This window comes from Ostrinia nubilalis, chromosome 2, assembly GCF_963855985.1.
Source record: "Ostrinia nubilalis chromosome 2, ilOstNubi1.1, whole genome shotgun sequence".
NCBI lineage: Eukaryota > Metazoa > Arthropoda > Insecta > Lepidoptera > Crambidae > Ostrinia > Ostrinia nubilalis.
In genome coordinates this window covers 3,354,196-3,471,191 of record NC_087089.1, presented here as the reverse complement: position 1 = coordinate 3,471,191, position 116,996 = coordinate 3,354,196, and the positions used below count along the sequence as shown (strand labels likewise).

The following is a 116,996-nucleotide window of genomic DNA, read 5'->3' as shown; positions in this document are numbered from 1 at the left end:
TAGTCAATGAACTTCACATTAGACACCCCATAGGTACTACTGAAATAAACCATTAACAACCTAACTAAACTAATCATCACGTGATTTGTAACGATGAAAAATTAATGACTGTGGGAAGGGGTAACGTCTGATCCATTTATAAAGAGCACTAATTTTAGCAAACGCATCATACACTGATAACTCTTCAATAAGACAACATCTCAATTTTGAAAATGGAACTTCACCTCCACCTGTCAGCTGCGTTCCGCGCTCTGGACCGGAAGTGGGGCGCTCCTGTAGACCTGGACACGACCGTGGACCGGCTGACCTGCATCCCCGCCCTCGTCGACCGACCCACCGAGACCTTCTCCTCCGAGAAGTACCTGAGAACGGTCACATCATCTCGGCCTGCCAGAAGGAAGCCCTATTCAAGGGACCACAGCCAGAGACGACGAGATTCTTTCGCCGACATTTCCATGGCGAGGATACCTTCTGAAAGCGACTTCTCAGCTGCATACAATGAATACTCCAGCAACGCAGATGACTCTGACCAGAACTCGGGTCAAGCGAAGTTCACTTCTTCAGAGACCGTGGATTCGGGAGTGCAGAAGAAAAAGAAGCATATTTTTAAACAGCTGAAGAAGTCAGCCGTTTCCTTAGTTGAAAGGAGGCCTTGGAAAAAGTATTGAGTATCCCTAGTACATACTTTTTATGAGTTATCTTTCAGACATTCTCATGTTGGAAGGTACCGTCTTCGCCTTCTCATCAGATGCAGTGACGACTCCTGATTGTAATCTCAAGCTATGTGATCAAGAACAGAGCTTTTCCACAACAACATTTACTTCAGGGTGGCAGAAAAGAAGACGTATTTTCAAGCGAAAGTGAGTTAGTTGTTAAGGACTTCTTGTAGTAGCTTTAAGTACTTTTGTAAATATTATTGTAATTTATATCAATTTGTAAATAAATATTAATTTATGAAATACATAAAATATATTGTGTATGTAAATGATATTTACTGTTTTCTTTTCATATCTTAAAAATGTATGAATCTTTCAGACCTACTTACCTACAGAATATTAATTTTAATATAATGAGGAGGAAATAGTAAAAATCTAAATTAATTGAAATAATAAGCACTTTTATTTACAAACAATAATAATAATCATTAAAATTATCATAACTTTATCCTTTTCTTATTCTTATCCTTCTTAGGAGCTGCATCTTTTTTCTTTAGATCTTTTTTCTGTACCTGTAAAATAAAAATAAACATTAGGTAAATTAAATACTGATTTTCTTTTATACTGGAATCCAATGAAAAGGCTCCTTATGGTTAAACAAAAAAATTAAAGTTATAACGCGGCGATAGGGTTAATGCTCGCACTCAAGTTTGGCGGGCGTTCATTTTAAAAACACGCGGGGCTCGCGCGCTCTGTCGGCGCTCTTCGCCAACGATCGTCGTCGAAACTTCTAGACTCGTGCTTAACGCCAGTCCGCCCAAGGCCGCGACGCGCGCGAACAAACTTTCTATGTTTTGGCTGTTAAATCATTTACTACTGATTCCAAGTATTGTTTGTGTTATATTTCGTTGTGGAAAAGATAATATACGTTTCTGTGCCTTTGAATCGTGCCTTGGACTATCATTTCACGACCCCGAGTACCAAAGAACTAACTTTACAGTGACGCCCAACTCGCGGGGCACGATCACCGGCACAAGTACCTACAAACTGCGAAAGCCTTCGAACACACTTGCTTGGGAGAGATTTACATCATGCCGCCAAAAAGGAACGTCGCGAGAACCGCGAAGAACGAGGGGTCGGACTCCGACACGGACCACAACACCGACCACGAAACGGACAGGACGGTGGTGTCCTCGCCGAATGTTACAATGTCAGAGGAAATGCTGCAAAACTTGGTCTCCAGCATCACTCGGAGCCAAATGGAAGCGAGCCGCGTACTCATCGACAGCATCCTGTCAAGTAACAGAGGTCATCCGTGTGCTTCATCACCACGCCCCGATACTCCAGGCCACACACAGCGCCCCGGCAATTTCTCAAAGTGCACGGCGCGTTTCGATGGAACGTCTAAAAATGCCGACGAGTTAGAAGCCTTCATCGATGCCATAGAGGTGTTCCGGGAGTGCACAAACGTCAGCGACGAGCACGCCCTGCGGGGACTACCTATGCTGTTGGCCGGCGACGCCGCCGTGTGGTGGCAGGGCGTGAAGGCGTCGGTGTCATCTTGGACCGAAGCCCTACAACGGCTTCGAGGGATGTACGGCGTGCCACGACCCGGCTACAAGATACTACGGGACATTTTCGCGTGTGATCAAAGTAGTGACCGAGCCGATGTTTTTATTTGTAAAGTGCGCGCGCTAATAATGAAATTACCGTACACAGTGCCGGAAGATATGAAAATAGACATCGTATACGGATTATTGGACCGTAAGATTAGGAAACGTGTGTCTCGCGATACTGTGGACGGGCTGGAGCAACTTATCAGCAAGGTCAGGTTGGTAGAGGAGTCGCTGGCAGAGGTAAGTTCTTTCAATACTAATAATAGCGCGAGCCCTATTAACCCTTCGAGTGCGCGATGCCGCTCGTCGAACGCGGGCCCGAGCGTTAACCCATCGCGCGCCACGAATGACCCCCCTAGCTCTGTTAAACTTCGCGATAATTCTGGTTTTAATTCGAGTAATACATTTACATCCGATAACCCGCGTAATTTAAATAGTGAAGGGAAAAAACGTATCCGACCTAGGTGTGCTTATTGTAAATTATTCGGACATTCTATTGACGACTGCCGTAATAAAGCAAACAAAGGCGGTGATAGTTCACAAAATTCACGTGATAGTAATACCCCCCTACGTTGCTACGGATGCGGTCAGCTGGGAGTGGTGAGGTCGAAGTGCGACAACTGTAAAACCGTACCCAGTTCGAGCGGGAAACCGGATTTTTGTACCGCTAATGTCACCGATAGCGAAGATCCGAGGCCCATAGTTGAAATTCAGGTTGTGAAACGAACCGGGTTGGCTATTCTTGACACGGGGGCCACCCACTCAATCGCTAGCCCCGCACTCTATAATTTATTACTGGAAGCTGGTACTGAATTTAGACAAGCTGTTCGTACCATTGGACTTGCTGATGGATCGCAGCAGGTACATACCATCCTCGAGGGTGATGTCGACGTTACCCTGAATAACCGTGTGATACCTACCACGTTTATGGTGCTACAGGATGCACAGACCAGGACATTGTTAGGTAGAGATTTCATCACTAGGGCCAGTATCCTGCTGGATCTACCGCAGAGCAGCTGGTCCTTCAATGATGACCCTCATCGGTGGTACCCGTTCATCACCAGGTTTGAGTCACCTACCTCTACAAATACGCACCTGATGAAAGTAGACGTAGCAAGTTTGGTGCTCAGGAGCGACGAAGGGACGCAGCTGTCAGCAGATCAGAGGACGCAGATGAACGCCTTCCTAGTACAAAACGCTGATCGCTTCGCGAAGGAGGGTCCCCCTACGGAGTACGCCACGCATCGTCTGAAGATCGACGCGCACCAGGAGCCCATCGCGTCACCGCCTTACAGATTGTCACCCGGTAAGAAGGCCATACTAGAGAAGGAATTGCAGAAGTTGCTGGATGCTGACGTGATCGAGGAGTGTGATTCTCCGTGGGCTGCAAACGTAGTCCTCGTGACAAAGAAAGACGGAGGAGTTCGACTGTGTGTCGACTACAGGAAGTTAAACGCGGTGACCGAGCCTGATCGCTATCCACTCCCGAGGATAGAAGACGTTCTCCACGCAGCTAAGAACACCAGCTTTATGACGACCTGCGACCTCCGATCTGGGTATTTCCAGGTCAGCGTGGAACCTGAAGACAGGGACAAGACAGCTTTCGTGAGCCCCTTAGGATGTTTTAGGTTTAAAAGGATGCCCATGGGTTTGAGGAACTCTGGGGCCACTTTTCAACGCCTTATGGACCGATTCAAGTCTGGGAAGGAACTTGCAGGTGTCTGCTTGCTGACGTACCTCGACGACGTCATTGTTCTGTCAGAAACATTTTCCCAACACCTGGAAGACCTGCATGCCGTTTTTGACAGGCTCGCGATGTATAACCTACGCATAAATCGCGAGAAGAGTTGTTTTGTCCGTGAGTCAGTCAAATTCTTAGGACATGTGATTGTACCCGGTGGAGTGAAAGTGGACCCTGACAAGACATCAGCTGTCGCCAACATGTCCCCACCGACGAATACGAAGCAGTTGAAGACCTTTCTGCAGACGTCCAGCTGGTTCCGTCGGTTCATACCCAATTACGCCGAGATTGCTCGGCCGCTAACGGAGCTCCTCAAAAAGGACAGCAAATGGGTATGGGAATCAAGACAACAGGACGCATTCAATCGCATCAAACAGCTGCTGGTCTCCGCTCCCATATTACGTCAGGCCGACGAGTCCAAGCCATTCTCACTCAGGACCGACAGTAGTGGCTACTGTCTCGGAGCAGTGTTGATGCAGGGGGAGGGTCCCGACGAACGTCCTGTTGAGTACGCCAGCCGCTTGCTCAATAGCGCAGAGAGAAACTATAACACGACGGAGAGGGAAGCTCTGGCGGTAGTATGGGCCGTGTCAAAATTCCGCGGGTACATCGAAGGATCAGAGGTGGTGGTCAAGAGTGATCATCAACCATTGCGATGGCTTATGACCGTGAAGTCTCCGAGTGGTCGATTGGCAAGGTGGGCCCTTACTCTACAGGAGTATAATCTACGCGTGGAGTATACCCCTGGGAAATCGAACGTCATAGCCGATACTTTATCCCGTCCTCCCGGCACAGACGAAGCTGACTTCGAACTGGGATACGCTGAAGTCGATTTTCCAGCAAGAAACCCCAAAGATGTCCGTGAGAACCAACTCAAAGACCCAGATTTGAGGAGAATCGTCGAAGATTTGGAGTCACCCGACGATCCCTTTAGGGGGAGGAGTTGGTCCGACAAGGGATACATGTTATCTGACGGCATTCTGTACAGATATGGACCGGAAGAGTGTGACGAGGAGACAGCATGCCTGGTTGTACCCGAACACGAACGAGATGGGATCCTGAAGGAATACCACGACGCGCCGACGGCAGGCCATTTCGGAGTGGAGCGTACCCTAGACCGCATCAGAGCGAAGTATTATTGGCCCGGAATGAGGCAATACATCGTAGGTTACCTTAAAAGGTGCATAGATTGTCAAAGGTACAAAACTGACAACCGAAAGCCAGCTGGACTGCTGCAAACACCCGCAACCAACCGCCGCTTCGAAGTTGTGGCTGTGGATCTTTTTGGACCTTTGCCGGAGACTGCTGATAAGAACAAGTGGATCCTGATCCTAGAGGATACGTGTTCCCGATGGGTAGAGTTGTTTGCTCTTCAAAATGCCACCAGTGCAGACTGCGCCAAAACTTTAATCTCGGAGGTCTTCTTGAGGTACGGGGTGCCGCGACGCATTTTGAGCGATAATGGTGTCCAATTCATCAGCGAAGTTATGCAACAGGTATGCCACACTTTTGGTATAACACAGTCGCTGTCACCTGTTTACCATCCTCAGGCGAACCCAGTCGAAAGGAAGAACCGGGATTTAAAGCCCCAGCTCGCCATCCTGGTAGGTAAAGACCACACCACCTGGGATATCCATCTACCAGCGGTGCGATTCGCCATGAATTCGGCCGTGACCAGCAGCACTGGCCACTCTCCCGCTTTTCTCACGTTCGGTCGAGAGATACGTGCACCAGCCGACGTGATCGCAGACATGCGCACTATTGTGGAGAGTGAGAATGTAACTACCTGCCTTACCTCCTACCTTCGACGGATGTCGACAGTGCTCTTTGAAGCCAGGGAAGTTCATGAAAAGGTTCAGGCCAACCAGAAACGTTTTGCTGACGAAGGTCGTCGTCCAGCGCCAGATTATTCCGCCGGGGACCTTGTTCTTCTGAAGACCCAGGGGAGCAACGATACGACCCGCGGTCAGACGCCTAAGTTTATACCGCGACGAGACGGGCCCTATCGAGTCAAGGAAGCTGCGAGTTCCACTACGTATATCCTTGAAAGGCTTAATAGCAAGGATGTCTTAGGGAGGTATCACGTCTCTCAGCTGACCCCATTCGTAGGTGACATTCCGCCAGAACCCGTAAATGAGAAGCGCAAGCGCGGGCGACCCAAGCGCTTTCTCGACTGACCCAGACGCGAGGGCGCTATATCTTGGTCAGAGGGGGAGGTTATAACGCGGCGATAGGGTTAATGCTCGCACTCAAGTTTGGCGGGCGTTCATTTTAAAAACACGCGGGGCTCGCGCGCTCTGTCGGCGCTCTTCGCCAACGATCGTCGTCGAAACTTCTAGACTCGTGCTTAACGCCAGTCCGCCCAAGGCCGCGACGCGCGCGAACAAACTTTCTATGTTTTGGCTGTTAAATCATTTACTACTGATTCCAAGTATTGTTTGTGTTATATTTCGTTGTGGAAAAGATAATATACGTTTCTGTGCCTTTGAATCGTGCCTTGGACTATCATTTCACGACCCCGAGTACCAAAGAACTAACTTTACAAAGTTATTTTTTAGCATTAAGAGTTGCATCTTACTCTCTAAAATCACAAAAAAAAGTAGCCCAGATAGTTGCCCCACAAGCAGAGGGTTGTGGGTTCGATTCCCATATTAACAATGAACATTTTGAATTCATGTCACCATTTTCCACTAAAATATACTCAATAATTCATTTCATGATAATGATAATTATCTATTGTGAAAAGTAAAAACTGTATTAAAGTTTTAGTTTTCATAAATAAGCTTGTTGAAGGCTCAGGAGAAAGCAAATCGCATCGATCTGAAGAGTTATTGTAAGGAAACGAGGTGACACATCATGGGATGTGCAGAACCTAAACTGTCATTAATACAAATTCATCCAATCTAATAAAGGCTGATGGCTGACCGCAGATTGAAAAAAAAATCTTGATTAAATCTCTTTTGATTACCTTTCCATATCCGCTCAAGAAATGTCCAACATCGTTGTTAGCCTTCTTCTTCTTTTTACCACCAGTCTGCAGGATACTCTTGGATATCATTGCCTGCTTATCATCCTTCTCTTTCTGTCTTTCTTGCTTCCTCTTCTCCATCAGTTCTTTGTAGTTCAAATACTCGCGTTTGGGAGGTTTGGCGCCTACAAACAAAAATACCACGATTTTTAAACATGGTTAGACAGAGAATTTTACCTATTACTAAATAAAAATTAAGCTGTGCTGTGCAGCTAATTGACTGGTGTGATGATACTGCACAAAATCGAAGTAAAAGGCAACATCTCCTATCGGGCCAAGACAGACTGCGTGAAATAAAAATCTTACCTAAACTAACTGCTAGAGCTATTCTTGCTTCTTCTTTCTTTGTAGTATCAAATCCAGACATTCCAAACTTCACAATCTCATGCCGAACTTTCTTAAGTTCTAAATCCTTTTTGTTATAAGGAGTTACTTGTGGCCTGGTATTATCTTCACTTGCAGTTTCAGTTGTTTTTTTCTTAGGTTTATGTGCTTCAAATTTCACAGCCTGAAAGTTTTGTTCTGCGTTTTTCAGTGCCAAGGAAGCTCTGGTTACTATGAGTGACATTCTTATTCCAATTAATATAGAAATTTAATTTATACAATACTTCTGTTTCTTTTGATAGTGTTATTTTTGTTTTTGTGTAATTATAATAAAATAACCCAAAATAACCTCAAAGTTCAACACAAGCTATTATTATTTTAACGACTGTCTGTCATTGTCAAATAGCATCGTAGTTTTTTTTTGTTCAATTTATGGCTTCATGTGGTTTGCACATTTTCACAAGGTTACTTTGCAAAAGAGCTAGGCATTGAATATGGAGTAGGCACTAATATTTTATAGTTCACAAGCATGGAGTAGAACATGGACTTCACTTTATGAATGGGGAGTTGTTGTACTTGTTGACCTTGTTGTGCATTATATGGTCATGGTATAACATTTTTCGGAAGTGTCAACTAAGTTATCTCCAGAAGAACCATGTGCTCTTAGCCTCTTAGATAAATTTCGATTGCCCATTGCCATTACCCCATTTTTTTTAACATGGTTGTCAAGTGTCATTAGTGTCAAGACTGTCAACCAGAAACGTCAAAATTGACTTCCAATTCCAATTCCAATTTTTGTATTGCGCTCTTCCTTCTCGCATTTTTATTTCGTTTTGTCATTTCTCTTCCAAAACAAAATAAATAAATAAACCGTCGACTGGCAAGTCTAATATTAGGGCGTTTTTTGTTTGTTTTAGCTTTCTGTGCTTCATATGCCGGCCGCGTCGGGACTAAAAATAATGTAACTGATATTGGCTGTTCGGAGTAGCAGGTAGCGCGGCCAGTAATATTTTCAGATTCGCACGTAACTTCTGCCTGAACGCTTACATTCCCATCACATTCACTTTCGAATACGTACGGTGTAGTAGTATCTAACTATAAGGTCAAGTAGCTTCTAAGTTAACATCCTACCTCATACACAAAGCAATAAAAGACATGAAAAATAAGTATAGGAATACCGATTCGGTGATCAAAGCCGGTGATTTAATATTAATTGAGCAACCTTTTGTGTTCGTTTTGTCGTCAAAAGAAAAAGGAAGCCGTTGTGACAATTGTTTAGAAAAGTAAGTAAAATTATCAAACATACAAAAGTTTTCAATTATAATAAAATTATTTAGTAAATAAAATTTGATTCTTTATCATTCATTTATGGGTTATTACATAATAGGATTGGAAATGTTTTTCTGTGACCTTAATTCTTGTTTCATAAAAATAATAAAGTGCACTATAATTTTAGCTAAAATTATTTTTTCTCTACCTAACCAGATAGCAAAATTACCTTTTCTATAATAATAAAAAAACAATGTATTTTTTATGATTTAAAAGTCAATACAGCAGTGCATTCTCTCAACTAACCCAAAAGAATTATTTATAAAAATAAATTGTCATTGATTACTACTATTTGCTATTACTATCAATCACTCAATGCTTTACTCATATAGATAGGATCTATAGTTAATTTATACAGTTCCTAGTCACAACAGAAGCTCTGCATTTCAGGGGCAAGGTGTTGAAATGTTCGGGATGCCAATTCGTTCACTACTGCGGCAGGTCATGCCAGAAAGATGCTTGGCCTGATCACAAGGTATGTGGAGTAGTATGTAGCGTACCAATGTTATTGTCAAGGTTTGTTTGATGTAGTAACCAATATAACTTTATTTTGGTGTGTTAATTTGTATAATCACCTGCCCAAAAAAATTACAATGTCCTTTTTTTGATGAAAAAAGCCTCATGATCCTTGTCGTTTCAGCAAATTTCCGTCCACTGCTGGACAAAGGCCTTCCCCAAGGTTTTCCTTATTGAACGGTCCTGCGCTGCCCGCATCTAGGTTCTTCTCACAACCTTTACCAGATCGCAGTCCTTAGCAGATGATCCTTAGTGGCCATTTTTTAGTCGAAAAGGCCCCCAACAAACTATTGTAGGGCCAGTCCTGGATCTGTCAATAGGCCGTATAGACCGCGGCCTAGGGGCGGCAGATTTCAGATGACGCTTACTCGATTTCAGAAGATAAAAGTTAAATAAAGAGCCATCCACACCCTAGCCTACGGGCGGCAAAACTGTAAATCCGCTGTGTAGGGCCAGGGCAGGGCTCATCTAAAAAAATGCTACGTCATTCTATTTTGGACGCATTGTCAAAGGTCGCGCATTCGAATCTTGCACGATGCAAACATTAGCGTGTATATCTTTGTTAATTCAATGTAGCGAGATAAGAGACAACGATAAGCTATACAACATTCAAACAATACAATTTCATTTTCATAGCTTCTTAAATTCATTTAAATTATTATTTTCATAGCTTCGGCGACAGAGCCCTAAAAACTTTATTAATAGATTTCAAATAGCCAAGATTTGGTTGAGTACCCAATAAATGGGTGTAGTAAATCAACGAACGTCATATACGCCCAAAGCGCTCGTAATAGATGCCACTGAAGCCAACAAAAATAGTACCGACCACTGATTGTAGGTAGACTAAAAGTTAGGAGCTGAAGAACGGATTTTGTCCACCTTTATAAAATCTTTCGTCTTAGGCCCTAGCTAAGATACCTACACGAGTTAGCCTAGGCGCAGACCGCCGACTTTTAGTTAGCCGATAGTCGGGCCCGATTCTAATTTGTATGAAGAATCGGCGGATACCAAATCGGTGTAATGTGCGCACTTTCATACATCTCCAAACTGATCAACAGTCCGACCCAACTATCGGCCAACTAAAAATCGGTGGTCTGCGGTCTGCGCCTAGACTTACTTTCTCTTTCTATGAATGCACTCTTGCATTCGGTCATCAAAACTGAAAAAAAAACTATAATAAAGTAAAGGCAAGTTGCATTGTGACCAATTTGTCTACACATAAAAAGAATAAAACACGCTGCGCGCGCGCCGTAAACTTCAAAAGTTAGTAGCGATTACGTTTTGCGCGCGAAAATTATCTTACTTGTTGGCATTGATCAAGGCCTTAATTTATTAAACGCATCTGATTCTGCTGAAATAAAAGATAATTCTCTGTTAAAATATCGTTTGATTTCCCGCGCCAAAAAAACGAAAGACCGTAAATATTTCGGGGCTCGCCTGCGCTGTCAAACGCCCATTTGTTTCGCGCCTGACGCGTACCAGATACGTTTCGTGGCCGCTTGCCATTTCCTGATGTAACAGTTTCTATTATTTTTAGCTTACCTTTGCAGCAGCAATAGACACCGATTGCCGAGAATAAATCGTATCATTTGAGCTTTATGATCGATGGTGGCATGTGTTTGTTGATGTTTTAGATGACGCACATTGTTTCTGGCAAGAATGTTTGCTTATGTGTGAGCAAAAACAATAGTATTATCTGCCAAATACATCGTTCTCTTCCATACAAATTCGTTAGTTACTAACATTTTTCAAATGTACAACCTACCTACCTAAATGACTGGCTTGCTTGGTAGACTACAATCGGGCCAATCGCAGTCATGAAATTCAAAGTGGTGGTCCCCTCTATTTCATGGTTCAACTAGTGTTAGACTACTTCAATAAAAATCGACAAAAGTAGTCGTCAGAAGTATACAATCGCATACTATTTTATAATTTAACACATTGATGGACAGTAACGTCCACGAGCGTTCAGTTAGTACGACAGAACGCCTACAGACATCATAGTTTTTATTAGTATAACATTGAAACTGCTCCCAAAGGCAATATGTGAATAAGTAGTGTCATTTGGGAAGTAACTCTTAAATTGTACTGTCCACCAAAGTGTTCCAAAGTGTTAAAATGAGTATTATGAATTTCATATCATAATGTTTCTACACTTTCCAGTGGGAATGCGCCAACCTAAAGCGGGTGGCGCCCAAAGTGATCCCGGATGCGGCTCGCATGCTTGCCAAGATCATCAACAAGCTGAGCCGCGGCGATGGGCACTCTTACCGCGCCTTCTACACGGGCAACTCCTTTCGGATGTGGAAAGATCTCATGTCACGTAAGTTTAAGCAGATACCTACATTTTTTGGTCCTTCGAGCCGGATTCTTTGCTGCTGGTGACGTGTCTCAAGCACGAATATTGGCTCAGTGATAAACTAAGCAATTGAAAAAACTATTTGAGGCAAATCATTGTTTTGATGAGGTACCTATCTATAAAATGTGTTGCTGACCCATATAATAATATGATATTGACGGATACATGAGCAAAAATTTAGAAGCATCATCCAGTCTCTTGAGTCACTGTTTCATTCACTAGTAGTTAGTAGTACCCAGTCAGTGGTAGGTAGGAGTGAGTGATAGCGCCTAGGAAGTGCGCAGGGTGAGGGAATTCCACCCTCCTCTATGGGAGGGTTAAACATAAGACTACATAATTTGTTGTTAGGAGAGAGTAGGTATTTAGAGACTAAAAAATATTGATTTTTATAATGTGCTCTAAAAGAAAACCATTCCCATCCACTTTTCTCCCAAAATTGACCTTCAAAATTCGCTATTGCAGATTACTCAGACCTGAAGACAGACAAGAAGAGGATGGATCACTTCACCTCACTTTGCATGGTGCTGTACGAATTCCTGAAAGACTTGTCGCTGCCGAACACTGTCGAGCTCATGGGGATCTACGGAAGGGTGTGTTTTGACGACTTACTTATGTATTATACTGAATGCGTAGACAATTATAGTCTTTGACTACTGATTGTAAATGAAATATTGACTGTAGGAGTTGGTCTTGAAGTTCGCCATAAGTACAGGTATAGAGAATTCAATTCTGGATTATATCTTTCTGATATTCACAACCTCTAGAGTTCTTTCAAACAAACGACTCTAGCTCAACTGAAGTTCAAATCTCCAACTCAGTCGTTGTTTGATTGGTCTCGTGTACCAAACATTTCATTGTTATAGTCGTTCTCTGTTAGGTCAGCACAAAAACTTGCTTAAAAGTTGTAAATTTTCGTAAGAATTTCTGATTCGAGCTATCACGTCTATAGCATATCATACAGCGACACCAGGATTGTCACCTCAATGAAAATCATTTTTACTTTATGATTATGTTTCACAAAAGTGGTAGACTAAATGATACAACTATACTTTTAATTTTGAAAATTTTCTAAACAGTGGGGTATAAAAATATCGATATTTCCATTCTAGATGGTAATCAACAGTTTCACGATCCTAGACATCGACATGAACTCCATCGGCACCGGCATATATCTGGCAGCGTCGATTTTGGACCACAGCTGTGAGCCAAATGCAGTAGCCACTTTCGACGGCAAAACTATCAGTATCCGGGCCACGAAGGACTTGAGTTGTTTAGACTGGTCACAGGTAGGCACTATTTTTGATAGTTAATAAATATACTGTCATTTTCTCAATATCTAGTACAAAATATATAATGTCAGGCCGTACGTAGACACCCGTTTTTTCACGGACGACGGACCGTCAAAAATGGATATCCTTTGCTGTCAATTTTCTTGCCGGACCTGTGTTCGATGCATGTGCACATGTTAATTATAAGCCACACACCACCACTAAATCGAAAAAATCGGGCCGTGTTGTCCGGTAAAAAAACGCATGTCTACAAACGGCCTCATACATAGTATTTGCAATGAGGCACCTATTAGGCAATACCTAGATAATTAAATCTCCCACCAAAATAATCGTGAGCTGAACTCCATAATGCATACTCAATATACAGTCATCGTCAAATAGTTCGTGACACCCACAGTACCCAAATCTAAGGGTTCCGTTTTTTGCCATTTGGCTACGGAACCCTAAAAATCGCAACACGTCTTTGTTACAATCGGAATAAGGTTGTGTTGTCAACTTATTGGCCACTTTAGGTGTTACGAACTATTATTTGACGCTAACTGTACAGACGACGGCACGTCTCAAGCTAAACACTGTGGGCTCTTATCTGCTTGTAATAGGGGTGATTTTGCAACAAAAATGTAGTTATATGTTGATGTTCTGTCGTCTGTACATAATGTGCCTTTGGATTGCACTGCAATTCAGTTTCTTTTTCTCTTTCATCTATTAACCCATTAACTAAGCAGAAGCTGAATAGACGTTACAACAATTTGAACTTTATGCTGCGAAGATACTGTTGAAAACCAGTTATATTCTTTTTCAGATGAGAATATCGTACATAGATCTAATGAAGACGCCCTACGAGAGACAGACAGAGCTGTTAGAGAACTATTATTTCTTGTGCCAATGTGACAGGTGCATGGGTAAATGCTTTAGATGTGCATATTCCGTACGCGATACATAATACAGTGTAACTTGGTCAAGGGAAAAATATTTTATACTGCTATTTGAATTCCATAAGCTATCCTAAAGCCAGGAAAGAGAGAGAGAAGAGATTTGCAAATTAAAATTAAGCGATAAAATTTACTCTTGAGGTCCTACTGTCCAGGTTACATTGTATTCTAAATGATTTTGTTTATTTGCTCTTTTGGAACAATTTTCTTTGAATTAAGATACACAAAGTTTACTTCAGTTTTATAAATCCACTGACTTCAATATTCCACAACTCTTTTCTGGTTGCTCGTCTCTTGTATTCACCAATTGAAAAATCTGTTGGATTGACCACACACATCTTTCTCTGTACTCTTTTATTTTGTATTCCATCGGGCAGGCTTGTTCAAAGCTGTCTGCTTACGCCCTAAGCATGCGTCAGTTTTGCACACAAGCAACAGTAGTTAAAGATCTAGATTTTTCCATTATCCTTAAAAAATACTGTTTACATTTCAGATGAAACGCAGCTGAAAATGTTGCACGCAGGGAAATGTCTGAACGCGTCTTGTGATAATCCAGTCGTGATCAAATGGAAGGAAAACTGTCCATTAGTGAGGACACCAGACAGTAACACTAATGTCAATGAAAATAAGAATACTGAGAGCATTAACGGATTGACGGAACTGACAGCCAACATATCAATAGCAAACGATGTGATACGATGCGACGAATGCGGGACGAAGTATACGGATAAGCATGTTGAGGATTTTGTGAAAGCGATGGAGTTCACCGAGTTGCATTTACAGAATATGAAGGAGGCTTCGGTTGCATGTATCCTTTTGAAATTCAAACCATCAACTATGTTTATATTTACTGATTACCGTTTAGTTCTATTTTGAGGGAATTTATGGGAACACTAGAATTATTCTTGAAAACCAATTTTTTAGTCGGATGGTATGGATAATCAAAGTTGAGACCTTTTTTAGTCTACTAATAACATACTTTGTTAATTGAACTTCTTCTGCCTCGCCTTATCCCGTTATGCGCCACCATTTCCTTCTATCTCGGCCGTCTTGTTTGTGGAGGCCCAATACTTTCATGTCTTTTTGGACTTTAGTCATCCAGCTGGTTTGAGGTCTTCCTCTTTTTTCTGGCGATGGAAAGGCACTTCAATTACGTGATTCTCATAACATGACCAAACGTCATTGATTGATTGAACTAAAGCGCGGTCTCCGAGCACGTAGAATTTCGTCCAATGACCCCAAGCTACCCATTCTTATCGCGCGTAATTATATTGCTATCGCGACTGTGCGACGGGCGCCCGCAGTGAGTGTGCGATCAGTATATACCCGAATATTTTCCATATAAGTAACACAGATGTGGACGTCTGCAAGTACTGCCTGGAAAGACAAGAGGGTGTGCTTCACCATTTGAACGTGATGCACGCACAGACTCTGGACCACGCGTTTGATGCCCTCATACAAGTCCAGATGTGGCAGAAAGCGTGTGTTTATGCAGACATGCTGATTCCATGTTTTAGGTCAGTTTTTCCCCTTTTTAGGAATAGAATAGAATAGAATAGAATAGAAGGAGCGTAGATGTCATCGTATTTTGAACTTTATCAACTTATCGTTATGAACTACTTGATTTAAGTGGAATAGTTATATTTTTTCCTTTTTTTTTTAACTTATTATATTAGTTAGATATGATGACGGTAACCACTTTTTTACTAGGAACCCAACTCTACTCATTACTTGTTAACCCCCTTACTTAATAATAAAAAGCTACACCCTAGCAATTAATGCCTAGTTGAACTCTGTTTTAAAGTGACATTTCCAGACTAAAAGTCACTAAGAGATTGTTTTACCTCGTTAGATTCAGGTAAAAAAAAAATAAAACCGACTCCAAAAAACATACACTAAAAAGTAGAAAAATAATAAATTACTAATTACTTATTTATTAGGACGAATTAATATTTATGTATACCATGATTGATACTTCTGGAGTCGGTGCCAAGATTATGAAACGTGTGAAGTTTGCTTGCACCGACTCCAAAAGTATCAATCATGGTATACATAAATATTAATTCGTCCTAATAAATAAGTAATTAGTAATTTATTATTTTTCTACTTTTTAGTGTATGTTTTTTGGAGTCGGTTTTATTTTTTTTTATAAAAATTAACTTATTTCTTGCTTTTTAGTTAACTAATTATTACCTTGGTGTTACCACTGAAGGTAGGCAGTATATTCTTCATGTCAAGTGTAACATAAATTCTCTACAAAATACAGGTTACCATATCGGCAACCTAAAAAGACCTTAAACCGTCAGCCCACCTTAAAAACATGAAAGAATACAACTGTTGGGCTATTTGTACCTATAATATTTAAAGAATTATCCTCCGACTCCTAAGCGTCATGGAGTTGTACCTACCATGACCAGTTCATCGTGATGAGATGATGGCTATCTGATGCAAACACTTGAATAACTTTAGAAACTATACTTATCTATAAAATTAAAAGAATTATCCTCCAACTCCTAAGCATTAAGGATTTTTACTCTCTATCATCAGCTCATCAATTTAAGATGATGATTTCCAGGAGCAAATACTTGAATAACTTAAGAAAATGTTCGAAAAACGATATACGTGCCTATAAAATTTGAGGGTTGCAGTCGATTTCCCTAGGATCCCATCATCAGATCCTGACTTGGTGACAATGGGACCACCTCAGAAGTGTACCCTATCGAACAAAAAAAGAATTTTGAAAATCGGTCCACAATTGACGGAGTAATCGGTGAACATACATAGAAAAAAAAAAAAACATACATACAGTCGAACATATAACCTCCTCCTTTTTTGAAGTCGGTTAAAAAATGATGATATTTTTATTTCTTTTACAGATTTTACTACGGAGACCGGCATCCTCTACTTGGACTACTGCATCTTAAGTACGGCAAAATATTACTATACCAAATGGACTTGGATAAGGCACTCAGTCAGTTTAAATTGTCAGAAAAGATATTAAAAATAACACACGGTGACAAACATCCGCTTTATAGGGAAGAGTTGTTGCCCCTACTCAGACAAGCTATGGTGGAGTCATCGTCAATATGAATTGTTTTTTGATGCCATTGCGTTTTTACATTGTCAATTATTTACATTAAGCAACAAGGCTGTGTGTGCAATAAATTTACTTTTAAGTTCATTTATTTAGTTTTATTATAACTCCTTTAGATTTAAAGATGAATGTCAATCTATATCCATCATCAAGGATGCAAGGTCCTTTGTATGTCCGAATGTCCTAACACTTAATGATTGTCTATCTTTGGAAATATTGTAATTTTTGTTGCCCAGTGTCAAATAAGCCTAGTTGTTTGTGTACCTGCCTATAGACAAAAGTCAACATTAACTTGGGTCATAGGAAAGTTTGAAAAGATGTCTGTAATAGTAAAAAAGTTTATTAGTAAAAACTACATTGGTCTTAATTGAACAGTACTGTAGATGTCTTCGTCTCGTCCTTGTCATCTAGCTTGTCAGTGATCGTATTTCACTTTCTTAGGGGGAGCTTCTTCTGCCTCTAATACCTTCATAACAACACCACAAACCTCAGCTCCGTGCAGAGTTTTGATGGCATTGTCTGCAGCTTGTGCTGAAGCGTATCTAGCGTAACCAACAGTTTTTCCGGGCAATGTATACACATTAATAAGGTCACCGAACCTGCAAAAAATGTCACGCAAAACAGGGAGCGGAGGAGGCTGAGGTTTGCACACCAAAAAGCACCTCTTAGCAACCGTACTGTCAATGTCTGCTAGAGGTTGTCGTGGTGGCAGCGACACACTGCAATAGTTTAAGTCGTTGCCGTCAGGTATTTCATCGTCAGTCACACCGGCAGCGGCCTTTTTAATTAATTTAGACGCTTCTGCTATTGCTGCAGCTAATTGAACCAAGTCAGGGGAAGACGAATTTGCTTGTGATGAGATAGCATTTTTCAAGTTCGTAAATGCATTTGAGATGCTTTCGGAACCTTTTTCAACGGGTGGAAATTTATTGTAATTTGGTTTTACAAATATTCTACATCCTGGAGGATATTCAAAATTATGTAGTTTCTTCACAGCATATGCAGCTGAGACAGGATTTGAATATGCGACATTACCCTTGCTACAATTATTAACCAAGTCAAAAAATAATTGGCAACTAGTCATTCCTGGTACAATGTCAAATATTTTTCTGATTTGGTTTTGGCTGATATTAGGATTACACATGAAATTGACACAGGTATAGCCGTCAGGCTGAGTATTCATTGCAGACATAAGAGAATTTGTCATATTCATTGTGGAAGCAGTCAGTTGACCAATGTTACTTTCAAAATATGTTTCAGGACCAGGACGTCTTTGACTTTTCGGCTGCGCAAAAATGGCCCTGTATTTTGGTGCACACTCTTCAATAGCTCTAGCGGCCTCTGAAAATAATTTGAATTTCACATAGGCAAATCCTTTTGACTCGCCGTTTTTATCCTTTTGCATCCGTACATATTCCACAGGGCCATATTCTGAAAATACATTTTTTAACTCTTCTTCATTCATAGAGTTTGGAACAGCAATAAATATTCGCTTAAATTTGTCTTCATTGTGGTCCTCTGATTGAATTTCTGAGCGATTTGCAGCAACCATTACTTTTATTGGACGATTAACGTTTGGGAGTGATTTAAAATTCATACCCTCAATAGCTGCAGCTGCATCAGAGGTTTTAAAGTATTTTATATAAGCTACACCTTTGGACTCTCCTGTATGGTGGTCTCGTGGTATTTTTATGTCTTCTATATGACCAAATCGTGAAAAAGCGTCCCGTAGATCGGTCTCAGTCACCCCTTTTTCAGTTACAATGAACAGCCTAGAATGTAATGGAGTGTCGTGGGCTGGTTCGTCGTTACGGCTACTTTTACGCCGGTAATCCATTTTGTTATCCTAGATGTAATAGAAGAGACTGCAGACAATGATTAATATAATTAATGATAAAATGTTTATGTTGAAGTAAGAAGTAACGATTTAGAAAAGATTTTACTTCAAAGATTTTCTGGGCTTAAGGTATATCGTTTTATTAGAATTGCACTTCGCAAATAACTAACTAAATACAATTAATTATTAAATATTAATTTCTATCAACAACGAAATTGCAAAAAACCACACAAAAAACATCGTAATCATTTTTTTGACACCTGACACTGACACACCTTTTCTTTTTTTTCTAATTTGTTTAGCTTTGGATTATTGATCTAGCATAAACTGTCGTCGAGCAGATATTTTATAAGGAGACGAACCATTAAAAACTTTATTATGAAAATATTAGAAATTTTCTCATTTAAAATCTTAAATAATTTAATATTATGAAAATAATAAATAAGCGGTTATAAAAATATCATTCACTAGTTCAGATTCAGGTTAGTTTTCTTTTGTGGAAAATCATTAATGTACTCGGGTACAAATTTTACTCGGGTACATAGGTAAGTTGGTAAAAATTTAACAAAATTGATGCTATTTATAACCATTTTTAGATGATAATGATATTGTACAAAATCGAAAACTTAATTTTGAAGAAAAAGTGAAAGCAACCGTTTTTATTCAAATAAATCTTTTTTTTTGGTGGCAACACTTTGTTTATTTATGTCACGCTTTCGAGATTGTATTTCGATCAATTTTATTTCTAATTTTGTGGTTTGGAGTTAAATTACTGATAAATTGGGTAACTATAATCGTTGACTAAATAGCCCAGTTCAATGTAGTAGTGAAGATTTTATTGTTTTATCACTATCAGGCTGTGTACGATGCCTTGGGTTCTTACGCTATCGACCGTGTCAAACGTAGTCAAATGGTGCTCAGTAGCCGAAGAGATAGCACTCGTTGGTGTGTCGTCGCGATAGTACTATCCATTCGATACAAACATCGAAGCATGTTCGATTGACAGGCTACCCGATAAATTAATCTAGTCTCATTCTTCCATTACCCTCTGCAGAGGTATTATTGAATTCAGTTTGTGTGTGGGACTTGGACTGAAAGCACAATGTTTAGTGAGTCGTATGAGAGACGTTTACTGCAGCAGTGCAGCCCTGTGACTAAGAGACAGCCAGTGCTGGTGCAGCCAGAACATATGGACAGGTTTATTCCTTGCCGGCTGGGGAATAACTGGCAGACCAGCTTTCAAGGTAAGTGAACAAGTGAATCACTCTAAAATTTCAAGTAAACTGCAGGACTGTTTTAATTGAAGACTTATTAAACTATTTTTATGTCAACTGGAATGACGATCTACCACAATAAATCTGAGGTATGCCCAAACAGTTGTTGATTTTGGTTAAAATATTTACATACCTCCGAACCATTTACAAATTGTGGAAAACTTCCTAAATGAATTTGAATTTACTAGATTGATGCATTTATTTAGTAATATCAGCATTTCTTTCACATGCTTATATTCTTTACAAACAGTATTGTGAAATTTTCATCCCAATAGTTCGCTCACATCACATACAAGGAATAGATTTTAAAATAATTTTATAGGGTGTTCAGAGTTAGAGGGTAGTAATCAATATTTGAATGTAATCAAAATTTTGCTCCTGTTCAGCTAATGCAGGCTCTTTGTCTCCTTTAAATTTATTTCATTTTATTTACATGATTCATATCTGTATTTATTTCCAATTTTAAGAATAATTAGCTACAATATAGGTTATATTATTTTCTATTATTGAATGAAATATCTTAACTAAATCAATTTTGGTAATTTTGATAAATTCAACTAAATATTATAAACGTTTCTTACCCAAACTTGTTCTGTTACTTACAAATTAGGCCAAATATTGAATACAACTGGATTTGTTTGTAACTTGGCCAATTTTATTATTACAAAATTTATATTATTTAATTGTTAAAGGATAATCTTGAAGTTAGAAATTTTAAATTAGTCCATGTTGTGAACATTTTCTTACTATACAAACATGTTTATCCATGGGACCATAATTTTCATCTTACCAGGGATTATCTTTTTAAAACTTGTATGTAATCCAAAAATACTTTAATGGAAGACTGATTATGCAGTACACAAAATATACAGTAGGAGTGATTTCGCTGCCACCTACCAATGTAAGCAAAGAAGTACTGTGCTTAAATTTAGTTACGCCTCAGTTATTGTGCTGAGCGAACAACCATTTTCAAGGTTATTTAGTCGATTTGAAAACTAAAACTAAGTTAAATTACAATATTTAGGTATTATCGATGAAAACTTTTGATTATGATTGCTTATGCTGTCCCATTTTTTGCTGTTTTAGCATAGTTGTGAATGAATTGCATTAGGGATCAGGTTTCCATTGATGTGTTATTTTAATAAGGTCTTTTTAAATGTTTTTAGTGAAACATTATTGTGTGTATTTTTTGCTAATTTTGCGACTTTTTATGCTTATTTCGGTGCTATACAGACAGAAGCCCTACTTTGTAATTACTGTTTTGGTGCTATCACCTTTCTCTCTGGACCCGCAATTACAGTCATGTGTATGAGCGAGATGGAAAGAAGCTGAATTTTAGAAGCAAGCACCCTGTGTAAAACACATTAAACTACATGTTTGTTGCAAAATCTATAACAACAGAACGAGATTCAATGTCAAGCTTGTTGTGCCGTCGCGTCATTTATGCTACTTATATTTTGTTAGGCATCCCACAGACTACAGACTTTTAGTCGGCCGATAGTTTGCTCGGCTTTCAATTTGTACGAAGAATCAGCCGATACCAAATCGATGTTACGTGCGCACTTAAATACTTGTTCACTGATTAACAGCCCTACCCAACTATCGGCCGACTAAAACTCTGTAGTGTGCGGGGTGTCTTAGGTACCGCCATCGGCAATCCCCAGCAAAAACTGCCAGAAGGTAGTTGTTCAGTCTTTACAATTGATTGCAAATACATTACGTTTTAAGTGCTACCCAATAATTGCGTCCAGTAATAGTCTGCTAATAAAAATGAAATAATACAGCCGTATCAATCATGAGTCAATACTCTAACTTATTGTCTTTTTGCAGGCTACTGCCTAATAAAAAGTAATGACAATGATTCAACCATTTTCTTGGCCGTAATGATAGGCCCGCCGACAGCACTCTATTTTTGTAATTTTCTAACACAATGCTATTTTAAATTAACTGTAACGGCCGAAACTCTATATCTGATAATATCAGGTACTTACCTACCTGTACACAATATTATATTTTTTATTTTATTATGTTCTGCGTACGCGCAGACGACGTCGCGGGCTCCCTGCTGCTAGTTGTTCCAACTCTAAAGTAATACTCCTACACATGCCCAAATTAACAAAATGTTACTAACGTTCATTGAACTACTATGAATGTATTACGAAATCTTTCGAGATATAAAAACGTCCGTTTTATTATAATAGAGCTCTCATTGTCTCATTATAGTACCTAATTACCGAAATTCTTCATCGTATTGTGCAAGACAGCAATTAAAAGTATCCCAAGATTGTGAGTGTCCATGCTCTCAGATAATTACGGCAAAATTAACAAAGGCGATTAAATCAGTGCCCGTACAAACAAAGTACGTATTTGCAATTCATATAGTTACTACGTCACGGTTGGGGGCGTAGTACCTTATTAAAATAGGTAACCAGCCGAGCTTGGCATCGGTTAAGTTTGACTTCTAGTTGGAAAACGAGTGAGACGTCTAGCGATTCCGTATGTACAGTCAGCGTCAAATAGTTCGTGATCGTGACACTCAAAGTGGCCAAAAAGTTGACAACACAATCTTATTCCGATTGTAACAAAGACGTGTTGCGAACATTTTGGCTACTTTGGATGTCACGAACTATTTGACGCTGACTGTACAGACGAAGCACCTCAAGCTAAACATGTTCCTGAGTGGGTGACCTTTTTTTGGCAACTTAGTTAATTTTTTTTTGTGTACATGTCTTTGTTGCCTGAATCTGTTGTTGCCAAAATAAAGTTGTTTTCTTTCTTTCTTTCTAAACACTTTTATCTTATTCAGTTTTAATAGGGGCGTTTTTGCAACAAAAAGTTAGTCTGATATGCTCTCGTCTGTATAAGGAGCACCGTAAATACTACAGCCTTACAGCAAGTTACAGCACACCATTTACCAGTAAAATTTAAACATCTTATGCATTATTGCAAGAGCAATAGGCGCTATTTTGCGACAAAAATTATACGTAATGTGCTGGTGACTGTACCTAAAATGTGGACAAAGAATATTATACCAACTTAATTTCTACTATGACTTCATTCGTAAGATTTATAAATGCTTAGGAATATAATATGAAAAATTGCATAGAAAAAGCGTGGGTACTCCCATCGCGTGGGTTGCAACGACTTAGGTCACCTAAAAACTTAAGTCAAACACCTAGGTAAGGTGTGACCGGCACACCCTACCTAGGTGTTTGACTCAAGTTTTTAGACGCCTGACATGACTAAATCTGACTGCGACTATAAGAACCATGTTTATTTTTTTCACTCAAGTTTAACATGTCCTAAATAAACTCGGATGCTCGGGATATCATGGACAGAGTTCCGTACCAATGTGTCCATACTCCAGGAGCTCGATGTCACTCAGCGTTTATCAACCGTAGTACAGTCGCGCATACTGCAATACTTCGGACATGTGTCTCAAGGCGGGATGACAACTCCATAGAACGACTGGTCGTCTAAGGAAACATCGAAGGAACCCGATCGCGTGGCAGTCACCAATGCGCTGGACTGACCAAGTGAAATCGCCAGTGGGAGACGGCGTAAGTGACTGCACCAGACAGTCTGCCAACAGAGAGAGATGGCGGGAGATCGTGCGGAGAGTTGTATCCGCCTATACAACCGATGCGAACAACGCCTCAACGTGACCACGACCGCTCTGCCAAGAGCGTAACGAATAAGAAGAAGAAGAAATAAACTGGTATCAAATGCACAAGTTTTCACGTGTCCCACCTGAGAATTCATGTAGGGGTCGTTATTGGATCCAGCAGTTGTTCCATAAAAGAAAGGTTTACCTTATAACATGACATCATAGTTCTATTTATAAAAAAGATGTTCCTGAAATAGTTTCGTAAGTTACATCACGAAATGACGAATTTATGGACAACTAGACAAAAACGTCCATTTGTAATAGTCAAAAATTCGTTAAAGCTTTTTACTTTTAGAGACAAAACATGAAGTCACAAAAAGAGATCCCAGAGTTCACAAAATACAGTACGCCAATACCTACTAGTAGTTGCAGTACTAGCAGTAATAATGCTAACATAAAACTGTCCATTCAATTTTTACATAAAAAGTAGTATTTCTAAATGCAACAAATCCGTTTAAAAGGGTCGCCGCATACTAAAATCGGATGCATTAATATTTTTGAAATAATGAGCATAAGTAAAACGTGCAAAAAATCCATCCAATGTTCATAGACTGAAACATTCGTACGCTCGCGTGCCACAAAGGTCGTATACTGTGCCCCTAATTGTAATTAATATTATTTATTATTACCTAAAAGAGGGTTGCTAAAGTCGTGATTACTTATAGTCGCGTGTCTTACTAAGTCAACCGTGAAAAAAAATATTTAGGACTCTAGTACTAACAAGTAATGTGCATTACCGTTTTAAATATTCATTAAGAACGCAAAAACCTCAGCAAAATTGACCTTAAGCTTTAATTTTTCATTTGCAAAGTTATCTTAATTGCATATTTTATTTCTGGTCGACTTAAAACATCCCAAGTGTGATGTTTGCATGATAGTAAATATAGCAATCGCGTGTTATTGCTTTTGGATCAAAAGTCAATGGCGATGTGCACATAACCCAATTTATTGAACACTAAATTGTGCACGTGGCTTTGCTTGCGCTAATTTCGTTCTGTCTTCGGTCATCAGTCGGTCAAAACAGTACGTTCAAATTATTTATTAGATAGTATTAATTGTGAATTTAATCAACGCCCTCAATATTAAATTAATAATATTAAATTAATAAAATCTTTATTCGTATTTGCATTTGAAATGCGTTTAACATAACTTGTATTGAGTAAAACATATTGAGTAAAACAGCTATACAATAATTTACTTATACAATTTGCTTCACCTCCAACGAAACTCAAAAAGTTGCAAACAAACGCACTTTGCCTTTTTGTAATATTTATATTAAAAATATAACTCATAAATGAATGATTAATGATACTCAGCAGTAGCGATCCATTTAAGGCTAGAAGATCTACCGAGTCGCAACGAAATTGCCGGATTCACTTTAATCATACAGTCCATCTAAAGCTTAATGATAATTTCTGCCTTAAGCCTATTGTATTAAAGCTCTTGTTATTACGCTTGCTGGTCATTGTACAAATCTCGACTGATACTGATAGATGGGGCGCAATGCATAATAACAACTTATTTATTACTATGCCGTCCGATATGGTTCTTAGGATTAATAGGGAACTAAACCTATTCAAATATTCCCAAAATTCTACACTAATTAATCTTACGAAAAGAACAAAGTTTCCCTAGTAGAAAATTAGATGAATGCTACTTAGAAAATGACGACAACAGACAAAAAAGTGTCTCCTGAAACCGGTGGTTCCTCAAAAGTCCACATAACACTAGCACAAATAAACTGTCAAAGAGGTCCGATTGCCAATAACTTCCATAAAGTGGTTTGAATGCCATTAAAACTAAGAAGAAAAAGAAGGGTCTTCAAAAGCTTTGGCTGAGTCAGTCACGTCAGATGAAGTAAGGTCTGTGGATCCCGTTACCAATTGTGGTTTAAACGAAGGGAAGCGAAGATAGAGCGATGAACCTAACACCGTTACGTGAAGGTAGACGAGAAAAACTGCATAGCAAATGTTACTGCTATTTGAATAAATGAATTGCTGCATTAAGGCATGACACTGATTATGTAGCATAAAGCTAAGCATGGCAATAAGAAATAATGAAACAGAAAGAAGGGAAGCGATCACTAAAGTTATGCTTTTGGTTGGTCCTGGGGTTCAATTTCTAATTTTGGTCATCGACCAATGTGTCTCTTGATTTACTTCAGAAAAACTCAATGAAGATCAACACCCGAGAAAATTTATTCGACCAGGACCTGCAACAAAATCAATTAGAAGTTTAGAAGATAAGAAGAACTATTGAGATTATCCAATTAGACTTGCAAGACTAGGAAGTTACTCCATCGCCCCTTTGCTATTCCCAAGAGCTTTTATTGGCCGTATTGCAGCATTAATTTCCTATCAATAAGCAAGCATTCCCCGGACCGTGGTTAATTAATATCTCGAGACTAGTGCCCTCTGGCGAGGCGTCTCAACCGTGACGGCCATCGGTAGCTCACCTCGTATGCGCCCGCGCATACCTACTTAGCGTGCGCGAACCCAATCAGTGAGCATCCCAACTATGCTAGGGATAATTTTTAATCAGTGCATCGAACGTCACGGTCTGAGGCGCCGCCATTGCAGTTTTTTTTCCAGATTTTTGCAATTTTTTTCAGGAGTACGACGCCGATTCGTAAACTTTAATGAGCGGATCCAATTTATTGTTAATTGCAAAAAGTTTGACCCGGGGTCAATTAGTATTTATTAAAAGGATCCCCTAAGACCCTGCGCTATGCTAATCGGTCCCCATTATACCAATCACGGGATGAGTTCATTTGCCCCTAGAAGTCATTGCGGGCTTTTAGTATGCATTATGCTCGTGGAACGTGCATTATTCTAATGACGCCATTTTATTTGAATTCCTAAAATCTCATTTGCCTTCAGAGTAATTAGGTACCTTAGCTAATAGTCAAAAGTTGTTAACGGTCCCAAAGTATATGACGACGTACGCTCAGATAGTTCATAATATTTTATAATGCAAGTAAAACTTTATTGCTTTGTGTTTGAGTTGGAAATGGCGCAAATTATAATGCGTTATTAGAGCGTGCCCGCTTTCTATATTGTATTACACACATGTTGATAAAAGCTTTTCTCGCCTCTCTATCTATTTAGTTTAAATCAACAGATCATTAATAGGGCTGTCAGGTCCATGGCGTGATATGAAGAAAGATCTGCCTGGTTTTTTATTGATGAAATCCATGGATATTTTTTTTTAGCGTAAGAGTCGCACCTCAAACTATTTTTTTAATAACTTGTGAAATCGAATTACCTAATTTGACCTAAGTGGGTTTCATTCCCACCTTAGGCGATTCCATTTTTTTCAAGGTATTTAAGAAAATTAATGGTTCGACAAATTTATTTTTGAAGGAAACTGACCTTTACAAATAGGAATCATCCAAAACCGAAAATCATCAAATCGATAAATATGGTGCCAGTATTAAAATAAACACAAATTATGGTGCTAATAACGAACACTTATAGATTATACAGAAGCTTTTTATGTGTTTTAAATCGGTTGGTATCACGATCATTACAACGTCAAGCAAATTGGTCGTAAACCGACGCGTATCTAATCTGCGTGATGCACTGGATATTTTAATTCGATAATTACGAGTATTCCAAATAAATTGTTTAACTGATGGCACATTAAGCTTAACATTGACACCTTATGTAGTTGTGTTAGGGACGATTTTGCAACAAAATTAAGGCTGATGTGCTGGTGACTAGTTGTTCTGTAAGTGTTGGCAGAATTTTTTACTAATCATTCTCCTTGTTATAACGAATTAATCACACACACATGCTTCCCCTGCGAAAAACTAGTGTAATGCCTGTTTTCACCATCAATCATCATCAAAATTAGGGATTGATGGTGAAAACGGGCATATAAGTGTCTTTGTTTCCTCACAAAATTTCAGGTTTGTAACATTAGTAGGTTTAATCGAAAATACAAAGTAACCAATAGCGGCTATTAGGAAAATTCGAAGTTAATTTTTAAAACTAGCCCATTTTACACTTTTAAAGATAACAGAATCATTTAGTTATTCTCATTAATCAGCGCAAAACGTGCATTTCTGATTACTGACCTTCGCAAATCATGTTTACATAGAATGAGTATCGGAAAAATATTTTTACACGTTATCTCATTTTAATGTGCAAAAATGCAATGTACGATAACACGGCAACCTGTGTGCTTCGACAGATAATGTAATGTCACACACAGTCTTGCCATTTGATGTTTTCTTTTTAGTTTCAGAACTAAGGTATTAAAAAATGCACATTTTCCTAAACATTATTTTTGACCAAAATTTTAATGGTGCCCTAAGAAAAAAATATTTGACAACATAAGTTACCTTTTTCCTGTGATGACGCGTAAGGATTTAATCCGCATGCGTGCGTTCAACCAGCAGCGTGATTTTAGATCCGCACGCGTGCCGAAAAAAGCACTAAGATCTAAAAAAAAGCACTATAGCAGTAAATATTAAATTCCTACAATGACCAGCATCAGAATATACATTCTGTTGCAAAATCGCACCTATTACAACACTACAAGCCACAAAATACCACAATGTTTGGAGAATAATGTGTTTCTCGTCTCCAGCAAAAAAACATTTGGCCAACCCTACTCCAAATAATCGTCCTAATAACACCCAGAACAATTTGCTCACCTCCCGATAAGTTATCGCTATCAGGGAATTACTGCGCCCGTCTGAAGTGCGTTTTATTTCCAAAAGTAGACATTTCGATTATTTGTCATTATCATATTAATCTAGCGTCCGCACCTGTAATGTGTTCCAATTTTTGCGGACTAGATTGTATTGATAACAGCCTGGTCAAAGTAACTCGGTAGGCAACGAAAAGTTGTCAGTTATATGGTGATAATCCTAATGGCAAAAAAGGAACCATAGCCCATGTGCCTGATAAGACTCAAACCGATTGTTGCATACATTGTCCTCCAAAAATCAAAATTGCCTGTTTTTCAATTATGAGCTAATTAAAACTCGCTATTTTTAACCAAAATGGGAACAGTTTGCTCAAACAATTTTTTCAATTTTTGTTTGAGGCCAAACGGGCGTAGGTAATTTGCGTCGCACTCGCACAGTTACTATCAAAAGTAGCGTAAATTACGCGAGTCAAAAAACGCGTCGCAAATTACGCTCGCTTAGTTTTTGCTTACAAAAAGACAAATTATCCAAAAAAGGGGTTATCCCACACTTGCTCATTATCGACAAGGAAAATTTTATCAGGTGCGATTAATCCATCTTTGTCTTAACCAAATATTGCACTTGCCGCAATCGTTCCATCGTGCAGCTGTATAAACACGTACACACGTATACCACGTGTAGGTGGATGCATATTTGCAATTGGCAAATTAGCACTCGAAGACGAAACCAGTGCAAGTGATGTTTTTCCATATTTATCGAAAAGCACACATCCCCTGCATTCCGAGCGTTTTGTTGACAGTGTGACCAATCGTTTCACTGCAAACTGTGCTATCTGATTTACTAGATTAGATTCCTAATATTGTAGACTTGTAGTCTATTTTCTTATTTATTTTACACATGGCATAAAAAATAAAAATATGACTTCATACTTCTAAATTAGTAGTTGCTGTATGTGCCAAGTATACCTTGTCAACTAATTAGAATTTCAAATGGTAATCACACATCATAAGTGTTTATATTGACACTTCTGTATCTATTGTTTGGCTTGGAATAAGAAAAAATGTTTATTGAGGCCAATCCAGGTTTCCACTTGGCTGTATGTATGTATACTCTGCGCCAAGAGAGTTTGGCAATGTACGAAATGAACTTTTGACAAAAATCAACTCAAAAAGAGATAAAAATATGTACCTAATAAGAGACTAAAATGCATCAATATCCCAAACATTTTTTCACTTTGTAATCAAATATGGGTGGGTAATTGGGTATCCTCTAAACACCAGAGATATAAACAGTTTGGTATTTATGTTATTCCGCGTTATTGGTTTCAAAAATTGCCAGTTGCTATAGACACGGACTGTACTAGTGTGCTTGGTACACCTACGTTTGGCAATGACCAGCCTTCAACCCAAGATCAGCTGTAGTGATGTCATAAGAAGGATTTATTACCTAATGTTATTTTTGGAATTTGTATGCGAATGTATACGCGACTTGGAATTTGCACGAACTCGATCAGAACGTGATTTGAGGCCTACATGATTCAGTAGTTGAATCAGCTGATCTTATTCTTACATTGCAACGCCCTGTGACACTCGAGGAAATTTCGCAAACAATTCTTGGAAGTTCAACGGACCTATCAACTGAGTCAATACCATAAGTTTTACTTTTGTGACCAATAACGACAATAATTCCCCAACAGTGTTGCAAACGATCCCAATATTTTGGGTTAGCATCACGTAAAGGAATAATGTAAAACTACACCCACGGCGTTACTTTTTATTTTATCTCCGACTTCGATCACTTTATTGACGTTTATTTCTGCACATTCCCATAATGTTTGTGGGCAGACACAAAAGTTGATTAGAGCATGATATCATCTTTATATGCGTTTTTGGTCTTTCGTCATTAGATTTACATTTTACAGACATGTCTGGACATGCTCATTTTCGAAGTCTTATTTCATGGTCCCACAAATCACCTGCAGCTCCGATACATCTAATAGGACAACTACATATTGTCGAACATTCATTATTCATGTCGTCGGTATTTGGGCGCAGATCTTAATGCCATTTCTTATGTAGCTTTATTTATTGACTTGTCTGTGCCTAACCTATCTTTGGATCTGATGCTAGTTTTTTGATCTATGACTCAATAAAAACTTTAAGTTTTTTTTGTTGTTAATCGTAACATCTTCTTTTTTTTGTAAATCTAAATTCAATTTGAAAGTGCTCATCGCTAAGTTAAAAACGTAAAAGTTTAGAGGACTTATTACACAACTGTCAGTGCTGTTACTTATTGTTTATAATTTAACATGCTAATATGCATGCAAGTACATTTTACAGAACAATGTTTTGAATATCCCACGCCGAGTAACTGTTCTCTGAGATTTCTAAAGGCGCTTAGACGAACGACGAAAGTAGGTTCAAGAAACGACTTAGGAAAAGCACTGAAGTGCTATGAATACTATTTATGTTGTATTTGTGCGCAGCTTTGAAGCAATTTAGCGTTTCTACAGGGTCTCCTGTAGGATTTGCGCAAGCCTGAATGTTACCGGTTAGCACCTAGCCGCAAACAGTTACGGCAAACAATAGCCATGTTTCTCAAATATTAGCTTTGTATCCACAGCAGTGGCCTCATTATGGTACACGCACTTCTGTTCTGTCGCCTGGTTTACACTTCTCAGACACACGCCCTTCTGTTTGCCAATAATAGATTGTTCTCCTTCCAAAAATTGACATCTCCAGTTTTTTGTCACCTAGATGGATCGCACTGTTCTTCTTACCTAGCCATAACATGCAAATACAATCACGATATGTTTATTATTTCGCATACTTTTTTAGGTACTGTCACAGACAATGCAACACGGCTTAGAACCGGATGATAAATGTTCCAGACATTATTTGTTCTGCGTTTGCGATCGCTACAGTTTTTTGTAATGTCTCTTACTTGACACCTGAGACGGGACATAAATCAGTTGTCAAAGTGCTGAATTTAGGCCGATCGCAGACAATGTTTGGTGATCAATAGATGTCAACAGGACTCGCAGTCTGACATCATCATCCGCGTCTTATGTCTGATGAACTTTGACAGGCTCGTTCGTGATCCTTTCTAGATTATACCTATATGCATGTGTTTAAATTGATTATACACGTTTTTTGTCTTGCATTAATAAAATTGATTTTCTTAGCTCATTACTATCGCAGTTGGTAACGCTGGCAAAAACGTCAACATAATATACTATTTGTGTTGCGTAAAAAAAGCTTTTGCATACAAAAAGCAGCGATTCGCTCACGACGCAGGCTATGTGTTAAGTAATGATCCACGTTTTTGGTTCAATGCACTCACGAATCTTCATTTTACTTAATGCCTAACACCGTGACGATGAATTCATTATTTTGTACCTACAAGCATTGTTTGTAACACCGCAAACGTTTGCCTTTTGTTCGATTGTCATTTGAATGTACACAGTTTAGTTATTTCTGTAGATCCCTATTATCCTGTTTGGTCATTCCAGTCTTTTATTAACGTCATGGGCTAAGCGAGTGACACACGGAGCTTCTTCTTTCCAGTCACTAGTTCAAATTAAAATAAAATTACCTGTAGTTTTGAAATGAGTATTTCGGTCGTGGGCAGTAACATAGTCGTCGGATCTGTGAGTCATATCTTCATTAGCTAAACTCGGTGGCGTTGGTTCAACGCACTGCATTTGGGTTCGTACCTTTATTTTCCGTTTTTCACGTTGCGTCAGTTACTGTTTCTATTCGTTCACATGTTCACGGCTTTTAATAAAGAAACACTTCTCTGGTATTACAGCTCGGGATTTTTGTATGAACTGCTACTGCCTTTTTAAAACATGTCTGAAAAAGTTATGTAAAATCAGAAACAATTTTGCTTTAGTTTTCCACGGAAAGCCATCTGTGAAATGACTAACGTCCATTTGCCAGTGAAAAAAAGACACCACACGCGTCATGGCAACGAAAACAATGTCCCCATTGTTTGCTAGTATTTTTAATGGGATAGGAGTATAGGACCTATGCAGTTTCTGATATTATCTCTATTTGTAACGTAAATAGAAAAACTTAGAATCGCTCAATTTAAATATACTATGAGCTCACTTTCTGTCTCGGTAAATCTTAGCCGCGTTCGGAATCCAAGATTAGTTTCTGAGTTACTGACTCAATGTGAACTTGCAAAACGTGTGCTCGGTTGTTTGCTCTGCAAACTGCATGCGATAACTCGCGATAAATGCAGCAAACAAACCTTTTTGGATGCAATACGTGCACTAGATAGTGAAGTTTGTCTTTTCAAGTGCGCCGATTCCGGAGAAAAATTCTCAAGAGAATTTCAGGATAGTGTTGGAAAAATTATCATGTTTTTGTGTATTCTTTCCTACATTATGCTATGCAATGATAAAGAGTTGTCTATAAATAATTTTGAAGTCTTCAATAAAAGGACATTTGTAATTGAATATTTGGATGACTCACTGCTACTGTCTGAATGCGTTCTCTTAACAATCGGCCGGGTCACCCGATAACTTAGGGCTCGATAACTGCATAATGAAAGTTTACTAGCGCGATAATCGAACAATGGTATTTTGTTTGAGGTCCTAATTATTCCCGATAAGGCAAGGTTAAAGAACTTTCGTTCCCAGTGCAAGATGCATAAGCCTGCTTGCGATGCATTCGCTGTTGCGGGTACCGTTATTGACCTAGCTAGACTATCTACATAGCCAATTGGAAAGTCTAGGTGTTTTCTCGGGGAAATGGCATCGACACGAAGCTGCACAGAAACAGCGCACGGATTGCAAAAGCAATTAGTTGCTGCAATCAGCCCAGCTGTTTAAACTATCATCTTTTGTGCAGCAACGATGAGTGCATGGTCGTAAAACATTATTGTAATACGTCGTAACAAGTCCCAATCGTTTAGATTTTTACGATTTTAAAGTCTGTGTTTAGACGTATATGTATTTTGATGGGGCTCATCTTAGTCATAAGTGGTCATATTTGTTTAGTAGTAAATTAATAAAATGTGATTTATTTACTGTTTTGCACCATTCCTTACAAATAGCCAGATAATTATTTTATCATTGGTCGAATGGTGTGAATCTGTGAAGACTACAAGTCAATTCAAATCAAGCGTATAATTATTTTCCTTTTCCGATGTAGTCGTGACTTCAAATCTAGTATTATTATCAAGTAGGTACAAAATATTATTCTCTTGGACATATACTCAGTTTAGCAGTAACTTGACATCATAACAAGCTATGACGCATTCCTTTCAAGTGTCTGTCTACTTGTAAAGACATGTCAAGTTAATAAAATGGGTAGAATTTAATAAAATATCACGAATAGGATTGAAGTTACTATGTCATGTATGGGTCATCAGACTGTACGTTTTTGTAGCAAAATAGCTCCTATTTTACCTAAAACAAGATGTTTTAGTGTTTTATTCGAAGAATGTTGATATTTTGAAACTGTTATAGAATCTTTACCAAGATTTTTCTTGATCCTTTTGCTTATTTGCTTGCTATTACATGATACGGGCATATAAGATCTTCGCTAATCTATAAAGGTAGCAAGGACTTTTATAGCCCTGCGAAGTATTCTAGTACGAGTAACAGTAAAACTGGTCGGTACTCGGTAGAGTGTACTATAGTGCTAATAGTAGTTACAGCAATCTAGCTGCGAATGTAGGTCAGGCAACCATTGAGTTTATAGCCACGCTTGTTATTTTGCTGCACATGCGTTATAATGTTTGATATTGACGCTTGCTTTTCCGATGATATTGTGGTAGATTTTTTAAAAAATACGTATATCCTATGAAATCCCTCAATCTGCTTATCTGATTGTCTGTTGCAATTTTTTGAGAAAAACTATTATTTGAGAGATAAAGATGTAGTTTGATACCAAGAACCGCGACAAAAAAAAAAGTTTGTCTCCCATGGTCGGTCTTAAAATAATATTTTTTTACTTAATTGACACGTCATTAGTTCATTACCTCAAGCGTTCTAGCTATTGAAAACGTCTAGGGTAAAAATAGACACGTATGCTCGTATATCTCCCTTGATTACTATACATTAAGTACTAAAACAAGATGTTGTAAGATCCGGCTTGAATCATGATTTATAAGTATAATAAACTTAGAACTCATTTGAAATGCATAATGCCTCTAAAAAGCCCGCATAGTTATTACGTTCAGTACTGTGTGTACTCAATTGGCACTGGAAGCCTTTCTATGGATCGAATTTTAACTATTCATTATGTAAATAGCTTCTCGAGTAACTTTTGCTACTGTAATAATGAAAGGAATTTCAACACAAGCTCACATACCTTCGACAAAGTCAAACCATGTTTTTGTGTTGCGCAATGGAAAACGATTCCCGAAACATTGACTAAAACGCGATAACATGGAGTGGTGACACACTTTACCCTGAATACTTCCCGATAGTCATTATCTCTACCATTGATTTAGGACCTGCCTATCTTACCTTTCTAAAAACACTTCAAATATTTGCCTCGACAGTAACTCCTTTTCAAACTATATCAGTAAACTGTCTACTAGTTTTATACTATTTGCTAGACCAGTATCAATTCGGACCAATTGCGGTTAGTTACATACAGAAATTGGATGTGGGCTGAGTCCATGTAGGTGGAGGCCTTGCAGGAGTCGGTTATGTTCAAAGTTAGTTTTGAGTGCAAAATCAACTTTACTACTTTGAAATTCAGCATGTATTCGTATCCGCGCCGGTGTGCTTACAAATTTGGCGATGGTTTGAATTAATTACGGCGTTTCGTCCGATGGTTTGTCACGTAGCTCGCCAAATATAGCGCTAATGCCCCGCCTTGTATGGGTGTCCTTCGGGAAGGAAGGCGAGTGATTGAACTCGGAAACACCACGGACGTTGTGACAATCGATTCAATGTTTTGTAATGCAATTCGGACATTTCCGATGTCCGCCCGGTGTTTAGTGCATCGACCCATTTGACGGGTCACTACGTCATGCGGTGAAATATCAATCGTTGGTTTTTCTATCGTGGTCTTTTCGTGACGTGACTTGCACCTGCTTCCTTTTATCTAAGTCATCAATTTACATTTGTATTGTTTCTATTGAAGCTTAAGAGTATTTGGATAACTTCTCAAGTTATTTCTGTCAACATTATTTTGTTGCTAGCTAGTCGCTAGTGTCGCTAATCTTTAGTTTGAAATTCAAGTTTAAATTCAATGTAATACCTATCTACACAGTTGTGGTTAATTGTGCAGGCACTACCAATAATGGATTCTCTGAACAAATATGCATATCTAAGAATACCTTTTACCTTCAGTGATTCACTTGAAGCATTATACTTGTCCAATGAATCACTTTATAGCTCTAGCGTTGGTACTGAAAAGGGATGTATTTTTGGCAATCTCTCCCAGGTCGTTGCAGAATCGTCAGTCCATATGTTCGCGTGACAGTGATGACTGAGGATCATTAGCCAAGGTGGTTTCCCCATTAACATGTTGTCACTCACGAATCCTTTCTCTTATTGGGCTCGATTACTTATCCTAAAATATTATATCCTTGGTTATGTTACGCGAATTTGTAAAGGCAATTGATGGCCCTGTAATCCTGTATCCTTTTCATCCAACACAATGATTGGTGATTTCGCGTGAGATGTATTACTTATTTAAAATATTATCTTATGCATGCTTTGAGGTGTTCATTAAAATTCATGTTTGATGAACTTTTGAAAGAATTTAAATATTTTATATTTCCCACCTACCTATATTTTTTGTCTGACTTAAAAAGCAAACAGATCTTTAGAAAATCTAGACACAGATATGAATAATTTGACAAAGCGTTGACCTGTTATCCTCGCTAATCCTCACATCACATTAATTCCTATCGCATTAAATATTGGCCGTCTAAATATTGTCATTATGTCAAATATAAGCGACGGTGTATTTTTTTCGTAATATTGTGAGTCACACGGCACGCGCCGGCGCATATGGTTTTGACAGATCACGCCTCAGTTCGTGCGTATCCAAAATAGTTATTTATGGATTGATTGCGGTCTGTCGATGCTTTTATTTATAAATATTCTGTATTTGAAATGTGTAGGTATTTGCAAATAATGTAATGTTTGGGTTCAAAGTTAAATCTGACGTTATCATACACGTCTAAATATTTTTTATTGTGCTTTGTTGTTAGGTGTGTGTCATATACTCATAGTTTCACTTGATTCATTACCTTCATACTTCCTCGATGAATCGCGTGAAGTTGATTAAATTAAAACAATATCTAATTTTTTATTTAATTAGGTACAACAAAATAAATGTGTCAATTTGAAATATTTTGCGATTTTTCCATAATTGTTTCCTTATTAATTTGTTTTGTTTTCACTTCATTAATCAGTCTTAATATGTTGACCATCGCGTGCGCGAACATTTCTTTCTTTCTTTAATATGCCCTTTTTAACAACTTGATATTTTTCTTTCCAGCAATCCGCAGCGGCACAGAAAACCAGCCAGCTAAGAAGGCTCGCGGTGATGGCACCGGTACAGATGGTACTGGTGGTGGAAGAGATCACTTGGCCTACGGATGCCTACTCCGCAATGAGCTGCTTGGAGCCGAGATAGATGAGCTAAGGGGACCCCCAGGATGTGCTGAAGGCAGCAGAGCAGCGCTTGGAGCGGTCCAGCTGGCTTCGGCAGCTAAGGCAGCGTTAGCATACTCACCACCAGTGTTCAGATTCAGAGCGCCAGGACATAATTCAGAGGTAAGCAAAGTTTATTCAGTCTTTCTTATATGCATCATGTTTAACCGTAAAGCAACTGTCTCAGTCAATGTAATTGATTTTTCCAATAACGATTCATATTCTGGAAAATCTAAAATATCAACTAATGCATAAAGGCACTCTTTTGGAACTAAATTTTATTGTCCGATGTTGCCGTCCGTACTTTATTTTCATTGCTACATTTTAGAGGAGCTAAGTTTTATCGTCAAATCCTATAGCGTCATTAATCGACTGAAATGGTCCACTTCTGTCTTCAAAGTGATTGAAGAGCTAATATCAATTTAAATTCGATCCAAACAACTAATCACTGCGGGCATTGCTCGAATAAAAGCCACCACATTAGCAAAGGAATAAAAGCTTTGCGCTGTAAATGGCGACTCAAACTCCTTTGCTTTTGAAAAAACTGCATGTCTAATTAGCGTATTTTAGCCGAGACTGTAAAATGAATCGGCGATGTGCGATATCTGCATATTTGCTGTGTCTAATTGCACCCCAATCTTTATTGGACGGCAATAAACGAAATTGAATAACGCGTTATTAGTAAATCGCACGATTCTCGCATCGACAACGTTATGTTTTTTGTGCAGTTTTGATTTGAGCTTTATGCAGATTGAGAAGTGACTCGATAAATATCTTCTCGTTTAAATACCTCAAATTCAGTGTGCCTTTTGTTGATGACTCCATAATATTTATGGCTTTACATTTTGATGTATTTGGAGATAAAATACATCTTCTTTGATGAGTTATTTAGAAGACCATTGACATCACGAAATGCGTTTTGGTTTTCTGCTGCTTTTATTTCTTCTCCGTCGCTATTAAGGGTTTTATTGACGGTGCCAATACATTCGATGTACCTGCCCGGATCTCCTTCATTGCCGATCGGAATTAGTTTATTGGGAATATTTGCATTTATAATTCCAGTAAAATTAAAGTGGTCTAAAATACGTGTGCGACACGGAAACTTAATGCTCAATATCGTTAGTAATTGGCTCTTGACCTGCGCATTTAACCCTGACGATTTGAAATTCAATTTGCCAATCTGCGACATAATGTGGCGTAAAGACTAAACCTAATGTGCCCACATTGCGGGTTTGACAGTATCTTCGGTGGTAAGTGCGGACCTTAAAAACGAAACTTATTGCAGCCAACGGGATTTGGGTTTTATTGTGCGCTCAAATGGCGTTGAAGATATTTACCGGTCATATGGTATTTGTAATGTCGCGGACCACCGATACAAGTGTCAGACCTCTTTACGTGTAAAATTTTTATGAGTATTGCATTGTGTGAACGCATTTGATTGCTTAGCGATTGTTTCTCCCATTTTGTCTTATGGGCTAGTTTTAAAACAGAGCTAAAACTGAAGATATACAGCCTTTACTTAGTTTTAAGTTAATCTGATGTAGTGAAGGGCTATTTACTCCCTAGGAGGCACGGACTTGTCGCATTGTTTTGGCTGATAGCCATTTAAGCTGTGCAGGAATGTTATCTTCAGAATAGATTAGTGTTGTACACATTGTTATCTTAAAGCAGAATAAGGACATTTGCAAATATCGAAGTTAGGTCATGTAAAGTTACAGAACTCAAGGTGTGTCACTTGAGTCTTCTATCAGAAGATTCAAAGGTATTGTTGGATATTGAATCCAAGTAACTTATTGTCAGTTCAGCAGCTATTTCATGTCAATCTTCTTACATAGAAAAGGACAGAAACTATGTGACCGCAATCGTATTCTTGTAGTCTCTAGGTCTTCCTTTGTGCATTCATTAAGACACAAAGGCATAGTAATAGGTCAGAAGTTAGTGTGACGTAGTTTTTGGTCAGCTAGGAAACCGTGTGGCTATTCTTAGTTTGGGTAATGATGACTGAGCTCATCATTGATGTCTAATTCAATGGTGTCTCCATCAGAAAGAAAAAAATCCGATGATGATTCTACGTTTAAATAGTTACTACTAATTTGCGTTCATAGTTTTCATAGCTGCTAATGTCGTTCTAATAACATCGTATTTGTAACAATTAGGTATTATTCAACTAATTGAAGCACGTGTCATCAATATAAACTCGCTTAGGTGATCTAATTCGTCATACATACGACACCAGCGGCTTCCGCGGTTGCCAAATCGGTGTTCTTTGTAACGTCGCATGCGCATGTCGGCGATGTTTGTAACCAGAGACCGGTGTGTGACACTTATAGCAATGTCAGCATTATTGATCAGTGATTTCGCCACAATTGTTTTGATCGCGTTTGTGTGGCTTGCGTTTTATTTTACACTAGCCTTTGCCCGTGGTTTCGCCTGCGATTTAATTATGTGTTACTCAGGGAATAATTGGTAAAAGAATTTTCAAAATTGATTCCTTAGCTCCAGATTAGATAGAACTACAGATTAGGGCTAGCTGGCGCTGTGTAATTATTAAAAAAAGAAAAAGATTAGTCCAGATCCAGAGTTACTGCTCTGAAAACCAAATCACAAACTGTTTGATAGCTTTATCTCTTTAGAATATAGTACCTACCTACAGGTTTTATTTTTGTTGTTTCCATTAGGATGATTTTATCCAAAAATATAATCGATTTTTTGCTTCGCCTTATCCCGTATAATGTTTACTAAGTTTATTATACTATTTTATACAACAATAGTTTTGCGACAACCATTATTTTCGCATAAAAGGCAAAGTCTACGCTTTCTAGCTCTTTATGGCAATTATCACTGTTGCCGAATTTAGCGTACAAGTGCCAATGAGGATGCGCTAATTATAACAACAAACTGAAAAACCAGTATTCCGAAAACAAAAACTTAATTTACAAAAAGCTACTCTAAGTAGAAGTCATTAAGCTTCATAATACGTTCATCACAGAACAGTATAATCATAGGAAATAAAGGGGCATTCAAAATGCAAATTTTAGGAGTCCCGATCGGGGACATCCGCTTTGACAATTACTTCTAAGGTTCTCACATCCGTATGACCTACCTAATTTGTGACTATTACAGCAAAATGTGCCATAAAAACTGTTTGGGTTAGAACTTTATGTTAACACATTAAAGTTCATAAACGCAGGAAAAAACTAAATTGTAATTTTTAGGGATCTTACATTTTTTAAACGCAAAAAGACATGCAGTTAAGCAGTTGCAAAACAAAGTTAATCTTATTTTGTCTAAAATAAGGGTGCTATTGGAGTCATTATTGCGTCTGCTACTGTTTGACTTTGTACAGAATATTTCTTCTAATTTCAAGGACGTCAATAATAATTTATTATTTACGATCCACTTAGCTAGTGTCTTTAAGACATTTCTGATTTATTAATTAATAAAATCAATAAAAAGGTGTTAAAATGATCTACCAAGTTAGCAAGTCACCAGTTTTTTTTTCTCTCTTATTTTTTCTAGTTAATGTTTTAGCAGTCTCCAGATTTTTTTAACTCTCTTTTTTTCTAGACTTAATTCGAACCCTATGTGCGAGTTCGATACACTCTTGTCCGGTTTTTTGTAAAAACACTCTTGAATGCAAATCTTGTTTAGAGACATTCGCGTTTTATCCTCTTGCAGCTTTTTTCGTCGGCCATTACGTAGAGGTACAATACCTTTGTTTTTTATTAATGCAAATTTGTGTCCAGTCATTTGTCTGTCCGTCTGACATCACTCACCCGGTGACAACGACCTAATATAATAAATTATTTAAAAAAAAACTACACGCACACAAATCGTTTGCATTATTCGATATGCACGTTGTGTTGGATTCGCTTATCTTTTTGTGTATTCGGTTACATTTTGCTGTTTGCGTCGGATTTTATGAAATCTGATTCGGATTTGGCTCAATTTAAAATTTATATTCGAACTGTATCGGTCACCGTTATATGAAAATTTTATTTATATTTTCTTTATTTTTCCATCGTCATACATACATTACCAATTCAATTTTAGAAACAACACATGCGAATTTAGTTTTTTTATTATTCAATCATCAAGTTTCAACATGACTGAAGCTTTTCAATCAATACCTACAAGAAAGCTTTATCATTTCGCCTTTCATCTTCACTCGGCCGTCCTAACGAATGGCCCGTTCAAAAAACCTATCAACAAATAGCTGGCCAATTTTTTCTAATTATCTCCGCACATTAATCCCTATCGGTGAAGAAAAAAAAACCTATTTGTATCGCAAGATTATTTGTTTTTTATTCAAAAAACTGGCCAGTACGTGCATTAGTCGGTTGTCAGATCGCGCGCGGCGATGATGGCTGTGCACGACCGAATGCGTGCGCTGCGCTGTCAACGGGTTAAAATGTTCCAAAACACGGACAAAAAAAGGTTTACCCAAGAAATTACACTGCGGTCATAGGTTACCTAATGGACCCAGCTGAAGCTTACCCAAACATAAAATTGGAGATTATTTACACTGATCGCGTTAATATTAAAAATATTCAAATGAGATTCAGTTTTTATGAAATCAATATTGTAGGTGATGAAATTTGCACGCGAGAAACATGATACCCAAAATATCAAATATAATAACTGTTTTATTGCAGTTTTTTCGAATTTCTTATAGATCTTTCGATTGATTATGATCGTAAATAAATTAACACAATTAAATACAGACACAGAAAACCTGTATCTAGTCTCTGAAATTAAATATATCGACGAATTAAAGTCCAATTAGAAAGGTTGGATATTATGACTATTGTTTTTATAATCACACAAACACATCCTGGTGCTATCATAAATTGTGAATCCTCAACTACGAATCCGAATTTCTAAAACGTTTTCGACGTCTATCGTACTCGTAAATTAATTCAAAAGTCTGCAAAAAAACTATTAAATCTATTCATGTAATTCTATAAATGTTTCGAGTGTGCCCACCCACTGGATTACGCTTGCATTATGCATTGAATACAAATTATATCCAAATGCACATAAACGTGCCTCCATTCCCGGTACATCACCACATAAATCCGTGTGTGAACCGCGTTTTTTATTTGGGAAAAGATCGTATTCTGATCGGCCTTAAAATTGCCTTATCGTTATGTCGTCGCGGTTGGTTATTTTACTGTGCCAATTACATCGGATGATAGGCTCAAAGTTGTTGCCTCAGCCTCTTTTTTACTTAGAAAAATTATTCGGTGATTAACTTCACAGATAGACTTATCCTCCATCCCGTTCCATCGAAGTATTGTAGATCAGATTAAAATTAAAATCAATTACACATCAACAAATGAACTCATTAAACCTGAGCCAAAGTTTATAGTATGCAATCATCATAATTTCTAAATCATACGTCCGGGTGGTCATTGATTTGAATCTATCAACGCTATGATTATTGCCAATAATATAATTTGTGCGATTGCGCCTGCTTTGATATCGCCTGCAATTATATTAAAACGATCGCCGCATTGAAAATGCGCAGGCGCGACGAATCGAAGCGTCATCCAATGCTTTTTGCCGCGAGTCCTTGAACGGATAAAAGTCTAGACACTTTGCAATTTACAAATTTTGCGCCTGGGCATCACAATGCGTGCGAGTCTAGGGTTCAACGTTCCGATGGTATCACTGCTGATTTTTTTCCAACACCAGCTCTGGTAAGAGTGTCCGTGATTGAAATTTTCAACGCACGAAACTCCTTCTACCGTGACGTATTTTTGCACAGATGCAAAAAGTAGTTGCGGCCCAAATTGGCTTATGATGCTAATCGCAGCAAATAGAAATGCCTGCAGATCCAATTGATTCACGCTAAAACGCAATTGATTGGTCTCTCCTCAGTTGAGCGGAGGTATTTTGGATTAAAATGTGCAGTGATCACGTAAGTCTACGATTAATCCTGTGGGATTATATTTCTTGATGATTTTTACGAGTCATTTAGAAATCTATATGAAAAAGAAGATATTTATGGTAGGTATAGCTTTTAGCGCCATGGTGCAGGTGGCCTGATGTAGTAAATTAATAAAATAAAAAATAAAAACTTATAATGCGATGTTATTTTTTGCATGAAACATTAAAATATGTTGATAATATTACATAAATCACGAATCATCAAATGGACAAAAAGTTAACGCAGTATTAATTAGCCCCTACCGAATTGAGATTGCTGTAATTATTAAAAATGTTCAAACACATTAGATCTCTGAAAGCATTTGCAAAGTAACACTTAAAATGGCCAATGGTAAAAAAGACGGTGTAATGATAAATCGTATTTGCTCATCATATCGTTATTATTCAGTTTTTTTTTCGCAGAATCAAGCATCAGACGAAGTTGATAAAGTTTGGTCGTTTAGTCTTGAGTCTAGACTTCGGTCATTGCCAGGGGATGATTTGTAAGTTTCTCTACGCCAGTTTGTCCGAGTGCAGTTTTTTCATCGTCTTTTTTCTTTCGGCTGCATGAAATCGATTTCTTTGTGGTTGTTTTTGGACACACGTCGGCTGCCGTACTGTTGTTACAATCTAGATCATGTCTCAGATTGTCATCCATTGCTGCACAGTCACGTTCCGGGATTATTGTGTGGGTGCTCTTTTAATTTCTGAGACATCTCGATCGGAGTTTCTCGTTCAGTAACCTTGGTGCTTCTGGCACCTAAGTGGCTGTAATAACTTTTTTGTGATGACAATGCCTTGAAAGTTTACTGATTGACATATACAATTTACGATTCGTATTGCAAATGTCCAAATTGTTATCTGATACAGGACGGGTTTCATATCCAAGACATGCGGTGTTGACTGACGCACCGCACGCCCAGCCATGACTGTCGCGTCACTAGAATGCGATTCTATCCTTTATTGGCAGGTTAGGTATTGTTATGCGCGGTCTATGCCTAGATTTGGCCTTTGGTATTTCGGTTACACTCGTTTGCTGCTATTGTTGTTTGCAACAGAAAAAAGTGTATCCCGTGGGTGGAATATGCAAATTAATAAAAAACTTTGCATTCGTTGAGCTTTTTTTGACTCGTTATTGTCTAGATTACTTGGTAAATGAAAAAAACTGGTACATGAATTTTTTTATGTGTTTCTAGACTGCACTTTTAGTGTCTCGTACCGGTTTGTAATGAAAGCATTAAAATCTTAATGGCACGAGTTAAATTTCTGTCTGCTGCGCATACGCAGCTCCCGTGCCATCACCAGCCGTTGACCGGCCATCAGAAGTGGGTATCCGTGTTCTCAACATGCTGTGTTTACTCAAACAACATCTACTGGTACGCGAGGGAATTTCGCAAGAGGCTTCTACTTAATTTTTTCAACTATATTTACACAATTCTTTGTTTGTAAACGCTTTTTGCGGACGAGGCCCGATAGGGTTACGTATATTGACAATGCTAAGTAAATTGATTTAACGAAGATCAAGTGGTCTATCAGCATGGATTGGTGGGGCCTCCCATCAGTATTTAAGTTTGTTCTAAAAAAAACGTGATGTGCCAAGGTAAAAATCTAAACTCATTTGTAACTTATCTTAAAAATCTGAGACCAGATGACGCGAGGCATTTATCTCAATTATGAAATCTTATCTGGACATCAAACGAGTGCGTGGAATCTTTTCTTTTGTAAATAAATTGTTTTTTCCTCTTCCAATTAACATTCATATCACGTTGCATTGTCTGAAAAAGGTTACAGTCTGTGCTCTGCAGTAACTCGCTAATTTTATTGCATTCCCCCAACGTGACCTGCTTGCGGATCCGGCAGGTCACAGGACCTGTCATTCATTTATAGTACCAATCAATCTACTATCTCGATCTAGCCACTACTTGGTGGATTTCTAGCTTTTTATGCGTCTGCCGTCTGAGGTTAACAAACTTAAATTCTGATTGCTCATTCATCTTACATCATTGTGGTTTTGGCTAGATTGAAATTTTTCTTTTACTTTTTCGCTACGCTACCACATATCTATAGCTAATGCATTTCTTGCTCTCTTAATTTAATTTGAGTTTTTTCAATGCTGTGCAGAGTTATGCTGTTGTTATTTTTTGATATCAGATTTAGTCTTATTAGGTTCCCCTTTGTAGTCTGGAGCTAGACTGAAGCTGCGGACAATTGCGGGCTATTGTGTATAGCTTTTTGTCTATTTCCATTGAATAAGGCAATTGTGTTCGAGGAAGCAGACAATTTGGTTTGATCTCGATGTAGGATGCAATCACAGCTCTGAACACGATGAACTCGCACGCTATAACATACTAGATAAAATTGTATAATAGCTTCACTATTTTCTTTTGCATGACCATAAGTGCAAAATGATGTTTTTTACTATGAGCATGTACTCTACAGCCAAAAAATACCGGTGAGGTAGTTAGGTAAATATCTATTTATTACGATATGACGTGACTCCTAAATGCCCAAAGTGGTTGCGTAAAAAAATATAATTCTGGTAATCAAAACGGCATTAGCAATCTGGGATTGTTAGTGAACGTTTGCTCCTCTTCTTTACAACTTTTTTAATGTACAATTTATTTGGATGGACATGCATTGCTAACATGTGCTGGTATAGTACCTACACACAATTATTGTGGCTTACATGATCGGTACGGTGATTTTCCAGAATGACTGGCTAGAGTGTTATTTATATTCAATTCCTTAGTCGGAAATTATTTTTCCTTGTTTATTTTTAAGACCAAACAGTTGACTGTTGTACCTAAAATAATTTGAATTCTGTTTTTTTTTTGTAAGAAGTAATAATAATGTTATCAAAAGACGTCATCATTGTGGCAAATGTCAAATCTCAGCTGATCAGTCAGACCTGTCCGCGCATTTTCAGAACCAGTTGCAAGATGCTGCAGGCGATTTTCGGCTCACGTGATATAATAATATGCATGGCTTTAGGCTGCCGAGGCCGAGTCGATGACCACGGGGGCGGGGCAATGTCAATATATCCTTAAGTGGCATCTCGGAATTAATCACTGTGCACACTCGGATGCACTTTCAATCTTGTTTCAGTAGTACAGTAGTACGATACGTTCATTCATCGAGGCAGATTTCTTTCATCAATGGATTCCGGTAGATCATGAATAAACAAATGAATCTTTTTCAGATGTTCTTTCAAAGAACCAGTTTCAACTGAGGCAATGTATTCAAATGGATGAATTTAGTCATTTACTAGCGAGTCAGAAGCTTTTGTTTGGTCTTCCATAAACATGTTGCTGGGTACCTTATCAATTTATTCTTTTGGGTCAAAGTTATGTTGAGCTTTCGTCTGTCTTCCATTGACTAACAATTGGGGCATCGTAACGGTGTCTGTCAAGATATCTTTCAGTATTACGTGTAAATCTCCCTTTATCAGCTATATTTATTGTGAGTGCGCTTAACTTTAAACATTCGTGTTTATGTCCTTTATCCCTTGTGTTTTTGCTTGACGTAGGCGTCACACAACACAATTCCGTTCCCAAATGCATTGCAGTAAAACGTGTATCCGAATGCGACAGGGCTTGCCTTTGTTGCTGTTTCCCCAAAATTTTAAACATTCTTGCATTTTGCAACTTAACTACCAATATTTTCTTCCCACGCCGACAAATTCTATGTTTTGACAATAAAAGGATTACCAGGCCAAAAGGCGTATATGGTAATGACTGCCCACGGCTGTCCAAAAAGTTCGCGTGTCTTTATGGAGGTGTCATTCATCTAGATTACTTAGGAGATGTAATAAAAGCAGGTTCACGGACTTAATATTACCTCGGTTTTACAAGAATTGTGCAGTTTTTTGCAATAAGTTTACTTAGAATTTTTACGAGACGTTTGTCGGTGCGAAAATTCACATTAAAATTGTCAACTTCATGTCATTTTACAAGGCTATAAAACAAAATTAAACAGTGGGTAATGCGAGTCATAATGATGCACTTAATGGTTCCGTACACAAACATGGAATAAGACATCGCCAATATTTGTATTTAAATCTTCACATTCAGTTCTCCGTGAACTAATTTACTTATTATCAGTGCCTTCTTCCCCAGTTCTTCCCGTCTTCAACTAATAAACTTCTCTATCATTTGCTAACCTTTATATGTTACCATGCGTAAAGTCTTTGGTTACGGATCCCTAATGAATGCAGATTTTACTGCTTCATAAATAATAGCTTTGACTTAATGGTCTTTTGGCAAATATGACTGCTTAGTGTACATTTTGGTACCGGTTTCTCAAAAAACCCTATTGTTCATTAGACAATGGTTCAATTTAGTGGTAGCCGTTTCAAATATTTCATCAGGTGTTTTAATTTTGCCTGTCAATAATACTAATCAGAGCATACTCTTTATGTTGTGATGATAAATTGAGTGATTGCAAAAAAATTGCTGACAAATCGTCTCTGTATCAAATGGCGGAGTTTTTGCTGCTTTTTCGTAGCGTTTACGACAAAAGAATTGGGTAGTCAACCTCTCAAGGTCTTGTTCGTTACGCTTCAGAAGATTTCACGATTTTCTTTCGACTAGATGGCTCTTTATTCAAATTAATGTATTCAACACGTATTAGCCAGTTTTTTTAATCTGTGTGAAATTTTGTCTCATGCGTCGATTGTTTCACGAATTCCCAAGATCTTTTTTGCATTCAGTAAAAAACTGAACGTGTTGTTGTGTGCCACTGGCATAATCTTCTTTAATGGTTTAATTTATCAATAGTTTTTGTATCTTTTCCATTTTGTGTATTATAACGCAGTCGTCTATTTTATTATAAGAAGCGTAATAATGACCCTGCCATAATTTGTACCGTGTCAAAATTTTATTTTCATGTCTAAAAATTCTGTCTCTTTTTTATTGCATTTATGCTTTGTCTGACATCTTGTAGTGTCTATTGTGTTCGTCGTTGGATTATAATTAGTTTCATTTAATATTTGTAATGAGTTGTCAAGTTTTTTTTCGACAGTTGGTTGACCACTGTTTAATAAGTTGGTTCTGTAGGTATAGCTGTTGTCAATAACGATTTGTATAGTGTCTAGATTTAATGAATTTAACTGTCTTGTGATGCGCCACGTGATTGACAATGCATCTATTAGCTTACAACAGATTTTATAATTTTAATATGTAGTTTTTTGTTCCTAATTAATATTTTTTGTTTGAACCATTGTTGGTTGCATTTAGTTTTTCTGTATCAGTATTGAAATCTCTTACACTATAGTTTTTGCGACTACATTTACCTTACATCTTTGCATTAAGAATTCCACAGTTTTTGTTTCGTGAGTCAAAAGAAATTAAAGATTGAATTGCGTTAATAAGAAATTTAAATCGTGATAAAAGACAGGTTACTACAGATATAAAGATAGTGATTGTCAGTAGACCCTGAAAAAAAGAAGGCGACTGCTGAACATTTTATAGATAGAAAAATTTAATTAAACTGTACCTAGGCTTATATCAAACTGGCTCGAGAACTCGTAGTACTATTACTTCTGCAAAATCTGTTATACCTAGACGAATCAGTTATACAACTTAAAAACTCTTGACCAGTAGCTACTGAAAATTTGGTTTCATTTTGATTGGCGGTCAAGCTATAGATCTCGACTAAACGGGAGTTGCAGTGGTGGGAACGAGAAGAGAGAATAGTCCCATTAACCAGTAGCAGTAATTTTAGCTTTTGTTTGTCAGTACTTTTCTGTTATTATACATCAAGATCATCATCATCATCTCAGCCATAGGACGTCCACTGCTGAAGATAGGCCACCCCCAATGCTTTCCATGTTGCCCGGTTGAAACGGCCTGCGTCCAGCGCCTTCCTGCTACCTTTATGATGTTATTATAGATGCATCAGCACAACTGAGAATGTAAAAGCAGTTCTCTTTACCATAGCATATTTTTGTTACAGGAAAACATAGATCCATCACCGTACAGCCTATCACCAATCTCAGCGAAATCTCAGAAGCTACTCCGCTCCCCCCGGAAGGCGACGCGCAAGATCTCGCGGATCCCGTTCAAGGTTCTGGACGCGCCGGAGTTGCAGGACGACTTCTACCTGAACCTGGTGGACTGGTCCGCGCAGAACGTGCTCAGCGTCGGCCTGGGGAGCTGCGTGTACCTCTGGAGCGCTTGCACTAGCCAGGTGAGATATTTTGGAGATTTCATTATCCTGATCACCCCATCAACAAACCTTTAGAGCACCAGCCAGGTAAGATATTTATTTGGAAACAGCAACTGGTGACGTCGACAGCAGTCTACATTCTACTCAGTCCAAGTAGCATAGGGCTTTACAGATGAAGGTTGAACTGGATCCTCGCCTATTTCTCCTCCGATTCGGATCAGATGTTACGATACAGCGTGTCTCCAGTTTCGGCAAATTCGCAGAAGCTCCGCTCCCTTCTGAAGGAGATGTGGAATGTTGCCATCCCTCTCACGCAAAGCGAGATGCCAGCATGAGCGACGGTGACAGATAGACCCGATACTGCGTTTCGGAGTAGCCCTCAAGATCTCGCGGATCCCGTTCAAGGTTCTGGACGCGCCGGAGTTGCAGGACGACTTCTACCTGAACCTGGTGGACTGGTCCGCGCAGAACGTGCTCAGCGTCGGCCTGGGGAGCTGCGTGTACCTCTGGAGCGCTTGCACTAGCCAGGTGAGATATTCTGGAGATTTCATTATCCTGGTCACCCCATCAACAAACCTTTAGAGCACTAGCCAGGTAAGATATTTATTTGGAAACAGCAACTGGTGACGTCGACAGCAGTCTACATCCTACTTCATTCCAAGTAGTATAGGGCTCCACAGATGAAGGTTGAACCGGATCCTCGCCTATTTCTCCTCCGATTCGGATCAGATGTTACGATACAGCTTGTCTCCAGTTTCGGCAAATTCGCAGAAGCTCCTCCTCACCCTTCTGAAGGAGATGTCTAATGTTGCCATCCCTCTCACGCAAAGCGAGATACCAGCATGAGCGACGGTGACAGATAGACCCGATACTGCGTTTCGGAGTAGCCCTGTAGATCTCGCGGATCCCGTTCAAGGTTCTGGACGCGCCGGAGTTGCAGGACGACTTCTACCTGAACCTGGTGGACTGGTCCGCGCAGAACGTGCTCAGCGTCGGCCTGGGGAGCTGCGTGTACCTCTGGAGCGCTTGCACGAGCCAGGTGAGATATTTTGGAGATTTCATTATCCTGATCACCCCATCAACAAACCTTTAGAGCACCAGCCAGGTAAGATATTTATTTGGAAACAGCAACTGGTGACGTCGACAGCAGTCTACATTCTACTCAGTCCAAGTAGCATAGGGCTTTACAGATGAAGGTTGAACCGGATCCTCGCCTATTTCTCCTCCAATTCGGATCAGATGTTACGATACAGCGTGTCTCCAAACTCGGCAAATTCGCAGAAGCTCCTCCTCTCCCTTCTGAAGGAGATGTCTAATGTTGCCATCCCTCTCACGCAAAGCGAGATACCAGCATGAGCGACGGTGACAGATAGACCCGATACTGCGTTTCGGAGTTGCCCTGTAGATCTCGCGGATCCCGTTCAAGGTTCTGGACGCGCCGGAGTTGCAGGACGACTTCTACCTGAACCTGGTGGACTGGTCCGCGCAGAACGTGCTCAGCGTCGGCCTGGGGAGCTGCGTGTACCTCTGGAGCGCTTGCACGAGCCAGGTGAGATATTCTGGAGATTTCATTATCCTGATCACCACATCAATTAACCTTTAGAGCACCAGCCAGGTAAGATATTTATTTGGAAACAGCAACTGGTGAAGTGGTGACGTCGACAGCAGTCTATATCCTACTTCAGTCCAAGTAGCAAGGCTCTATAGATGGAGATTGAACCGGCTCCTCGCCTATTTCTCCTCCAATAGCGTAACTGCTCATTTTAGTCAATTTCGTCAGCAGCGGTCTTCGTTCTACATCAGTCCAGTAGCATAGGTCTTCACGGATGCACGTTAACCTTTAGAGCACCATACAAGTGTTATAATTAAAAAAAAAAAACATGAGGTCCAGTTAGGTGACTTCTTACAACCTTTTTTTTCGGACTGACAATGCTGATAGCCGTGAGCGGCTTTTTCAGCTTCACCGGACAATAGGTGAGCGCAGATGGCTCTCAACCTCAAGTTCTTACAACCTACATCATGCATTCTTCATCAATCCTAGGATAGACCTCTCCACGATCCTCGGTTCTTCATCGTCAGGCCATTTAGTCTCCAATGCAGAAGGATGATTCTCTCTAATTTCCCTGAAGCGAATAGAGGATTTGGCTTCATAATTCATTCCCCACGTTGTCTTGAAGATAAAGTTTATGGCCTTCAAAAAAGCAGAGCCTCTTATTAGAATAGAAATGGCTGATTTTTGTTTAATCTACTATGTATTGTGCTGTCAAGAAGACAGATATTTATGTTCTTCTATTTTCTTCAAACATTTTCCATGGTTTCATGATAACCGTATGTTTGTTGAAGGTGACGCGGCTGTGCGACTTGTCCTCCGAGGGGAACGCCGTCACATCCGTGGCGTGGAGCGAGAGGGGACACCTGGTGGCCGTCGGGACACAGAAGGGACACATTAGCGTGTGGGACGTCAGTGTTAATAAAGAGGTAAGGACGTGCATTGTTTTGGGAAAGAGCTTTGTTGAAGGTGACGCGGCTGTGCGACTTGTCCTCCGAAGGGAACGCCGTCACATCCGTGGCTTGGAGTGAGAGGGGACACCTGGTGGCCATCGGGATTCGGGACACAGAAGGGACACATTAGCGTGTGGGACGTCAGTGTTAATAAGGAGGTAAGGACGTGCAATGTTTTGGGAAAGAGCTTTGTTGAAGGTGACGCGGCTGTGCGACTTGTCCTCCGAAGGGAACGCCGTCACATCCGTGGCGTGGAGCGAGAGGGGACACCTGGTGGCCGTCGGGACACAGAAGGGACACATTAGCGTGTGGGACGTCAGTGTTAATAAGGAGGTAAGGACGTGCATTGTTTTGGGAAAGAGCTTTGTTGAAGGTGACGCGGCTGTGCGACTTGTCCTCCGAGGGGAACGCCGTCACATCCGTGGCTTGGAGCGAGAGGGGACACCTGGTGGCCGTCGGGACACAGAAGGGACACATTAGCGTGTGGGACGTCAGTGTTAATAAGGAGGTAAGGACGTATATTGTTTATGGGAACTTTTGATGTTTATGATTGAGAAAGAGGTAAAAACGTCTATTGTATGTGATTGAAAGGGAAATAAGAACACCCTTTGTAATTATAATATAGTACTTCCATTTGTCTCTGATTGAAAAGGTAGTAAGAAAGCTTTTTGTCTTTGATTGAGAAAAAGGTAAGAACGCTCTTTGCCTTTGTATGAGAAAGAGGTACGAACGCTTTTTGTGTTTGAGAAAAAGTTAAGAACGCTCTTTGTATTTTAGAGGCAGTTACAAGATCTTTCCTTCTCTCTACCTCATCACTGCTATATCGAATCCAATGAGAGATATATCGACATCACCTAGCGGAATAGTAAACACCAAAATTTAAGCTTTTCTTTCTTCAGTTTATGCTATATGTGGGTGTAGCCACACGGAAAATGTATTAGGAAATGAACTTTTAGGCATAATTTTTACTTCCAGTCCCAACTAACAACATTTTGGCAAACTTATTTTTGTCTATTCGCAGGTAACGAAGCTGCAAGGTCACATAGCCCGTGTGGGCGCGCTCGCGTGGAACGGAGACATGCTGAGTTCAGGGTCGAGGGACAGACATATCAGGCAGAGGGACACGAGGACGCCGGGTAAGAACCTATATCATTGGAAAACAATATAGGACTATGTACTTGTTACAGTCAAAACTCATAATCGGTCAAAACCACTTGACTGCAAAAATCAGTCAAAAGTGATATTGACCAAGGGCATCAGTCAACACCACTTTTGACTGACTTTTGCAGTCAAAAGTGGTTTTGACCGATTATAAGTTTTGAATGTAACATTCGGACTAGAGATGTGACGGAGGTTTGAAAGTTCGAAACATCCGATTGAATTTGCATTTTCGATTCCGATAAATTTTAATTCGAAGATAATTATACTGGAGCTTGATTCATAGGGGTGCGGTGGCGGCGGCGGCCAGCGATCAAAGCGCACTCCGATTTCGATTCCGTCTAACCCATTGGTTCCCAACCTTATTTGAGACGCGCCCCCTTCGACCATACAAAAAATTCCACGCCCCCCTCCTCCAGTCAAGATTATTATTGGTCGTATCGAGCAGACTGGAATGTATTCTTTCAGCGGTCGCAGGTTTTTTATATTTAAGTACACAGATGGCCCGCGCCCCCAGATCTTTGCGTCTCCCTTTGGGGGCGCGCCCCCCACTTTGGAAACCAATGGTCTAACCAAATTAAAAACTCCGCTTCCGATATAATCTACTTCTGTAACATAATGTTACTAAGATCCCTAGACAGACGACGGCACATCAACGGCACGCTGTGGCATTTTAGATGATTGTATTAGATGCTGTTTTGTAACTAAAGTGTGCTTTTTAGTATTAAATGGATTGTCTCTTAATTCAACATCTTCTGAAGACTACAGTTACGAACTCTAATAAAGCGAGCTTGTCCAGAAATTGTCTATTACCTTGAAGGTCTAGGCTAGAAAGGATATTTACTGAAAACTAATAATTATGTGTTTATTTCCAGCGGTCCAATCGTCCCGGGTACTGCAAGGCCATAGACAAGAGGTGTGCGGTCTCAAATGGTCGCCAGACGGCCAGTCCTTGGCGTCAGGAGGCAACGACAACAAACTCTTCGTGTGGTCTATGGTGAGTTTGTATTCCTCTATTGAACCCTTGGCTCTGTTACTGTAATATGATCCTTATTCACTTATCATAAGGTCGAACGAAACCAGATGAATGATATGAGATGTCACGATGGTGATGTATTAAGCTTTATCTGACGTCATCTAGTCGTTAATGTTTTAATCTAAAGTAGATTAGGTATCGGTTTTCATGTTGATGTTTTTAGGCTTCCGTAGCCAAATGGCAAAAAACAAAACCCTTCCTAGATTTTGTATAGTTCCTATGATTTATGATTAATATTATTTGAAAGTTAGTGGGAATGCGGTTTTCAGAAGGCATATAAACATTGTGGTTTTACGCAAAAATCCGTTTTAACTGTTATCTTATTTCCCTATAGCAAAATTACTATCGGTATTAAATGATAGCGAAATTCCCATGCTAATTATTTCGCATCGTTCGTTCGTTCGTTCGTTTCAGCCAAATGACGTCCACTGCTGGACAAAGGCCTCCTAATTGTTTCGCATATGACGATAATAATACAATGGATTCCTATTGCAATTCATTCTAAGGAATGTATTAAAAAAACATTAATATTGTCAAAAAATTATAATTACCTAGATTAATATCAGTTAATCGACGAAAGTACATCAGAATATAATTTTTTTGTTGAAAAATCACCCACAATGTTACATATTTACTTGCCTATATGAAACGGTCACGCGCGGAAAAGTAACGTTTTTCATCAAAACTTATTATTCCATCAAAAATAACAATTCGTCGTTATCATAGAAAAATATGTTTTATTGTATTGCTATCAAATTCAATACTAATAATATCTTTATTTGCTTGTTTTACATGTTGTAACATCATGTAGCTTATTAACCTTATGTAGACCTTCACCTACTAGATAAATCATAGAACAGTGTCCTGATCTATTATATGACGTCACATGCTTTATCATTACAATAGTTTTGATAGACGAATTAAGAAAATATAAAGTACAATGGAACTTAAAATCGAGTAACGAATGAACGCTGGCAGTAACTGATACGAATACTATACATATCTTCTATCTATATATATAAAAATGAAACCCGTTTCGCGTTGTCACGGCATCACGTGTAAACGGCTGAACCGATTTCGATAATTCTTTTTTTTAAATGTTTGTGGAAGTCCAAGGATGGTTCTTACGGAAAAAAATATTAAGAAAATCTCTACGCTAAGGCGGTACGAAGTTCGCCGGGTCAGCTAGTTATTGATAAATATATGAGTATTAAAAGTTCTAAAGATACTTAATATCTATTAGTATGCCACATCCTGTCTATCAGATACTACAGAAATAATCTCACGCGGTCTTCATGATATTTCTCTATATGGATAAATATCATAGAAATGAAATGAACTTTATTGTGAATGTGAATTTAGGTAAACAATAGCAGATACCTACATGGCTTAATAATAGAAACGCTCCAAATTCTACCTTTTCAGGCGTATTCACAAATTATACAAATATTATTACATTTAGATTAGAAATTATACAATATAGTATTATTCGAATATAGTACTATTACCACCGAAAAAAAGTTACTCAATCTATCTATCTCCCGGGATTCCTCAGCCATAAGAACCTTGACTGGTTGGGTTTAATTGGATGACAAAATAATATAGATCCTGGATATACAGGATTTGTAGTGGTGGAAAACAGAGGTAAGATTAGTCCTGTAGATATCGCAATATGTAGCTGGTGAACCAAACCCGAATATTGCCAAAACGATATTCTTCATCATCAATCTTAACCAGGGATGTTATGGATATCCGTAACCGTAACCGAAACTTTCGGATATCCAAAATAAAAAAATATCCGAAACCGTAACCGTAACCGATTCAAATGTGTCGGATAGTTTCGGATGTAGGCAGTTTAATTGTTTTTTGTATAGCATTATTTATGTAAAGGTATACAGCCTGATTTACCTTATAATGCCATCTAGTATCAATTTTTATTTTTTTATTCGATGTAAAGTGGGCGGCCATGAATGAACCGTGTTGGAAAACTATTGCAAATTGCATTCTAAAGCACAGGTATCCGTAACCGTATCCATACCGAAACTACATATCCATAACATTCCTAATCTTAACCCATAATTCTTGTTTCAGCATTCAACGTCACCAGTGCAAACCTACTCCTCCCACGTAGCAGCAGTCAAAGCGATCGCGTGGTCGCCGCACCAACACGGCCTCTTAGCATCTGGTGGCGGCACCGCTGACCGCTGCATACGGTTTTGGAATACGCTGACGTCACAGCCGCAGCAGTGTGTTGATACAGGTAATTAATTTGGCCTTAGATTTTCAGGTCATTTAATCTCCATTGTAGGATCTGTAGTAGGCTAGTAGAACGGCCCTCTAACTTGCAAGAGGCAAATGGAAGATGCTGCATACGTTTCTGGAACACTGAGGTCACAGCCGCAGCAGTGTGTTTATTGATTTATTTATTTTTATTTTTCTTTATTCTGAAAACTACATATTATTGGTTTTAACTTCAACGTCAGGTTTCAACTGCAGCACTACTCTCTCTCTTCTAGCTTACGAGAGGCGACGATTTGGCCATTCCTCCTCAATCTGCCCCAACCCAGCGCTTGATGTTCGCATATTGGTCCCTTGCCTGCCGTGGCGCTACTCTAGTTTTCATACAATTTCTAAGAGGGTAACGCACGTCGCATATGTCATTTTACGGGAAGAGGAACTATCCGGCTAACGGTTTTATCATTTCGGTAGAAATTATAAAAGCGTGCACCCTAAAAACCACTCTTATCCGATACGAAATAAGAGCGAGTTGACTAATGCAACCGTTGCTCTTGACCTATCATCAAATGTGCTTACGTAACGATAAAAAAGATACCAAGTGCAAGATCAGTGCCCTACACAGTTACAAAACCAATCGTGCATGACGTAGTCCCGTTTTTATAATCGATTTGCCGCTTTTCAATGTCCCATAGACTATTTTCTAATATGTGTTGCATAATTTTAAACTTTATTGAATAGTGTACAAGGTTTAATTTTAATTATTTTGGTTGCAGGATCACAAGTGTGCAACTTAGCGTGGTCAAAACACTCGAGCGAGCTAGTGTCAACGCACGGGTACTCACAAAACCAGATCCTAGTATGGAAGTACCCTTCGTTAACACAGGTAAAGTACTATTAAATTAATATGACTCAGAAATTATCAAAAATTGTCAAAAAATGTTATAAAGAAATGCCACATTATCTTCATTTCACTTTAGAATGAAAATGCCATTTGACTATCAGCAGAAAAAAAACAAATCTTATATTCCCTAAAAAGCAATAAAATCTTAAAAATTAAGATATATTTAAAGGCCGTTTCATCGGGTCATTTGCTGGCCACTGTAGCTATAGTTTTTTTTATAATAACCTCGGAATTATTCGGATACTAGCTATCCGCCCGCGGCTTCGCCCGCGTGGAATTTTGTCTGTCACAGAAAAACTATATCGCGCGCGTCCCTATTTCAAAAACCGGGATAAAAACTATCCTATGTCCTTTCCCGGGACTCAAACTATCTCTATGCCAAATTTAATCAAAATCGGTTTAGTGGTTTAGGCGTGAAAGCAAGACAGACAGAGTTACTTTCGCATTTATAATATTAGTATAGATTACTTATAAATTATCATTATCTTTTACTTAATTAACACTTCTTATTCTTACAGGTGGCTAAACTAACCGGCCATTCCTACCGAGTGCTATACCTGGCTCTATCGCCAGACGGCGAAGCCATAGTAACGGGCGCCGGCGACGAAACGCTGCGTTTCTGGAACGTTTTCTCCAAAACGCCATCGCACAAAGAGAACAAAAGCGTCCTCAACCTCTACACTGCACTAAGATAAGTGGCATAAGTGAAATAAGTGGCACTTATACTAAAATAGTGCGTCCGCACTTAATTTTATACACCCCAAAACTGGGCAATCGGAGGAAGACGAAAGCGTGATACAATTTGTATAATTATACAAACCTATATCAATAGTGTACAATTGTATAAACTTATACACAAATCTCGAGGAAGATATATCGAAAGACATTAACCAAACGTGTTTAGAGTGTTATTATATTTTGTAGTTGTTTATTTAGGTTATTTATTAGAGAACCGCTGAAGCAGTGTGTACATATCGCCTATTACTACTTAGTACTACTTGTACATTTTTTATTATTATTTAAGAATTATGATTCTTGTGTTCAGAAACTGTGTTGCGGTTGTTTTGTCAAATATATTACTCATCTGAAATGTAGCTATTGATGTAAATAAAATATCTTAGAGACAAAACAACTCAAAGCAGTTTTGGCCCGTATTCCGACACTATTCTCAAAACCATTTTATGTACGAATTCACTCCTGTGATTGGTTAAACTTAATATTTGTACCAAGCACAGGATTTGACCTCGTCTTGAATAGATTAAAACTTGAGAATCGGGTCTTAATACGGGCCCAGTAATGCTAAATTATTTCTAAATAGTGTCGGAACATTAACAGTCAATAAATAAAGTATATTATGTTCGGATACTCATTTGTGAAATGTATTTAGCTGTCATAACAGGCGTTGTTAGAAATTGTTCTATAAAAATCGTCTTTGTTTTGTTCCTATATTTTTTCTTAGGCTGCTTTCCTTTAGATGGCATCAGGCACAATTCTCATACAACTTTAGAAATAATCGAATCATATGTTTTGAATTACTTTCAGTAGGGCTACTCCGAAACGCTGTTTACGTAGTTTCGAATCTATCTGTCCCCGTCGCTTATGCTGGCATCTTGCTTTGCGTGAGAGAGATGGCAACATTTGAAACTTCGGATTACGTTTCTCGGAGTAACCCCGCAGTTCACTGAATAGTTTTTATTAATTTCAGTTTACTCCGTCCTTTAACTAACGTTTTATTCAATTAAAATTGTCCAATTGTGAGATTAAGTGTTGCCTGATGCTAATTTGATTTTTATAGTGAGAATTAATTAGTGCCAATCAAATAATTACGAAATATTTGCGATAATATATGTTTCTGTGAATCAGAAAAGCTGGTCTGTAAAATGTTTTTGACTTTCATTCCTTTCGCATTTTGGAATGCTCTTATATCGTGTTGTTTGTTGTTTTTTCTTCTACGTTTTTATCATTGGCAACACAATGGAAATGTCAATTTGACATTGACAGGTCTTTTTTTTACATTTTTGATCTCTGATCACAAATACTTTTTCAAAATGGTTCAATGACCTAAAACAAGAAATAATTAATCTCAAGAATTATGTTCAAGCCGGTATTTCTTGATACAATTTACATGTTATCAAACGTTTTCTAAACATTGTTATGTGAAGAAAAAACATCTTTCAACACGGCATATAGTGTATTTTTCTATCAATGTACATAAGTTTGTGTATCAATCATTTATAAATGCACTTTGAGCTGTTTTATTTGGTACTTATGTAAAAACATGGTGTTAATATTTATGTATTTAAGAATCTTGCTACACTGGCGACACTGATGACAAGCAAATTTTATAATGTGGCAACATTGTAAAATACTGTCAATTTGTATGCCTTATTAGCACGAGTCTTATACATTGACGTTTTGACTAATTTATATGTGAATGAATTTTTAGACCGACTTGGTTATATTTATGTTTTTATACAGATATTTCTGATTAACTACTATTTGATTTGATCATTACTTATATTCGATGTGTGATTTGCCTAAATTTTTAAAAGTAGTTACTAATTTAGTTGTTTTTTTTGTTTCAGTTAAATTATTGGTGTTTTGTGTATATCTTTTCAGTTGAGAGAACGGGACGTGTATTATCTATAACATAACCATCTCGTTTTCTCAAATGTTCTTTATTGCACTTCAAAGTTCCGGCTACGTGGCGAAAAATAGGTAACAAAATTATGGTATAGTAGGTATTTAATTTGTGTGATTACGAATCCAATTTCCTTGCTTTATTAATAATGACTAATATACTTGAAAAATTAACTGTAATTTATAATTTGCATTTACAAAAGACTAAAAGCAAAGAGGTTGGAATCTCCGAATTTCTTAATTTATCAATTAAAATTTAAGTTCTAAATTATATTGGGTGCCTCAGATGATCTCATTATAGTACGATCATGAAACTTCATTATTATGATTAGTTGTAGCAGGGATGTATGTATTTTTCTTTTTATTTATTTCTTGTGTATAACATAAGTTAGAATAAGGTAACTTTGGTACTTTACTTGCACTTGATTGGGTAAAATAGTAATTTAAATCCATTCTTGTCTATTGGGCCACTATGTTGAGCGATTTCGATATATCCCACTCTTTCCCTCATGGCTTTTTCAGTGTTAGCGACAGAGATGGATAGAGTTGAATGTATTGAAGTTGTTTTACATTGAGCTTTGACTTATTTTCTTTGGTGTCGAAATAAATGTGATTTTAAATAACTGTAGATTGAACTTGAAAACGAAACCCCTTTATGGAAATTATAGTGCTATATCACTTGTTAATTAATTAATAGCTGTTCAAGTATTTGTCTCTTTCTGTTAGACATTGATTTCAATGTAATAAAAAGAGAACAGTGTTTTGCTTGAAACAGTAAAAGTGGAGCGTTTAAGTTTTTATAATTATGGGGGTTTTGAATTTTAATTAATACATTTGGTGATTGCTATACTTTATCGTACAGTCAATCGTAGTTTGCCTTTTCGATGTCATTAGTTTTTGTGGTGGTTTTTAGAGGTAACCTCTATTGGAATATTTTAGTGTGCTGTGTATTGAATCAATATTTGTGTGTGTACTATAATGTATATTATTGGTTTATGTGCAATGTAGGTTACTTGATAGTATCAAATTTGCTGTGCTTGGACTGATTTGGACATCGGTAACTAATCTGAAAATTTTAAATACCTTTAAAGTCAAGAAATATAATAGAATTGTTAATAAAATAGATTTCTAACAAGTACTTGTGTGTACTGTTGGCTAAATCATGATTATGGATCATGACTCATGCAAAAATCCCTATCTAATTCACAGTTCTAGATGAGTTTTTTCTTGGTACTATTGAAAGAGTTCAATGATTGGTATTTAAAACTTATTTGTTTTAACATAAATAACCGGATGGCTAACAAAATAATTTAGAAGAATTAGTTATTGGTCTTCCTAAGTCGTGTCCAGTTAGACAAGCAAATGAAATATCCTAAAGTACTAGATGTTAAGCGAAACGGAATTATATTTGATGCCAAATATTAACGTACTATAAGATAGCTTAGCGGCTTTGCCATGTTAAAAACATGTTTTTGACTTACATGAAATATTTCATTACTTTGTTTAAATCTGATTTGTATCTTTTTTTGGTTACTAATATTATTGGATTCCTTTTGAATGATAAGGCTCCTCCCTTATCATTCAAAAGGAATCCAATAAATGGATGACCCTTCATGTCAGATTATGTGACGTCACTAGAGACTTCATTTAGTGACTTCTTGTATCGTATGTCATTTAAATCGACACGTAATATTTGACAGTTGATTTATGTATCGGTGGACTATGATAAATAAATACAATAGTAAATAAATACAGTATGGTATGATTGTGCTCATATTTGTTATAAATAATATTTAGTTATTCCCGTACAGTCAACCGTAGAATGTGTAGACAATATACACTTTATTCCATAAGTAGTTTGGCTGTATATACGAGACAGTGCAATAATTTTACGGTGGACTGTATATATTTTTTGTAAGTCAAGTGGGTTCATACGAAATATAGTAATAAATAGTGTATTTCATGGGATAATATTTTGTGTTGGTAAATGTTATTATTTATGATAATAATCTTCTTTCTACGCTATCATTGATTTCTTAGTTTTTCTATAATGACGTTCCACGCAAAATATAAATTAGTATTTACTTGCCAAGTAATGAAACTTTTACTTTATTTTATTTATGTATCATGTAAACTACTTTTATTTTCGTATGGACTAAAAGCCGTCAAAGTATAAATATTACGTTGTTTTGTAATACTTATCCGTATTCCGTTAGGGTGAACTAATTGTAATAGAAGTATTTAAATATGTCATATTATATTTCACTGCTGTATAAACATTTTGCTTTAGCAAATCTCAGCATTATATTTCAACAAATAATACACATCGACTGTAAAAAGTTAGCGAATTATTAATATATCGTCTGCTTATATTTGATGTGTATTATTTAATATTATCACTGCTAATAAAACCCAACCCTAACAAAGTAACATCCTTAGCTATAGGACCTTAAATTGTAAAGTAAATGAAGATTTATTTATATATAAAGAAAACTAATATATTATATTATGCAATGCACTTTAGTAAATATAGACTGATAATAATTTAGTGTGTAACAACTTATGTGAATGTAGTATTTTGAAATTAAAATTGTGTGAAATTAATACTCTCGTTTTAATCTTGTCTGTTTTTCCTAAAATCCTCGTAAAAGGATGTACAGGAGCGTCAAATAGTTCGTAACACCCAAAGTGGCCAACCTTATTCTAATGTAACTTTTTGACGCTGACTGTACCTTATCGAAATGAACTGTCCTATGCATGACATTGACAGTGGGGCGCCACCGTCAATACCGGATCGCTGGTTCCGATTTTTACCATGTTGGAAACCATATAGTTGAACGATGCTGGTAGCGCCCCCCTGTCATTGAGTTTGGTGGGACAGTTCAGCGTGGGTCATCTCTAACGAATATCTGACTGTCTATTGACAGTAATTACTTACAGAAAGGATTGTATTATTAGGTAGATTAAGGGCAAATCGACCAAACAAGAGTAATATTAATCTCAGAATAAATCGTCAGTTTTCACATAAATATTTCCCATACTGAAATTGTCAATGTGTCAGCTATACCAGGAGTTAATCTCGGATAAAAGTTTGGTCGAATCGGGCCTAAATACAGGGTGTCCCAAAAACAATGGATAACCCTGTAACCATCGATAGGCCTTGCCATGATCTCCCTAACGTCAATTTTTGACCCCAGTAAAAATATCACCGATTTCAAGATTTTTAACCCTTAAATGCATGATTTTTTATTTAGTTATGAAAAAAATATTTCAATTAGGTTTTTAGTCACAGATAGGGGGGAAAATAATAAAAAAAATCTTAGTACGAAAAAAAAGTATATTTTTGAAAAATAACAGTTTGTAGCCAAATGTCTACACCATGCGTTTGTATGCCATAAAATTGTTCTATGGTTTGCTTATTTGGCTTTTCTTTTCAGCATATTTGGCTCGCTATCTGAAAAGGAAATTGAGGCAGCTCTTGCTGCATTAAATGATGGTGCAGTCTCAGAAGATGATGAAAATTTAGATGGTGATAACATCGATTATTACGGGATTTATTGCATGATCTGAATGAGGAGTCCATAGATCATAATGTACCCTTGGAACATAACGAAGACCCTCCCATAGTCTATGAAGAGGAGCACATGTTAGATGGTGTTTCCATGGCGGAACCTGTGGCGGGTACTTCATCGCAATCAAGTTCAGGTATTCCAGGAATTGCTGATCACGTAGCCGTACGGGTCACGTAGATGATTTGGAAAAAAAGAAATTTACCATGGGACGAAGATGGCATTGCTTTTTTAGGGGATTCGGAACTGCCCACAGAAATACCTGACCTGGAGGAGCCATTTCAGATCTTTATCAAGTTCATAAACGATGACATTGTTTCGAAAATTGTAGTCGAAACGAATTTATACATTACTCAAAAAGGGTTTACTTCAAATATTCGTATTCTATTAAGACGAATCTCAATAGAACTGACACGAAACACCATCTGAACTAATATACGCTCCTCTTCATAGACTATGGGAGGGTCTCCGTTATGTTCCAAGGGTAAGGTCTTCGTTATGTTCCAAGGGTAGATTATGATCTATGGACTCCTCGTCAAGATCATGCAATAAATCCTGTAAGTTTGGGTAAAAATCGATGTTATCATCATCTACATTTTCATCATCTTCTGAGACTGCACCATAATTTAAAGCAGCGAGCTGCCTCAATTTCCTTTTCAGATAGCGAGCCAAACATGCTGAAAAGAAAAGCCAAATAAGCAAACCATGGAACAATTCCTATCCGAACAATTTTAGGGCATAAACGCATGGTGTAGACATTTGGTTACATACACAAAAACCAAGTCGAAGGCACATTCGGGATAGATTACCAAAAAATAAGTTATAATAATGAATTCTAACATTATTTCTAACACGTATGTATTTTTTTCCAATCGTTTTAGCAATTAATTCTCACTGAATCCGAAATTCAAATACCACAAATTTTAACACTACCAATTTTTTCTCTTTCGCGGTCGCTACGTCAAATATCGGTAATTTTTTTTTCAAATCTACCTTCATTTGCGGTTTTTTTATTTTTATTATGTTTCCTATGATATTAGCGTACGTTCAGAAACGCTTATAGAATGTGTTACTTTTTATAATTAAAAAAGTACTTCGTAGACAAATGGCAACACTATGCATTTAAGGGTTAAGTTTTTGTGCATTTTTAGAAAATTGCCACCTGCGATTACTTTTTCTCATGCCATTTCTACAAATGAGGATACTTTTCAATCTAGTTTTTTTCCTTATCACAAGGGATAGTTGGGCTATCAAAAGAAAAGATCAAAGTTCAACAAACTAGTTTGAAAGTATGAAAATTTTAACAAATTGCAGAAAAGAAGGAAAAATTAATTCATTGTCTTGCACTTTTGATCAGCCATCGTGTAAAAAAAATGTAGGAAGACCATCATGCCCATTACCTTAAAAACTTCCTTGGTTAATTGAGATTCTAAAAAGGTATCACAAGCGTATGTATCCTGTATTATTTTTATCTTATGGCTACTTGAATAGCAACTAGTATGAAAACTGCAAAAATGAGTTTTTCTCGTAATAGTTAAACTAGGACTGCATAGTGGCATTAAATACAAATGGATAACTTTTAGCGTAGGAATTTTGATAAAGTAACATTTTATCATCATCATCATCATCATTTCAGCCATAGGACGTCCACTGCTGAACATAGGCCTGTACCCTAATGCTTTTCATAATGACCGCTTGGTAGCGGCCTGTATACCTACAGCACCTTCCTGCTTACCTTTATGAGGTCGTCGGTCCACTTTGTAGGTGGACGTCCTACGATGCGCTTTCCGGTACGTAGCCTCCACTTGAACCCTGTTGCCCCATTGGCCGTCCGTTCTGCGTTTTTGTGATTACTTATTTTTTGTTTTACACCTTATAAATGTGCCTATAGATAGATGCCCGTGATGATACACGGCTCAGAAACGTGGATTTTTTTGCACAGCGTGCTATGGAAGGGGCTATGCTCGGGTTTCTTTACGAAACCGTATCAGAAATTAGGAGACCTGTAAACGAACTAAAGTCGCTGACATAGCCCGACGGATCAGCAAGCTGAAGTGGCAAAGGGCAAGGCACAGTAGTTCGCAGAACTGAGGCAGCAGGGTTCAAGTGGAGGCTACGTACCGGAAAGCGCATCGTAGGACGTCCACCTACAAAGTGGACCGACGACCTCATAAAGGTAAGCAGGAAGGTGCTGTATACAGGCCGCTACCAAGCGGTCATTATGAAAATCATTGGGGTACAGGCCTATGTTCAGCAGTGGACGTCCTATGGCTGAAATGATGATGATGATGATGATAAAATGTTGCTTTATTAAAATTCCTACGCTAAAAATTATCCATTTGTATTTAATGCCACTATGCAGTCCTAGTTTAACTATTACGAGAAAAACTCATTTTTGCAGTTTTCATACTAGTTGCTATTCAAGTAGCCATAAGATAAAAATAATACAGGATACATACGCTTGTGATACCTTTTTAGAATCTCAATTAACCAAGGAAGTTTTTAAGGTAATGGGCACGATGGTCTTCCTACATTTTTTTTACACGATGGCTGATCAAAAGTGCAAGACAATGAATTAATTTTTCCTTCTTCTCTGCAATTTGTTAAAATTTTCATACTTTCAAACTAGTTTGTTGAACTTTGATCTTTTCTTTTGATAGCCCAACTATCCCTTGTGATAAGGAAAAAAACTAGATTGAAAAGTATCCTCATTTGTAGAAATGGCACGAGAAAAAGTAATCGCAGGTGGCAATTTTCTAAAAATGCACAAAAACTTAAAAATCTTGAAAACGGTGATATTTTTACTGGGGTCAAAATTGGACGTTAGGGAGACCATAGCGAGGCCTATCGATGGTTACAGGGTTATCCATTGTTTTTGGGACACCCTGTATAATGCTAGAAGAACTTTGTACAAGTAAAATGTTGGTTAATATTATGTTAATGATATAAGTAATTAATGAATGCACTAACTAGCAATGCTAGCAATGTGATTTCAACGACACATGAATACATAGTATTCAGTTCAGGTGCAGTTCGGCTGCATTACAAATTACTTTTACAATATTTACGGTAATTACCGGTTAATTGTTATAGGGATGTAAAGAATGCGAGAGTGAAACGAAAATCGTGTAGAAGCTACGATTATAAAATTGTCACATGAATCAGTTTAAGTCCCGTTATAACTAGGGACAATTTTGTCCCTATTAATGTAGTGTATCTCTTATGCCCGTTTTCACCATCAATCCCTTATTTTTAAGTGACCCCTATGGTAACACAACAGGAATTATATTTTCATAGGGGTCTCTTAAAAATTAGGAATTGATGGTGAAAGCGGGCATAAACTTGCGATCTTGTCGCTCGAAAAAATAATTAGGCCTTATAAAAAAAGTATTACTTATATTGGTATAGGGTTAATTTTAAACAGATGCTAAATTCTATGCTTTTTCTAATGCCCCTTGTATGATCTGCTGCTCTTAATTAAGTGGCATGAATAATTTGATACGATAGTTAAAAAAGTATGCACGTGCAATTGGTACAATTTTATAATAGCTAGAACTAATTCACCATTTCATTTGGCTAGTAAAGGTTAGTTTACATCGTTTGATGTTTTGTAGAGTCACTAAGTAGAAGACGGGATTGTGAGAAAAGAAAAACTCCCCACTCCTGTTTCTTTTTCATTTGACAAAATTAAAAACTTTAAGTAAGTAGGTACCTATCTAAGCGTATATAAGTTCTTCCCCCTAGACAAAGTGGCATTTGTAGTTCTATTTAATTCCAAAATCGTTTTTCTTCAGTAACGTCTATTAGCTACTTCGTCTGTAAAGCGATCACGAAGAATCTTACAAATATTCGTTGTCTTGTGGGCAGGCCCCCCACTAGGACCTAGGTGGACTTACGATCTGGTGAAGATCGCGGGAGGTGCCTGGATCGGCGCAGGATCAGTCTTTGTGGAAATCCTTGGAGGAGGCATTTGTCCAGCAGTGGACGTCATTCGGCTGAAACGATTTGTTGTCTAGGCTAGAAGTGGATTGAAGAATGCTTCCTAAATGTGTTGCATGTAAACTCACCTTAGTCAAGACCTTATCGACAATACACCTTACATCAGATCGCCATTCCTCTCAACACAGAAGCACCATGATGTTCGTCGCGGTGCTGTTGGCGTGCTGTGCTTTTCTCACCAGCGTGGTTGGTGCCCCCGATAAGACTGCAGTTAACAAAGTCGATCTCTATAACACCAGTGCACTTAGCGAAGTCTTCTATCCAGTTGGCGAAGGCGTCTCTAGCAATAGCACCAGGGTCTTCGAGGTGGCAGAAGCATTGGCAAAATCTGAAAACTGGACCAATCCGCCTCCATACATCCAGTCGCTGCGGTTGTTAAAGTTTCATGGGGCTGTGTTGAAGGAATTACTGTAAGTTGAACTCTAAATATATAAGGCTCTTTTAGAAGAAGGTTGGTGCTGTAACAGACTTCAAATGATGGCCTTAGGTCTATGATTTGATTTGAAATTTCTGTGTCAAGTTACGTTTCACACCTCTCCGGGAGATTCGTACGGACCACCTGAGCACGGGAGACCCGAACCTACGGGTAGCACCTGCGCGGTGCTCTGAAACGATGTGCTAAACGGGACTATTTCCACCTCTCGTTCCCACTGCTGCAACTCCTGTGGACAGCTTGACCACCAATAAAAACCCAACCAGTGAAGGCCAAGTTTGTCCCGGGGAAAGTTAAACGATGTCCTAGTGCAAGGTGAGTGGTCTGTAAGGATATCCCGGAGAGCTGTGAAACCACCCTGAATCCAGTGGAGGATATGAGGATAACACTGAGGTTGAAATATTTCACCAAGTTATTCACCTTTTTGTTGATTTTGTTTCAATTTGCAGGCCCCGCGAAAAGCTGCCAATTACCGACCATCGTCGCCATTACGTGCTCATAGCTGGCGTGCTGGCAGGCATGGTGGAGTATCTCAACAGTGACTGCACGTAAGCGCTTATTCTGAGATATTCGGGCGCTTAGCAGAATAGAAAAAGTAGATTGTTTAATTAGCACATAAAATAATTTCAAATGGACCAAATACAAACTACTTACCTTATGCCAAAAGTCTCAGTCAGGCAGTAATCTTCAGTAGGTAGACTTCGTAATTTCAGGTTTAAAATTTTTTATTTACTCGAACCTACTTAAGTAGGTACTTGGTCACGGGACTACTATTCTCACCCCTCCTTTCCACCGCTGCAACTCCTGTGTAGCCAGGATCTAAGTACAGCTTGATTGTTAATAAAAACTCCACCATTGAAGGTCAAGTTCCTTTTTACTTGGTTAAGATTAAGATACAGTGATTCTACCATTTTAGCATGAGTACCAGTCCTAATCATCATCATCATCATCTCAGCCATAGGACGTCCACTGCTGAACGTAGGCCTCCCCCAATGCTTTCCATGTTGCCCAGTTGGTAGTCCTACAGTCCTACTAAAGGGAACATAATAAAATGTAGAGTATGACCCCTTCTGTCATCAGGCCACCAGACTACGACCACGAGTTCATCCCAATCGTGGACGTCCTGGTCCCGATAGTGTGGCAGGACCCCCATGCGGCCGTGGAGAAGCTGGACGGCTTCATCCAGGATATCAAAGACTCCGTCAGAGTTGTGAGTTTCTTTGGTCTTAAAGCTTCAACCACACCAATGCGTGCAGATCGCCATCGCCGGCGCGATCATATTAAGCCAATGACAGGTCGCGCGGACTGTCATGGGTCGCTCGCGCAGGCGATGGAAGCTTAAGAAATAATTAGATAAGTAGACAGAAATCAAACTCCTTTAACTAAGAGATTGTTCAACCAACCTTTGATCAGCCTAAATAGGCTGCATTCAATTGAATACCTGGTATTAAAGAACAGGCTAGTCAGTTGTTTATTGGTTGGTAAAAATTCATTAAATTCATGTATTTATTTGCAAGAAGGCTTAAAAAGCCCTTGTACGATGTAAGTAACCATAGATGCAAAATGAAGGTACCATGGTAGATTACTAGATATTATAAATTAATAAAATATAAATTTCCAGATTCAAACGCTAGTAGATTGGCACTGCATCAAAATTAAGGATCCAGAACGCTGCAACCGCGTGATTCAAGCGTACGCCTACAATGACCCGGACAACCTGGAAGATTCACTGGACCTGCTGGTTTTGGTAAAACATCGTTAAAGACGTTACCTTTACCACTAATCCATATGTTACGGTCAAAGTGATAAATGTGAAAATTATGAATAATCGCCGGTTATTATGAATAATCACCGCATGATTTGGTAAATGTGATTAATATGAGGTCATTTATGTGTGTATAAAACTAAATAGGCGGCTTAGGGGTGGCCCAAGGGCCACCCCCGCCGCACGTTAACCTATTTTTCACTTTAAATCAAAACATTATGTTATAGGCATAATGGAAAAGTAATATTATGCAAAAAACATTCCAAACTCATTATGCCAAATTATATTAATATATGATATCAAAACGTTCAAAAGTTTGGCTGTACACGAGCACGTACACAAGATGTTGTTCTCTTTTATGAAATTTGTTAGTACTAAGGTTGAATTATTAAATAATCACTGTTAAATGTAATTAATTTATCACTTTTACCGCGACTGTCGGTAATTATTCATAATAACCGGTTATTATTAATAATTTTCAATTTATCACATTAACCGTAACACATACATCATCATCATTTCAGCCACAGGACGTCCACTGCTGAACATATGTAGGTCTCCCCCAATGATTTCCATATCGCCCGGTATGGTAGCAGCCTGCATCCAGCGCCTTCCTGATACCTGTACGAGGTCGTCGGTCCATCGTGTGGGTGTCTAGGCCATACACATCGCGATAACCCGAAGATTCGCGCTATGGCGATGTGTGTAGCCGAGTACAACAGTGCTTTTTTGCATAGTCGCAAGGACTTCGCTTCGCTGTCACCTGAATGTTATCGCGATGTGTGTGGCTCAAGGATTAGAAGAAGTTTAGAGATGCTTTTGTGTCTTGTGTGGTGTGATTTATGGTGGGAGAGCAAGCAGAGATTTTTTCAAAGTCGAGGTATCATCACATAAATTTCAACTACAGGGTCCACAGGATGTCCACTGCTGAACCTCTTATTCTATGCCTATGCCTGCCCCAATGCCCATTGGTATATCTAGGGTAAAGGGGAGCCATGGCCGAAGAGAAGGGGTAGGGGTCCCTCAGGGTTACTTGTTACTTAAAGTTATCTTCGAAGACCATTCTGTAGGGGGCACTAGACCATTCTGGGGTGGGCCCACCCGGCTCCCCCGCTAAATACGCGCATGCCAATGCCCCCAATGGCCGGTTCAAATTGGCGGGTTATTGCGTATCTTACTGAAGGAATTTATATTAGTAGGAAAAAAATGTTTGAATTATATGGTAGAAAAGCCTATAGTAGCGACCCGGACTTTATAGAATATGTAAAAAAATACTCAAAAGTTTTTAAAAAAGTTTGTACTATGGCAAAATCTATTTACATACGTGACAAAATTAAAAACTCTGGCAACAAAATTAAAGCTACTTGGAATTGTATTAATAAAGAAACTTGTAGAATTATATCTCGGGATGACACATTCGCATTAAAAATTGATAATAAGTATATTAAATGCAATGATAAGGTAGCAAACGCATTCGAAGGTTACTTCTCAAATGTCCCAATCATAACAACAAGCAATCTTAATTCATGTTCATATCATGCAATGTCTCTTCTCGAGGGTTGTGTTGATGTTTGCAATAGCCCATTAAAATTTAGACAAATAGACCCCATAGTTATTATAAAAACTTTCAAAGAACTAAATATAAAAAAGACAGAGGATATATGGGGCATATCAACAGACATAATAAAACCCATCATTCCTCTTATAGCTCCCCATTTAGCTCATATCTTTAATGAATGTATTAACGAAGGTCAGTTCCCTACCCTGATGAAACATAGTAAAATCATACCATTATTTAAAGCAGGAGACAAAAGTGACCCATCCAACTTTAGACCTATATCGATACTACCTGCGCTCAGTAAAATATTTGAAAAAATTATTTTCAATCAACTACTGTCTCATTTTAACTTAAATAAACTGTTTCATGAAAAACAATATGGGTTCACAAAAGGGAAAAGTACGACCGATGCAGGGGTTGCTCTTATCAAACACATTTTCGATGCTTGGCAGGAGAAAAAAGATGCTATTGGTGTATTTTGTGACTTATCGAAGGCGTTTGACTGTGTTGATCATCAAACTCTGTTATTTAAGCTAGAACATTATGGCGTATCAGGCAAGGCCTTAAGCCTATTACACTCTTACCTCTCAGACAGATTACAAAAAGTAAATATTCACGGAACTAACTCTTCGGGCGCCCCCCTAAAAATGGGAGTGCCCCAAGGCTCAATACTGGGACCATTGCTCTTTCTGATTTATATAAATGATCTACCTTTTTATTCAAAGGACCTTTGTGAGATAGTATTATTTGCTGATGACACTTCTTTAATTTTTAAAACTGACAGGCGTCAGGAAATATTTGACGACGTGAATAATGCTCTTACCAAAGTATTAGACTGGTTTACAACTAATAATTTGCTATTAAACGCAAAAAAAACCAAATGTTTAAAATTCACTATGCCTAATGTCAAACAAGTTAATACTAATATTACAGTAAATAATGAACGCATTGAACTGATAAACTCTACTGTCTTTCTAGGTATTACCCTAGACTGTAAATTACAATGGGGCCCCCATATTGCTGCCTTGGCGGGAAGACTTAGTTCAGCTGCCTTTGCGGTGAGAAAGATCAGAAACTTGACTGATGTTGAAACAGCAAGGCTTGTATATTTTAGTTATTTTCATAGTATTATGTCTTATGGTCTTTTACTGTGGGGCTCAGCAGCAGACATAGAATCAATTTTCATTTTACAGAAAAGAGCTGTTCGGGCAATATACGGTCTTAAACCACGTGACTCGCTTAGAGAAGTTTTTAAAGAAATCAATATATTGACTGTGGCTTCGCAATACATATTTGATAACATTATGTATGTCCGTAAACATATACATTTATTTACTAAGAAAAGTGACGTCCACTCATTTAACACGAGACATAAGAATAAACTTGCTGTTCCATCATTTAGGTTGCATAAGATAGGTAATTCATTCTTGGGGAAATGTATTACCATATTTAACAAAATACCACACAACCTTGTCGAATTGCCAATAAACAAATTTAAGATACATATAAAAAATACCCTTATGTCCAAAGGGTACTACAAGGTTCGAGACTATATTGATGACAAGGATGCGTGGTCAGTTCAGTCTGCACATATTTGATGTACTTAAATTTGACTATTCTTACCGTTAGATAATTCCTGGCAATAAGTGGTGACTGAGTTTGTTCCGGCGTTTCTTCTCAGCACTTGCCATATGTTTGTCTCGAAGCGCTGGTAGGGCCCAAAAGATAAGGAGACATGTAAAGTGCCCCATAAGGGCTACCTTTTTCTTTTTTTATTATTTTCTATTGACGTTCATAAGTGCCACTTGTGGTCTAAACTGAATAAATATTTTTGATTTTGATTTTTTGATTTTGAATATTTTTCAAGGTGGGTGAGCTGGCGGAGATTTACGCAAGTAACAACTACGCCGGCGAAGCATCGAACTACAACTCGGTACGGTTGCTCATCACGGGCCAGAAGAAGCTAAAGCCTCTGATAGAAAAGGGTGCTGAGGTCTACAATCGACTCTATGGGGAGCATTGCGTGCCTTAGAAATGTGCTTCTGGAAGGGAAAATAGATTTATACCTTAGTACTTAGGTACATTATTTTGGAAGAACAATAAAATCATAAAATATATTGAAAATGTCCAGTCAAATTAAGAAAGTTAAAATATTTTTAAGCAACCTTCATTAGAGTTATACTCAATTGAAATTATACAATCAAATTATGTAGAAGGAAAAATAAAACTTTAATAGAAAATTAAATTTTTATTTCATTAAAATTTCGTAGTAATTGACAAATTGACAAGAAATTATGTTATTGTCCACTGTTTGTGATCTAATCCATTACCTATTTCACAAATGTTACATCAACCAAAATGTTAAACTTGCAATTAGGCTGTTAAACTGAGGTTCGTATTACAAAACAGTTTTCAAAACCTGATTTTCAGTGATAGTCTGTCTTGCGATTGGTCTAATTATTCAAGTTCAACAAATCAAAAGCTCTATGTTCAGATTGCATCGAGTTTTGAGCTTCGTTCTGTAATAGACCTGAGATTCTGACTCAGGTAGGACAAATCGCATCTCCCACTTACCTGCAACTAAGTCAATTGCCTCAGATGGGCTCGTACGAGGCGGTTATTGTGCCGTTAACGTGGCACCGGAGGTGACGTCACACGAAGACGATTGCTTCCGGCGGCGCACGCGGCGTAATTGTTTAATAACCAATAAGGCAGTAGTGATGGGCTATCGTATCGAGTATTGGCAGTTGAGTTGATATCGATAGTGTAAAATGTATTAGGTGTTGCGAGACTAAATAGAGAATCGATTTCGATTTTCTGGTGAAAAAGCAATCAGTTTACGATTTGCTAGCTATGAGCTGTTAAAACAAAGAATTTCGATGATGGGATAGGTTAGTAGTAAGTTAATGTACATAAAAGCGTGTAAATTTATCTCCGAGTGGTCGGTGGCGGATCAGCAAGCCGCCACTGTTAAAAGAAGGATGTGGTAAAGACGGAGTCTGCACACTTAAGCGGACTACATGAGCATTGGTTGGATAGGTCGGGATAAGGCTCAGCTACACCGGCTCCTGCCTCTGCTCAATAAGACGGAGATTGGTGGATTTTTAGTGGGTAGGCCCCTCCCTTCTGGAGGGGAGAGCCCCACATAACCCGTCGCCTTACCACAGCGGCGGGTATGCAACTCAATGCATTTTGACCACCTAAAAAAAAAAAAAAAAGGTAGCCTATGATTTCACTAATTTAATGCAATGCCATTTAGAGAATAAAAAAGAGCATTTTTCAGTTTATTTATCTAGTAAGTAGGTAAATATTTAGTTTTCGGTAGTTTAGGTATTGCTAAAATACCTACCATGCCTATCTTTTTATGGTGAAACAATAACCTGAATGATGAAATTACCATCTTCTATACTTATAATAAATCTGTAGAGAGGTCAATTCTGTACATGAAATATATTTTCAAAATAACTATCAGGGGGTGATTAGTTATCGATACTGATGCCAAAAATGCAATCAGTAAAATTTTTGTCTGTCTGTCTGTCTGTTCCTTATAGAAACAAAAACTACTCGACGGATTTTAACGAAACTTGGTACAATTATTCTTTGTACTCCTGGGCAGGTTATAGTATACTTAGGAATTCCCACGTGAACGGGAATTATCGGGAAAATCTTTTTGTATGAAAAATCTAAACCGCTTAAGTTAGACGCTTGAAATTTGGCATGCAGGTATCTTAGTAAACTTAAAGCTTAGTTACAACAGGATATTGCAAAATTCCCACCGGAACGGGAATTAGCGGGAAAATACTTTTGTATGAAAAATCTAAACCGCTTAAGTTAGACGCTTAAAATTTGGCATGCAGGTATCTTAGTAAACTTAAAGCTTAGTTACAACAGGATATTGCAAAATTCCCACGGGAACGGGAGTGAGCGGGAAAAAACATTTGTATGAAAAAATCTAAACCGCGTAACGGGGCAAAACGGGATCCATGCGTACGAAGTCGCGGGCGGCCGCTAGTCGATCATAAATGTTCCGTCGTAAATGAAGTATCAGTGTAATAAGCCGTCAGATAGGAATTAATTGTTTAATTATTCTGATAGTCGGGAGCTCCGGCAGAGTCCTGACAATTAATGTTATTAAGATCTGATAATATCGATTGAGACTGTGCTAAACGATGTTTTCCATCTAACGCTAGGCTTTTTTGGGACATCTGTTATTTCATCACTTTTCATCAGGTGTGATGCAGACCTAGAGCTTAACATTGTCCTCTGAATTACTAAGTCAGTCACCATCAATGCTATGCATCTAGAAAATTGACAAGAGAAATTGGATGATGGATAGGATCTAATCAACTACCATTCAAGTAGGTAGTTCTAAGTCTACCTAATACAGACGGTATTTTTGTGAAACCGAATCGGACGTATTCGAAACTAATCTTACAATGGTATTAAAACTATATAGAAATGGCAATGCCAGATTTTGTATGGAAGGTGGCGTCTTTTTTTTTTTCGCGCCGCCATCGACCAAACTTTGTTTTTTGATTTCAAAATAGTGTTTTAAACCAAACTTACTATGGCATGTATACCTCTAAACTTAGTCTGAACTGAGTTACGAGCATTAGAAGTTTAATTATTTTCATACTAGATTTGCTTTTTGCGCGCAAGTTTTGTAAGAAATTGCAACAAAATATTGCGCTATTTTTTTATTGCGCTGATTCTGCTGCATACTGATGTCTGGAGCCTTTAATGGATGGTATTGTTTGTTTACACATACAATGTCATTATTTTGTTGCAATTTCTTACAAAACTTGCGCCCAAACAGCAAATCTAGTACGAAAATCATCAAACTTCTGATGCTCGTAACTCAGTTCAGACTGAGTTTAGAGGTATACATGTCATACTAAGTTTGGTTTATTACACTATTTTGTAATCAAAAAACAAGGTTTGGTCGATGGCCGCGCGAAAAAAAAAAGACGCCAATTTCCGGCATTGTCTTTTAGTGTTAATTAATATGTCGCTAGTACGTTACACCATGACTATTAAAATTAAAATTGAAAAAATGTCTTCGTTTCGCTCAAGATGGCTGAAAATCCTTAGATAGAGCCATAATTCTTTGTCAGGCGTCGTTGGCTGGCAAATTTCCATTTTAATGGCTTCAGGCGGATTGGGGCTCCTGCCCACTTGACCTGATGGACAGACGGCTGTTGAAAGACTGAGTGGACTATCTTTGCTAAGAAGTTTGATCTTGCTTACCTATGTATTTTGATGATAGAATGTTATGATTTTGTTCCTTATTTGACTGTAACATAGATAAAACGATATCTATGTGTTACAGTCAAAACTCATAATTGGTCAAGACTAAGTACTTTTGGAAAAATCTGTCAAAAGTAGTTATTTAATTATTTTTTTTGCACGTGGCTTAGCTGTTGTGCTTTTCTTTTTCAATGTGTTGAGACCACGAATTCATAATTCTTTTTTAAGACAAAAGGAACTCTATAATGTTAGAAAAGAGCAAACATTATTATAAGTCTACCTAATATACACCGATAGTTTTCGTTTGGGAGGTAAGTAAGAAACAGTTCTATAAATTATTCTATATTTGCAAGCTAATTTACACAGGCACAGTTAAAGTAATTATTTCTACTCATTATTAAAATTATTTATAAGAATTAGAATGTAGGTAACAAAAATGGAACAGAGTTGGGTTGATACCACAATAACACGATACTTCTTGTCAGGCGAGTGTCCCCGGCGACGGTCCAAGCAGAAAAAGGCCGAGAGCTCCGTGAAACGCCTCGACGAAAGTTGTTGGAGTGGGGAGTGACGTAGCAACAGCGCGTCATCCGGATGCGACGTCACGCCGGCGTGTTTTAAAAAAACGCTTGCGATAACATCCGGCCGTCCTGCTATCGCGTTCGTCCTCGAACAGCGATATTGTCTGATGCAGGAGCTGAGAACAATTAATTTTAATTTAAGTGTAAATCAATTATGGCTAGATTTTCAGAGTTCAACTTTTGAAATAAGTTATTGCTTTAATTCGTCATTCACACAGTAGAGCAGGGCAACAGAATTTGGCAGAGCTAGCTATCCCATCGTCGGCCAACCAACTCAACCAAATGGCTTAAACCAAGCGATGTTTACAATCATCTCGGTTGTGTATCGCCATGTATATGGCAATGGTGTTCACCATGGATTTCCATTACCGAATATACATTCTGCAACTCTACAACTACTGGAAAATGTTCGAAGCGAATGCATTAGACTATAGTTATTCACATATTTTGCAGGTTTCATAAATAAACAAAGCACACTAAATAGGGAGTCAGTATAGTTTTAAAATAAATAATTGAAAATTTTTGAAATTATCATCAAAGTAGGTACTACCTACCTCCTTACACTTTTCAGCTACCAAATATAGAAATGCTCTCATTACCTTAATTTTTGATAACATCCGGTGTACTTGAATCCGCGACACGAATCCAGTATTTCATGTTCTCGACACACGCTACACCATCATAGCGTTTGGAACTCCTTTCAGCTCCCCTCATGTCAGCAACCTTGTAGCGGTCGTGGCCTAGAACTTCCGTAATTTAAAATGGACCCTTGTAAAGAGGCATCAACTTTGTGCTCTGCCCGTCATTAGACATGCTTGGTATTTTGATGACCACCAAGTCCCCAATTTTATACTCAGGCGCGTCCTTCCTTTTTGCATCAAAAGCTGTCTTTTGCCTCTCCGCGTTTTTCTGGATGTTCTCATCAACTTCGCGTCTTAAAGTTGTGAGATCAACCGTAGCCTCAATCGCATCATCATCAGTAACCCCGTCGTTATTCATTCGAATACGGTATCCGAAAAAGACCTCACTAGGAATAGCAGCTGTGGTTTTATTTATTGTGCTATTAATGCCCTGCTGTATCTTGTAATGTGCTGATCCCATTTGTTGTTGTCTGTATTAGCACCCATACTACGTAATGCTTCCAAAATGGTTGAGTTATACCGCTCAACTTGGCCGTTTGAACGTGGTACGGCAGTGGCTATAACATGAGATCTAATATTCTTTTCAGAACAAAAGGTCTTGAAAGCGTTGGAAGTAAATGCACTCCCAGCATCACTGATTAGGCGCTTGGGATTACCGAAAACCTTAAAAATTTTATTTAACTCATTTATAACAATCTTAGATTTGGTGTTTTTCACTGCTGATATGAATACGAATTTGGTGAATGAATCGACTACAACCAGCAAATAGGAATTTTGTTGTGTAGACTTCACAAAAGGGCCTAAATGATCTAGATGTAGGGTATGAAATGGTCTGGCATATTTTGGTATTGGATATAATTTGCCGGGTTTTTTGCCATGAATATTTTTGTAATAAATGCAATTAAGGCAATTTTTTATATATTTTGAGACTATTTTCCTTAAATGTGGAAACCAATATTTAGATCTAATTCTTTCGACTGTTTTATCTACAGCAAAATGCCCTATATCGTCGTGATTAGCCTTGATGATTTGCCAAATACATGTTTTTGGTACTAGCCATCTCCTACCATACTCGGTTCGACGGTAAACCTTATTGCCCAGCAATTCATATTGATTAAAGATCTGTTGATTTGCGTCGGCCTCACCTGACAACAGGATATCCCTAATACTGCATATACTTGGGTCTTGAAGTTGCACAGATAGGAGCCAGTCGCCCTCAGTTATGGACATCACGTCATTATTCACTGAAATGCTTTTGTCCATGACTGGGTTGCGACTTAAAGCATCCACATGTTGCATCTGTGTCCCTGGTTTATGCATGATCTCAAAGTTAAACTCTTGAGTTTGCAAAACCCACCTACCGATACGCGGAATAATTTCCTTTTTTTGCAAAGCGTGTTTTACAGCATTGCAATCAGTAAAAATTTTGAATTCTATCCCAAGTAAATAGTGCCTAAACTTTTGCAAACCTGCTACAATTGCTAATAGCTCAAGTTCAAAGGAGTGGTACTTTTTTTCATCATTATTAGTCTGGCGACTATAAAAATGGATTGGTTGTTCGCCATTTTCTGTAACTTGAACCATTATGCAGCCTAGACCATCACGACTGGCATCAGTATACAAATACACGGGTAAATTTGGATTAAATATTTTAAGGACAGCATTATCAATAAGAGCTTTTTTTATATCAATGACTGCTTGTTCTTGTTGAGATCCCCAACTCCAGATTGCCTCTTTTTTTAATAGTTTTGTCAGAGGACTGCAGAGAGTTGCACAATTTTTAATGAACTTTCTAAAATAATTTATCAAACCTAAAAATTGGCGAAGTTGATGGACAGTTTTGGGAGTCGGAAATTCGTCAATGGCTTTTAATTTTTTGGAACTCGGTCGAATGCCACTTTCAGAAACTTCGTAACCAAGAAACGTGATACTATTTTGAAAAAATGAACATTTATCTAAATTAATCGTTAAGCCATTTGAATTGAGAATTTCTAACACACTTTCTAAGCAAGCAGCATTTTCTTCTTTAGTTTCTGTGGCTATCAGCAAATCATCCATGTAACAAATCACTTTACCAAAACGCAGGTTTCCCAAGACAGTATTCATTAACCTTTGGAATACTGAAGGTCCATTGCTTAACCCAAAGGGCATTCTCAAGAATTCAAAGTGCCCATCTGGTGTAATGAACGCTGTCTTGGGTATTGCCTCTGGCTTTATAGGGATTTGGTGATACCCACTTTTTAAATCTAAAGAAGTAAAGTATTTACAACCCTGCAATCTATCAATTAAGTCCTCGATCAAAGGCATTGGATATTTCTCTTTCACTGTGATTTTATTTAGTTGACGGTAATCAATACATAGCCGTTTTTCTCCTGAAGATTTGTCTACCAATAAAGCAGGGCTCGCATACGCCGAATTACTATGCCTGATAATTCCGTTTTTTAATAAATCATCTGTAATGTCGCGAGTAATCTTTCTTTCTGATTCAGACATTCGATATGGTCGAAAACAGACAGGTTTGGTAGAAGTTAACTCTATATCCAATTCCACACAATTAGTTTTGCCTAAAGTAGACAAATCTTCAGAAAAACACGAAGGGTATTTTGAGAGAATGGAATTTAATAAGGTTTCGTTTTCAGTGGCACAGTTTATATTGGTATTTTCCGCATTAATGTTAAATATTCCCCTTGTTTGTATAGACTCAAAAGTTAACTTGTTTCCCACTCGAGAATACATTATGCTACTATCCTCAGTAAAATTACGGCCTATCAACACGTTGCACCCTGTTAGTTCATCAATGACATATAAAACCGTGACTAATTCCACTGTATCTACTTTCAAATTAACAGCAACAGCTTTTGAGATTTGGGTAGATGTGCCGTTGGTAAAACCCACTAAATTAATAGGCAGATTCAAATCAAATGTTTGTAAATTATATAATTTAACATAATCCCTTGTAATCAATGAGCATACGCTACCCATATCAAAAAAAGCTTCACATTGGGAATTATTAAGTAAAACCGATTTACAAAACTTCTGTTTACTTTTGGGTTCACTAATCATTTTTACTTCCAAGTCAGTCTCAATTTTAGGTTTAGGTTTCGATTTGCATGCTTTTTCTAGATGCCCCCTCTTGCTACAAAAGTTACACTGGATATCATCCTTAATATTGCAATTATTTCGCCTATGACCTAATTCACCACAGCGAAAACACGATATATTACTGTTAGTTACATTATTCCCACTATTTGAAGACTCATTCTTAATGTCAGGTTTGCTATTAATATTTCCCTGCAATGATAATGATAAATTACGCAAAACCGGCGTTGTAGATGAAAAATTTTTTGGCAATGTATTTTTTTCGGGTATCGAATATATTTTTCCATGCAAAAATGACGCTAAATCATCACAACGCGGAAAATTCCCTGCTTCGGCGGCAGTGCTAATGTTTGGATCACCAATAGACCCTACTATAACGGACACTATATCGCGATCTTTGAAATCTAATTGCAGCCTGTCTATTTTGCCTTTTTGCTGGAAATAGAATTCGTAAAGAGATTGATTTGGCATGGGCTTGGTTTCTACCAACTGTTTTAATAAGGCATACATATTACGCTTAGTTTGAAAAGTATTCGATAACCTCTTACGCCACTGCTTCCAACGCCAATTAGTCCACATAGTTTCATTTTTTTGTAAAGAATCTAACCACGTTTTGGCTGTATTACGTAATTTTTGCAACCCCTGGTATTTAATCATACTGTCAGACCATCCAAAAGCACGAGCGTTAGCCTCTAGCACATTAATCCACATATCTACGTCATCCACTAACGGGTCAAATTCGGGAATCACTGATGATAATACAACGTTTTGACTCACGGTTGGCGATCCTTTGCGGCTGCGTCGTTTCATCTTCCTCCTCCGACGATCCCGGTCGCTGCTACTGCTCGACGAACTGGAGCTAGGACTCGGCGACGGTGTTCGAGCGGAGGAATCCGAGCTCGTTGAAGGTTCTCTTCTACGTTTTCGTCCCCGTGGCATATTGTGGCCGGTGAGCGTTGTGCGTTTCACTTCTGATGTTAGAAAAGAGCAAACATTATTATAAGTCTACCTAATATACACCGATAGTTTTCGTTTGGGAGGTAAGTAAGAAACAGTTCTATAAATTATTCTATATTTGCAAGCTAATTTACACAGGCACAGTTAAAGTAATTATTTCTACTCATTATTAAAATTATTTATAAGAATTAGAATGTAGGTAACAAAAATGGAACAGAGTTGGGTTGATACCACAATAACACGATACTTCTTGTCAGGCGAGTGTCCCCGGCGACGGTCCAAGCAGAAAAAGGCCGAGAGCTCCGTGAAACGCCTCGACGAAAGTTGTTGGAGTGGGGAGTGACGTAGCAACAGCGCGTCATCCGGATGCGACGTCACGCCGGCGTGTTTTAAAAAAACGCTTGCGATAACAATAAATCAGCTATCGGCTAAATCTACAGAAAAACTACTACTACTTATTTACAGAACAAGTGGGGAATGTTGTAATCGAAATTTAGGTAATATCATGTTTATTTCAAGATCATTTCAGTCACACACAGGACGTCTACTGCTGAACATAGGCATCCCCCAATGATTTTCATATTGACCGGTTGGTAGCGACCTGCATCCAGCTACTTTTTTTACTAAGTATACTTAAATAAATACCATACCATACTAATTAAGCCAAATTTTAAAACACCGAGTTTTTCCTTAGCCTTCCATCGTCCTTATTTCCCATTTTCATAAATACTTCGAAGGCAACAGCCAACAGCATAAATATTTCGAGCCGGCCAGCAAATTAATTTGCAAACGAAATGGGCCCAAACTTTGTCGTAAGCTGCAAATTGTAAACTAATAAGGAATTCCTAACTCAGGCTGTTGTAAGGCTATGTCCACACTAAGTGCTCTAATTTAGATGAAGATTTCCTAATTTTCTTTTAGAATCTTATGCTGTTAGCTGCTGAAAGGTTTTCCCAGCACCGATTGGCTAGTGCAAGAAAAATTTAGCAAGTAAGACTTTTTCAGGTGGAAACTGTAACAAGCGTAGGTAATCAAAGAGGTCTAAAACCAAATATCTTATTCAGTTAGTGTATTTTTATCTGTAATCTAGCTAGACGATCCACTGCTTTTTTAGCGCTTTTGGATATCCATTAGGTAGGTAGGTACGTTGGTTTTCTGTCGAATGTTTCGGTGTGACTTATTTCTTAATCTGAGAGAGCTTTAAATAAGCGTTAAGCGTAGTGTAGTAAAAACCTTGTAGGCTTGAATAATGGGTAACACTCCATCACTACTTAGGCTGAGTTGCACCACCTAACTTTGACGGTAAATATAACGTTAACCGGTGCTTTTTGTATGGTGTGTGACAGACTTTTGACGTTTGTCAAAGTTAAAGTAAAATGGTGCAACCCAGCGTTAGACTTAACAGTTATGTTAAGTTTTCATCGGCCGCTGTTACAAAGAAACCAATTTAGTAAGTAATTAGCACTTTTCAACGTAGGTACTTGATATTGTTATGCTCCAGTAAACCTAATTAACTAAAAATTCCTTTGTCCCAATTTTGTCCGTTTCCTCCGAAACGGACTTTCTTATTTTCGGACTTTCTTCATTTTTAGGTTCAGGTTTCGGCTCTTAGGTATCTTTCACCACTGATTTATAAAATGTAGTCTGATTGAGTCTTGTACGCTAGAAAGAAAGAAAAAAATGTTTATTCTATATCATTACACATACAAAATGACTACAAACAAATTGATTTTGAAGAAAATTGTAGTCAGTACAAGACAATCACCAACTACATATTTTCAAGCGTAGGAATTCTTTATGGAAGCCTAGGCGCAGACCAACGTTTTTTTGTTGGCCGATAGTTTAGTCGGGCAGTTAATCAGTATGGTCATGTATTAATGGAAGTGTGCACATTAGGTAGGGTGATTGCTATAGTAATTGGCCTATACATAGTTATTGGCATATTATACAGTGTGAGTCACGTTAAAGTGTACATATGAAAATAGATGAAACTAGACCTATTTTTATCGACAAAAAAGTGGTCAAAAATTTTTTGAGATTTTTTTTTATTTTTTTATAGAATTTTTTTTCTTTCAAGTACTTATTGTAAAGAAAACGTAATAACTTTTAAACTAAGAGGTATATCCTAATAAAATAAAAACAGTAATAATGCTAAATAACAGACGATACTAAAAAAATACATAAAATACTCAGAAAATGCCAACAAATAATAAAAAATGATACTTTTTGAAAAAAATCTGCTTAAAAATTCGTGTTTTTTTTGGTTATTTGATAAATTTCTCAAAAAAATGCTCCTATAAAAGGTGGTTTTTATTACTTTGAATTATTTTCTATCGTATTACCTTTGTAAAACCAAAAATCGCATGTCTGTATCCCTATCACAACATTTGCTATGATCGTTTGAACTAAGCCTCTCCGGGCGCGCCATTCAACGCTTCGCTAACAACGAAACTGAAAATGGCTCTAGATTTGTAATTTTGATAAAGACAAGTTAGGTTTCAAGTAAAAACAAAAGATTTCGAAGTAAAATAAGCATTTTAGTTAAAATTAAAATTGTCCCTACCTGTAGAGGAGAATAATGTTGTGGTAGGCCTTTGTTCAAACTATCATAGCAAATGTTGTGATAGGGATAGAGACATGCAATTTTTGGTTTTACAAAGGTAATACGATAGAGAATAATACAAAACAATAAAAACCACCTGTTATAGGGGCATATTTTGGAGAAAATTATCAAATAACAAAAAAAACACGAATTTTTAAGCAGATTTTTTTCAAAAAGTATCGTTTTTTATTATTTGTTGGCATTTTTTGTGTATTTTATGTATTTTTTTAGTATTGCCTGTTATTTCGCATTATCACTGTTTATATTCTATCAGGATATACCGCTTAGTTTAAAAGTTATTACGTTTTCTTTACAATACGTAATTGGAAGAAAAAAAATTCTATAAAAAATTAAAAAAAAATCTCAAAAATTTTTTGACCTCTTTTTTATCGATAAAAATAGGTCTAGTTTCATCTATTTTCATATGTACACTTTAACGTGACTCACACTGTATATTGGGGATTACTAATGTTTGGCCAAAAAACGTTTCCCAAATTATCATATCGCAAACAACGTTTCGCAAATTTTCATTTGGCAAATTCTCATTTGGCAAAACAACTTATGGCAAACTTTTAATTCGCAAATGTCGTTTTTGGCATATTATTGTTTAGCAAATTATTGTTTGGCAAAGTATGTTTTGCCAAATGTTTCATTTGGCAAAAATATTTCATGATAAACTATTTACAAAACAATTTGATTGGTGCATATAATGGAATACAAATTAGCTTGTGGTTATTATTTTGTTTAGTGGGTAGTTAATATAAAATTTGTTATAAATTATTTTTCATATTTCATTATTTTTATCGAAATTTCCAAATGATTCATTAACAATAGAGGTAATTCTAGCGCTCGGCGGCCGCTGCCGCGGCACGCTCACTTCGCTCGCTTCGCTCGCTCCGTTCGCTCGCCTTCGCGCGTTAAGGGTCACTGTTCTAACCTAACCTAACCTACTATTTTCTGCAATACCTACTTTCTGCAACCATACTATTTTCTGCAATCTCTTTGTTTTACATAAAATTCTTGTGAAAACCACGATCATGTGGCTTATGCTTTGATTTGTGGGTAAGTATGTGAAGTCAATTTGACCAAACAAATTATTTGGGATATAATATTTGGCAAAATAAAACATTTGCTATATAAACATTTGCCAAGTAAAATTTGGCCAAATGATAATTTGACCAAATGAATTAGTTGCGAAAAGTACAGTTGCTAAAAGTTTATTTGGGAAATGAAACTTTGGCGATAAGTTGTTTGCGAAGTGAAATTTGGCGAAAAGTAATTTGGCCAAACGGAAGGATACCATATATTGGATTGTTAATAAGTAAGAGACAAAAATATTTACTACATTGGACTGCGTATTGCTCAGAAAAAATATTTGTCTCTTTTCCTCTCTTAATAACTTCCATTAGGCTTGTTTCTTTTCATTTTAGGCAAGTTGGCCAATAACTATGTATTGGCTAATTACTATAGCGATCACCTACGCCGATTTGATTTTCATACAAATTAAAATCGGGCCCAACTATCGGCCGACTAAAAGTTGGTGGTCTGCGCCTAGGCTAAAACAATCAGTTGTTTTTCTATAAGCGAATATGAGACGAAATCTACTCTACTTTTCTACATGTAACAAAGACAAAGGCCTATTGTCTACGGTCCGCTGGGGCAAGTGTGTAAATAGGGCAAACTTAGGTCGTTGTTACATTATGTTTATTACAGCATCTCTATACACTGTAAACTCGTCCGGGTATAGGGTTGCCAGGTCCAAAAACACAAAAGCCGGACTCGGTGCTTAATTTGGCCGGACACTTTACCCTAAAAGCCGGACATGCAATAAATAACTTGAAAAAAGCCTGCCTAAGGCGGGAATTCAAATCAACTATCATCTTCGAATGGGTAGCCCAACATTCTGATGCGCGCACGTATGCATTTGACTGGGCGCGACAGCCACATAAGCCTAACTAAACCGAAAGGACGTCGACCTAGAATTCTTGTTAAAGACGTACCCGCAACATTAGAAGACGCCGGATTTATGTCAGCTTTGTATAGGCAAAATATTAAGGATGAAATGTCTATTTCTGAAGACAATTTTATTAAGTCAACAAAAATAGTTCGTCGTCGTGTTTTAAACAACGGTAGAAAATGGATCGGTTTAGAGCTCGAGCCCGAAATTCGTAAACATTTGATAAATACAAAGGAAAAAATTTTTATTGATTGGGCTACCTGTCGCTTTAACGATGACGTAGAAATAGTTCGTTGCATGAAATGTCAGCAATATGGTCATGTTGCGAAATTTTGCACGGAAAAATCTAGCTGTTGTGGGTATTGCGCCGAGGCCCACGATACGAAAGATTGTATTAAAAATACCGCCAAAGACTTTAAGCCAGTCTGCGCGGCATGTAAACGTTTTAAAAAACCAAACGACCATTTAAGCGGTTCGCCCGACTGTCCGAGTTATAAGGCAAAATTAGAACAACTAATATTAAATACTGTTTATGGCTAAAGTCTCCATAGGCCAATTAAACCTCCATAACGATAAAATTGCTACGTTGGAGTTGGACAGACTTATTGTAGAATACAACTTAGATCTCGTGTTAGTACAGTCGCAGAATGAAAAGGTTCGTCACCTTAGTGTCGGTTTTCGCTTGCACTAGGTACTGTAAGAGTCAAACCTGCCAACATAACAGTGCAAGAAACAGTGCTGCTAACATTTAAATAAATATGACGTTTGCTAACAAATAAGGTTTTGCTTGTTTATTTTTCTATCCCATCAGTGCAATGCAATGATGACATTGACCAATTGACAATAGTTTTTTTATTTAATAGAAATAATAATGGCAGGTTGAACCAACAAGAAGGTTTTAGTTTATCAATCATAATAATCTTCTTGACAAGATAAATCGTCAAACAACTTTGATCTGGATAATTTTGAACTTTACTGACGAACAGTTAAAGATTATTTTCTCTAACTCGAGATTATTCTGTAACATAGTTTCAAAAGGTAATATGTGCTCGCGATTCGTTGAAGGAATCAATTTGAAAACTGACGAACCTTTTCATTCCGTGACTGTACAAGAACAATATCAGCGTGTCGGCGTGCGCTGCAAAACTATTCAAATTAATAACAGTGCACGCGCCGGTATATATGTGTCACGCGCGTCTACACTCACAATAACGTCTATTGCCAACCTTTCTTCGTCGCATTGCGCTGTTGCGGAAGTATCCTCCCCATCCTTCTCCATATTTGTCGTGAGTTGTTACTTTCAATATTCTGACCCGGTTGGGCCTCATCTACACCACCTACGCTTTGTATTACAGTCCCTAACAGGGCGTAGGGTTATCATTGGAGTTGACGCGAACGCGTCATCTCCACTTTGGCACGGCAAGCTCCGCTCGACTGATGTGGAGCGTCGCTCAGCCGTGGAAGACTTCATAGCTGAAATGAACTTAGTTATTCACAACACCCCTAATGCACCACCAACCTACAGTAGCCCAACGGGCGAGTCTCATATTGACGTCACGCTTTCTAGCGCAGACGTCCAGCTGGATAGGTGGCGTGTCCTCCCCGACGCGTCCTGTAGTGATCATCGCTTGATAGTGTACGAGTTTAAACCAATGTCGCGACAAGACACAGTTCATGAGTGCAACAACAACTATAGATTTAAATGTCGTGGGGCCGACTGGGCTTTTTTCAGTACTCTTTTTGCGTCTCATGCCAAAGATTTTACTCGTGCCGACCTGAGCGCGACTGATAGTGCAGAAATTATGTCCGATACTTTTACGTATTGTGCAGATGTTGCGATTGGTCGCGCTCCAACTAGAGGTGTACGTAGATGTGATTGGTGGAATGAATCGCTGGTAGAAATTAGGAAAAAGTTTCGCCGGGCTCGCCGTAAGCTTAACACACTTCGAAAGGCAAATGTTACTGGGGATGCATATGAAAATGCTTTATGTTCTTTGAGGGTTGCCAGGTCCCATTATCGAGCTGCTGTAACTAAAGCCAAGGGCGTGTTACTGCGGAAAACAGTCGAGAGATTAGAAAAAGAGGGTCCGTGGTCTCCGATATATCATGAATTCAAAGCTAACCGTAAATTAGATATTGCTTATATTTCTAACATAAAAATTAACAACACTCATACGGTGGGTGTAGAGGAAACAACAGGTGCTCTTCTTAACGCGCTTATACCCGACGATAGTGTGTCTGACGATAACGATTATCATCGGGACGTCAGAAATGCTATTGCGGTGCTGCCTGAGTCGCCTGTGTCTTCTATTCCTAGCCTTGATGAGTTTTACGATATAGTAAATAGTTTACCCTTAAACAAAGCATCGGGCGAAGATAAAATATCAAATAAAATGATTAAAGCAGCGTGTAAAACAGCCGGAACGGATATTCTTAATGTTTTCACTCGTTGTATCTCGGAGGGCGTGTTTCCGAGTATATGGCGTCGCGGATTTATTAAAATTATACCAAAGGGAGGTGACAAACCGCCCGAAGATCCTAAATCGTACCGACCTATTACATTACTTCCCTCATTAGGTAAACTGTTAGAGCGATTAGTAGTGCTGCGTTTGCTACCGGGTGGTCCAATTTTTCACGAGCAGCAGTTTGGCTTCACCGCCGGGAAGTCTACTGCAGATGCAGTAATATCTGTTAGACAAAAAGTGACGTCCTCGGTGGCAAAGTACGTTGTAGGAATATTCCTCGATATTTCAGGTGCCTTCGACAATGCTTGGTGGCCGATCCTGCTCTTAAAACTGAAAGTTCGTGGATGCTATAGTAATATATATTCACTACTGCACTACGAGTGCAACGGTACAACTAAATTAAAACTCGGCCATCATGCTGAATCAAAGGTGCTCACGCGCGGCTGTCCCCAAGGATCGGTCCTAGGGCCCTACCTTTGGAATTTGGGTTTCGATGATTTTCTAGCATTACCATTACCCGAAGGCTGTTCGTTAACCGGGTACGCTGATGACGGTCTCCTTTTAATAGAGGCTGACACTAGATCAAAGCTTGAAAATCTAGCGGATACATGCTTGAATTTAATATCTCAATGGGGAGACAGGAATCGTTTGCAGTTTGCCCCTCACAAAACTTATCAGCTTCTATTAAAAGGTAATCTTAAAGTTTTGCCTCGCATTAAATTCAATGAAATAACTGTTAAAAAACGGGAATCTGTTTGCTATCTCGGACTAATTTTAGAGAAAAACTTTAGTTTTGTCGAGCACATTAAACAGATCGGTGAAAAAGCTAAAAAGAACTTTTATGCCTTAAGTCACATTTCAACCTCGACGTGGGGTCTAACGTTTAAAATCCTCCGAGTAATATATTCGGCCACTTATTTAAGCTCCATTTGCTATGGTGCACCAGTTTGGGCTGACAGAGCTACTATAGGAGCCGCTCGACGGAAACTACTCCAAAGTCAACGCCTTGCATTGATTTTTCTTTGCAAAGCTTACAGAACTGTGAGCACGGAGGCTCTGCCAGTCCTGGCTGGTGTACTGCCGGTCGACTTAGAGGTACAAAAGCGTGCGGCTATGTACTTCGCATCAAGGGAAAATATAACCTCCGATTTCTTAACACGCTCACTGCTAAACCATTTTTCGTAGACTTTCAGCCAGTGCGTATGAGGTCTTTTCGAGTCAATATTGAACTTCTTTACAGTGCGTATGAGACCTTTTCTGCCTCACAAAATATTGTTTCTAAAAATACTTTAAATATAGCTCAGAAAAGACAATATTGGCTTGAAACTTTTCTATTATAAACTTAAATAGATGTTTAACCTTAAACTAGCTTCGCCCGCAGTTATGACATTTTGGTATTGAATAAATTAAAAAAATATATATGACATCTTTTCTGCCTCATTTCGCACTGAAAGAAAGTCCAATTTGTGTCTCGACTAGGGATGGGAATAAAACAAAATTTCAGTTACCATAAAATTATAATATTTGTTTTTAATTAAAGTGTTTTTCATTAAAACAGGGCAAACAGTAGGATTTGTCACACAGAACACAAAAAGTTACAATTTTTTTTGTTTTTTTTTTGCAGCCTGAGTGCTATTTAGTGTTAGTCTTAATCTGTCGTAGCAACCTACAATCGTTGACCACCTTTTTTAAGCGAATGTTCAGCACATCATTGTCGGCCGTTTGGTGTAGTGGTTCGAAACGGACTACTATTCCGGAGGTTGCGAGTTCGATTCCCGCACAGTATTTGTGTGCATGAACATATTTGTTTGTATTGGACTGGGTGTTTTCTATGTATAATAATAATAGGTATGTATTTACAAAAGAAAAAGTATTTAAGTATGTTTATATCCGTTGTCTAGTACCCATAGTACAAGCTTTGCTTGGTTTGGGACTAGAAGCGCAGTGTAAAATGTCCAAAAAATATTTATTATTATTTCTTTATTCATTTTTCTTTCTTATTTTTAATTTTTTCTTTTTACAATGTAATTATCAAAAAATAAAAATACATTATAAAAACAAAAATCTTAAAAATAGTTAACCCGCTGGCAGCGGAGCAGGGCCCAAGCTACCGGTGGTCAGGGTCACAGGCTGAGGAACCTCCGGACAATGCGTGCCGTGCTGAGGATCACCGCCTTTTGAATCTGACCCTTGAGCCAACCATCTAGCGAGAGCTTCTTTAGATGTTGGTCGAAGCTCTTCGCTATTAGCCCGTTTGCCGAGACAACTATCGGGACAATGATCGTCGAGTCAACATCCCACATGGCGGTCACCTCGTGGGCCAAGTCAAGGTATTTGCTTTGTTTTTCCTTCTCGGCCTTCACGAGGTTTTCGTCATGCGGGATGGTGATGTCAACGAGCACTGCCCGACGTTGGGATCGGTCAACCACCACGATATCAGGTTTATTACAGACAATAGTCCTGTCTGTGATGATAGACCGATCCCAATAGAGCAATGCATGACCATTTTCAAGAACTGGCACCGGCTGGTACTGGTAATATGGCGACTCAGATTCAAGAAGGCCGTACTGAAGAGCAAGTTGCTGATGGATGATTCTGGCTACTAGGTTATGCCTGTGCAAATACTCACCGTTAGCAAGATGCGAACAACCAGAAATTATATGCCTGAGTGACTCTCCGGGACGGTGGCATGCTCGACAAATGTCGACCGTACCGTCCTTCAAGATATATTTTCGGTAGTTGTTCGTCATCATTACCTCGTCAGCAATTGCACAAGCAAAACCCTCGGTTTCCCCGAAGAGGTCACCGAAGCGTAGCCAGTTCACCGAGGCGAGGAGGTCCACATCGGGACCTGTTAGGGCCCGATAGAACCTCCCGTGCAGCTCCTTGCTCTTCCATACGTCCTTCCGATCCGCGACGCTCAGTACCTTTGGCTTGCGCCAGTTCTCGTTCGCCAAGGAGAGCGGCGTGAGGCCTTTGTCAACTGCCACAACATCGCGATGCATTCCGCACTCATTTGTAGGGAAATAATCCCTGAGACTGCACACTTCACGGTTGTGGAGGTTCTTGGCATTTAGAAAGCCTCGACCTCCCCACTTCCGTGGAATGTAAAGTCTCATTACAGATGAGCGCGGATGTAACATGCGATGTTGTGTTAGCTGCTGACGTACCTTCCTATCCAGGGCGTCAAGCTCGGTCTGAGTCCATCTTAGTATGCCGAAGGAGTATATTAGTAGAGGCATCACCCAACCGTTGAAAGCTCTTGCTTTGTTGCCGCCAGACAAAAGGCTATTAAGAACTTTTGTCAGTCGGCTACAAAAGCGTTCTTTCACCGATTTTTTTATGTCTTCTACCGATATACCTAACGATTCTGACATACCAAGATACTTATAGGTCTCAGTTTCGGAGAGAGATTTGAGTGTCATTGTCTCAGAAAGTTGTAAATTCGGAGAATTCACAACTTTTCCCCGCTCTACATGTAAGACCGCACACTTGTCTACACCGAACTCCATCCTGATGGCGTTGCTAAATACCTGTGTGGTTTTTAGCAACTTCACCAGGTCTTGTCGTTTTGGTGCGAACAACTTGAGATCATCCATGTAGAGCAGGTGACTAATGACCTCACCCCCTCTTCGAAGCCGATAACCAAGCCCTGAATCCTTTAACAGAGTGCTAAGAGGATTCAGTGCTAGGCAGAACCATAAGGGACTCAAACTGTCACCCTGGAAAATGCCTCGCTCAATCCTTATGAAGTTCAATGGATCAGGAGACCTCTCACCACCACCTGGCTGTCGAAGGACTGTAGTCCACTGCCCCATGCATGAGCGTAAAAAGGATCTCAGAGTTGCATCAACCTTATACAACTCTAAAATTTATTATTATTATTATTATTATCTGCCACTAGGAATACCTGAAATAAATACGTGCGTTAAGTGTATACAAATGCCATTTTTAGTTAAAAAGTCAGTGTTAATGTGTCACCGGCTAACAGCGTGCGTCCGTATCGAAACTTATCACATCACTACTCTAAATGCGCGGCGCCCGCGCCTCACCCTGTGCGGTTATGAGGCCTGCAATTTTTGAGGCAGTTCAGACCTCACGGCGCACTGAACGTGATTAATTTCTATCCAGTGCGTATGGGACCTAATCGACCTCATACAATATTGTCTACGTCATTATGCTAGGCTTCGTAAGAGAAGCAATTTGATATATTTGTCTCTGTTGTACTCATAGAAATGTTAAAATAGTCGCCCCCCGCACAGAGTGAGAGAACGCGATTATCACTGCCGCACCTGCGGTAAGTTCTGCATGTGGCTTTTTAGACCTCATAACGCAGTGAGCGTGTTAAATAGCCGCGATCGTTCTAAAATAAGTCGATTATTTGATTCCCGAGAAGTCGTTGAAGAAGATTTACTTAATGAATGGCAAAAAAGATGGGATACGTCAGTCAAAGGACGTCACTTATATAAATTCTTCCCGAATGTACGCGAACGTCTAACTAGGCGATGGTTAGAAATCGACCATTGCTCGTCGCAGTTCCTCACGGGACATGGCAACTTTAAACATAAACTTCACGAATTCAAACTAGTTCCGTCTCCTTTTTGCGAGTGTTCCACTGATGATGTCAGTCATGAGCAGTCTGCCCATCATAATCTTGTGGGAGTGTGATCTTTGGAAACATGAACGTGATATAATGCTTAATTCAATACAACATACATCTGTTTCCGCAATTTATTACACCGATATTGTCGCGACAAGGAAAAATTTCCGTGCTTTTAAGCGATTTTGTGAAAAATATTATTGGCAGGTAGTTGCTAATTGCTCATAAGATAGGCCCCCTTAATTTAATTTATTGTCCGTGGTGCATAATCTTTTTCTTAAAGGTTTTAAACCTTTGTTTGTCACCTGTCATCCGCTTTGCAATGGAGGGAAGTCGAACCTTAATTTCGAACTCCTCCTATGTTCTTCTGATTAATTTCGTTGCGGGTCCAATGACAGTTTAACTTTCCCCCGGGACAAACTTGACCTTCATTGGTTGGGTTTTTGTGGCGGTCAAGCTGTAGATCCTGGCTACACAGGAGTTGCAGTGGTGGGAACGAGAGGTGGGAATAGTCCCGTAAGCCTAACTAAATCCGGACAGGCCGGACAAGAGAATTTTTGGCCGGACAAGTCCCTAAAAAGCCAAACATGTCTAAAGCCGGACACCTGGCAACCCTATCCGGGTAGCCTTGACCCAGAAGTTAGACGATTTAATCAAGGCTCAGATTATTAATGTTGCCTTGTTGGTACTTGTCAAGTTCGGGTGTTAATTCTGCGCTTATGTAGATACAAAAACTGTAGTGTTGGAGGAAATTAATGGACGCTTTCAGAAACTTTTCCGACAGAAAACTTCTGTGAGGCTAACTTGATGGCTGGTGTATTTTTAATCTCTAAATCAAATTCGAATTCCTAGAAAAGAACAATTTTTAGAAAGCTAAACATTTAATGAGATTCTTTTTAATTTTATTACTACAAACGGGATCTTTTTTCAGCATTTTTCAGATTCGACTAACCACACGCTTATATTGAAAAAAAAAACACCTTGACCCCTACAGCGGTGACTCAAACACTGAGAACCTAAAAAATAGGTGAATTTTGAAAAAAAAAATGTACAACCTGTTTTGCTATCGACTAAACTAACATAATCAAAAATTATAGCTCAATTTTTTTTAAAACACGGCGTTAGTAAGTAAGAAAGAAAGGGCAGTTAGTAAATGATGTTAGCACTAAACAGGTAAATAAATACGTAATCCAATATAATAATAAGACTCATTAATATCTACTACCCACATAAGTGGTACTCACTGATGTAGGCCAGCCATTCTTCTGCAGAATAATTTTCTATATTCGCTTGGTATTCCGACGATAACTTCTCCAATACAGAGGCAATAAACGTCCCTCCCACCGACTCCCGGCCAGCCCTCCTGACCTTGTATGGAAATGTCGAGAAAAGGAATCGCTGCTTGATCAAATAGGCTAACTAAGGCCGGGTTTTTATACCAATTCCAATCCAAGTCCATCCTCTAACTGTCAAATTTCAATCTCTATCAAATATCCATAATTTTCAATGCTTTAAAAATGCCTTATAAAACTTAAAAGCAATATAAATAATGTAAAAACTTCGACAACCTTAGATATTTTGACAAAAAACATTGAGATTTGACTTTACAGTCTAGTGATCCTTAGATTCGATATGATATCAGAAGGATAATTTTTTTTATTAGTGTTTTTTAGATTTAAGAAATTTTAGGCAAATATGTAATGATGCATAAGTATACAGTCTATCGACTAAGTTTAGAGTAATAAGGAAATCTAACAATCCCTATGAAATACAAGCCTTTGTACAGGATAGGAATTTGGCCCTAGTTACAGTGGAATTTCTTTGGAATAGTTATAAATTTTCAGAAGTTAAAACTTCGTAGAGTTTCGGACATTGCAGGATCAATAGTGTTTTTATTAAAGTCTAACAAAACATAGGGAAAAGTATTAAACCTTGACATACAACTACAAAAATGAATAATACAATACAAAGCTTGTAGGTTTTCAATTTTCTTAATGGAACTGAATATTTTTAAACATGTGTAGGTAGGTACTAATGCGGTCATGGCTAATAGGTCAAGTTTTCGAAGATATGTGTTTATAAATGCGGAAAACTCAGTTTTCTCATTTTCACAATAATTTAACGAGTAATCTTTAAACTAAGCAGAGCTTATACGGTTTTTTCGTTCTTCTAAACACTGTGGCAGGTTATTCAGTTGTATTAGATGTTATTTTCAAGAAAAATGCAGTGTCTGATAATGCTGATTGCTGCTGATAGATTAGGCTGATTTGCACCACCTAACTATAACTTTAACCAGTGTTTTTTGTATGGAGTTTGACAGACGTTTGTCAAAGTTAAAGTACAACGATGGTGCAACCCAGCCTTAGTAAGCGAATAGACTTCCACGTCGTGTACTTGGATCACTAATAATGTAAAAAATATTCAGGCAATATTTGCAGATGCGACCAATGACAAAATAATTTGGTGATACGTTTTCCTCGATCAAATCTATAAACCTACATCCAAATTAGCAATTAATCGCTTATTAATTTGTGAAATCAACGAAAGCAAAAGCAAAGCCAATAACTCCGGGGGGTGCAATATCACGCATCGGGAGGCAGGCCCGGGTTATTAATACGGCTCGGGTAGGGTGGCTGGATCGCCAACCCTAAAAGCCGGACAGTTTGGCGGGACATTTGGGCAAAAAGAAGAAAGAAGAGAGAAAAAATTATACATGCACACAAAAAAAACAGAGGAAATCAAATGTTTTCAAAAAGCTCCCCCACAAAGTAAGTGATATCATCTCAAAAAGGCCAGACATCCTACATTATTGAGGATATTGCGTCTCAGAATTGATAGATAAAATATGACAAAAAAATGTATCAAGTTTTTTAATATTACCTTAAATCTTTCTCAGCGCTCGTTCGTTTGCAAAACGTACAAAACCGGAAAACCCGAACACCGTTTATTATGTCAAAAATCCTAACTATGTCCTCTTATATCCGGACGCCTGGCAACGCTACTCTGGAAGGCAGGCTCGGTTTGGGAATTTGGGCCATGAAGGGAGCGTAGGTTTTATAAACGCAATCGTGAGCCGTTTACTGACTTCACAAGAGGAACGTGTGCGGTATTAGATTTGGGAAATCTTCATAACTTTCTCACAATGTGGGACTTATTATTAAGAACTTATTCTCTTCTACTGTCTTAATAAGATTTACTTAGGTAGGTACTATTAAGTCGTGCTTTAGGCAGGCCTGGCTCACTCCGCGCGGTACATCCGATAATTACCTACAGCGAAGCGCCCCGCCGGCGGGTATTATATCAGTCGAGTGTCACGCGCGCGCTCGTCAGGACGCTGGCGTGCGTTGTAGTATGATTATAATTCTATGATCGAAGTATTATTTAAAAATGGACATAAAGAGAAAGAAATATTGTGCGGCGTTCGGGTGTTTAAATTCGAAAAGTAATCTACCGGATTCATCTTTTTTTTCGCTTCCCAAAGATGCTGAAAGGTATGTTGGCCAAGTGGGTAATCAATAATTACTAGGATAGTATAGGAACCTAACCTACTATGACTACTGCTCAGAATGCGTCACTGCTGGACAAAGGCCTCTCCCAAGGTTTTCCATAATGAATGCATACTTACCTACATACGTACCTCATTACAAATAAGTAGTTTAATATTTTTTCACTAGACAGCAACCCTAACAGCGTAAGAAAAGTTCAGAGGCACGCGATAGAAAGAGACAAAACTTGTAGGTGAATAAAATTGTAGGTACGTAGTGCTGTGCGAGCTGAATTCCACTGTATCGCGTCGTAGCAAGACTCGCATTTATTTAAATCGTCTTGCGGAGTAATCCTTCTGTACCTGTACTATTACTTATTCTGTGCTTTAGGCTTATTCTATTAGATCTTCTTAGCTTGCCTGGAACAGATCGCTTCCTAGCGATAAGGCCGCCTAAATTGCTGGTTTTATTTTGCATTGATTTGTGTTTATTCGATTTTATTTGTTTCGTGTGGATAATGAGTCAACTTATGTTTTCTTTCATTTTGTGAATAGATTTGTACGGATATTTTTCTTAAATTTTGAGATCAAGATTACTAATAAACAACAAGAAACATTTTGCAAATAAATCTACCCCAAAGTCCTTGCTTACATAGTTTTAAAAATGCGAAAGAACCAACTTTAAGTTTTGGTTGTAACAAGAGAAAGCGAGCACAAACTTTACAAATCGAGCTTTTGCAACACTGTAAAGTAAAAGAACCAATAGAAAAAGTAGTGTATTACTATTTTTGTTTGTAACTTCGTACAGAGCTGAGTGTGAGTTTACATAAAACGTTCTCACTAGTGAGCGCTTTAAAAAAGTATATGAAAATTTTAGTTCTCGAAAGTTTCCGCTAGGGGCGTTGTATTATCCGTCATACATTTAAAAATGCCTACAGTGCTCTGCGTGTCCAATACAATAACGCCTTCAGGGCGCTGTTGCGGCTGCCGCGGTTTTGTTGTGCGTCTGCGATGTTTGCGTTGGCGGGCGTTGATAGCTTTGAAGCTATAATGCGCAAAAAGTGCGCATCATTACTGCACAGAGTGCGCGGCAGCTGCCACAGCGCGGCAGCGTACTGAAGGAGATAGCCGATAGTGGGGATTGTCCACTGATCGGCCACATGCTCAGCAGGACGAAGTCTGTTTTAGAAATAAGATACTAACATAGCCTAAGTTTTATACTAACATTATGGATCCCTGTTATCTGAAATAAATACTTTTTATTTTATTTTATTAATGTAATTTTTTACGCGCTCACTAGTGACGACGTTTGATATAAACTCACAAAGTCCTCAGTTCAATTTTCAATTCAATTTGAGAGCGTAAGCCTGCAATATGACGAAGGGCAGGACAGTGGCAATCGATCCTGCCGCTTTGAATTGAAACCGTGGAACATACTGAATTACAGAGGGGAGAGTGCAACGACCTCCTGTACAGTTGCGGACAAGATTACGGGTAGTTTTCAGTTTGTATTTTGAACAGATGTTGCACTTTAATAAAGTAAAATATACTTTGGCTTTATACAGGCAAAATAAATAAATTGCAATAACGAATTTGAATTTAAAAAATAACTGTTTTGTTCTGGTTTAAAAAAATAGTACAACTAAAATTGTATTTGTTTTGGCTTTAAATAAAGGCTTAATCCATTTAAAGCAAGTTAAGATTAAATATGTTTCATGGACAGTGATACCAGTTAGCGTTTTTTTTTGTAAGTATTTTAATATTATGAAATAAACTTCTACTTTTTTGACACTGTATCTTGGATATTAATTAATTCATCATCATCATCATCATCTCAGCCATAGGACGTCCACTGCTGAACATAGGCCTCCCCCAATGCTTTCCATGTTGCCCGGTTGGTAGCGGCCTGCATCCAGCGCCTTCCTGCTACCTTTATGATGTCGTCTTTCTAAATATACGGTAAATACATACCCAAATAAATGATTAACTAATTATTCAGTAAAAATCCTAATTCCTTGCACTGGTGTGTACGGCTGCCATGAAATTGAAATGCCGAAGGTGAATAAAACAAATTTCTCTCCACGTAATTACTCGTAAAAATACGTAAAACGTTCTAATTGAAAATAAGATGAAATGAAATTATGAAATTGGGTGACCTTTTAAGGACGCAACTCTTTGCCAATTTGAACTCTTTGCTAATTTGAATAAGAAGTTAATTAACTTCGTATTTTCAATTTTCTGCGCTAACGAAAAGGGGCAGCAGTTTTTGGAACTATTTGCCATTCACATCATACATTCAATTAAGTTCCAAAATTAGCCTTTTAGTTCAATAAGCTAAGTAATGAATTGGCGACAAATGACGTCAAAGGTTTTCATCGCCTTTTATTTATTATACTATAACAAAATCAACAGAAATTGCCCAAAAACATTTACGTAAACTCAGCTACGAAAGTGGATAAAATATTTATATTTACCAGTTATGAACAGAGAAAACATAAACCATTTTCGTAGCTGGTTATGAAACATGGTTACAAAAACGACAATTAAATTCCATTTTCATAACTGGTTTATATCAAGAAAGAAAAAAAATCCATGTTCATAGCTGGTTATCTCAGTTACGAACGTGGACTAAAGGAGAAATTATCGTTTAAGTGACATTTATAACGTCCATAATGAACTCAATATGAATTTATTGGGTGCGTGACAGTTTATATAAGTTTATATGATATAAATTCATTTCAATAACGTTCATATTGTATAATAAACGTATGTTATAATAACACTTGATATAATTTTTTAACATATAATGTTTACTTCATATAATAAATCATTTCTAATAATGTCATTTCAGATACCAATCAAAACGCATAAAGTCATTTGATATAAACCTTACTTAATCTAAGACTCATTTGATGTAATTTTGTTTAATATAAATAATATTTCATATAACCATTACATAAAATAAATATTATTTGTTATAACGACTATTTGGTATACTCTTTAATTGATATAATTTCTGATATATTATATACTTTTAGTATGTTCTTCTTTAGCTTGACTTATAAATGACTAGTGACAAAAACGAATCGCTGTAAAACCGACTCCACGTAGTCTTGTCTGCCCTACCCCTAGAGTGTAATTTAGAAGCGCGTAGGCACGGAGGGGCGAGGCGGCCCGCGGGCTGAGGAGCAGGTGGCTGAAAGCGAGGCGCCGCGGCTGAGGCTGGCCGGCGAAGCCGGCCAGCAAGCCGAAGACGCGGTGTCGAGCGAAAGCCATCTGCGACGATTAGCACGCGAGGAACCGCCAGAGCCCCGCAGTGCCGGAGCCGTGACAGAAGTCTCAAGTTTTTAGTCAAATTTGCATGCTGCATGCCTGCTTGCTTGCTTGCCTGTTTGCTTGCTTGCCTGCTTGCTTGCTTGCTTGCTTGCTTGCCTGCTTGTTTGCCTGCTTGCTAACTTGCTTGCCTGCATGCTAGCTTGCTTGCTTGCTCGCTTGCTTGCTCGCTTGCTTGTTTGCTTGCCTGCATGCTAGCTTGCTTGCTCGCTTGCTTGCTAGCTTGCTTGTTTGCTTGCTTGCTTGCTGCATGCAATGCTTATTATAACAATTGAACTTTATATAAAATTATTATTGTTATATGATTTAAGTTTTATAGGAAAAGAATTTTATCTCATTTGATTGTTCGACATTTTATTTTTATATGATTTGAATGTTATTTGTTTTAAATAGTATACATTGTAAGTTTTATAGAAAACATTCATTATATCAAACCATTTTATATCAGTTAATAGTTATATGTCTTAAAATTATTAGTTTTAAAATTATATCATTCGTTTATTATAGTAAATAATTATTATATTAAATGATTTTATATAATTTGATGTTATATCCTCTAAGTATTATATGATATGTAGTTATATCATACATTACACACCCGAATTTATTATACGTATAATAAGACATACCCGTCATAAAAAGTAGGCAGAAACGATAAAACAACTATAGTCTGCGCATTATTAATCTGTGGCATTATAGACGGCTTTCAGGAAAAAGTATTTTTCGAACTCGGCTGAGTTGCGAACTTTTCAAAAGCTTTGTTTGAGCGAGCTTTGTAGTGTTGCCATGTGATCTCATTACTGCAGGCTGTTACGTTAACTATTTCAATTTAGTTATTTCATTTTGAAAATTACTAACATGCGATTTTTTTCTGTAATGCGACTCAATGATGATACGTAATACGAAATACGTATGAGTACCTACAAGATGCCATTTTGGTGCGTGTACTCTGTTTTTTAGTGTTTAAGTTGTTATTTATTTGTAACGCTTTTAATACTCGCATCAAATAAATACTTTCTTTCTTTCTTTCAATAATAGCGTACCTACATCGAGTAAGAAATAAATTATTGCAAATTTTATTGTATTATTATCATTATTTATGGGTAAGTAGCATATTTTTGAAGTAACATTAGATTTAAGGCGATTACCTACATATTTACTGCATGATTATCATTATTACCAACCAAAAAATGTAAATGAGATCACATGAACAGCATCAACCTTTTAAAACTAAAAATAACGTTTAATAAACTAAATAAAAAAATAGTCATGTTATAGTCTATCCAAAATAGCTTGATTAGAATGACAGCTCTCAAACGAATGTGACTAGTGCTGGGTATGTTTCGTACGGTTCACATAGATGTATCGATAAGTTTTCGAAAAAATGATATGATGAAAAAATGACAATTATAATTTAAATTTAAAGACAGTAAAATTTAAAATTCATGTCAAGGGTGTACAACCTAAGTCGTAGTCATTATCATCAGTGTTCTTCAGTGGTTTTTTCCTCTCGCTATAGGGCGGTGGGCATCTCTTCTAGAGCAACGGTGCTATGAATACCCAAAAAATTACCGGTGATTAATTTCCGATGTTTGATTATTTAAGAATGAAATGTTTTTTGGTTTTTAATAGTGAACATTTAGAAAAACGTATAACTTGACTTAAATATGTTAAAAAATTAGTTAGAAAAAAAATTAGTTAAATATGTTAAAAAATTAGTTTTAATTTAATATGACATTTGTCGATATGTCCCATCACTAACATTTTTGTAACTCGAGATAACCTTGTAGAGACGTCGTTAATACTCTAGCTTGATTTTTATAATTTCGAATTACTACTTATTGGTGTAATTTAACGCTGCATTTACACGAAATTAACATTTTTATTGGAAGCACTGTTGTCGAAAATATTGTTTGTAGGTCAGACGTGAATTATTTCTTGTCCGCCAATATTTAGCTCTCATTGATCGCTACTACAAAGTTATGTCGTTACTTTTGATGGCAGCTGTCATTCTAATCAAGCTATATTGGATAGACTATAGTAGACCGATCGTTTATTAAAAAAAAACTCAACGTTGAGTGTTGACACACTGAAACGTATCACAATAGAGTTGTTTGTGATGTAGGCATTTTATTTTCTGTTGCATTTTTCCAATCTGTCCTGTGTTTTGATGGACTGTTACGTTCCGAGCCTTCATATAAAGTGGCTGTAGATAGAAACAATGGTTATTGGTTGACTGTCCTTTTAGTTTGCTATGCGTGTATTTTTGCACTAAGAGTAGGCACACCGTTGATTTTTCGTCGGCCGATAGTTTAGTCGGGCAGTTGATCAGTATATGGGCATGTATGGGAGTGCGCACACTACGCCGATTCGATTTGGCCGATTCTTCATACAAATCAAAATCGGGCACAACTATCGGCCAACTAAAAATCAACGGTGTGCGCATACTCTAAAAGTTTATTTATAAATGAAGATTAATAAACGACGAGTACATTTTTTATAAAATCATCTCAATTTTCAAAGAAAAATACTAAATACATTCCCATGGGATTTACCTGCAATCTAGAGTTTATTCCATTCCTAGTACATCTAAATAAAGATGTTCTGATAAAGACAGATAAGCTAGTGCTATATACACCACAAAAGGTCACAAGTTACATTCAGTTAGAAGGCCTACCTAACTGATAATGAGAGATAGCTAATACATAGATGATCATTTTGTTTTTACATTTTTACAGCACAAGATGTCAGCTGCAATCTAGTAGGTACAGTTACATAAGTAAAGGTTCAGCCAAACCAACGCGATCACACGCGATCAGCCGGCGTGCAGCGATGGCGATCAATGCATTTAAAGATTCGGCCAAACCAACGCGATCAACCGGCGTGCAGCGATGGCGAACAATGCATTTAGGTCTGGTCGCCATCGCTGCACGCCAGCTGATCGCGCTGTGATCGCGTTGGTTTGGCCGAACCCTAAAGGTTCGGACAAACCAACGCGTGCAGCGATGGCGATGGTGATGGCGACCACTGCGCGTGCAAAAGTTGTTTCACACTGCCGCGACCGCGATGGCGATCACTGCGCGTGCAGGTTGTCACTGTCACCACAACTGTCACGCATATTGTCAATCACGCCTATTCGGCAAAATGGAAACTGAATTAAATAATTTGTTTGGAGCTTTTGATGCAATTGAGACAGTGGAAACACTTTTTCACTCAAGTTTATTCAGGCGGCCATATATAATAGAATGAGACAGGATTACATGCGGTATTGGTAGTAGGTATTGGTTACTCATAGACGAAGAGCTAGTGAACGCCAGACCTACGTTATTTTATAAAGGCTGAAAGTTTGTCAGCGCATGCTCCCAACATAGCTAAGAACCATGGCCAAACATGAAGTTTGGGTCATGGTGGCTTTGGCAGACAGAAGGTACTAAAGGTGTGTAAAATACCAACTTAATTACGTCAAAGTATAAAGGCTGAATTTTTGATATTTCCTTCAAAATGTTATTAGAAATGACGTCATTAATTGACAGACACCTACCATGGTGGCAGCCCTTAGCCAGACACCTTAAAGTTCATGAAAATGTAGTCCTACTTACGTCATACTATAAAAGCTGATATTTACATAAAATATTTGAACTATCATTTGATGAAGTTTCCTCATCAGCCAGACACTTCTGATGGTTCCTTCGCCTTGCCAGACAGCTTTTAGGGTGGCTGAAAGTGCGAACGCGAGGCACTATAATTATTGTTTTTGTACTTTTTCTTATGTTACTCAAGTATTTGAGTCTGTAAATCATCATCTCATGTTGATGAGCTGATGATGGAAGGTAAGTACAACTCCGGAAGGCTTAGGTAATCCCTAATTTTAAAGTGATTACCTCTGAAAGTTGCCTAGATTAAAGTTCTTAGCAACATTATCATTACCTATGTTAATGCTAATGTTGCTAAGAACTTTACTCTAGGCGTTTAGCAACTATTTTGAAGATAAAATTTGTGGCACCACATTTTCCGCGTATATAAATTCTAGTGAGGATTTGGGGGTCCTAATTCAATATAGAATTGTTATAGTATTATTTGATACTATAAATTTGATTATACTATGCATAGTAATAGATATATCGTGATGGTTTCGCTGGAAGGATACTCTGCAGCGCAACCACTTTCAGTAACAAAATACGGCGAAACCTGTGACATATTTTTTTAAAAAATAGGACTAGAATTGTATAGACATTTCAAAGATTTATTTTAGAAACACACTAGACTAGTTAAATCAAAAGTAGTTCCGCCGGGGAGCATGACGTGAATTATCCTACAACTCCTAAGCGTTAAGAAGTTGTACCTTCCATCAACATGGGATGATGACTAGCTGATGCAAACACCCAAATAACTTTAGAAACTATACTTATAAATATTTTGTTTTCAATGTTAGATTTCATATTTGTTTCATCATGAAAATAAAGTTGGTTTCATGAGCTTGTGAAATAATGTGTATGATATTAAGAAAACGTGAGTAATTATAGTGTAATTGTGTGCGCAAGTGTTTGTTTACATCGATGGAAATTTCTAAAGAATTTAGGATTATATATACTGGTTAAGGAATTGTCCTCCAACTCCTAAGCCTTAAGGAGTTGTACTTACCTTCCATCATCAGCTCATCAACATGAGATGATGATTTACAGACTCAAATACTTGAGTAACTTAAGAAAAAGTACAAAAAACAATAATTATAGTGCCTCGCGTTCGCACTTTCAGCCACCCTAAAAGCTGTCTGGCAAGGCGAAGGAACCATCAGAAGTGTCTGGCTGATGAGGAAACTTCATCAAATGATAGTTCAAATATTTTATGTAAATATCAGCTTTTATAGTATGACGTAAGTAGGACTACATTTTCATGAACTTTAAGGTGTCTGGCTAAGGACTGCCACCATAGTAGGTGTCTGTCAATTAATGACGTCATTTCTAATAACATTTTGAAGGAAATATCAAAAAATCAGTCTTTATACTTTGACGTAATTAAGTTGGTATTTTACACACCTTTAGTACCGTCTGTCTGCCAAAGCCACCATGACCCAAACTTCATGTTTGGCCATGGTTCTTAGCTATGTTGGGAGCATGCGCTGACAAACTTTCAGCCTTTATAAAATAACGTAGGTCTGGCGTTCAGTAGCTCTTAGTCTATCATAACCAAGCTATATTTCTGGCTTCGTTTGTAGTCCCTAGAGCCCTAACAATACCTTTTAATTAGATTTAAAGAAAGGTTTGATAGGAAGGAGGACTGCACTAAGGCTTTCTTGGCCTCAGTGGGGGAAATGAAACACAACGCGGACGGTTGATATCTGGTTTATTACTGTTATGCTATTGCTATACATATACAAGATTTACATAATGTACACAATTCAATGTGTCCAGTCCAATGTGCCGTCGGTGTAGAGTGCCTACGGTGCACGTTCGTTCAGGGTTCATGGGCCAGTCGGCTAGCATGTTGTAGGTCGCGGTCGATGCTGACGTGCTCGTACAGTATCCTTGTGGGCAAGTAAGATTATAACCAATTCATCTTTTTCCTCGAGGGAAAAAATTTGCCCCCATTATCTTTTACTATTGTCGTTCTTATCGTTAAATCGCACAAAACTACACAGAACTCAACACCAAAGAGCATAAAAGAGTAAGAGACGGCACTCCATAGATATTTTTTGAGCTCACGCACACATATGCATTTTAGAGAACGACCCGCAAATCTTTACCAACCGCACAAACTACAGGCGGAGCTACCAACATAATGCCTTATTTTCTGACAGTATTAGTGACGTTCGTAATAACTTATCGATTATCGATACTTTGCTAGGGTTGTAATTGCATATCGATATCTAGTATAGGAACCTTCAATATTTTAATGATTACTATTTTTATTTTATACTATGTGTAAGTAAAACGAAGTTTTGTAACGTAAATTATTTATTTCGAAATAAAATAGGTATATTACAATAAGTATTGAACATGACATAGCAGTTGTAGGCATGAGGAATTATTGAAAATTATAACAAAGTACAGAAATGATAATTTTGTAAACTTTTATTTTCACAACTTTTTCTAAGAAAAAATAGGATTTTTATTTATAAACATCTTTAATTTTCTTATCAGCTGATCGAACCTCAGCCCTAAGATTACTTTTCAATGCTTTGTTGCTGTGCTTTTTTACTTTTGTCAGCAAAATTGTTTTCACTTTTTATGAGGCTGTCATTAATGATTTTACAACTTTTTCTTAGAAAAAGGTAACTTAATATTTTAAACATCTTATCATAAATTTATTTATTATGTTGTTGACATTTAAACCAACTAAAATTACAATTTGTACTCAACATTAAGAAAATGAATTTTCCAACATTTTCCATATACAGGGTGTCCCGTAATGTAACGTCAAGCCGGAACTGGGTGTTGAGGCAAGTTATGCTGGTTATCAGAAAAATATAAAAAAAAATCTATGTGGCATATTTTCAAAATAATGGGCATTTAAAAAAAATCAAAAATTTCTACTCCAGGTGACGGTCTTTTTACTCGTGTTGCCACAAATCTTCACTTTTTCCAAATTTTTTTTTTGTTATGTAACCCTGAATAATGCTTCTCTAAATTGTTATCAAAATTACAAAACCAGCTGCTCCAGCTTGGATGAAAAAAATACATTATTCCCAAAAAAATTTTCAAAATAAAAATTTTGCCTAGTTTAAACTGACTGTACTGAAAAAAAATTGTACTACGCGAGTGTGGCAAGTGACGTCATAATTTGGCGCATTTAGTAAGGATTCCAAAATGGTATAACACTTGGTAAATTCTTGCTGTAATTGTCGACAATTTTTGGTTTTTTGGAAATAATCCCGTTTTTAACTTTATCTACCTTGGTTAAAAATTATTATTCTAATGTGCCCAAAATTCAAGTTTCTGGCTTAAATGAGTTGGAGAAGCCATTTTAAAAGGTATGAGCGGGACGGAGAGGGCCATCTTACCAAGCAGGGATGTTATGGATATCCGTAACCGTAACCGAAACTATCGGATATCCGAAATAAAAAAATATCCATAACCGTAACCGAAACTGATTCAAAAGTTACGGATAGTTTCGGATAAAGGCGGAGTCTAAGGGTACAATTATTCCAAACTGCAAAACTCTATGAAATCTGCAGTATACACGCCGCAGCAGCAATGCCGCGCTGCCGATTTCATAGTGTTTTGCAGTTTGCGGTCTGCGGCCCGTCTTGGAATTGTACCTTAAATCTTAATATTTGTTACCAACTTGTCTGGCATTCGCTGGCACCATCTAATATGCCAGCCTGTTTTACCTTTATCATACATAGGTGTCGTCTTAGTTGGTACATAAAGTAGCTATGTGGGTCACGCAGCATCTTGCTATTTGAATTATACCTACATTTTTGAAATTCTAATAATTCCGTAACCGAAATTATCCGAAACTTTCGGATAATCTGAAATGATTTCATATCCGTGACCGTAACCGAAACCGGTATAATATTATTCTAATATCCGTAACCATATCCATAACCGAAACTTCATATCCTTATTATCCCTGTTACCAAGTACAAGTGCAGGCAGAGCAGGTAGTAACGGCGCGCACGCACGGGTGACTTTTGTCACAGTATGTCAACTACTAATTACTGTCATGGTGACAAAAGTTTCTGTGACTGACTGTACGGTAGTCAGTCACAGAAACTTGAATTTTGGGCACATTAGAATAATAATTTTTAACCAAGGTAGATAAAGTTAAAAACGGGATTATTTCCAAAAAACCAAAAATTGTCGACAATTACAGCAAGAATTTACCAAGTGTTATACCATTTTGGAATCCTTACTAAATGCGCCAAATTATGACGTCACATGCCACACTTGCGTAGTACTTTTTTTTTTCAGTACAGTCAGTTTAAACTAGACAAAATTTTTATTTTGAAATTTTTTTTGGGAATAATGTATTTTTTTTATCCAAGCTGGAGCAGCTGGTTTTGTAATTTTGATAACAATTTAGAGAAGCATTAGTCAGGGTTACATAACAAAAAAAAAATTTGGAAAAAGTGAAGATTTGTGGCAACACGAGTAAAAAGACCGTCACCTGGAGTAGAAATTTTTGATTTTTTTTAAATGCCCATTATTTTGAAAATATGCCACATAGATTTTTTTTTATATTTTTCTGATAACCAGCATAACTTGCCTCAACACCCAGTTCCGGCTTGACGTTACATTACGGGACACCCTGTATATCTGGTCGGCAATATGGTCATGATAAAATTGTTTAGCTTCATTTACGGTGGTACATAATTGAATTGTTGGATAAACGAGACTTTTTTTATCATGCCACCATTCGCGAAGAGATATATATGCATACAAATCATTGTCAACAGGAGTTTTCACGCTCAAACACTCTTCACAAATTAAACAAGAACTGTTCTGTAATAGTTTGGCAGCTAAATACCCGCTTACATATACTACTGGTTGGTTTTCAAGGCTACACAAATTTTCAATGGGCTGTTCTAAGTTTTCAGGGTCCGGGATAGACAACACAGGATAAAATTCAGTGTCTGTGGAATCTTGAACATTAATTTTTATTTCTGTTGTTTTTAAATTAGTTTTTAAAATGTCTTTATATTCCAGCATATGTTTATTGTTGTCTGCTTCACAATTAGCACTTCTGCTATGAGGCACTTTCAGCCCAGTAACCATGCTTGTTTTAAGCGCTGCAGTAAAGTGCGTGATAGTGGGATTTCTATTGGTTACACTGTGTTGCCTAATGATTCCAAATAAGTTTTCCAGAGAGTCTTGGTTAAACTGTCTAAGGTTCATATATTTAAACCCTTCATTCTTTAACTTTTCCCAAATATCGTTTAAGGATTTGATAGATATTTGATATCCCTTTACGCATTTAACATTTTTTAGTATCGTGTTTTCTGCTGTTATAAATTTTATGGTTTTTAACTTATCAGTATAAAAGGTCCAAGACTCAATGTGATTACTTGATGTGGAAACATTTTCCCGGATCCCTTTCTTTACGTCATTTAAAGATGATGGACCATTTGTACAATCAAATAGTTTATCTAACTGTTCAATCACAAATGCTGTATCATTGCAATCAGAAACTTCTTTCCATGCCATCATTTTTAAAATAGCTGCCACGGTATTACTCAGAGCATGCGCAGCATACTTCACCCTCATCTTAGTTTTGAATGTTGGATTTACAATGGTACTATTCAGTTTTTTAAAATTTAAAAAATTTCTGTTGTGTTCTTCTGCAACTACCAAATGCCTCCATTGTGCAATTTTTCCATCGAAAGACATATTTCCACTTTTAAAGAAATTGTTTCGTAATGATTTGAACAAGTGAGGGATGTCATAGATTATAAAAATTTTGTCATTATTTACAGAGAAAAAGTTGCTATCTATGCCTTGTCCACAGTTTCTTTTTAACATGTTAAGAGCTCCTATATTTGTAGATCCCTGATCACAAACTGTTGTTAGAACCATAAATCCGATTTCTTTTAATTTTTTGATGATGTCCGATATAATTTTTGCCAGTTTTGCTGTTGATATTGTGCCTTCCACAAAATAGTGCGCAATATATTGCTTGTATTTATGTTTAGCACCCTGTATCATAAACACTAACGCATGGTCTGCAATTTTCTTTTCTCGTCCCATGTTCTCGCCCTCTCCATAATCCACGTAGCCATCCACTTTATCAGCAATTTCGTTATAAATTATCCGTTTCTTTAACGCCATCTCGTCAAATATTAACGAGCAATATTTATTTTCCTTTGGCATACTTGATGCTTTTGCCTCTAACATATCAATTATATTTTTATTTATACCAGGCTCCATTGGTATATTTTTTAAAATCCTTTGGAGCGTTTTAGTGCTTGGTAGCGTAAACAGCTTTTGCATATAGCGGTATGCTTTAGGGGACCGTTTAAATATAGCCAAAGCATATATTTTGTTGGCTAAAGTCCACCTTTTTCCTTGTGACTTTTTTTTGTTATTCTGCACTACATCCTTTACTAATGATGTCAGCACTTCCGAATCTAACTTGTCTAAATTCACTCTTGACTTCGCTATATTCCTTATTGTTTTTTTTGCATTTTGTAACTGTCGCCAAAGCCTCTTCTCTTTAATTGTAAATGTTGATGAAGTGTCTGTAATAAAAACATTTCCATTAGTAAAAAAAACAACATTAAAGCAAATTGAATTGAATATTGGTTAATTAATCAGCAATTTTACTTAGTTTTTTAAATTAGGTATGTTTTATCTTACCTTTCATTTCAATGTTTTTCTTAGCTCTTTTATAACTGTGGACTAATATTTCTGCCTGTGCATCTTGATGGCAAATGTTTTTATCATCTGAAATATTATAAATATGCAAATTAGTTTAAAATTTATTTTGTTGTTTTATGAAACATATTATTTCCAAATCAATCAATCATTATCAAGTTTTAAAAAAATGCAAAGACAGGATAATGATAGCTCTTCTCATAAAATATGAAGCGTGGGCCCACCTTCAATAACAATGACATAATATTAAATTAAAGGCATTTAGAGGTTTTAATGTTCTGCATTCTGGATGCGGTCTGCGGGTATGTCAAGACAATCTGTAAGTGGTCGTGATAAGGCAATCAGTCACGTGTGCTTTGCGTTCTTTGTTCGTATCCGCACGGTCAAATCGCATTAATATATAATGTACAGAAACCTAGAATGTTGTACATATAAGTTCATTTTGACCTGACTGCAGACTGCAGAACGCATCCAGGGTGGCATTCTTTAGTTTGAGAGAAGGCATATTTTAGAAGGTAAATAATTAGTTTGTACACTTACCATGAGTAATGGGTTTATAGGTCATATGTTCTGGTGCATTGGAAGTAGAAGGAAGAGGTTCAAAAGTTGTTTTCGCAGAAATACCAGAATCTGGTATATCCACAGCTCCCAAACATGTTGAATTTAGTTGTTTGGTTGTAGTTGTAAGGGGAACTGAAAGCAGATAATGAAATGTGAATTGGGTAATAAAATGTCATGTTCTTACCCAACTTTAGGGTACAATCAGTCTAGTACATGTCTTGCTCACATTAAAAATTACTAGCTTATAAATATTATTAAACTAGCTGACCTGGCTAATTAATGTAGATTGCCTAAAATTTTTCAAATTGGTCCGGTACTTTTTTTGAAGAATTTGTATTACTCAAATTACTAAAGTCCCTCTAACTCAACACACATTCTAAGCTAAATTGTGTTACGAGTGGGTTTACTACAATATTCAAGCTGTGGGGTTCTAACCCGCACTTTAGGCTATCTTGGCTTCGAGTTACGGAGCCGATCAAATACAAACAAACAATTAAATATTTCCTTTTTATATTATTAGTATAATTTTAGATAAACATACCTCGTTCAACTGGATTTGACTTCTTTGGAATGCAATATGAATGATCATAAAGAACTGTAACAAAGTATAGATATAATTAATAATTGAAATTATATATTATTTATTGATAAGCATACAACACATGTTTGTGGTTACAAAGAAAGAACCTTGTTAAATTGCATTCGGTTGGTTTGTTTTGGAAACCAAAGAAAATTAATTAAGACATCTAAATAATTCAGAAAAATTGATAGATAGTAAATTAAATTTTAAAAAAATAATTGAAGTCATCATCATACCTGTCTTGAGGTTTTCTTTATTGGAGTCTTTTACATGAAGAGGAAACTCTGTCAAAACTTCATCTGGCAAGATGGGATTGCTCAATTCCAGTGTTGGAATAGCTGAGTTCTTCAGCCGAGTTCCTTTGGCATTGAAGGATTCAGGAGTGAAGTGCCCACCACAAACAAACTTCAGTTGGTGTAACTTTTCAATAGGTACATATGCTAAGTCTTCTATGCCAGCATTTTTAACCCACATTCGACAACTGAAATAAGAAATACCTATTAGAAAAGAAAAAGAATAACAAACTGAAATTTATTCATCAACTAATTTCTTTTAGTATTGTTATGCAATTCATTTACAGAGTACGAAACAAAATACTGAAATTAAAAATTGGTTATGGTTATTTACTGTATGATTAAAAATATTAATCCCAGCCTTTAAGTTTACACAATCAGTAAAATTATCTTGTAATAAATGAGTGTTATTAGAAACTTACCGGTCAGAATCCAGAGGAAACCTACTCAAAAGTAAGGGTGATCCACCACGACTTCGCCTCTTATTACAAATAACGCACTTCTTGTTGTTTCTACTCTCCATCATCAGTAGAAGCCTAAAATGAAATAGGTATTAATTAAACAAAGCCTATAATTTCTCTCCAACCAGTGTCAATGCCCTGGTTCATGCATTTACCAGTTTTGAAAGTACATTTACATTTTCATCACATAGGGTTGTTTTTAATGAATAATAGATTTGTAATAGATCTAATATTTCAAGTAAGTAGATAACATACCCATTAAACAGAAAAGTAAATAAGAGTTTAAACTTCTGTAGAAGTTGAAACACAGCTTATTTAAAAGAGTCTCTATCTCACAAAAAACATAACACTGAACAGCAAACTTTATCACGCCCGATACGGAGGAACTTAATCAACTCAACGTAAACGACAGAAAAGTTTATTTACAGTAATATTGCACCAAATCTGAGAAAATAACTTCACACGAATCAATTCGCCGGTTAAAAACTCAAACTCAATTGACAGACATTTTTTTTCATTTGTCAAACTAACAATACTACCAACATAAGGACACTAACAATTATTTTTAGTATGGTGGTATTGATCCGCGGGTTCCCCTGCTATAGTGAAATCAATCCAAAATGCACTTTATTGCTTAAGGGATAAGGTTGTATATCAATTGCTACATATAGAGACTAGTTTTTGTATGAGAAGTGTCTACCCACTGCTCAACACAACATCTATCAAAATCAATTTTCATTTTAATTTTTGGTGCAACAGTCATCTTGACATTTACTTTTTTTAAGGCAAAGGAAATTACATTATGCACCCAAACCACAGAGTACATAATAGTCCAAATATCTTTTTTGTCTTTAAAAATAACCCAAAAAACCCAGTTTTGATCAACTAGGTGTTTCTAGTGGCACTAAATTAATGACTGAGACGTTTGATGACTTTAATTAGGTTTTTATTTATGGCATAAGTACTTAGAATTGCTCTAGGGCCTTTGAGAAAGCTGCAGACATGTACATTCTCAATTATTTTGTTCTGCAGATAATATCCCAATTTTATTTATGAATTTGAAGAAGCAGGTTCTCAAGAAAACTAGAATAATTTGTTTATTACATAAAAATAAATTCTGATATTGATACTTTATTCTAAAACCTTTTTTATTATTCAAGTAGGTCAGACTAGTGGTATATTATGAATAATTCATTTTTAATTGTGTAAAAACTTTTTAACAGATCCTACTTACTATTTATTACATCGATTTTAAAAAACAGAAACGTCACAGTGACAAATGTCGCGATGATCGCTGATCGCTGCGTGCAGACGCTGCATAGATCGCCGCGACCAATGACAGGACGCGTTGATGTGAACACATCGCTACAAATTCATACACACTGTCTGGTCGCCATCGCCATCGTCATCGTGCACGCCGGCTGCACGCGTTGGTCTGGTCTAACCTTAAGTCTGTTCGCCATCGCTGCACGCCGGCTGATCGCGTGTGATCGCGTTGGTTTGACTGAACCAAGGCCCATTAATTTCAAGATTACAACGTGACCCTACCAGGCTTAATCAATATAAAAGACTAGCGGCCGCCCGCGACTACGTACGCGTGGATCCCCTTAGGGGTGGAGTTTCGTAAAATCCTTTCTTAGCTGATGCCTACGTCGCGTAACATCTACCTGCATGCCAAATTTCAGCCCGATCCGTCCAGTGGTTTGGGCTGTGCGTTTGTAGATCACTATGTCAGTCAGTCAGTCAGTCACCTTTGAGTTATATTTAGATTTATGTGGTCTCTATCTGTATGATTGGTCTATGCTGTAATGTAATGAGTAGAAGCTTGGAACACTTATTTTCCTAGAAATGTCTCGTTGTTAGTTCTTCTTTATAAATGGAGTGCATTCGAGCACCGACCATTTCACGTGCAGTTTATGGATCAACAGAGTAGTTCGGTAAACCATTTCTGTCTGGCAAAGTTTTTACACTCATACCTATTATTGATGTGTTTAGTAGATTCAATTTTATTTCTGAGTACCTATTAAAGAAACAGACTGTATTACGTATTTACTACAAACGTCTTTCACACCTTCCAAGCTCGGGCAACTACTGAATCGGTCTAGAAAATAATTTGACCTCTAGACCAAGCAAAGCTACATTTTTGAGTGATTTATTTTTCTAAAAGACGTAAAAGCTAGCTGAGTTAGAGGAGTTATACATATTTGGAGAGTACTACACTCTAACGTGGAAATCCTTGGAGAGGCCTTTGTCCAGCAGTGGACGTCTTTCGGGCTGAAACGAATGAACACACTCCATTAGAGTAAACGCATATTTCGCAGCTGCGGTAGGTAGGTACGGAACCCTACAGTTGTTGTGCTATATCAGTACTTAGGTACTTGGTTTTCCTTTCTAGTAAATAAAGTCCTTATCAGAGACCAGTGTACTAGAAAACTATAATTTACTACTGTTGTTACACTCGGTTGGAATTATTTTTAACAATGATTCCACCTTTCCGTATTAATCAAAACAGTACAAGTAAATTGCATATACTTTAAACATAGTATTGCCAAAATAAAAATAGAAAAATCCTACCTAAAGTGTCGCAGTTTTACAATAATTCTAATTCCAACTAGACGATTTATATGCAGCTGCTAGGGCATTAACTATGTATTAAGGTTGAATATTATTACACATCAGAACCTAGCATTATCGTGTTACTGGAAATGCATTATCGCTTTATTGAAAAGGTAGGTAGAGACAATAATGATTAGGTACAGGTTTGCCATTGGAATATTAAATAGAGTGCTTTTTTTACTGTCAGTTAAATCACTTACGTATTCAAAAGTGCCTATACAGTACTTACCTAGTTTCAGCGGAAAGACGTCCACTGCTGGACAAAGGTTTTCCACAAAGACCGGTCCTGCGCCGCCCGCGTCCAGTCACCTCCCGCAACCTTTACCAGATCGTCGGTCCACCAAGTGGGAGGCCCACACTACGTCTTCCGGCTCGTGGTCGCCACTGGAGAACTTTTCTGCCCCAGCGGCCTAGATTAACCTAGGTATTTCATTTTTGTTATAAATAGAGACAGCTATGATTAGTATGAGGATTGCGTGTCCAAAAATTAAACGAAAGAGAGAATTACATAACTGAGCCAAATACGTGTTTAAGCTAAATATGTACGTAAAATACTATTTACGGTGAAATTAATTGTTTTAATTTAACCGTTTGTTGATGAATACCTGGTACGTACCTACCAATAATTATTCGAAATAGGTCTAAAATTAAAAACCATTTAATGTGTAGGCGTTTACTTTGATACTATCGCTATGAAATTAACCTTTGTTACTGTTAGAATAAAGACAAATCCACGCGTTGGCATGCAGAGTGGCTTGAATTATTGATACGAAAATTGTGGATGGATATAACTGGATACGAACACCTAATCAATAAGAATGCAGTGGGTCCGCTAGAATATACTGTTCAGGTACAAATGTACCTATAAATGGGTTACCAATATACTACTGTTCTATGAACTTGAAGGACCACTACTTACGCTACCTATCAGCTACGGACTTAATTTCTGTTCGGTTAAACACGCTATGTGTCCGCTACGAAATAAGCGTTAGGCTACGAATATGCTACCTATCCGCTACGAAGCTACCGATGGCTACGAATATGCTACGTGTCCGCTACGAATTTACAGGTCAGCTTCGAGAATGCTACGTGTCCGCAATGAATTTACCGATCGGCTACGATCATGCTACGTGTCCGCTACGAACTTACCAATCGGTTACGAGCATGCTACGTGTCCGCTATAAAATTACAGGTCGGTTACGATAATGCTACGTGTCCGTTACGAACTAAACGTTGGGCTACGAATATGCTACCTGTCCGCTACGAACTTACTGATCGGCTACGAGCATGCTACGTGTCCGCTACGAAATAAGCGTTAGGCTACGAATATGCTACCTATCCGCTACGAAGCTACCGATGGCTACGAATATGCTACGTGTCCGCTACGAACTTACAGGTCAGCTACGAGAATGCTACGTGTCCGCTATGAACTTACAGGTCGGTCGGTTACGGGAATGCTACGTGTCCGCTACGAACTTACCGATCGGTTACGAGCATGCTACGTGTCCGCTACGAACTTACAGGTCAGCTTCGAGAATGCTACATGTCCGCTATGAACTTACTGATCGGCTACGATCATGCTACGTGTCCGCTACGAACTTACAGGCCGACTACGAGAATGCTACGTGTCCGTTACGAACTAAGCGTTGGGCTACGAATATGCTACCTGTCCGCTACGAACTTACAGATCAGCTACGATAATGCTACGTGTCCGCTACGAACTAAGCGTTGAGCTACAAATTAATTTGCTACCTATCCGCTACGAAGCTACCGCTGGCAACGATCATGCTACGTATCCGCTATGAACTAACCGTTGGGTTATGAACATTTGTTTTTATGATCCACTGTACGCGAGCCTTCTGCTCTAGTTGTTGTATGATTTGAACCAGAATCAATAATTTACTCCAACTTTGTCACCGACCTCGCGCTGCGTTCTCGATCAGCCAATCAATAGTTAACTGAAAGTTCTCGAGTTTTCCATATCCTGAATTCATTCGAATATTTAGTTTTGATGGCTATGTTTAAACTTTTTAGAGTGCAAATTCGTTTTGATTTAATAGTTTCAAAGAAAAGTAAACCTTTCTGAAAAGTAAAAAGTTGTGTACATTTTTTTTTTCGATTACTTATAGGTACAAGTGGTACTTATACAAAATCGTATTATTGATTTTAGTCAATAAACTGACATTTTATTAAGTTACTATTAATAAGTGGGTATAAATTACAAAATCTGCAAAATACATGTTTTTGCACTAATAAGCAATTTAATTCTTGTAAGGTCATAAAAATAAAACAAATACTGTGTTCATAATCATTATTATTGAATAATTTAAAATGCATCTTCAGTACTTAGAGGTACCATT

At 37.8% G+C, this 116,996-nt stretch overlaps 5 protein-coding genes across 6 annotated transcripts; 3 read left to right on the top strand and 2 right to left on the bottom strand.

Moving 5' to 3' along the window:
* Positions 1–1,096: 1,096 nt before the first annotated feature.
* On the bottom strand, positions 1,097–7,755 carry LOC135086079 (uncharacterized protein C1orf131). The gene is made up of 3 exons (XM_063980842.1): positions 7,348–7,755; positions 6,982–7,166; positions 1,097–1,228 (listed from the first exon to the last, which is right to left on the bottom strand). The coding sequence occupies exons 1-3, from the start codon at positions 7,607–7,609 to the stop codon at positions 1,154–1,156; spliced, it is 522 nt and encodes a 173-aa protein (XP_063836912.1). The 5' UTR covers positions 7,610–7,755; the 3' UTR covers positions 1,097–1,153.
* Positions 7,756–8,157: 402 nt separating this feature from the next.
* Positions 8,158–16,971, top strand: LOC135079765 (histone-lysine N-methyltransferase SMYD3). 2 transcript variants are annotated; one of them, XM_063974378.1, is made up of 9 exons: positions 8,158–8,356; positions 9,085–9,169; positions 11,374–11,533; positions 12,032–12,159; positions 12,679–12,855; positions 13,661–13,760; positions 14,284–14,598; positions 15,145–15,307; positions 16,667–16,971. In XM_063974378.1, exons 3-9 carry the CDS (start codon positions 11,431–11,433, stop codon positions 16,878–16,880), a joined length of 1,200 nt encoding a protein of 399 aa, XP_063830448.1. In that variant the 5' UTR covers positions 8,158–8,356; positions 9,085–9,169; positions 11,374–11,430; the 3' UTR covers positions 16,881–16,971. The 2 variants fall into 2 exon arrangements, with proteins under 2 accessions (XP_063830448.1, XP_063830441.1); XM_063974371.1 differs by having other exon boundaries at positions 8,158–8,648.
* Positions 16,972–17,208: 237 nt separating this feature from the next.
* Positions 17,209–18,982, bottom strand: LOC135079782 (RNA-binding protein 45-like). Its single transcript, XM_063974385.1, has 2 exons — positions 18,828–18,982; positions 17,209–18,749 (listed from the first exon to the last, which is right to left on the bottom strand). Exon 2 carries the CDS (start codon positions 18,719–18,721, stop codon positions 17,300–17,302), a length of 1,422 nt encoding a protein of 473 aa, XP_063830455.1. The 5' UTR covers positions 18,722–18,749; positions 18,828–18,982; the 3' UTR covers positions 17,209–17,299.
* Positions 18,983–19,427: 445 nt separating this feature from the next.
* LOC135079755 (fizzy-related protein homolog) lies at positions 19,428–62,126 on the top strand. Its single transcript, XM_063974364.1, has 9 exons — positions 19,428–19,965; positions 36,797–37,074; positions 48,835–49,068; positions 51,391–51,525; positions 52,571–52,685; positions 53,583–53,704; positions 55,835–56,003; positions 56,755–56,864; positions 57,401–62,126. Exons 1-9 carry the CDS (start codon positions 19,824–19,826, stop codon positions 57,575–57,577), a joined length of 1,482 nt encoding a protein of 493 aa, XP_063830434.1. The 5' UTR covers positions 19,428–19,823; the 3' UTR covers positions 57,578–62,126.
* Positions 62,127–67,219: 5,093 nt separating this feature from the next.
* Positions 67,220–73,037, top strand: LOC135086066 (uncharacterized). Its single transcript, XM_063980832.1, has 5 exons — positions 67,220–67,500; positions 67,973–68,071; positions 68,604–68,733; positions 69,145–69,270; positions 72,714–73,037. Exons 1-5 carry the CDS (start codon positions 67,226–67,228, stop codon positions 72,876–72,878), a joined length of 795 nt encoding a protein of 264 aa, XP_063836902.1. The 5' UTR covers positions 67,220–67,225; the 3' UTR covers positions 72,879–73,037.
* Positions 73,038–116,996: the final 43,959 nt, after the last annotated feature.

Coding starts and splice junctions, on each gene's coding strand:
- LOC135086079 (XM_063980842.1), bottom strand. CDS start 7,609: ATGTCACTCATAGTAACCAGAGCTTCCTTGGCACTGAAAAACGCAGAA. Junction 7,167..7,347: donor AGCTCTAGCAGTTAGTTTAG/GTAAGATTTTTA, acceptor TTTTGTTTGTAG/GCGCCAAACCTCCCAAACGC. Junction 1,229..6,981: donor TCTTGAGCGGATATGGAAAG/GTAATCAAAAGA, acceptor TTTATTTTACAG/GTACAGAAAAAAGATCTAAA.
- LOC135079765 (XM_063974371.1), top strand. CDS start 8,521: ATGAAAAATAAGTATAGGAATACCGATTCGGTGATCAAAGCCGGTGAT. Junction 12,856..13,660: donor GTTGTTTAGACTGGTCACAG/GTAGGCACTATT, acceptor ATTCTTTTTCAG/ATGAGAATATCGTACATAGA. Junction 14,599..15,144: donor GAAGGAGGCTTCGGTTGCAT/GTATCCTTTTGA, acceptor TAAGTAACACAG/ATGTGGACGTCTGCAAGTAC.
- LOC135079782 (XM_063974385.1), bottom strand. CDS start 18,721: ATGGATTACCGGCGTAAAAGTAGCCGTAACGACGAACCAGCCCACGAC.
- LOC135079755 (XM_063974364.1), top strand. CDS start 19,824: ATGTTTAGTGAGTCGTATGAGAGACGTTTACTGCAGCAGTGCAGCCCT. Junction 19,966..36,796: donor CTGGCAGACCAGCTTTCAAG/GTAAGTGAACAA, acceptor TTTTCTTTCCAG/CAATCCGCAGCGGCACAGAA. Junction 51,526..52,570: donor ACGTCAGTGTTAATAAAGAG/GTAAGGACGTGC, acceptor GTCTATTCGCAG/GTAACGAAGCTGCAAGGTCA.
- LOC135086066 (XM_063980832.1), top strand. CDS start 67,226: ATGATGTTCGTCGCGGTGCTGTTGGCGTGCTGTGCTTTTCTCACCAGC. Junction 68,734..69,144: donor TCAAAGACTCCGTCAGAGTT/GTGAGTTTCTTT, acceptor ATAAATTTCCAG/ATTCAAACGCTAGTAGATTG. Junction 69,271..72,713: donor CACTGGACCTGCTGGTTTTG/GTAAAACATCGT, acceptor ATATTTTTCAAG/GTGGGTGAGCTGGCGGAGAT.